This window comes from Spea bombifrons, chromosome 1, assembly GCF_027358695.1.
Source record: "Spea bombifrons isolate aSpeBom1 chromosome 1, aSpeBom1.2.pri, whole genome shotgun sequence".
NCBI classification, from domain to species: Eukaryota; Metazoa; Chordata; class Amphibia; order Anura; family Pelobatidae; genus Spea; species Spea bombifrons.
In genome coordinates, this window is record NC_071087.1 from 87,444,749 (window position 1) to 87,573,497 (window position 128,749).

General features: G+C 36.2%; 1 protein-coding gene across 1 annotated transcript; it reads right to left on the minus strand.

The window, feature by feature from the left end:
• Positions 1-14,783: 14,783 nt before the first annotated feature.
• Positions 14,784-104,892, minus strand: PAX5 (paired box 5). Its single transcript, XM_053470064.1, has 11 exons — positions 104,808-104,892; positions 92,721-92,886; positions 85,449-85,646; positions 83,434-83,498; positions 81,491-81,619; positions 64,561-64,736; positions 54,131-54,241; positions 48,124-48,253; positions 32,613-32,714; positions 20,009-20,095; positions 14,784-15,502 (listed from the first exon to the last, which is right to left on the minus strand). Exons 1-11 carry the CDS (start codon positions 104,890-104,892, stop codon positions 15,429-15,431), a joined length of 1,323 nt encoding a protein of 440 aa, XP_053326039.1. The 3' UTR covers positions 14,784-15,428.
• Positions 104,893-128,749: the final 23,857 nt, after the last annotated feature.

The following is a 128,749-nucleotide window of genomic DNA, read 5'->3' on the forward strand; positions in this document are numbered from 1 at the left end:
GTGTATACTGTAATATTCAAGTGGTAATATTAATTTTAATCAAGACAGTCAGTCTATATATAACTGTATTATAATTCATATATATATATATATATATATATATATATATATATATATATATATATATACCGTATTGGCTCGAATATAGGCCGCACTTTTTTCCCCCATTTTAAGTCTTTAAAGTGGGGGTGCGGCCTATATTTGGGGTCTAGTGCCCGACGCCCGGGACATGCAGTCCCGGGCGCCGGGCAGGGGACCTGTATCCTACTCTCGGATGTGCTCAGACAGCCTCCCCTGCCAGCACTTCCCACGGTGGGGGGGTGCCGGTACAGGAGATTGTCCAAGCACATCGCGCAGACGTTCAGCGGCAATGAGCGTGAACGACCTCCGCTGCCGGCACGTCTGCTCGATGTGCTTTAACAATCTCCCTTGCCGGGAATTCCCACGGGGGAGTCCCAGCAAGGGAGATTTTTAAAGCACATCTTGCAGATGTGCCGGCAGCGGAGGCTGTTTCTGCTCGCATCGCCGCTGCCGGTGAACGTCTGCGTGAACAATCTTCCTTGCCGTTACTTCCCACGGCGGAAGTGCCGGCACCGGAAGTTGAAGTGTTATGTGTAGATGTCCCCCGCTGGCCCCGCAAGAACCCGTGGAGTCTGCACCGGTAAGTCTGCTGTGGGGGGGGACATCTTAGGAACAGAGTGGCAGCATATCTCGGGGGGGGGATAGAGTGGCAGCATATCTCGGGGGGTACATCTTCGGGACAGAGTGGCAGTATATCTCGTGGGGGCAGAAACCTTTTTCATTAAAAAAGCACCTAACTTTTAGGGTGCGGCCTATATGCGGGTGCAGCCTATATCCGAGCCAATATGGTATATATATATATATATACTGGGTTTACTACCGTGCCTGGCTGAGGAAACTAGGTGAGATATATATCCCATCCACCACTTTCCCATACACTTTACCACAATATATATATATACATATAGTAGAGGTTGTAGTCGTATTAGTCCAGTGGTGTCAATATCAAATAACAGATTAAATAAGTATCTTGCCATAATACCTTTTTTTTGGACTAACAGAATTTTGGAATGACAAGCTTTCGGGACAGCACTAAAGAAAGAAAAAACCATGAACAGGCATTTGTAAGGCTTGGCATTTGTTAAGTTTTATTGGCTTTCTCCTTTGGTTGAGTATGTGCTGGACAGGAATGGATACTGAACATAAAGTGTTATATCTACTAAAGGGGTCTTAGTTGCTTTATTACACATTGGACAGAATGTTGGCATCTACTGCTTGAAACTTTGAATGATATGTATTGAAAGGAAAACTGTCATGAAAATAATAAAAACATAATAATATTAGAATAAAAACAAAGGATCTCCCCCTTCTGTTATGTTAGAGACAATATGACCTCCTTGGTCACATCATTTACTTTACCATGGGACACTCCGACCCAATCCAAGTTGCCCTGAACACTTTAAGAATCATTTGGCCCATGCGCATGATGTCATGTTTACTTGCAACGAAACTTGGGAGGAGGCCAGTGGGGCATACAAGATGTATTTTCAAGTAAGACAAAACAAACTGATTATCATTTATTAAACCTTGACAATTGCAAAAATATGTCTTAATTCCTTCAGTAATTAACTAAACGTGCCAGGGTTTAGTTGTTGAATTATTATGTTCTGTATGGCTCTTACACACACACACACACACATATATATATATATATATTACATATACATATTGTGATCCTGCACCCACACAGGGTACCAAACAGCACGGTCCTCTAGGGTATTAACGCCACATCTCAATTAGGTAATCACCCACGATTTATTTGTAGTCCACGTATGAAGATATTTACAGGATTACATAGAACACAAATTCTCTACAAACAAAAGCCTAGCTCGTCTGAGCGCTTACTAACATATAACTTCCCTCACTACACAGGGTCTAAAACTAAACAAAACGTAATCCCACCAACCTTTTTGATGGTCTCTCTTGTGCAAAGCAAGCCCTGCTGCTTCCAAACAAACTCTCTCTCCTCTGTCCAACAGGTCAGGTTATATTGCAGCCAGTGCAGCTAATTACCTGCAGCTGACCAGTGCATTGGAGTCAGCTTAAACTCCTGGCCTGGATCCTGGGTCAGTCCAGGTGCATGTAAACTGCGGGGCGGAGCACCAGCCTGCCCTATATGTCATAGAAAACCCTGCAAAATCGAGGGGGAATGAATACCCCTTCCACAACAACACCCCGCACCTTGTTACATATCCTCCCCCCCAGCTCAGACCCATCGGGGCGAGCGGCCTTAGACCACAAACAGTGAACTCGGGAGAGGCCATCCACATTACCCTGGGCAGTACCAGCCCTGTGAACCATAGTAAACTGGAATGGCTGGAGACTAAGGAACCACCTGGTAACCCTGGCATTCTTTTCCTTGTTCTGCCTCATCCAGGTTAAAGGTGCATGGTCAGTAATCAGTGTAAACCGTCGACCCAACAGATAATACCTCAAGGACTCTAGTGCCCACTTAACAGCCAGGCATTCTTTCTCAACCACTGAGTACCTCTGTTCATGAGGATTTAACTTCCGACTTAGATACATGACTGGATGTTCCTCTCCATCATGTGCTTGAGAAAGAACCGCGCCCAGGCCAACATCAGACGCATCTGTCTGTACAATGAATTGTTTAGAAAAATCCGGAGCTACCAATACGGGGTCAGAACACAATGCCTCTTTCAAGACCTGAAAGGCATGTTCTGCTTCTGGGGTCCACTTAACCATAACCGGGCCTTTAGCTTTTGTGAGCTCAGTCAACGGGGCAGTAATGGTGGCAAAGTCAGGGATGAACCTGCGATAATAGCCAGTTAAGCCCAAGAATGCCCTTACTTGTTTCTTTGTTACAGGACGTGGCCAATTGGAGATGGCTGCTACCTTGCTCTGTTGTGGTTTAAGGAGCCCCCGCCCTATTGTATAACCCAGATATTTTTTAAAATTTTGATCCCTAACCCTTTTCTTCTCTACCCGGTAAAGCAGGTTATGTTTTACTTTGAAATAAGGAGAACTTAAGTGCTTGTCAGGGTTTACAATGGTATCTTCCATTACTTGCACATTCTCTCTAGCTGCTGTCAGGGTTGTATCCTCCCATTGGGCAGCTCGGAAATTTCCAGGGTGGACTCCCAGATCCTGAAACTCTACTTGTGCTAAGGGGGCCTCATTATGGGGAGGTTCTACATCATTACCCAGGCACACTACTGGTGACTCTTGTTCGTTGCATGGCTCCCAATCAATACTGGAGAAAGGAAAAACATTATCCATTCCTTCTTCCTCAGAGCACGTTACCTGAGGAACTGAGGGTTTTCCTGTTATGTTGCGGAAATGGGGGAAGTCCCTCCCTAATACTACATCGTAGGGCAACAGGGGTACCACCCCTACCTGCCATTTGACCTTTCCTACATCCGTGACAATATCAACCTCTGCCGTGGGGTATGAGTGGGTGTCACCATGTATACATACAATATCAAGAAGCTGCCTGGTATCTACTTTCTCTGGCTGAAGCAGAGCACTTTTTATCAAGGTAACTTCACTCCCAGAATCAATCAATGCTTGTACACTCTTCCCCTCCACCCTCACTGGTCTTAAATGAGTTGCATCAACAGCACTAGTAACCACACACATTTTTGAACAAGTCAACACAGTCTTGTGTAGGGCCCTGGCTCCTACATCACACTGCATGGGCTCTTCACCCTCTGGACAATTACGCGCAAAATGTCCCGGCTCGTGGCATTTGAAGCATCTTATGTGTTCCTCAGTCTGCTCTTGTGGCCGTAATGGGAATTTCGGGTGCCTGTTACCACCATAGTCATATTGTCCCATGCGGGGTACAGGGTTTTGTCCTTTGCTTCCGGTTTTCACGCTTGTCCGGTTGTTAAGGGATCTGGACTTTGGCTGTGGAGAAGTACTACGTAGCTCCTTAACGGTCAAATACCTCTCAACCAGACACATCATCTCCTCTGGATCCTTCGGGTCCCCTTGGCTGACCCATTGTCGCAGTTCTGTAGGCAAGTTCCTGAGAAAGCGATCCATGACCACCATCTCCATTATTTTAGTAGCAGAGGTGATCTCAGGTTTCAGCCATTTCTGAGCAAGCCTCAGCAACTCATACATCTGGGTCCGTGTAGGTTTACCCATGTCATAAGCCCACTTATGAAACCTTTGGGCTCTAAGGGCAGGGGTTATGCCTATACGTGTTAGAATTTCTTTTCTGAGTTGTACATAGTCCTGGGCTTGGTCATCAGGTAAATCTTCATATGCTTTCTGGGGTTCCCCACTTAGACAAGGAGCTAGTAACCCCGCCCACTGGCTTGCTGGCCAGTTTTCTCTGGTAGCAACCCTCTCAAAAGTAGTGAGATAAGCTTCCACATCATCTGCCTCTGACATCTTATGCAGGAAATCAGTTGCTCGAATACGGGGCCCCTTATCCACAGTAGGGCTCCCTGCAGAGGGCGACAGCACTTTCTGCAAAACATTAGCAAGGACAGCTCTGTCCTCATGCTGGGCTTCTCTCAGGTTTTCAACCTGTGCAGTCAGTAAACGATTAGTCTCCTGCTGTACAGCAGTCGCCTGTACCAAAGCCTTCACCAGCTCTTCCATCATAACACCAAGGCAGACGACTAGTATGAAGGTACTGTACTGAGTGGGTGTCCCACGATTCACAAACAATCTTCAATATGCAGACTGGCAGAGACTTTGCATACCCACAGACCTTTTATGTGCTGATGCCCGCATTCTCCACCATATTGTGATCCTGCACCCACACAGGGTACCAAACAGCACGGTCCTCTAGGGTATTAACGCCACATCTCAATTAGGTAATCACCCACGATTTATTTGTAGTCCACGTATGAAGATATTTACAGGATTACATAGAACACAAATTCTCTACAAACAAAAGCCTAGCTCGTCTGAGCGCTTACTAACATATAACTTCCCTCACTACACAGGGTCTAAAACTAAACAAAACGTAATCCCACCAACCTTTTTGATGGTCTCTCTTGTGCAAAGCAAGCCCTGCTGCTTCCAAACAAACTCTCTCTCCTCTGTCCAACAGGTCAGGTTATATTGCAGCCAGTGCAGCTAATTACCTGCAGCTGACCAGTGCATTGGAGTCAGCTTAAACTCCTGGCCTGGATCCTGGGTCAGTCCAGGTGCATGTAAACTGCGGGGCGGAGCACCAGCCTGCCCTATATGTCATAGAAAACCCTGCAAAATCGAGGGGGAATGTATACCCCTTCCACAACAACACCCCGCACCTTGTTACAATATATATAATATGTTAGTTTTTCACACACAGTGCTAATACTTTCTCCACATATATAAATAAACAGAAAACTGGGTGTACTATGCACAAAAGACTAGCCTGAGATTAGATATCAATATTCAAACAATGTCATAGTTCCTTTCACCTCTGATCAAAATTCAAGAGCTTGCATGACTTAATCCTTCAAGCAAGGATACTAAATGTATTTAGCTTAACACCTTTTAAAGTCATCTAATCAAATGGATTCTTTTAGTCAATGAAGTGAGAATAGCAATCCCCAAAGAGCTAAAACATTCCATGACCTCCGAGTTTATTAATTCTTGCTACTAGCAATTGCACATCGCATAATTTAAAATTAATCTGGTAGGAAATGTTTCAGATTCGTCGTGTTCTCCATTGGTTGCTGCCTCTGTGATATTATCATGAAAATAATTTTGTTATATGTTTTGAGGAGAAGTCTTTATTGTGTTTTACAATGTTTTTGAGAAACAAGAAGTACAATAAATACTGAAATTAAACTTGTATTACAATTCAAACCCTAGGGTTTTGAGCGACCTAGGACTGCGGATCAAGCCTTGCAAACTGACCTTGTATCATGAAAAAAAATCACAAGGGAATGAAAAGAGGTCTGTGCTGGAACATACCTTTACACATAGGGTGAAGGATGGTAAAGATAAGCAGTGGCATACGACATTACAGCCCTTTCCTGCGGGCAACTAATAGTGATTATCTAGTCCAGGAACCAGCGGATTGGCAGAAAATAGGCGTTCGCGGTAGCAAATTTGCACCAGTTGAGCTAATGTCCAACTCACATCGTTTCTATTGAGAACTCTTATTAGCGCTCTTAGAAGTTGACTCACATTACACTGGACTGCAAAAAGAAGTAAGCTGCTGCTTTTTCTAAGCTTTTTCCAAGCTTGTTCCATCTTCTAAATTTCATCTGGCATAAATTAATTCAACTTTAATTAAATTTAGGAAGAAATAAAATTTCAATTAAAACAGTAACCAGCCGCATACTAAACTATACGTAGTTAAAAGAGATGTAACTGGTTTCCCCAACTGAGCAGGCACACAGTCTTCCATAGGATGGAATAAAAAGCACTGCACACCTTTAAGGTAAAGTACTTTCTCAGATGAATGACGTGACATGGAAGGGGTGGCTAGTGACACTTCCGACACTCAGGCCTAGGGGGAGCGTCAAAGATATATATGCCACTATTTGATAATACGACAAAAGCACTTAAACTACAACCTGTAATTACAAGACAGCAAGAAAGGTTACATCTAGACACTACAGCCACAGGCGCCATGTACGAGCAACTGTTCATTTGGTGGAAGGGAGAGGCAACATTCTTGACTTTTATGTGGTGCCTTGCTACACTTTAGTGGGGTCATGTGAGCTTGTACATGAAGCCAGAGAGGTGTTTAGTTGTCAGAAGTAATATTCATCCTATTTACGCACCTCAGTACGCTTCTTTTACTGTACCCCCTGGATGCAGTGTTCTTGCCACATCCACCTTGATACTCCCCTGAGAGAAAGTCATATACACTACCATGTGCAGAGGATTGTATGATATAATGCAGCAAATGAAAAGTTAGAGAAAACCAAAATCACTCTGGGGACAAAGATTATTTAAATACTGTTTGCATCTAAAACATGAGAAAAACTGTGATTTTGGCAAGTATGTGAAGTAAAATGCTCTTTTATGGAAAGTATAATTGAAAAAGGCATTTGGGGAATTCTTGCTACAAGATATTTTATGGCATAAAGAGGGAAAAGATATTCCCCCTCTTCTAGCTTTACTGTAACACCTCAATCTGTCTCCAAACCACCACTTTGAGGCTCCTTGCAACATAGAAAAGGTATTCGACCTCATTTGGACTACTTTGCTAGATCTGCATCGTGTATACATACTAAATATGTTTTTTGGTAATTTGTTTCGTTTTGCTGTTGTTTACCTTTTCTTGCCTCTTGATCCCACCTCTTTCTATCCTCCCACAGCCATAACGTATTTATACGTTAAAATTGCTTGTCCTCTTATTCATCTTGCTGTCACACTATATGACTGAAAGTATGTGGATATTCTTCAGAATTATTCTGACGTGTAGGTGTTTCAAGTTACCACACCTGTTAGCAATGGGTGTATACAATCAAATAAGGTTGAATATATAGTTCATCTTGTTGAAAATGTTATGCTGGTTTTTTTACAGGAAATCTTTTTTGGAATATATGTTTTCTAAGATGTTATATTAAATTAAATCAGATTGGTTACTTTTTCCAAATCATACATTTCATAGTTCTATTTCCAACATAACAGACTTGTTTGCTACAAACAGGGTAAAATCCCATGAGATGGATGAAAGCAAAGCAGAAAGCTCCAAATTCACTCTCTCAACCTCTCTGAATATGTCCCTTCCTCCTCTGCCGGCCACTTCTGCTTCTGTGTCTCATATCTTCTCGTTCTTCTTTCTTCTGTAGACGAAGAAAGAAGAGAGAAAAGAGAACAAGAAGATGCAGAACAAGAAGATGCGAGACACAGAAGCGGAGCAGCGAAATAGAGAAAATAGGGAGACATTCATAAAGCACGAGAGAAAGTGTGAATGGAAACAATAGCGTGAGAGAGTGAGTGTAAATGTGGGCACGGGACAACAGATTTTGTTTCTGAATTTAAAATGCCCCGATTCTAGGCAGGAAATGCAAGTCTGAAAACAAATGAGCCAAAAACAAATTAAAACAATTTCCAAAGCGTTTTTGGCCCATTTGCACGTCTACTACATAAACTCATGTAAATGTGATAATTGGTTAATTTTACCCCTTCAGTACTGAGGGAATTCAGTACCCTAACCTTTTTTTTTTTTTAACCATATATTGGTCTAGTCAAGGTTCCCCTTTTCTGTGATTGATGTACCTACATGGGTGCTTTTTTCAGGGTAGTAAAATCCTAGCCCTGCCCAAGGGGTGGGCCATAGACAACATAAGGTGGAGCATGAGTGGGGATAACATTCCCTGCCCAATCAAATGGGGCATGGCATCATCTGAATGATATGGAACATTGGCACTGCCAATGTTGTTGATCATCACAGTTGATGCTGTAGTAGTACGGTACACAAAAGCTTTTGCCTATTTTATTTATTTTTCCTGCCCTGGCGAACCTTGTGTGAGAATCTAGCACTGCTCCATGGTGATCTCTTGGAGGGGGCTGTGCGCTGTGTTGCAGTTCGTCGATGCAGCTACATCACGTGATATGTAGATACATGCAGCAGCTCCTCTATGATAGTCAGCCAAATCACAAAATGCTGCAAATTAAATTTGCTTGAAATAGATTTATCTCTGTAGCTGTGCAGCATGTCCAGAAACATCTCTGGATAGACAAGTCAATTATTCAAAATTAAAACATTTTTGACCAATGGACAAAACTTAAGTCAGAAAAATTCTGGTGGGGGCAAGTACCCTCTCCCCCTACCCCCAGTGGATGCCCATGTGTACCCACACAAATTAGGCATTCTTTTTTTCAAGACAAGTAGGGCTTTCTTTGGAAACCATGGAATTACACAAAACATAATCATACAAGTGCTAATGCAAAAAAAAAACAAAAAAAACCTATACTAAAACAAATTTTTTGTAATTTCATTAAGAATTTCTTCTACACAGTTAATACCACTGCTGAACAATGACCCAATTTATGGTTGACAACAGCCCCTGATTACAGTAATACCCCACGTACATCTTTTGTTATATAGAGGGCCACAACCATGCCTTACATACCCTTTTTAGTGCATTATTTTTAATACTACTGGCTTAAGGGTTTTTGGCTGTAGCAAAGTTTAAAAAAAAAAAACATTTTACTTGTAGTGCTAAGGCAATAGGATATCAGGGAAACTTTATTAATTTTTTTTAATTATTTTTTAAATATTTTATTATGATTATTTTATGGATGCCAGTGATGTGCAGTATGTACAAGCCATGAAGTTTTACATTATGTATCTAGCTTACTATTTCCTTGTTTCTATAACTATTTCTCCTTGTTTCTGTAATAGTTCCTTGACTAAAAAAAAGTTTAATTTCAAGGATAATATAGACATTTGCTATTAAAAAATGCACACGATTATGAACTTAAAAAATTATTTTTATTTTTTGAGCCAATAAAATTATGGTAAATATTTACAAATAATTATCTCACATAAAGATTACATAAATTCAATTGTTCACAATTAACAGTCACTCCAATGGAAAGACACACAGACATTGATCCTATGCCAATTTTATTGCATGTTTCTTAAACTAATCTAAAAAAAAAAAAATGTTTGCAGTCAACTATTTAACTTAAAATATATGCACACGTTTACAGACGGTAAAAACATGGTTAACAAAAATACTGGCCATCCTAATGTTGAACAAAAACAAGAAAATGGAAAACATCTTTGGCAAATCGGCACTGCAGAAATTACATTCAAATATTACACACAAAAGCAACGCACAGCACTTAGAAATAAAACACAAAGATTTTAGGTCAAATATTTGTTTTCTACAAAAAAAAATTACAAAACATACACACTTTAAGAAGCGTTTTATATTTGTGTAGGGACTAAATAAATCCCAATGTTTAAAGGCATTTTAAAAAATTTCTTACGTCTATATTATATGTAAGCTTGAATAATGCAGCCACCACAAACTTCGGAGGTTACAAAATGTATTTCACCCTGATGATGGAGATCCTTGAAAAAAAAGGAACTCTTGGCGATATTAATGCAGATCATAAAGTTACATAGTTTAAGTATGCACAAGGCCACTAGAATGAAAAGACCAGGCTGCAATAATTGAATTGCCTGGTTGAGCAAACTCATTGATCTGTCAACTAAAGAACGATACATAAGGTTATAGGTATATACACTATAGACCAATGCACATCATAACATATTATTTTCATTATGAAAGTGAAATGCATCGAACCTGCTAAGATTTTCAGTTGTAAGGGAATGGAAATGTAGTATAATTTCTTAAGTTAGATTTCTTGTACTACAAGAGAAGAGACGCTGTGAGGGAACAACTCGAGGACAGCCTTGCGGGACTGCGCGGGAAATCAGGTAAGGAGGCGGGCGTGATTGGCCACAAATGTGGCGGGAGTGGGCGGGATTGGCCACAAATGTGGCGGGAGCGGAACACCCACATTGTGGGAGCGGGATTCAAAACAGCGAGAGCGGGATTCAAAAAGCAGTCCTGCGCAGGGCTCTAGTGTGAAGCATGTCACAGTTGTTCTTTACCAAAGTAATGATAAATGTAGACACATAGAACATTTTAGGCAGTAGAAACCCATTTTTTAAAGAAATACACTTAGTACAGGAAATCTTGATAAAATGAAATTCTGGTTGCCTTTTGGGCTAAGTGTTTATTTTGCTTGTAGAGGTTATCTGCTGCTGGACCAACAATTAAAGGAATTTTGTAAACATCAAACTCAAAGGACCTAAAGAACTATAGCTAAACGTTTTGTGGAAACTTGAACATGCGCCAGATTTATCCAACATGAGAGCATTATCATATCACTTAAAAAGTAAGTTTCCCATAAGTCTTCTTTCTGAATACAGCTAAATTGTATTTTCAACTGCTTTCATATGGTCTATAGGAGTGATTCAGTTCCATATATCAGAAAACTTTCCAATTTTTATAGTACTATTTAGTAGTTGTGTTTTGTTATTATTATTTTTGGAGTAAAATATCTGATTGGTCTGTCAATGCAATAAATGGCTTGAGAATGTAATTGCTTCAGAGTAATTATATATGTATTAATTGGTGTTAACAGTGGTTGAAAAAGCACAGTTTCGAATTGTCTAAATAGCAATCTTGGATTCTGGACTGCGACCGCCAAAGAAAAGCTGCATTGAAATCAATTGAAAACACAACTTAGGTGGATACATTTTAACACATACTTTTCAGACTGTGAAAAACTTTGTGTAGAATGCACAGGACAAACGCACTGTAGAAATCTGAAATAAGCATCCTGCAGAAACTCCTCAGTTACTGGAGTTAGAAAAATACACTTCTGTCTCATTTAACCCTCATCTAATGCCTCTACTGAAGGCATAGCTTATTATGCTTCTTACATATGTTAGCAAGGTAGCATCCAATCACATGTATGCTACTAAAATTACAATGTTCAGATAACCTGCAAGAAGCGTACTGAGGAATGCCCCCTTCTTTTAGTAGAGATAAACGGAGGAGGAGTTAAATGACAATTCTTGTTGTCTAACTGCCACAACTAAAGAATACCTGCATTAATTTGCAGGCAATAAAAAGCAAATGAATCCATGGAAAATGAATCCAATATGCATTTAACATGAAAATAGAGACGGAGTACTAATTTAACACAGGGGTAATTAGACAAAAAGAAAAACATCAGCAAATATAAATATACTTACTGCTATCAGGTATCTGATTGCCTGTAATGAGCTTCTGCTGTAGCAAAAGCCTCTGCTGATATAAATGTTGTTTTTTTTTATCTTATTAGATGCATAGTACTTAATATGTAGAAACAGTGCATACTGGGCTGTGATTATGAGATGAAGGCCAAACATGTATGTGCATTTGTCCAGTTAGTAATCATTTTATTTTTAATTTTTGCACTTGGAGTAGAAAAAATTACTTGGGAGTATAATTTTAGTATTCAATCTTCATTTTTTTGCAAAAGCCTAGTTTTGACAAATTTTTCAATTAAGCCCGTTATTATGAGCGGTATTGTTTCCAGACTGACACTAAATTGTGGGGGGGGGGGTTCCTTGCTTTTCATTCCAACTTTGTAAGCATTTACTTACAAGTTTGAACAGAGTTAAAGAACATAGTGTTTTCCATTGAATAGTATATTTCAAAAGTACAATGAAAACATTACTTCAAAAACAAATTTCCATGAAATTCCTTGAATGGCTTCAATTAGAAGTAAATAAGCATCACAAGACAGAGGGGTTTATTCAATAAGCAATGACCTCAATTTAATGTTAGGTGAAATTTACCATCTTGCCATCTTAGTTGTACATTTTGTAAGAATCAATCAGCAGTTAGCTCACAGGGGTTAACCTTTCATAGACGTGAACTATTAGACCTTGCTTCAACTCACCTCTTACTCAATTAACTCATTAGTGGATGAACCCTTTATTTAAATATAAATAAAACACAATATCGCATAATCCAAGACTGGTGGAATTCTATTTCTCCTTATATTTCCATGGTACAAAAAGATTGCTGTTTACTCATAATGACAATGTGTATTTTGATTTTTAATGTACAATATTTTTATTCACATTGAAATAAATGCATCTCAAACCTGCAGTAGAATATACCAAAAACATGTTTTAGACAGGATATTTCTGAAAAAAAATGAAAAGTTTTACATTGTGTATACATTTGCTTTTAACAGATCCATTAAAATTAAGAAAATGTTCGAAAACCTGACGCTTTTGACAGTGATTGAATAAATATTAAATATTCAGGAATTACTTTGCCAGACAATGCATCCCATTCAGCAAAAGAAAAAAGGCGAATAATAGCAATGAAATTTCAACAGCTGACAACAGAACATAAATACATTTTAAGTGTGCATGATGTCATTGCATATAAAAAAAAACTGAACTACTTGAGAACCACAAACATAAAACGTATATGTTTAGTTTCGAATTTATTAAATATTAACATTATTACAATGTTTAGGCTTAGTTGATGCACAATTCATTTAAATAGAATTAATACATATTAGAGAGTGATAATATGAATGGTTGGATTAAAAGTTTAGATTACTTTTAAATATAGAATGTATTTGTAAACTTTCTTTTGTGTCGGTGCCTCCTAGTTTTGATATCATCATTTCAACAGAAAATTGTGCACATTAATGTTATGGAAAATGTATGGCTCTAAACAGAAGAAAAATCTACTATATATCAATGAGTGTATCATTTTTTCCCAATATATAGTTCATCATTGAATTGCATTAAGTCTTGTTTACCTATTTGTCTTTGCTCATAAAAAAATTATGAAACTTCCACTTTTTACATGAGTAATCGCTAACCTTGCATTGTTCCTGCAAATGTATGTAATTAAGATATATTGTTTGACATTTTTTTTTAAAGAAATTCACAAATTTCATTTAAAAATCCCTTTCAATTTGTTAAAGCGCTAAACATGAAAGGCGTTTTTGTTTTTAATGTGCTTATACTAAGTGACAAAAAATTTCCACCTCCAACACTAATATCTAATTAATAAAACTAATTACACAGAAAAGAAACAGTTAATATGATTAATAAACATTATAGAAAAACAGTGTTTATCTTTTTTTACTCAATTGGTATTTGTTGTTTCCTTCTTTTAACATCTGAGATTCAAATTCAAAGTAGCCATTACATTCTTTTTAAATTGACATGATGACTAATAAGCTATAGATGACAAGGATGTTGTGACCTCTATCATATATGTATGCATCCGATTCATTTTGTTTTTAGATTACTTTAGTGCTTAAATCTAAATTGTGAAAAATCTAAATCATAAAAAGAGATGACAAATTGATTATATATATATATATACCGTATATATATATATATATATATATATATATATATATATATATATATGTTGCCAGTGATGTTATATTTACCATTTTAAATGAAACTGAGATTTATTTGGTTCAAATATCTCATGGGTGTTTTATGGGAAGGAACACCATAAAAATAAATAACCCATTCCAAGCTACATTTTATATATATTTGTAAAAAAAAAATGTAATGAGCTGTGGGATTTGACCTCATTTGTTAGCCAACTAGATGCGTTGTATGGTATTTGTCTCTATTTGAAAATCCATTTATAAAACCAGGCACCATGCACAATGCAAAAAGTGGAAGCATTGCAAAGTAATTTTATAATACACTCTAAATAGAACAAGAATCGCACAATGCACTTATTCTTCAGACATTGTTGAAGCAGAAAATACCCTGACACCTTTATATGATGATATTTTCCATCAGGAAAAAAATGGCTTTCCAAACATTTCAGCTTAAATTGATATTCAGACTAAGAAAGATTTGTTTACTGAATATGTCCACCACTCAAAAGGTACTTTTTAGAGTTTATTACTCTAAATATCAACTTGGACTGTAACTAAATGCATAAAGAAAATGCTACACATTGAAATTATTATTAAATAAATAGGTAAATAAAATCTTTATAATTGATTCATTCAGTTTACATTATTATTATTATTATTTACTGCTGTATTTTGTATGTCTCTTAGGTGTGTTCAACATAAGCTATGCACAATAAAACAATTATATTTTAGAAACTTTTCTTGATAAATTCATGTACCTCTTATACTACAGATCGTGTAGCCCCAGCATCGCTTACTTTAAAACATATGACTTTTTTTTTACAAAATAGATTATTTGCCCCACATACATTTAGATTTGAGCGATGTAGAAAACACATATGGGGTTTCATTGAATGTGTGCTTGGCAGGAATGTGACATTTTTTTAAAAACAAAACAAAACAATATATTAAGTTGTTGCACCATTCACAAAAAAGATTGAATGAATTTCACACACGCTGTGATATCAGCCACAATGTAGCTATCATGGAGGATAACCTGGTTTAATGTTGGTTAAAGCTTACTGGATCCCATGAATCAGTGCAGCATTTATAAAAGATTGTACGTGGTAAGCATTTTCAAATTACAAACTAGTACCATGTTGCTTTTAATGCTGAGCCACAAATAATTTTCACAAAACAGCATGTTATTTAAAGCGAGGCTGTATACGTAGAGTAGACATCTCCCAACCTCAAGGAGATGATGGCCTGTGTAAGAAGCACAATAGAAGCGAGTGCATTGGTTGTCTGCTTGTCCCAGTGTAGCCAAGGTCACATCTCAACATGGCTCTCCTCGGGAATATTGGTGAGAACGCCATTCTAACAACTTCTGAAGTTTACATCCCATTATAGAAAAGATGAAGAAGAAATATTCAGTTTGCTGTCCTACCATATTTTCATTTTTAAAGATCCCAGTAATTGTATTTTGTATGGAACCATTTCCACAATAGATAAATATAGATAAGTGCTTAAGTTCTCACTGCATTCTGTCAGTGGCGGTCGTACGCAGTGGCGGTGGCAGGGGGAGCAGTCCCACGAGCTGCACTATAATAATATGGAGAACCTGAAAAGAAAATACACAGCAAGTAAGCATATATTTAATATTTTTGTTTTTATTCGAGTTAAACATTTCAATACAGTTTATATTTTTTATAGGTACCTGAAGACATATTGTTCTTACTATATCGTGCATAAGCTAAGACTTTCATAATCCACCATAGCATTACCTGTCTTTAACATGAGGGTGGACAGTTGAAGTCACCCTTGGAAGCACTCAAGATGAGGCCATAGTAATGAATTGAACAAATAAAAATAATAATAGCAGGTGACTGGAGCTATAGATGAATTATTTACACTTCAAGATTTGTCTCTTCAATATCATTGATTTCTGTACACCTTTTAGGAAAAAAATATGTTGAGCCATTGTGCTCAGTACATCAAAACTTTGCGTTCCTTCAGTGTGTTCCCCCAACAGTCACATTATTATTAAAATAGTTCTGCAGCTATAACCTTCTCACTTCTCTTGGAAACCAACATACTGTTGTTAAACTCCTTTTAAAAATTCCATTAGACAATTTCATTTGAAAAGTTAAATATTTAGCTAATAACTGTACAGACCATTTGTACTTAACCTTTACATTTCCATTGTGAAATCATGAATATGTTAAGATATGTTAAGGTTAACGTTAAAGTTACACAGTGAAAGGGAAGCTGAACATCATGCAATAATATTTATTAAAATGTGATATAACTTGAAATAATGTCAAATAATTCATACATTTTATGAATTGGTGGGGTTTTGTCATATTTCACGTGATAGAAAAAGGTTTACCTACGCTGACATTATCATGTTTTGTAAAATGTTGAAATACTGTATGTATATAAAGTATATACACCAATTAGACTTGGCTTTGGCCAAGAGGAGGAACTAATTAGATTTCTCCCAAAGGGTACACATAAAACATAACATAAATATGAAGTCTTCCAAGTACCTATATATCAGCCATCCCAACACCATGTTACAATGAATTCCTCAATTTCCGTGGCTTTGTAATGTTCATTTTCTGGTATTTAATATTGATATTGTTACAATTACATTACAACTCTTGATAACATCTACTGTAATATGGGAGGTATGGACAAATCCTGGAGGGATGAGCGTGGGTTAAGAATGAAATACCCATTTCTGCACCTTGCCCATTAGGGTAAGGGCAGGGTTAAAGGCCTCTCCTTTGTAGAAGCATGACTCTCATCACAGGTCTCATTAGCATTGAGCATTACAGATCATGACATCATGATGCTGCTTCTAAATGATTTTCCAACAAGAATGACATTTGTCAGTAACAGTCACTCTCTGCACTGTAGTCCTTTATACCTCTTTAAATATCTGTACAAAAATCTTTGAGGGATACATTTATAAAAACAGCTATTTTGAACTAGCTTCTTTATTTTTGATTCTGTGATTATATGGGCTTTAAATAAATGCATGTGTCTCTGGTTAGGAGTGGCAGTATCAATTTAGGTCTTAAATCCATTTTTAGTACCCTGATATACCTTTTTTCTATGAGCTTTGTAAATTTGGTGGATAGATGTTTTTTTAATAAACCGAAAGGCAGAAACATCATTATTTTTATTCAGCCATTATAGGACCATGACCACATAAAAGTCTGCTGTAGAGATCAATATAACGTTTTTGTGATGTAAAAGAATGTGAGCTTTTATTCTTCATGAACTGGAAGGAATTGAAGAAAGGAATTTTAGGCCAAAAACCAAAGGGTTTTGGAATTGAACAAGAAAATTACTAGGTTGCGTTAAGTGTAAAACTTATCAATAGTACCAAATATTTCTTTAAAATCTGCACATAGATTACAGTGAAACATATGGTATACTTCTCTTATGAACCATATGGGCACTCGGTGGGCATATTCTATAAATGAATGTGATCCTTCTGAGGATGATAGAACTAAGAACACAACATTTCTTAAAGGTCTTTGTCCATGTCTCTAAGATAATCCATCAGCTAGCTAAAATTGTTATTGCGTGTAACTACTGAATAAAGCATATGCTTGTATTTTTTATTCTTAAACATACTGACTCTGATGTATTAGAAAGGAAGATACATAGCGCATGGCTAATTCCTTTAAATTTCTGCCAGTTGTAGATAAACTGCACACACAAATCACAATAAGTACAAAAAAACCCAGGAGCAGTGTATCAAATAAAATCCTTTATGATGAACATCAAGTTGGAAAGTAATGAGGGGGAATGGTAAAGAAGTTATTAGAACAAACCAGCATGAAATTGAATCATTTTTCTTCATTAGCCAACATTTGCCATTATCTAGTTTCAGCATGTGTGTTAAAAATTTCCTGCAGTCCATGTCAATGTTACGGCCCCGAATCACTCCCAATTTACATGGAGGGTACCCGTTTCCTAAAAGAACATCACATTAAATCAAAGCATTTTTACACTTCAGTAATTCAAAGCCTGGTTATATCAGGAGAACTTGAAATATTTCTTCCCGTGTTTTTTTTTTCCCCCTGTAGCCTATTATATACAGTAAGTTTATATAGCATATCTGGACACTGTGTTATACAATTGTGGATTCTTAAAACCAGATTAGACTATTGAAATGGTAATAATAGAAACCAAATCACAATAGAATATATCTCTTAGGTAACATCTAGATAAAATAAATACGTCCCATTGATCCATGACTTGATCTTGTATATGCTCCTTCAATTGCTATGTAATAAAAAACATAGTGTCGGCCAGACCAGGCCAGTGAGAAATGCGTGTTGGCCCATGTGTCAAACACACATTTGCGTATTTATTTATATGATGTGGTCATTTGACAAAGTTTCATTTTGGCTGAAGGTTTCAAGTTTAATAAATTGTGTGAATCCAGTGTAATTCAAAATTGTCAATTTACTTGACATAGTATTGTATTTCTTTATTTAGCTTATTTGGAATATATTATCCATAGTGTGAATTGTTTAGCTATAATATGAAGAAATGTCATAATATAGTTAAATGATCTCAAAAGCTCACAGGCAAAAACAATATATTCAAGTGGTCACAATTAATTGGAAATTCTACTTCTCATTTGTGCAAATTATGCAGAAATTTCCTAATTATTTCATACCAAGCCCAAGAGGACTCCTTTTGACAGGAGTGCTAAAGGTGTTAAGCATAATTCCTGTTGATAAGTGGCGAAGTTAACTTAGCAAAAAAAAAAAAAAAAAGCATCATTGGCAATAAATGTGAAAGAAGTCATAGTGCATTGGAAGAAAACTGAAGTCATCTTTCATTTTATACAAAGTGATATCCTGTACCTATAGCAGATGACAACGTACTATCAATTCCAACAACAAAGCAGGGTCTGTGGTTCAAGCTCCAAATTTTGCAGTGAATGCACAATATCATATTTTTATGTGCAACTAGAACGGTTAATTTCTCCTCTTGTAAGTGTGTATTAAATATATATTTAATATATTCTGTTTAACTTACATGGCAACACAAATATGTATCACACACTGGGCAACTAATGGGCCGTTAAATTCTATTTATTTTTATTTTTCCAATGTGTATGATCTAGAACACTTTTTTTCAAATCCAGCGAAAAAGTATGTTCCCTGACATTTCATTGGCAGTTGGACTGGTAAGCTGTCGATATACCATAGGAAGGTACAGATATTTTTAATGTATAGTTTTACTTTGGGGCACGGTTTGAGATTTTTCTAAGTATATAGAGGTAGATGGATAGATAAATTATCACAACATTTTATCTACTGCTATGTATGGATAATAAACTTTAAAAATGGCTATACAATTTTTTTTTTACGAGAATTTTGTAAAAAAAACAACATTTAATTGAATTGTGATTTTTTTACTGATATTATGATTAATAGTTTACTGAACATATACATTCCCTGGTGTCTGCACAATTAATAGAAAAGACAGATTCAATGATATCTATGACTATAATTTGACATAGTCGATGGATATCTCATGTCTACTTGTGGTTCCATTCATGGGTAAATCTATGCAGATATACTGAAATGTATTTACATTTTCACTTAATGAAAAGATTAACCTCAGGGGGTATATATACATCAGCAGTGTTCCCATGCAGTCCAACTTGGGTTTGCCATCTGTTTGTTTTGGAAGGTATGGGTTATTGTAATTTATTTCCTGAATGGAACATTTACATACTTCATTTCATTTGTAAAATATGTAAATGACAAAGAGTAGACTGTAAAACAGAAAAGAACTACGTATGTGAGAGCGGATGAATAATTAATGTCACCTCATGAGTTAGACATATTTCTTACCTAAAAGAAAAAATGTCGGTGCGCTAAGCTAGTCACAGGCTCAAATAATACAAATGTGTAATACGAGGCCTACCAAACAGGTGTAAGCATGCTGCAAAAAAAGTGTATTGGCTGTACAATGTATACAAAAAACAAAAACTGTCTGCGCTTCTTACCCTAATAAAGTTGGCAACAAATATATAAACATAATATAAATGAGAGGTTTTGGTTATATGAATTGGCCAAATATTTCTTACCTAGTAAACCAGGATTAGGAAATCTCCAGGAATCATTGTATGATGAGTACTGGGGATGACTGTATGGGCTTCCAGAGAAGTCACTTCCTAGACATAACATTGACAAAAGGTAGATAAAAATTAGTGTCAGTAACTTTATTTGACCGTTGTACCATAACACTAAAATATAAAATACACACTAGATGATCCTTTCAAATTGCAACTGCAGAAGCCATGAACTGTATTTTAGTAATGCATATGATTTTATTTTATGTGATACTTATAAGATATTTGTCTTAATGTTATGTGAAACAGTGTGCATAAAACGCAAGGAGAATTTATTTGTTGTAGTGTATTTCATTACTTGGATGTTTTATATATACCGTATTTGCTCGATTATAAGACGACCCCGATTATAAGACGACCCCCCAAAATCAAAATATTAATTTAGGAAAAAAACAAAAAGCCTGAATATAAGACTACCCTATAGGGAAAAAGTTTTACCAGTAAATATTAATTAATGTAAATTATTTTCATGTTTAATAAAAGCTATGATTGAGAAAAATATATTTTTTAAATTTCCTTTTATTTGCCAACCTGCCCCCCCAGTTATGCCACTCTGCCCCCAGAAATGCTTTATACCCCCCTATTTGCCACTCTGCCCCATGATATGCCTTATACCCCTGTATGCCACTCTGGCATATAGGGGGTTAAAAGGCATATCATGGGGCTGAGTGGCATATAGGGGGGTATAAAGCATTTCTGGAGGTATATAGGCATATCATGGGGCTGAGTGGCATATAGGGGGTTAAAATGCATTTCTGGAGGTCCAGAAATGCATTTTAACCCCCTATATGCCACTCAGCCCCATGATATGCCTTTTAACCCAGCATGTACTGGCTGCCTTGGCTTGATAGGAGTGTGATTGCTGTTAGCAGTTTGATATATATATATATATCAAACTGCTAACAGCAATCACACTCCTATCAAGCCAAGGCAGCCAGTACATGCTGGAACCTGGGGATGATAGCAGTGGGATTACAGCCTCCATATGCCATGCTACAACCCCCACCCCCCTTACACATCCATGCTATCACACACACACTCACACTCATTCACAAACATTTAAATACTCATTCATTCCCTTAATCACACACACTTCACACATACTCAAAAACCCTCCCCCACCCCCTCACCTGAACTGCAGATCTCCCACTCGCAGACTTCTGCAGGGGACCGGCTGTAGCAACTTCTCTGGCCCCGCCCTCAGAGGAGGGAGGGGGAGATAGAGCTCTGTGAGGACGCTGCAAGCTTCCTGCCCTGCTTCTAACAGAAGAGACGCTGCTCGCGACCGGTAAGCAGCATGGCGCCAGCATTTTTTTGGGGTCTGATTAGAAGACGACCCCGATTATAAGACGAGGGGTATTTTTCAGAGCATTTGCTCTGGAAAAAACCTCGTCTTATAATCGAGCAAATACGGTATATGTATTTTTCTTTTTTGTTAATAGATATAATAGTTAAGGGCTTCCTTAAGGAAATATTTCACTTAAGTTCTCTCAAATCACAATCTTCAGATTTAGGCAAAGCTCCACACCTACAGTTTGTTGCATAGACTTGGTTATTGTATTTGGTAACACTAGATGAAACATTTTTCAGTTGGGACTATTTACTAAAGGTCAAGTGATTGGCAGTTGAGTTTTTATAGGAAAACTTGAGGAAAATGGTCCAATTCGCAAATTAATCAATCTCAACTTCATTGAGCACATTGAGTTGGCAATTAATTACACCCACACCAAATAAACCACAATAAAAGGAAGGAAAATGCCATTATAGGATAGCAGTGAGGCAACCCTTGGAAAACACTTTTCTGGGGATGTTGCTTCCTATCAGGTTGTCTAGGACCCCTCTTACACTCTCTCTCTCACACGCTCTGTCAACGTCTCCCTAACTTTGCCAGGAGAAGAAGAAGGAGAAGAACAAGAGGCAGAGTAGAACAAGAAGAGGCGCTGCAGAGAAGGAGATAGGGAAGCGGAGACACAGAAGTGGTTGTCGGAGAGGTTAGGGCGACATTTAGAGAAAGTGTGAGAAAGTATGAGCAAAGTGTGAGAGAATGAATGAGAGGGAGTGGCAACATATTTCCTTTGCAAACCAAAAAAAGCCTTCTGAATTTTGTCCAAACCAAAAACGGAATTTTTTTTTTTTTGCACATATCTACATGAAAATATATAGGCAATCACGACTCAACAAATCAGTGTACTAGCCTGGGAACATGTCAAAGACATTAAAAAATCTAACAGTGGCCATGACATGCATACTGTGTAGTTGTGAAAAGGGAAGTCACAGATACCCATACACATACCAACACATATGCATGTACACCCTAGACAAACACAGAAATGTATGCTACAAATCAAAATGTGAATTATATTCATGCACTCGCCAATGCACACTGAAACATTAAGGTGTGTTTTATAATTCTGATGCTAAGTTTGCCATCACCCTCTTTTAAGGTGCCTCCTTACATTTGCCTCTGGCCCCTTGCTGTGCCCGCTACCGAAATACAACTCCTAGAAACGCCAATGGACTATCATTTACTGTTTTAGTACATCATTAAACATTTTTACTATTGATAACCTAACACACATTGAAAAGTCCCACAAAGTTTAGTTGCTTTTTGAATTATTTGATCTTCCCAAAGTGGAGTCTGAGAAGATTACTGAAATGTTGTGCCCTGAGCTTGCTGTGTAACTGCTTAAACAAACATATTATACACGAATACCATACTGCAACGTATAGACCATGCAGTTTAAAACGGAAATAAATTAAATCAAGATTATGAAATGCAAACCCACTGCAGTTCCTTAAAATCAACTCATTATACAACTCTACTAATGTTGAATATACATTTATGTGAAAGGGATTTGAGAGGCGCACTTGTGTTTCATTGTCTGATTGTCTCTTACTTCTACCAAATTTACCCTCTCTGACTGCTACCGCAAACACATATCGCTAGTACTCTCTAGGGACACTCCAATGCCTGACAAGCTGAGGTTTCCAATTCTCTAGTTTTTATGCCTCACTGATCAAACTGTCAGTCTTGTGCAGTGCAAGCAAACCAAAGACTCAACTACATCATTCTACTATTCATTTATCCTTTATGTATCCGTCCCTTACACAGAAAAAAGACCTATAGAAGTCAATGGTTGGCCGTAAAAACACGCTTTGCAATAGCTATCGCTGGTAACCGTAAAACTAACTGAACCTCAGCAGTGTCTCACCACGGTATCTGGGATTCAGTTAATAGCCAGGGCTGGTGCCTGGTCAGTTTTGAAATCTACCCATATATGTGTGCATATCCTTTCTCTTCCAATGCTATCTTCTCGATGGTTATTAAAGAGTATGTTCTTTTTCTATTCAACAGCTAGAAGATAAGACACTCTTTGGTCTTACCATGTGTAGATTTCCCACCTCCCACTGCAGAATAAAGTACCCTTGAATAGTAGCGTACAACTCACACCTAGCAGAAATATGATTTCATTTTTTTTTCCCATTCTAAGAATATGACTAATTTTTATTTTCGAATAATATATACAGTATGTTTATTAGTCTTTACCTTTGAACATGGAAAATGTTCATGGAACAAGGAAAATGGAAAGTTGTTTTTACAATGCGTATATCTTCCTAACTATGTATTTCGACATGCTGTAAATATATATATATAAGCTCAGAGTTCTTGAACTTTGAGAAGTAGAAACTGCAAACACACTACAGAGCATCTGGTATCAAATAATCATACTATACAAAATAAATGTGAGATTAACTCACCAAGGTGCTCATGGGTAAGAATGCGCCATAGGACATGCCATTGAGCAGCTGTCCATCTTCAGTGAGTTCAACTCAAACTTGTTTTGCATTGAATTTTGCCCTTCAGGGAGCTCTTGAGGCCCAACTCAAATAAAAAGTGAGTGGACCTAGTTCTCTTATGCCTAGAGGGTTACCAACTGGACCCCACTGACAAAGCCCATGAAGGCCAAAATGTACATCTGGGGTTGTTGGTTCCCTTGCCTCATAATTTGGTTCTCGACTGCACTTGTGCAAGATCAGACTCATATGTCAAAGGCGATTTTTCTTCTTTAAGGGCACAAGAAAGCTAATACTTGAGACGCTCCCAAGCAGAGGTTCCAGGGATGCAAATAGTTGCCACTTTCTCTGGCCTGTTTGGAATCTATCCTTGAAATGCCTCAGGGCCGATTACCTTCAGTTAAGTGTAACGCAAGATTGCATCTTTCTTAAATTCCCTGCATTACATGACTTTGTGTTTGCTTTCTAACATTTTCCTTTGTAGAAGTAATCATATGGATCATAAATTTCTTCAGCAATTTCCAATAACAATCATAATGCGAGGCGCAAAGCCATGCTTCACAGCATGGAGAATTAGGGTAATATGGCACTTAGCAGGCTAAACTTACAGAAGCAGCTTGCATATTACATTAAAAAGTACATAAAAGAATAGCTATTTAAAGGTACAGAAAAATTGATATTTATAAAATGTGTTATTTGCCATTTTGTAGAGTTATGGTACAATATTGTATGCCAACTGTGCATGTTCACACAGTAAAACAAATGGTACACTAATTTCGCATTGCCTAGGCAACTACAGTGACATTATACAAGAGTAACGCATTTGAAAATGGACTTAATTTCATTCCAAATAGCCAAGACTTATTTATTTTTTCTATTTTATGTTGTAATGTCAACAAAAACCACAATCATTCCTAATTGGTTTATGCAAGTGATTTATGTGGTGAGACTCAGGAATCATCAAGCTACAGTCCACAGGCTGGTTTAAAACGGCAAAGGATGATTTTATAGCAGTCAAACTAATACAATTTCTGGCCGATAAATAATAACTGGTGAAGTGTCTAACCCTCTGGATGCTGGAGGAGAGAGCAACACACTGATGAATGTCGAGGGTTTTACAAGGGTATTACTTTGCACAAATGAACGGACCATACTATTTCTGTAATATCATTTTTGCAGCTTCACAAACATATAATTATAAAACAACGCAATTTGAGAAGTAAACATTACTAATACTAATACTAATACCTAAACAAACCTGAACAGTCCTGCTTTGGGGATCTCCATAAGATCTGGCAGTTCCTCTGTGGACTACAACATTTCCTTATAGCCAACCAGTTGCCAAAGGCCTTCTATTATATATATATATATATATATACTCTGATGTAATAATTCATCAGCTTTTACATACAACTTCCAAGATTGCCACTAACATAATGTAGGAAAGTCCATGGTATTTGATAGAGCCAAGCACTAATCATCATAAACCTAATGTGATATCCCTGGCCTGTATTTTATATAAATACCTCTGTCTTATAAGAATTTTATAGGTATTTATTTCATGCATGGCAAATTAGAGCTCAGCAGATGCTTGTAAATCTGTTGGGAGCGCTTAAATTTGTTGACTTTAATATTTTTAGAACAGTTGTTTATTATGGTGCTTTAAAGGAAAAATAAGGGAAGGATAAGCGTATTAGGACCTTATGACAGGGTCTTCTGTGTACATATGTTGGGCGGTGTTATAAGAGATGAAGAGGTCAGCTGCTAGTTAGCTCCCGAAAAATACCGTATTGGCTCGAATATAGGCCGCACTTTTTCCCCCCACTTTAAGTCTTTAAAGTGGGGGTGCGGCCTATATTCGGGGTCTAGCGCCCGACGCCCGGGACATGCAGTCCCGGGCGCCGGGCAGGCAGCGGGGTTAGGATACAGATCCCCGCAGCGGTGCAGGGGACCTGCATCCTACTCCCCGATACGCTCAGACAGCCTCCCCTGCCAGCACTTCCCACGGGGGGGGTGCCGGCACGGGAGGTTGTCTAAGCGCATCGTGCGGACCATCTGCACGATGCGTTTTACCTCTGCCCACCCCTGACTTACCGGAGCAGACTCCCGGGTGTCTTGCGGGGCCGGCGGGAGACATCTACACGATACGCGTATGCAACTTCCGGTACCGGCACCGGAAGTTGCATACGCGTATTGCGTAGATGTCCCCCGCAAGACACCCGGGAGTCTGCTCCGGTAAGTCAAGGAGGGGGGGGGGCAGAGGAGAACAGTGGTAGCATATCGCGGGGGGGAGGAGGAGGACAGTGGTAGCATATCTCGGGGAGGGAGGACAGTGGCAGCATATCTCGGGGAGGGAGGACAGTGGCAGCATATCTCGGGGAGGGAGGACAGTGGCAGCATATCTCGGGGGGGGGACAGTGGTAGCATATCTCGGTGGGGGGGGGACAGAGTGGCAGCATGTTTTTTTTGGTGCTTTTTTAAAGAAAAAAACTTTTTCTTTAAAAAAGCACCAAACTTTTAGGGTGCGGCCTATATACGGGGGCGGCCTATATCCGAGCCAATACGGTAGTTTTTTCACCTGGTAATATATGATTTTTAAAAACAAATAATAAATGCTACTGCTTTATTACTGAAAGGTGTATAAAGAAAGCCTCTGAGGTTTTTCATACAGTCTTATAGAAAATGTATATTCTCAATTTACATTTGCCAGATTTAGGGTTTCTATTTTGCAAGGCAGGAATGAACTGGTCATCTGGCACTCTGGAAAATGCCCATTGGGCCAGTGGCCAGCAGCACCTCATACTCACCCAATCTGCTCCTGCAGCAGACTCCAGGTGGATATGCATAAAAAGATAATGTGTGGCCAGCCATATCCAACCTCCATTGATGGCCTTAGAGGGTTGCCTCTAGTACGGCCCAGGTGTAAGGCAAACCTTTTTCTCATTTGCACTTATCCGTCAACATTTTAAATGGCCAAAGAGGGGAATTTTTGTTTAAGGCTGTGTGGCTATGAGTAGCTAGGGCTTTACTGTGTTGTATCTGAGTTCCTAGAAAGTATCCAAATACGAACACTTGGGAGAAGGCCAGGAGTGGTCCTCTGCAAACTGGGTGAATCCATGCCACCGTAAACTATGTAAAAGGATAGCATGCAGTCGTGTATATCTAGCAGGTCAGCCACATGTATGTGCTACTGGTTAGTGGCTAGTAAAGCCATGGCTAAGAGGTATGTACCTGCTTGAACTTGCATCCTAATTATAGAGAAATCAGGTCGGGAGATCCTACAAGCTACCTAGATTACCTATGTGATAACACATAGCTGCCAGCTGCAGTGTTGTGGATGATGTTATCACTTGGACATTGGGATGGGCCTTCTCCATCATGCAGTGACAAGAAAAACTCCAATAACATTACAGTTTTATTATGAAAATAAGCACATTTTGGTGCTATTTTCACAATCTTAAGTGGAACAAGCTACTGTTTTGATGTATCATATGAAAATTTCAATAAGCAATAAGGCTCAAATCAAATGATTACTATTAATACTCTCAACACTGTCATGTATCTTTAACACACCAAACATATTCTACTGTATTAACAGTTCTTTCTTTTATTTATTGGTGTGACAAGGGTTTGAAAAGTTGTAATATTATTGCAGAGCAGTTGGTTATACAGTACACAAAACGTCACCAGTGACTGATGAGGAAAAGGTTAAGGTGGATCTACCTTGCTGTGAAGTCTCCGAGCTTTTCTTGACCTGTTCTGCCCTGTATAAAATTTTAATGTTGCTCTGAACATATTTATGAAAACCACACAGGTCTTTACTGGGGAAAAGGAAAGATTTACTATTTACATTTACATATGCAATTACAACTTTATACTTTAAAGTTTTGCGTACAAAGCTTTCTAACTTAGAACAAGAACTACAAAAAAGTACAAAACTCTAAAAAAGGTTTGTTTGTTTTTTACAGAAAATCAGCATTTCACTGTTTAAAAAAACAAATCTCATACGATAAGCACCTGCGGTATATAATTTCATTGAGAAAATCGAAATCATTATTGTGTCAAGGGAGTGTATGTAATCCCCTGATCTCTATGCCGCTGGGCTTTGAATCCTTACCTGAACGCATAAGCAGGGGAGAAGTGTAGGCCCCTGAATTACAGAAGGACCACCAGATTTTAGGAGGTCTACAAATCATCGTGATGCATACGTGTGCCCTTGGAGGCCAGAACTATTCTGCAAATTACTTCTGTAATTATTTATTACCAAGGCATACGGTGTTCTCACATGACTTAGCATTGTTAACAACATAATACACATATAGAAAAAAAAAAGGCCAGATTTGACAGTGTTTCTCAACCATTACCATTTGCCCCCTAACAAGATTCATACACAATGGAGACCCACCATGGTAGAAGAATCAGCATTATAAGTTTAGCCACTGTAAACAATGTGCTAGTGCAGCCTCTAGAGCAGGGGTGGGCAATTAATTTTCCCATGGGGCCACATGAGAAATTGGAATGGTTTTAGAGGGCCAGACCTCTACAAACTACAAACTCCGAAGCCTTGTCCATTTTGTTAACTTATGTGCTGTTTAATAAAGTTATTCAAGCCTACGTCATTGGTAGAGGTGCTTGAATAAGTAAGGCCTGAATAACTATTAGCACAGCACAGAAGTGAACAAAATGAACAAGGCTTCGGAGTGCATACCGTATTTTTCGCTCTATAAGACGCACCTGCTGATAAGACGCACCTAGATTTTAGAGGAGAAAAAAAAGGAAAAAATATTTTGAGCTAAAAAATGGGCTAAAATATTTATTACAATAACTGAATAAGCTATGAACACAGTAAGACACACGCAGTAAGACACACACAGACACAGTAAGACACACACAGACACAGTAAGACACACACAGACACAGTGAGACACACACAGACACAGTAAGACACACACAGACACAGTGAGACACACACAGACACAGTAAGATACACACAGACACAGTGAGACACACACAGACACAGTAAGACACACACAGACACAGTAAGACACACACAGACACAGTGAGACACACACAGACACAGTAAGACACACACAGACACAGTAAGACACACACAGACACAGTGAGACACACACAGACACAGTAAGACACACACAGACACAGTAAGACACACACAGACACAGTGAGACACACACAGACACAGTAAGATACACACACACACAGTAAGACACACACACACAGTAAGACCTCCCTCCCTAACCCCCCTTCTCAGTATCTCCCCTCTAACTCCCTAACCCCCCCTTCTCAGTATCTCCCCTCTAACTCCCTAACCCCCCCTTCTCAGGATCCCCCCCCCCGCCCCGGTCACTTACCTTAAACTCCTGTGTTGGAAGCGTGAGGCGTTTGTCTCGGGTGCCGGCGCTTCACTGCTGATCGCCGGCGTCTGACGTCATATGCCGGCGCCCAGCGTAAAGCGCCGGCACCCGAGACAAACGCTTCCAACACAGGAGTTTAAGGTAAGTGACCGGGGTGGGGGGGGACACCGGACTCATTGGTGAGTCACCAGGACACTCTTTGCGGGCCGGTCCGAGCTATTCAGCGGGCCGGATGTGGCCCGCGGGCCGTGCTTTGCCCAGGTCTGCTCTAGAGTAATAAGTTTGTATTACAAGATATATTTTTCATTTCTGGTACCCTATGTGATAAACATTATGTTTCATATTTTCATCTTCAAGTTCCCAATCTTATACGTGTCTAACATGACAGCCAAGGTGCTGAATTAGAGCCATTTGCAGGCTAATGTTTACAATGGTTAGTTCCCTGCAAGTAGTGTAGGGAAACATCTGCTACCAACACTCCTGATGCTAATTAAACAGTGACGTTCCTAGCAATTGTGTAAGCATGAGGAGACCCCATTCAGTGGTTTCATTCTTTTGCATTCTTTTGTCTCTGGCTCTACCTACCAATATGGTCGCCTTAGTAAACGTATCGCTTCTGCATATGTAATTCAATAAAAATAAGATATAGTTTGCTAAATGATTGATATGTTAATTGATCGAGACAAGCTCATAAATTTGATTTCAGTTCTGCTTTCTGAGTTTGATTTATTCAGGTTGTGAAATCAGCGTGTAGAGCAGAACCCCGTGTAAAAAGAGCATAAAAAATACAAATATGCACCAAAATTTAAAGCAGTTTTGGAAATGACAAACATCCAGAATGTTCATTTTGGCTTACCCAACAATATTAAAGAAAATCAGTTATTTGCTTGAGCTAACAAAAAATGTAGTGTATGGCAGGTTATTAATATTATCAGTACGATGTATAAAACAACATGTACACAAAAGGTAGTATCTGCACCCTGTAACTTTAGTTTAGTGTTTTTTGGCTAAATTTTTTTTCTCATCAAGAATGAATGCCAAAATAGTATCCATAACCTATAAACATCTTCTGAACACTCAACAATTCAATGAAGGTTACAAAACGGTTATATAGCAAACTCTCAATTAGTGAATAAAGGCTTTCCATATGAGAGGTTACAGTGTCATGTAGTCACTAATATATATATAAGAAATATTTAAAAATAACATTTTTTGGATAGTGGATTAATTCTGACATAGGAATCGAATACTTTATACATGTGGTCACAAATTGTGACTTATTTTTACTGGGTCCCTTGGATAGCTGTCGTCATACAAAAGAAATTAATTTGTTCCGGGTCACTGCTTGGTTTTCCATTAAAAACAAATTACCAGTGTTCAAAAAGGACATCTGGGTTTCAAAAGTAGTAATAATGACTTTTCTTTCCGAACCAGTATCTTTTTTTATACACCCGCTAAATCGCCTTACCTGTCACCCTTTGTTCATGCCCCAGAGGATAATGGGAGTGACAGTTTGCTCGGAAAGAAGCGCAAAAAAACAGAGGCAGTGACTCAATCTCGAGGGAGCCAGAAAATAGGGGGTGGACAATTACCCTTGTCAAAGCATCCCATGCAAAAGAACTAAAACACTCAGTTTAATTATAACCACAAAGCTGCATTCTAAAAGACGAACCATTTATATTTATTTCATTGTAGCTATGATATTTAATTGTAGCTATAGCTGACTCAATTAGATTTAATGTATTTCATAGAACAGGAGACATATGTAGCAGAAGAAGCCTTATACCCATCTATAAAAATATTTTCACAACAGATGAAATACACAGTTTTATAGCAAACAGGTATAGACAATAAAAGACAATATGGATGGGATCTGGTGCATTTATGGCATATCTCTATAGATTTTACAAATGTAAAAAAAAATAAAAGACACGAAATAAAAACAGTGAATATTAGGATTAGTCTACAGAATGTTTAAACCACAGTTTATAGGTCAGAAAAGGAGTGATATGCATGGTGTAAGCAAAATGAAATGTTTTAGACCAGGACTTTCCCGTGAAATAGTGAGATGTGCTTTGCATAGTTTTCGTTGGCAGTGATTTAAAATGAGAATTTTAGAAAATGACAGGACAGTCCATTTGGAACTCTCCTGTTTCTCATTCCTTTCCCAATGTCCATCTTTTCTATGAACTCAGAATGTTTGCTGCGTATGTGTGTATCACAGAGTTCTACAGCTATAAAAATGTGACATGATCATCTAAGTTACAATAATGAACAAACACAATCTGTTTTAAAGAATAACACTCAAATTATTGTATTGTTCTTGTCCATATTGAATACAGCATTGAAACATTCACAGTGTAGGTTGGGAAATAGTCTGTGAACCCCTAGGCTAATTACTTCAACAAAATTGGCGTCAGGAGTTAGCAAACCTGGAGCGCAATCATTGAAAGGGGATTGGGTGTTTGTTTTAGAGTTCCTTTGACACAAAATACATTTAAACATTTTGAGTTTGCTTTTCTCAAGAAGCATCTGCTAAACCATGCCTACATACAAAGAAATCTCAAAAGAGTTTACATATTCATCCGTTCACAATTAGACAAATTGTAAATGGAGATGATTTCGTACTGTGGCTACTCTCCCTAGAAGTGGGCTCACAGCCAAGATGACTCCAAGGGCACATCGCAGAATGCTCGATGAGGCTAAATAAGAACCCTAGAGTAACAGCCAAAGATCTGACCGAATAATTGGAACTGGTTAACATCTCTGTTCATGAGTCTACCTAGCAAGACATTAAATGACATGGAGTCCACAGAGAAAGTTGCTGTTCTTCTGATGTTTGCCAAAGAGCATCTTAACGCTCCACAACATTACTGGGAAAATGTTTTGTGGACTGATGAAACTAAGGTTGAATTGTTCAGGATGAACATGCAGTACTATGTACGGCGTAAAAAGAGTACCACATACCCATATGAAAACATCATCTCAATGGTGAAGTATGGCAGAAGGAGCACCATGAGGGGACAATGAATTCCCAAGTTTAGTAAGGTATCATACAGTCTCATTGATTCAGTTTCTTTGTAAGCCCTCTATGTTTATTATTTCAGGTTTTACAGGACAAAACCATATTGTGTGTTGGTGTTTTATTTGATTGGGTAACTGAGCCAAGCCTGGCCCATGGGTTGAAGCTAAATCTTACCTGTGCTACAGTGAGTGTTTTTGATCTTAGGTAATACCCAATTTCAGGACAATACTAGTATATTGTATAGAAAGAAAGATAAACTCCATCGAAAATGAATCTTTACTTAATGATGTCATGTCTTTTGCATTCCTTATTCAGAATTAAACTTTACAATGTTTACTGCATTGAGTATATGTTATATAAAACTCACCAGGCACCATTCCTGTCAACGTCGGAGCAGAGTAGCTGCCCTGTCCGGCAGGGGGGACGTGTGGAGGGTATCCAGGGAGGGTTGTGCTTGTCAAATCACGACCTGGACAATGAAGTACAACAAGTCACATATAAAGATTCACAAATGCCAAGCATGTTTTTACATCTCCCTAAGAGCACACAGTGCTGTCAATGCATTTGTCATCACGGTACAGTGTGAAAATCAAGATATCTAGATATTCTTGGCAGAAGGAGACATTATTTTGAGCAAGTTATGTAATAAGTTAAAAGAAACAGAGTAAGAATAATAATCATACCTGAAAAGGCTATCAAAATGTTATTAAAAAGATAATTCTGTAAATCACTGTTTATTAGATTTATTCTACTGTATGCCTGTGCCTTTCATAAACTCTTTCTTACAAAAAAAAGGTATTTTTTTCTAGAATTGAGTGCGGTTTGTCATGGTGTTAGATCATAATCATGTTCTCTAGTGTTAGTAAGACTAAAAGAGTAAAAGTCCATTCATTTAACAAAGTAAATTGTGGGATTTTGGTTTAAATCTAAAAATACAAACACTGGTATTTCAAAGTGTATACAATGGCTGATTTAGAAGTCTATACGTTTGTAATCAAACAGATTGCTGAGTTAATTACTTCTACCTGTGCGGGAATACACATCATTGCCATAAAGGGCTACCTTTATTATGCATCTCTGGACGGTGTAATGTGAGGTAGTTCTGTTTAGCATATTCTATCATAATAGAAGATTATCACCAACATGTCTACTTCTTTATTATACCTCCCTCTACAGTTTATTGGCAATGCGCTCTGGAGGAAATCTATGCGTAAATGTGTTAACTGGAAGTACACGCATGCAAAATGTAAAAGACACTATCATTCTGTTTATGTGTTTAAAGTTCTGTATAGTAGAAGAAATTTGTTATTGTAGTATGTCAGTATCCTATATTATTCTCTTCTTTCATTTATGGTATGATTTTGCTACCTTTAAGCAATGTATTTCTGAAGACGTGTTGCTAATTGGATGCATGAGGGTTAGGCATAAAAAGTGATTCTGGGGCAAAGTTTGAAAAGTGGCCTTATCACCATAGCAACCAATAGAATCGTCTAATTAGCAAGAATATTAGTTGCTGTGCTGGTAAGACCATAGGGGAACTACAACCATATTTTATTAGTAGTATTGTTTTCTTTTTCAAGCAGTTCTAGTTTTTGCATAATATATAACGTTTTTAGACAACAGAATATTGCTGATTTTTATGTGTTCTACATTTCTTCATCTGAGCGCAATCTACTAGACAAACACCCTGACTCCTTCTCATACTGCCTGAAAATGAAAAGGCTCATTCTTAATTATCCTGCTTTGACACTCTGAATAGTGAGAGTCTATGTAGGAAAGAACAGGGTTCCCATAAAAAAAATCAGCTCAGTGTGGTATTTGACCAGGGACCAAGTCACCCAACATATCACATGACTGAGAACAATGGAAATCTCTAGGTCTGCAGATAAAGGTTTATCGGAAGAAAATTAAATATATGACATCATGTCCTGGCACCTGTGACTTAACATGTAAATGTGTAGATGGGCTAGTTGAGGAGATCAGAGATGTTCCTTGCAACCAACCCATTGAGCAGTGACAGCACACCACCCCTGAGCAGCAATCAGGGGTGGTAATTACCCTAAAGGACAAATTGCCCCCCATTTTGTGCCAATGGGATTGTTGCCCAAGGCCTATTTAGCCTAGGCCAGAATACATAATCGCCTACACTATTGTATAGAGCACTGTATTTTTCTCTATTGGACTTTCCCTTTACAAAATGGAAACATCTGAAGGCATTCCGCATTAAACCCTTACATTTATAGTATGTTATTGTCTCATTTTTGATGTACTTCCCGAATATAAATATTAACTTTTATTAACCTTTTTTTCACAAAATGTAACCTTTTAAGATTTAGCATTCTTTTTGGCTTACTGAGCTGTAGAAAGTCAACGTGAATTTAACCTTTGTTCACATTTATATCCCCTTTACACATCTTATCCTTCCTGCGTCAACCTTTCTGACATGATGATATATATTTATATATATATATATATATATATATATATATATATATATATATATATATGCGTGCTGGTCTTGTTTTACACAACCTTTTCCAATTTTACATTTGTATCTTAAGTCTATAATGAGTTGCCTTAATTGTGAGTTGCCTTAACTGTCCCTACGGCCTTTATTTCGGAGTACAAAGAACAGTAAGTACTTGTATGCTTCCATATCCCAACACTCCATACTGATTGTATTCCAAAGGAAAATATCTTATTTTATGTTATAAACTTCAGCATGTACCTATTCAATACATTTCTATCCCGAATACATTGTCTCCTGGACAGCTCAGATTGAAATACCGTTGTCATTACCCCTTTTCTGCACATCCTCTGCTCCTTTTTTTGGGTTTCTATTCATTGTATGTAAATATATGTTCAAAAACATTGTGCACATTGAGTGGATTGTGCACATTGAGTGTCCACTCTGCCAAATGTGTATTGGACTGCTTTATTGTTGACCACTTGACTGGACATGTAGTTCAGGCACTGCATGGCGTTATATGTGTACCAATACATGCAAATGAGTGAAAGACTAGCTTAGTAAGCAACAGACATCCCTATATAACTTGCTCTTCCTTGCTTCATCTTGCACAGGAGAACCAACAATGTATCAACTTTATTTTTTCCTACAAATTTCATCAACTGGCATTATCACAAATGTTGTATACTTCCATTCTATTTATATAAGTAAAGGGATAAATAGATAGATAGATAGATAGATAGATAGATAGATAGATAGATAGATAGATCTTCCTACCTGTTCAGGGAAGCGTACAACATCCCTTTCCAATACTCCCAACCATCATGATAATCAACAGCTTTAACACATCATCGGAACCAGATCAACTCATCCCCATCCAAGCAGTCCTCTCCTATTGACTCACTTCCCCCTCAACCACCGACTAGATTGTAAGCTCACAAGAGCAGGGCCCTCTTCTCCTTTGCACCAGTTTGTTATTGTATGTGTTATTGTATGTGTTTATAAATTGTTCTAATGACTGTAACAGCGCTGCGGAATCGGCCGGCGCTTTATAAATAAATGTAATAGATAGACAGATAGATATATAGATATATTCTTACGGGGCAAAAATTGTTGTTTTTATTTTTTTTTTTATTCATCTGTATTTAACTCTTAATAAAAAGAGTGTAAATATGCAATTTGTTATAATTATCTGTCGCTACTGCATCATGCTCTCTCGGTCTCAAAATGCAACTAATTATAATTAAAGAGCAAAACTGATTTCATTGTTTTCCTCCTTTCAAACCTAGGTGGTAGCTGAATAGTTCTACAGAGATTTAAATCTTTAGTGTCATTTACCTAAGGCAATCTGACTGTTAATAAAATAACCCCGCAGTGTCTTGCTGGCTATAATTTGCTGGATGTAGGTTGCTTTCTCATCTGAGTCTTATCTTGTCTTAGTGGATGTTGGTTTGTGTTGGCTGTAATTACTGTGCTTGGAACTATAAAATAACATATTTATGATAGCTCCAAGCTCCATGTGAAGCGTAGGCAGTAATGTTTCAAGGTGTATAGAGCACAGACATTTCCCTTACGAAGATCACTCTACCGCTGTTTTTCTAATAATTGGAAAGCATGGCAAAGATGGCACTAGAACCATTTGTAATAATTTCGTTAGTACGATTATATTGCCTGAGTACCTTGAGCACCAGCAGAGACACAGGTAATGCCACAGGTGTTGGCATGAAATTTATAATGAGGCGTAGCACTCACAGAGGGCAAATGGGTCAGACAGAACAGGCCTTCAATTAAACATTGATATGCAGAACACAATTATCCATCACATTTAAGTGGCTGCATGAAATTAGCAACCTAGCAAATGTGGTAAGTTATGGTGGGGGGAGGTTGGTTTGGAGTAAAATATTGTGAAATTCTGTGTCATTCCTAGTGACCATTGCAAAAAAAAAAGAAAAAAAAGTGAAAAGTGCTATAATCTGCTAGACAAACCATAAAATTTAGATTAGAAGAAATGTAGCAAAACTGTTCCCCCTAGGTGTAGCTATCCATGAGTATCTTCTATCAACATAATACAAACACCCAAATGAATCATCTGAAAAATTAATGCATAATGCATAGTTGGCGTATTGCCGTTTTCTCGCCTGCTCAAGTCTAGACTCTGAGCATATTTTTTTTTCAATATGCAGTAAAATAAGCCAAGCACGTCACATAAAACTGAAATGCCCATGTCATTAGACTCCAATCAGTGAGTGTACAGTGAGTAACACCTGCAGTGCGCGCATGAAGATTCAATATCTGCCTCTTTTATGGCAATAAACCTGTAAATAGATCTCAGTCTTCCATTCCCAGACATGAGAAAGAAGAATAGTGAGTTTTATTAAAGCTTTTATAATGGAAAATATATATCTGCAGAAATCCTTGTAGAAAATGACAGTTGTTGGTTTTTTTTGTTTTAACTTATAATAAAGTGTGGGAAAGTTGCATCTTCTTATCAAGAGTAGTGATGAGTAAAGCATGTGAAAACATGGGACCTACTCACAAAAAGAGTATTTGCCACAAACCAATATCCCCCTCTTATGATGCACATATTCATTTCAAATAATTGGCATATCTTCTTAAACCAAAATAATTATATATATATATATATATATATATATATATATATCCTATCAGTACAAAAGAAAGAGTTTTCATAACAGAAAATTAAGCGCTGTAAGTCACTAATACTCAGAAGTGTCTCTCAACTCTTGGAAGCAACAGTATCCAGAGGTGTAAAAGTCAAAGACAAAAGAAGTGGAATTTAAACTTTACAGGGCAACAGCGCCTTGACACATAGAGCTTTGAAGATTTTAGGCTCCATTTACCCCTCAATCTAATTTTGTCCTTCGATGCACATTATGTCTGAAATGAGATCTCATGTGGCTTGATCAGTGGTCTAGCATAGTCATTGCAAATACAGTCACCTCTATTGGTGTTGCTTTTACAAAGCACTGCAATATATATAATAATAAGGAAACAGCAGGCCTTGAATGAAGTCCCCTTGGTAATTATTTGTACGTGAGTGAGTCTAGCTACCAAAAAAAAATAGATTACAATCCCTATACATCGTTGTGCAGACATTTTAAATAATTTTACATAATTTCAAAGTAAATTATATATACTGCATATGGTGCCTAAATTTAAAGATAGGTACATCCAAGCCATAGGTAACGTTGTGACTTGGGCATGTAAATCCCTATTCCCATTCTTCAGACTTTTTCTAAAAGCAAATGTTTATGTGGTATAAATGATGACAAGCTGTTAGTGAACAGTAGTCATGTTGGAAAACGCACACAGGAAACAGGAAGCAACAGTATAAAATCTATACCTTTTCTTAATCTCTTCATCACAGAGGGGTTTACTCCGTCCCACCAAGTGACTAGAACTTTGTTGCCATGTTTAGCATATCTTTGTTAAGCCATAATTCTCCTTTTCCATGTTTGGTGTACACACACAAAATATAAATTGTGTTCCCAAAGCCAGGTAGGGCTTTTTCTATATATAATATTTTGTATAACCTGTCATGTATAAATAATATATAAAAAAAGATTTAAAATATTATTTATGTTTACCTATTTTTATTTTTTTATTTTTTTATTATTATTTTCCATTTTGTTTATTTTTTACCATTTCTTAACTGGAGATACCATTTCTTAACTGGATCTCTCTTGAAACTGGGTGGTAACCCTTATATCATGGTGACATCACTGGAGTCTAGCTTCTAGATCCTGCTGACAGGGGAGACCCCATGCTGTGTAATTAAAAGCACAAAACTTCCCAGAGAGTCTGTCCCGCCTGACCTCTGATGATGCAATAAGTAACACAGCTCTCTTTATTGATCACCCTGTTATCAGCAGCAATAGAAATCATAAATTAAAAGAGATTTATTTTTCAGTTTACAAAAAGATGTTTGCAAAAACCCTAGGACGTACTATTAAGTCCTTTGTCGACTACAGATTGTTTCCAAGGGTGTAATAATATGTACTACGGGTTAGGAAGGGGTTCATAAAGAGTTAAGTATAGTAAACCAGGCGAGATTTTGCATAATAATGAATGCAAATTCATTCTGGTTCAGATCTAACCTAGCATATAATGAAATTACATTGGGGTTTATTGTTCTGTTTCCCATAAGTGCTGACACATCTTTGCTGAAACTAATAACTTAATCTATAGGCAATGAGATGATGTACAATAAAGTGTATCCAAAATGTGCAATCTTAAGAGTTTGCAAAACAAATTTCCTACTAAAGATTGGGGATTTCTCATAATAATGTGAAATCACACAATACACATTTTCCTTCCTTGAGCCACATGGTCAGAGTTACTGTGGGAAAATTGGCATGTCTGTGGTCCAGGTGTATTTTAATTCAACACCAACATCTTGATACATAAAGAGTGAGAAAGCCTATGGACCTAAAATATGTTTAAGATCTCATGCACATGAAGAAATGTATACTCAAAATCTTGAAACAGGAATCTTAAACCTGGACTCTTAAACCTGAGCTCTTTAATCCTGCCTCAAGTCTGGGATTGTTGCTGTTCATTGACATATCTGGGAACTCTCGAGGTTTGACCCAGAGTCTCCGGATAAATCCCTATGTCCCCGGGTCTCCACATCACTTTATTCTTTCTTTGTACAGGGGAGAGGTGTTAGGCCATCAGCACTCCTCACTGACTACTCCTTCCACTCCCCAAGCTGTTTAGATTGTCTGGAAATAGCCCAGCCAAAAAGGGAGAGCACTGTCTAGTCTACACTGGGAAGTTCCTAGGTATGAACATTGAGTATCATTGTCACTTAGCTTTCCTGAAGCTGTGATTAGCACCTTTCTTGGACTGTATGTGTAGCAGACTCGCATCATAATACATAAAGCAAATTGTAAATTTCCTGAAGATTAAGAAAACAATCAAAATAATTGTCATTCCACCACAGATTAACTGGGGATTATGTGAAAAATAATAAATCTGATTGAAAGATTTTATTACTATAGCAACAAATCCTATTAATTGCACCATCAGTTGGTTAATTTGAAGACATTAAATTAGAGAGACAAAAAATATACATGCTCCTAATGTGTCATGGTGTGATGACCTATATCAATGGACACAATTTCCATGAGAACTGTTTTCCACGGATCACAAAATGATTGGTGTATATCACACATTGCGAAATGAAGTGGTCAGCTGTTATACTACAGTGGACATTAACTCATTAAAGACTCTACTTTTTTAACTGGAATCCATCTAAACAAGGAACAACTACATCCAATTCAGTGGCTACTAATTGGGGGAACAGGGGAGAGGCTGTCCCCATTGCTCCGTCCATTTGATGAAGTACTCAAAGAGGCCTGGTTCAGGGAGAAGTGGACGAAGAAAGAAGAACTAGAGGCAAGGGAAGATGCGTGGCTGCAGGAAAGGAGACATTGAAAGAAAAAGCATGACAGTGTGAGTAAGACTGAGTTAGAATGCGGGAGAGCATGAGTGAGAGTGCTGGTGTGGGGGAGTGCCAAATCCCACCCGGGATCCTATACTCTAGCTATACCCCTGATCCAATTTTTTAAATGACTGAAATACGTAATAACATAGGATTTTAGAAGTGACAGATTCAGGTCTTGACTACTTAGACAGCTCCATTGAAATTTTAAAGGCAAATATATTAATCTGTGTGATATAATGAAATCATAAAGTACATAGTTACAGAACCGGTGTACCAAAATTCCCATTATATATTAACTTAGTTGTCGTTTTGTCATTTTGAGACTTTCTAGGATGGACAGAATGATAGGGAGCCTACCAAGTTTGCCATCCATAATATACCTGTAAATTAGCTCTATGAACAGGTGATATTTCTCCAAACAATTCATACAAACAGGGGTTGAAGGGCAAGTGGCCAGCTGAGTTTCTCCACTTCTGACCAACAGTTGGTGACGTCAAGATTTATAACTGTATTAAATTGTGTGACAGTCAGACATGATAAATCAGTTTCCCCTTCTCCTCAAATCACAGACAATAAAAGCTTTAGCAGTGAAAGCCATTCATCATAATAAAGACTTGAGAGTCTCTAGTCATCAATTTCACTCACATGCTTAATACACTGGAGAGAGTGTTAGACTTTTAGCAAAAGGGAAAAAAGGCAACCATGGGGAAAGACTGAACAGGAATAATTACAAAGGTCAAACAAAGAAATCCTTTAGGAAGCAAGTTTTTCTCCTGGTAGGTAAAGGTGCATCAGTCTTGAATGTTATTGTGAAGAATAGTTTCACACCTCTGGTGTCCTTTTGTGTCCCAGGGAATGTATAAGCATTTTAAAAAGCCATACAGCGGCCAGACAGATTTCAGAAGCAAGGGTTTATTTGTAATAATAATGGTAATCCAGTATAGCTATATTGTGTTCCTTGGGAATTTGAAAGTGCATATATATAACAGGCTATATCTTCTTCTAGGACTCCAGGACAAGCCCATTTGTAACTTTGCAACCAAAACTGTGAAATCCACTGTTAGGAGCTCTTTATTTAAGAATGATTGAAAGGGTAGCATTAGCGTGTTAGTCCTAGAGGTTGCAGTAATTTTATGGTAGTATAGATAAAGAGATGCCAGTGATATCATATTATGGTAGTGGAATGTCAAGAGTTCAGGGTCTTCCCTGTTCAGTTCCATTCTTCTGCCTTAACCTCTTCGGTCCCAGGATTTTAGGTACCTCATGCCCCAGAGCTATTTTGCCATTTTTACCATATGTGTGTGTGTTTAATTGAGATTCCCCCTTTTCAGTGTTTGATGTACTCACATAAATTACATATGCTTTTTTCAGAACAAATAGGCAATTCATTTGAAACCATAGAAATATTAAAACATGATAATAATTATGAGTGCATTATGTAAAAAACCTAGAAAAATCCTTACATATGTTTTTATGTTCTAGAGGGGCACTTCCATCCCTTAATCCCTTACATAGTACCCCATAGAGTGGTATTTTAATATGGCTTAATAGGTTTGAGGGTAGTGAACAGGAGCAGGTGGCTATACTTTTTACATGTAGAGCTAGGGCAATAGGATATATGGGATATATGTTATTATTATTATTATTATTATTATTATATTTTTGAACGGTTATCAGGGCAATATGGACAGAGATCCCATTAGGGACCTCTTGAACATGTTATGTAAGCCAGTCACAATGACAGACCATGCAGAGGATATCCTGTCCTCCTGTAACCTTCCGGTTGACTTCATTAGTGACGTCTTCTGGAAGGGAATGCCTGATCGAGTGATTCTATATGTAATGGTTTAGCACCGGCAGCCATTACAAAGGATAGGTCAGCAGAAAGTCAGCGATAATGGCTTCTGACAGAGGGAGTCCAGGCTGTCAAAGGTGCTATTATTGTGAAAAGGAAGCATCTAAGAGTAACAACAGCTCAGCCACGAAGCAGTTGCTGAAGTGCATAGTATATACAAAAATGCCTGTCTTCAGTAGCATCATAGGGAGTTCCATATTCCCTCCAAAAGCAACATCAGCGCAAGTACTGTAAGGAGCTTCCTGAAATTGGTTTCCATTTCCTAGTATCTGCACACAAGCCAAAGCACACTACCACTGGACTATGGAGAAATAAAAACCTGTTTTCTGGAGTTTTGAATTTCCACAAGAATTTGGTGTGTTTCTGTGGGAATGTTTGCTCATTCATCCAGTACAGCATTTGTGAGGTCAGGCACGGATGTCCACCAGTGGCCTAGTCAGAATAACTGACAGAAGCAATATACAACAACAAAAAAGTTAAAAATAACCTATAAATAAGTTCTTATAAAGAGTAATAATTACTTGAAGCAAAGGCAAATAATCTGTTGCACCTCTTAGCCTCTTAGTTATATTATTAGCAGCCATATTACATATGTTTATGTAATTCATAGCAATAATTTCCACGTACTGATAAATTTTACTACAAATATGCTGATGAGTGGAGTCGTGCCAGATCTTCATTTAATTTTTAACCTTAAAACAAAAGAACATTTTCAAAGACAATATTATAAATGAAGTATTTTGACTATTTTGCAAAAACACTTTTACTAAAGAGTGAATGGGGAAAAATTAAAGTCGAAAAAAATCATTTGCAATATGATAAACCGTACACTTCTATTTTGTATGTCCAAATCTCACCATATGTAGCCTATTACAATGTCCTACTTAGCTTAGGTTTAAGCAATTTAATTCCAATTTATATCATTCCAGGAACAAATGAACAACAGGGCAGCAAAAAAACAAATCTCAATTAAATACATTTAAGTTGATGAATGATTAATTTCTCAGACAATAAAAAAACAAATGGGAAGTAGCCAAGGGTAAAAGAGGCAGACAAAAGTAAACAAGAATAATGGCTGTATCAAGCAAGCCAATTTATTTATGGTTTTTTATTTTTATTTACAGAGACATGTAATATTTTTATTTTCTCAATATGTCCATTGTGCCAACTGGCAAGATCATTTTTATAATTTTTATAATTATTGTGTGCATGTGTGCACCCCAGCATTATTTGCAAACTCTAACATAATGCATTGGAAATACTTCAATTACAATGTGCTTAGGCGTTATTGTAAATACCAACTGATCCCGTTTGTGGAAGTACCACAACGTGTAAAAACATACAAATATCTCATAGTTATTTGCCAGTATTTTGTTGTCAGCAGGTGCGTAAAATAGGGAAACACAACCGAAATTGAAGAATTGCCTTTGACTGACTGTCTAGATAGTTACTACTGTTTTGGTTTTTAAGGAAGCTTCATAATAATGAAATACCTGGCACCAGTACTGATGAGTACAGAATTCATATGTCCTAGGGTTCATATACATGTCTACCTACTCTCCTTTTAGCATCGCTTAAGTTATCAACTCTACCAACATACCTAGCGACTCTTACACCCAGCCTGGTTCTACCCACTCCCTACCCTAGGCGCTTCCTGGTTTATGCCAACCCTGCATATGTGGTACCGAGTCCTGCAACCCAAGTCCTTCTCATCCATATGTAGACTTAAATTATTATCTGTTAGGTTACACTTGGGTCCCTGTCTCTGTGACTGGAATGTCACGTTAGAGCTTGATTCCAGCTATTCTTATAAATTACTCTTAACGTTATATCTTTATTATTGTCATTTGGAGCATAAAAAGCAAAAAAAATATATTAGGTTAATTCAATATTGATCAAGCTGACAATTGAAATGAGTTTGCAGCAGCAAAATCGCATGACTTGGACAAAATTACGGTCTCACATATACACTACTGCCAACTTGCATGTACACTTCATCAAATATAAGATAGCATGTCCACCGGACCCCTTATTAAGATGGAAGGGGCTGGCACGTACCCTCCCTTACCCTAACCCATGCAGAAAAACCTCCGTTATCCCATTCTATTAGCAAACTCCTGCAATCACATTACCTTAGTAGAATTTGGGCATCATTTCATTCTAATTACAGGGCTTGGTAACCATCTCTTTGAATTTTTAATCTACAACACAATTATATCCCCTTTACATAAATCTGCTATCATTACACTTCATTTATAGATGTCTGCCATCATAACATTGCACTTATATAGCTCTGCCATCATCATATTCCATTTACAAAAGTCTGCACAATCACATTCCTTTTACAGAACGTGTTGCCCATCGGTGCAATGAATCCCACTGGTATAATTTATATATAACGTCTAAAGGGTTCTATAGCTCTTCAAACAATTCTGTTTAAAAGAGCACGGCTTCAACTTGTTGAATTATAGTTTTCATTTTTCTTAAGCTGAAAAGTATTACCAAATTTGTCTTTCTTACACTATTGTGATGATTAAGTGTGTAATTATCATACAGATGTTTGGACCTTCAATCATAATTGGTAACTCTCCAAATAAACCAACCATGCAGGCAATAATATGGCAAGCGAAGTCTGACTATGGTAAGATTGGGTTTTGGAAGGGGATGGCTGATTATAGCTATGCAGGGTGCTTATGGTAAGGGGAAGGGGGCAGTGGCAAGGGGAACAAATCTTGGAAGTGTATTATCCGCTTAAACCCAGCTTATTTTTTTTTTTGTACAAAAATACAGTGGATAGTATATTTTATCTGCCATTGATATGGCACATTTTCATTCTTTCAGATATTAAGTTTTCTATGTGAGAAAAACATTCTACTGAAAACGTATTTAGTGCCATAACCTCTAACTTAACAGTTGCTGCCCATTTCAAAGATAAATCCTAGTCCCAATTGATGTATCCCAAGGAGAATCTGTAAAAACCATTACTTAGTTTTAGTAGGTATGCTGAACTACAAAACATAGGGTTTGAAGCATCCTAGAGATTTGTGCTTTTGGGGATGTCCATCAGGTTGAAAATGCTGGGAGTTTGTGTCTGTACTAGAGGTTGCCTAGTAGCAACCCTGGGCTCATGGCTAGTCATAATACTAAACATTCAAATAGGCATGTTCTATTTTTTTATATTTCGTAACATCCTTGTCTGCTTACAACATTATACAAGAGCATGGTGTAACATCTGCTGTTCATGATAATTGTATTTGAAGAATTAAGTTTGAAGGCTAACCAGAAATGCCCATTCTCATTTTATTTCCATATAAGATGTGAGGATCTCTCAAGGAATTTCAACAATTACATTATCAGCAATGTCTTTTGCATTACGAGGCTTAAAGGTGCATTTGTTTTAGATCGAGAAAAGAGGACATACTGTCTTATTTGGGTGTAACAGTAACTCAGTGGTATAGCTCATTACTATAATTGTAACGCCATTTGCATAATTATTCCAGCATGCTATGTTCATGAATATAATTAAGGTGAAACTGTCTTAATTAACATATGCATTTATCCACAAGGCTACCACTGTCACAGACTGGCACTAAACTGATGTCAGGTTGTGGTGGAGGTCACTTAATTCAGGCAGAACAACCTCTCTAGAGATAACTACCCCTATGTTGGATACTCCAGTGGGGTTTAGTTTGCGTTCAGTAGTTCTTTTCACCCACATTCATCAAAATAATTATATGAAATAAATACTTAAACTCTCACTTTTGTTGGAGACCCATGCGGGTAATTTGATGACTCTTTAAAAAGCTTATGAAGTAAAGGAAGAATCTTGGTGTGTGAGCTGAAGTCTTGACTGCCCTCTCAAGACTACAATGCTAATGTCCATTGACAACTTGAGCTTTTTGTTGTCTACATGTGTCAGTTTGCTCTTTAAGAGTCCAATGACCGTGTCAAGTGTTTTGCTGCTTTGTCCTCTAAGTGTGATAGGAACCAAGCTGAAGTCAGCAAGCTAAGACCGGTGAAATGCATCTGAACATAATTAATAACAATCAAGGGTTTCGCGAAACTGCTGACGGCAGCTGTAATGAACTAGGCTCAAGTCGTTGCCTTGCAAATAGAGAAAAGGTTTATGAACCGTGGAAGCAAGTAAGATATTTTTTCACGCAACTTAACATTTAATGTCTGCAAAAGTATAAATAACCATCACAAATCACATGTTTTGGTGGTAAGGAATGAAAGATGTACCATTTGGCTATGCCAAACTCATAACCAAATTATCAACTATATGTATTCTTTGGGTAGTTAACATAAGCCTTCTGCTCGTGTTTTGTTCCTAATGTTCCGAACAAAGAAAATAGTATTTCCTGTAATATTTTTTTTACATTTTGAACTAGCAACCAGGTTTCAGCAAAATATCCTGATATTACTTTTAATAATAATATATATATATTTATATAAATATATATATATATATATATATATATATATATATATGGTATAGTAAAGAAGATGTCCTTATTTCCAGATATAGTTCCCAGACAGAGGTTTCTGTTCCCATTACCATTTTGTCCCGGGAAGTGTCCTCTGAATTCCGAGAATTCAAATATACCTTGGAAATAGGCCGGACTTTTTCATTAAAAGCCATAAAATATATGAACCATGGCCAACATCATTATAAAAAATCTTCCCAGATAATTTTATTGAATATCTCCCTAAAATGACAAATAAGTTATATTGAATGTATGTTTAAGCTTAGCTAGCCATCGTTGGGTTAAGTAAAGTAGGCATAGAGTAACTGTAAACTACCCCACATACGCATTCCTTGAGACTGTCAAAAAAAAAAGGGCAGTTATTTAGGATACATAATAGACTAGTTCTAGTACTAGTGGATTCAGATTCATATGTATTTTAATTTTAACTGAATTTGCCAATTTCCAAAAATGTCCAAGGGTCAATAGCAAAACAAACAAAAATGATCCAGAGAGCTCGAAATTTTCTTTTTCAAAACAAATGGACCAAAAAGAAACAAATTAGTCTAAATCATGTTGGTCCATTTGCACAAGTCTAATACATACCTCCCAAGTTACAAGTAAAAACTTACAAGGGGCAGTCCAGCTTTTGGACTCAAATCACCTTTGTCCCTCTTTCCTAATTTATCCATACCCTACATACTACTGAATACAAATTATTTCCAGTCTATGTAAAACGAGACACCTAAAGATGCTTTATAAAAGATGTAAGCCCTTTATTTTTTGTTCTTGCAAATGTTTAACCCATTTTATGCATTCTCTGCCCATTTCCCCCAATGCCCTAAAATAAAACATAAAAAATGCCCTAAGACAAAATATAGTATATGCAATATCCATGGCGATATAGCCTAAGATGAAATAGACTCAAAATTGTTATATGCATTTAATCAACCAATAACATAACATGTAAACCTGAATAACCATATCCAACGTACGCCCTCAGCTTCATACAATGCTTGATACTTAACACCCCTACCCTCTAATTAACTGACCCGATATTTTTTTTTCTTAATTTTTATACTTTATCATTTAACAAAGAAAACAAGTACAAAGAATTACGTAAACATCTTACAAGATATATTGAGGATTATCAAATCAGGAAGACTATTTCAATACAGACACTGGCAAGCAATGGCATAGTTGTAGTTGTCAGAGAGGAGATAGGTCTATCTGTATAAATTACATTTCACAGGGAAGGACTAAAATAACGATTTAAGATTTCATTCTCATGGTGTCGACATCAATCGATATAATGTTAAATCGTCCGAGTTATTATTATTATAAAAAAAACTATTCAGAATCAAATTGTTGATCTATCTGAAATCTTATTTCAAGCCAAGTAGGGGTATCTTGTTTCTTACAGACCAACCTTCAATTAACATGTTTTTTTCCTGTTTCAAATCTCTATCTGTCAGATGCACCAGATTAGAGCCAGATTAGCTTCCAAGTCCCGCTATCTATAGGTGGGCTAGTACCATAATATCCAATATTAAGCAAAAATGAAATCATTTATTACTGTTACAGTCTGTTACAGCAATTTGTATCAACCAAAAAAATTACCTGTCACAATAGGGTATGATTGTGGTCCAGGAACACTTCCTCCTATATCTGCTGAAGATGGACTTGTTAGGCTGGATTTCATTTCATCCATACCACCTGTTAGCGATGCCATGGCGGAGTATTCTGATGTCTAAAAAAAAGTAATTCATAAAACAGTTAAAACAACATGATATTGATATGAATTCTAAAGAGAAGAGACACTCAGATCAACTGCTGAACAGTTTTGTAATTAAGTGCAGCATTAGAAACATTTTCTAGTTTACATTTTCTAACTCCCCCCCCCCCCAAAACCTTAAACCTTGTAAAATGTTGCCTTCTTCATATGTTTTTCTGGGAACATTTGTCGTCTAACACAAACTCGGCTACTGAGAAGCAGATTTTACAACTCCAATAACTCAACAAAGCCCAGGAGTCAATGGACTTCAACACGCATTAAAAACTAAAAATGTAATTTTGGGCACTAGACTGGTTAGACAGTCCTTTAGAAAGAACATCACTAGCGAGTGACTAAGACTGAAGCCCTGAGGGCAGCCTTGAATGGAGACTTTTGGGTATATTGCATGTCTGGCAATGGTTCGTCCCATCCCGAATGATCTAGGGGGGGTTTGCAGAGGTGGTACAAGCTTAAGATGGAAACAATGACATTCTACTATCAAAGGGAGAATTATGTGGAGAAGAGAGTAAGTGCTTTGTGATCTGGGCATCCCTCTGTGAGAATGCAGTGGCTCACAAAATAATTTCACCTTCATTATCAGACTTGACCATGTACAGCATCTGATCTCTGTCACATTCTCATTTTACTAGGATTAACAAAACTGTCTACAAATGAAATAGTTAAAATGTTTACAATGGGCATTAACATACCGTATATCAAAAATTAATAAAACTCGACCACAGATTCCAGTAATATATGTTTTGCCTCTCATAGTCAATGTTATTGTCTGGTTGAAATTCAAGCTATTCATAGAAACAATGCATTAAATAGTGTTATAAATAGTTATTTTATATAATATAAATATGTATGTATGTAATTATATAATATGTTTATATATATGAAACTAGTCAATAATATATACATACTTAGTCTTTGTGAGATTCAGTTTCCATCTGAAGAAAATACCTTTGAGGTCTCAAAACCTTATATAACTTTAATTATTTTTCTATGTTAGCCCAATAACAGGTATCAACTTAAACGAACGACTCTGAGAATCCAAAGCATTGAAGGCAAAAACAAACTGGTGCCTAATGCCAGGATTTTAGAACTGATATGTTTAAGGGTTTAATAAGCAAAAAAAAAAAATTCAATTAACATACTGTAAAGTAGAAACCTGACTTCCCAAAGGGAGAGTATAAAGTGCTGTACAGTTCATCCAGGAAGTCAAATACTGTCTGTCAATCGCAAATTAATTTAAATAATTCAATTACACACTTTTAATATTACAGTATAAAAAATACACAGGAGTCTCTTCTATGCCTCAGGTTCCCCAAGCCAGTTTTCTATTTTACATTAAAGGTACTGTTCCATCTACTCTGCAAGCTGGTTGTAGTCAGTGGCATATTTTAATGGAGTGCTGCCCTATGCCTGGGCCAGGGCATGGCCCCAGCCGCCCCACATTACTTACCTCCTCTATGCAAAGCCCTGGATATGATCACATATCCCAGTGCACTGGATTCTAAGCTAATGCGTTACCAAGTACATTATCTACAGAAGCTGTGCTGGCTAGATAGAGTCCTCCATAGTGTATTTAGGCCAGTCATTTCTGATCTCCCCAACCAGCCCATGGAGTAGTGGCATGCTGGGAGCTGCCTCTCCCTGGGACTGTAGCTTATGCCAGAATACACCACTGTCTATCATGCCTTACAAATTGTCAAAGATATTGCTATTTTCTGGTATATAAATATTACAGAAATAATGCACGGTTATCATATTCTAAATATGGAGCTCATTTCTATCACAGTCAAATGATGCAAAAAAATATTTAGGTCCATATGACAATATGTCTTTAAGAAATGGACATCATTCGATTAGAGGTACATCCTGTCAAGCGTCCTCTTAGTTTAATACAATCCAAGCCCTCTTTCTTTACCAGCCAAAGGTCATACATTGATCCTGAGATGCTAGGCGAGTGTACTGTAACAACTTTTTTTCATTGAGATGCTTCATAGAACAATAGGAAGTGATAAATATGTTTTGATTGGTCACTTCCATGCTTTTTATGGGCATCCCTCACCTGGTCTTCTTAATTTTTACTCTACTTTAGATAAGTCGCAACGAGGGGTTCAGGTTTTGCAAGTTCATTGCAAACAGGTCAACAAATCATATTAGGAACATTGCTAATATACAGTTATTATTGCACTACTTCCAGGCCAATTCAGGTATATAAATACTCTAATTTTGCAATAGATAACAATGACCCTTTGTTTTTGCATGCTTATGCTATATAGAAATACTCTATTAAGCATGCAAATTGGATAGATATATATATATATATGAATATTTAATCTATATGTATAAATTGTAAATATTAAGTTGTGATAATTCACACCGCCTGTTTAATGGTATTTTCAATAAACAACAATTTACAGTAAATTAACAACATGCTCTTCACTTGAGAATTTTTACAGAAATAAAAGCTGTAAAAATCTTTAAAAACAAAATGTAATAAAACGTCTTTCTATTTCATTTATTTCCTATGATTGGTACTGTTAGATGGATTATGGTCAGTTTAATAGTTATATTCTAGCAATTTGGGGAGACAGATAGCGTATCAAATAATGATAACATAGGAACAGCCTTCTCTAGACTCCAGTCTATAGAGGGCTATACTGTGACCTTAACACTAAGGAAGGTCTACGCAGATATGTCCTGAAAACATACTTTATAAATAAGGTAAGATATATTTTTATAACAGTGTGTCCCATTCAGGGCATAAAAAAATTGAGAGAATTCAAAGAAGCGAGGATGTTACATGGTACTTGTTAACAAAAATATAACATATAACCAGGAGAGACTTAGAAAGCTTAATATATGTAACCTACAAGAGGAGGATCAGAACCTGATGGCGTAAAGTTCAAGATCGGAAGACTGATGTGAGAAAACTCTACTTACAGAAAAGGTAGTGGATAAAAGGAACAAACTTCCAGCAGAAATAGAACAAGCAAAAGGATAATGGGCGGCCCCAAAACCCATTGAAAACAATGCATTTTGTCATTAAGGGGTTAAAAAGGTTGGGATGTGCATATGGTTAGTTATTTATTCTATCTTAAAGAACGCATAAATAAATGTTAATAGAAAAGGGGCAGACTGGATGGACCAATTTGTTATTTTCTACTGTCATTATTATATATCAACGCAGCAGATACAGAAATATATTACCTAAATACTTTTGCAAATGACAACACCGTTTTAGTTATAATACCAATGCAGGTACGTATGCCATAGGCATAGTCACACAGCGGTTTCTGGGATTTGTGTAAACCAAAGTCTACGCACTACATACATGTAACATCCTTGTTATATCTTTCACGCTTCCTTTCGCTACCCATTAGACCTCTAACCAGCTAGATTTTCCATTCACTCTTTTGTTTCTCGTTTTCATTTGTGCGTAATATCTGCATGTAAATGTCTGAAAATAGCATCCGTAATTGGGGATTATGAAGTATAGCCAGCTCCTGACAGGCTGCTAAGGAAGATGGATTATCCTCATTTTTCTGTAAATTTTGTCAATTTTGGAATTCATAAGCTATCAACACTGATCAAAATGTGACTGCACAGCTGTGTCAAAAAAAGAGAGCGTGAGAGAGATGGGGAGAGAGGGGGATTGGTGACGTGAGGTCCCTTGTTCATGTTGAATATTGGTTCTTGTTTTTTTTCTTTTCACCAAACCACTTCTTCCCCTCCTTCTCCCTCACTTGTCCAATGTATTATGCCCTGTATGGGAATCCTTCCCGGCTACTTGTAATTTACCGAAAAATAAATAATATATATAAATAAATTGAATAGAACGCAAATGCTCTACTCTGCCTATTGAAATCACAAAGTGTAATTTATTGCATTTTCGCCTCTCTTTATTTATCCCTAAGTAGTAAACACAATTTCTGTTCCGAAGGTTTATTCTGTTCTACTCCTACTAGACAATCACAGCACACTTGAGGCAATTGTGTAGGCTCTTCCTCTCAATTTTCCCATTACTGGGAGTAAGTACTGTTGGGACTCTTTAATAGCCCAACTGCAGCCCATATCAATAACAGATGAGGTTTAATCGTCCAACACAAAAATTATTTAGGCTCCGAAAGGACATTCAATGTCATTTGCATAATGGCATTGCAATCTTGCGCACCTAACCCGTCGTGCATAAACAAGGCCCTGGGACCATAAATAATAATAAATCATGACGTCCAAGCGTCTCCGGCTGTAATAGGAGCCACTCTTCGTTGAAATTATTTCGGTAGAAAATGGACACTGTAATTTTTAAGACATGTGGCATACCAGGAGGCAGTAAATCTCTCGCAAACACACACATATACAATAAAGTGACTGCCCCGTGAGCACAAAGCCGTGTGAATGAGAGATGGAAAATATTTGCATTTGCTGTTTAAATTGGCTCCCGTAATGCTGGGAAATGAAATACAAAATCTGAAAGGGGAAAAAAAATAAATAAAAATTGAACTGGTGTATCCACGTTTGATCAGGTTAGGAAGCAGCAGTTGTATATTTAAGATATTTCGGGTTCCTTCTACAATGTTAAGTCTCATTTAAAAAAAAGTTAGGAAATTAGCAGACGACCGATCTCATGTCCTGATTTTATTTCAGTTTTACCTCAAACAAAGCTGTCAATCAGACATAAAACTTAATATTGTCATGCCAGTTTGGGGTATGCCTATTCAGAGGACGATGAGCAGTGCTACTTTACTGCATTAAACCACACACACATTATATATATATATATATATATATATATATATATATACACATATACCATATATATATATATATATATATACATACATCTATATACTGTATATACATATATATATACATATACTGTATATATATACACATCTATATACTGTATATACATATATATATACATATACTGTATATATGTATATATATATATACACACATCTATATACTGTATATTCTAGATTTTATTTCAAAATAGATTGAACTGTTCTCATAATGAATAATTATGGCACAAAGCACCAAATGTGGAACAGTCCCTTGAAAACTTGTGTAATAGCTACAGAATTGCACATTGACGCAGGGTTACTCTTAGCAGATATGGTTCATATATTGTATAATCCCACTCTTAAGATTATGGATGTACACATAAAACTGCAAAGGCCATTAACTTCTACTTGAAACTTAAATGTACTTCATCAACAACAATTTGCAGCCATGGATAAATCTGGCTAGCATTCTCTGATGGTCCGTGGAGTTCCACATAGACTCTTGACATTTACACATTACACACTAAAAGACACATCCTATGGCATGCACGTGCCCAAAAATCTAGGCCTATATAATGTGTTGAAAAATGATGTGGCAGTATAGAGTCAATTCTTAATCCATATGACAATATAGCATTATTAACTAGTTTTTTTAAAGGAAAATATTATTTAAATAAGCATATTTATACTTAAATAATAACAGTCTTGTATAATTTCACCTCATACTTCACCTCATACTTTTTGATAATGGTCTACGTATAATGTTATATTTATCATCAGTGGTTTTGGAGGATGTAACTACTAAGAAGAAGCTATAGTCAATTTAGAATTTTAAGTAATTACGTCTTGATAATTAAAATATAAACTTTAATTTTGAGAAGATGCCAAAAAAAATGTTTTTTAATTCTACAAAAATCATAAAAATACAGCTGTAGAAAAAAAAAAAAGAAAAAAAAGCCAGTGAAAGGCAGCGGGAAATCCTCCTTTGAAGGATTACCTGGAAAGGCAAGAGCTCTCCAAGTTTCTTAAAAAAAAAAAAAACAAGTGGACTTACCGAGGTTCGGCTGTGGGGCTCATGATGAAGAGCAAGTCGAAAATCGCGCCACTGTGCTGCTGAGCCACTCGAAAACTCAACCTGTTCCAAACGTGGAAGCCAACGAACCTGCTGAAACCATAAGGCAATGTTCAGAACCAGATCACCCCCACTGTGATCGTGTTCTGATTCAGTTTTCTGCATGGAAAATAACAAACCCTACACTAGTTGTGTAATCATGAGGTTCCTAGAAAATCTCACTAACCCTCTTGTGAAAAACATTGTCATACTTACTTTTTTTTGCCCAGACCTTAACATATTTAATAGGGTATCTTTTTCACTGACTTAGTTTTAATATGCTGCTGTTACAAACACAATGCATGACACAATAAAGTGGTAAGCGATACGGAGGAGATTTTTCAGTGAAGATTGTGAGATTCCAAAACTTGTATATCATAACTGTTCTACTGGTTGCCTTATGTCATCAACATAAGTGTCTTAACATGGTCATGTCCGGTCTATTGGTCCGGTTCTAAATGGTATGGAGTTTCTGAAATTCTGAAGTTGGACAGCATTTTTCATGATAAAATGGAATTTCTTTAGTGTAATAAGGACGTTATCGCTCCAATAAAGAATTAATGACTCCAAGTTCGATAAATCTCCCGATGAACTAAGTTCATGTAGTAGCACTATTCATCTATTTGTTTTAGTATTCGGCAAAGGCTCTCAATAGATACATTATAACAGCAGCATTAAGCCCAATTGAAAGAATTCATATTGGAAATGTCTTTCTATTTTGCAGAATACAAAAGTGATGTAGTACTTAGGAAACATTTTAATGATAATTGTCATTTTAAAGCCTCTTCTAGAGTGGGTCATCTTTGAGTATAAAAGCTGAATGGGACATACAACTTTTAAAATCAAATTAACATACGTGTTTTCTTTATGTATGTAGAGGGCTGTCCATAGGGTGGTGCTCTGCATTGCTTAAATGCGTCACTGAATAAATACAATGCAACAGTGCTTGTATTGAACAGGATTCCCTTCCTGCTGTCAGCACTGACACCAAAGGAGGGATCCCTAAATTCCTTTATGCATGCATAGAAGATTACAGTGAGAACAGAAGAAGAAGAAGAATATATAATATAACAGAAGATCTAGGGATTTCTAAAGAAATAAAAATAAAAACTATAAATGCAAATTCCATGTGGGTGCTGATGCTCCTTGTAGGTATGTCCTTGTATGTAAACATAGAACTTGATGGCAGATAAGAACCATTCGCCCCATCTAGTTTGCCCATTTTTTCTGATGTAAAGGCTCAACCCCTAATCAGTCCTTGGCTACATCTTACAATTAAACAAAAAAGATCCCATAACCTGCTAAATGTGAAAGGCACACATTTTTCACCTATTCATATTCTAAATAGCCAGCATAATAACTGCTTGGCTGGCATTGTGGTATATAGAATATTGTCTTGTTCCGTTTAAGTCCAAGTCTGGAAGGATTATTGTCTTCAAGGACAAATCTAACTTGGGGATAATTACCTTCTATCACACATACCACTGCCCGATGTAATTCCAAAAGGTATCTCCAAAATTATTCTCAGAGTGGCTGTACTTAATTAAAAAAGGAAAGAGCAGTATAACATGTAATCTAGCATCTAAAGGAGACATTAATGACCTCTGATTTTGGACAGGGTGCAGTCAGGTGTAGACCGCTAAATCAAATTGGACTACAAGTCCCATAGATACCTCCATCAACACGCAAGAGCTGGAAGACATTTAGGGGAGTTGTAGTTTAATAACAAGAATGTGATTTCCTCCAAGTTGTGGTCTATGAACTATTTTAGGATTTTTCAGAGTAAGATGCAGCACATACCCTACATATTGGTGTGTTTTAAAAAATCTGCAATCTACCAACAATGCCAGAAAACAACAATTCCTGCAAACTGTAATTCTAGTAAAAAGTGGCAAAATTAAAGCAACTAGCAGAAAACATTCCATTGGTTGCTATAGTAATTACTTTACACCAGACCTCGGACCTCCAATGGACACGGAAAGTTCCCAGGACATAGTCCACCTGGAAAGCTGGAGACCTTGTACTGATCTTATTTATGGTGATGTATCATATAAATATATATATATATATATATATATTTATATTTTCTCTCCTCTTTTAAAAAATAAAAATAGTTCAGGGCTCTAATCCAGTTGATGTAAAACCCTGGCATTATATCTAGTTATCTGCAATCAAAGTTCAATTCATTAAGCACGTCAGCCAGCCTGTTTACTCTTCGCATAGATTTATTTATCTATTTGTCTCTTTACAGTTAAAAAGCTGCAGGAGGCAAGTCAATATTGCTATTGAAGCTCTTTCAATGTTCCCGTCCGTGTATTTTCTGATCTAAGGTATCTAATTGCTCATTATTTTTCTCCATTTATTAATTTTACGTGAAATGCAGAACACAAATGAAAAACCTTCACTACACACCATTAATATTTAATTTACAACCTTTATTAGAACTGTATGCAGTTCTAAATAGAGCTTAACAAATCAAATTCCTTTCATAGAAAAACAACAATATGGATACATACATTATTATGGTATATTTCTGATTTGGAGCATCTTACATTAGAAGTATATCAGCTTTTAGCTATTTATTAGTGTGTTTATTCTTGTATTTAATAGTACAGTGTGTAACTCTTTGAATACTAGAGGGATGCTCAATGTGAACATTCTAAATCAATCCTTCGCTCACTTTGCGGTTGCCGAAACAGTGAATAAGGCCATAGAGTGGTGCTTAATAGGGGGATCACGGTGAAGGTCTGAAACTCATTGCAGGTCAAATTCAGCACAGATTCATTTGACCTACTGTCAATAATATTTGAAAGCCATTAGATGGGCTATAACACATTAGCTGGTCAAACAGTCCATCTTATGACATAAACAGAGATCCATGATTACAAATGAGGTCTTAAGGCAAAAGACTTTTGTTCCAGAGCAGTTTGAGCAGTGACTGGATACCAAAAATAGTGCCCTATCTTTCTATTTTTATTTCAGTTAAGTGCTAAGTAAGAATCCGCTACTGCAAACCAATAAATAATTAGATGACTTTCTAAACATTTTTTTCAGGATACAGTAGGTAAAGACCTAATGTAATGCAAACTGTCATTATATTATGTAAAGAAACAAATGCAATAATAAAAGAAAAACTATAAAACATTTTCCCCGGTATATTCCCGTTTAAGCAAAGCATTGTGGTTTACAGCTCTGCTCTGCCCTTCTTCACAAAAAAACACAGTATGCAAAACAAATTGCGACATAATAACAGGAACGTTGGAGGGCGCTACGAAGGTGACCAAATCAATCATCTCTGAACAGCCGTCTATGAATTCTACATGCTGTAGCCCGTTCTTTAACAGAAGTTACTTGATTTAATTCTGTCAGTGCATGTCTTTTAGATAATGCCAAGTTGCAATACACATCCCTAAGCCTTCGCCACTGGAGCTAACAGTCTATAGCAAGCACTTGAAGGGATATTGCTGTGATACAGAGAACATCAGCTGTTAAAAACTAGTGTGATCAATCAGGTATGTCAATAGGCATGAGGTCAAGGGTAAACGTCCATGATAAATGAACAGAGCTAGTCTATGTTAAGACCAAAATTCTAAATCCCCATAGGCAAACCACTTAGACACGTGCATAATGAACAACTGACAATACATCTGAAGACCATGCCGTAATCATTGAAAATAACACTTTGCTACAGAAATCCAGCATCTTAATGTGGACATGTTCCTTTAAGAAAATAAATTGTGCTGTTTAACCCCTGTTGACCTTTGAACTTAGTAGAAGGTCACATTGATGACACAATTTTCCCCAACTGTCTTGTTTCTTTGTCTATCTGGTGAAAGACCTAGAGCCCTTTCTATTTTGTAGTAGTATTGATCTGTTGGCAGCAAAGGCCTGGATAATTAGCCAGGAATTAGGGTTTCTATTACAGCCAGGAGGCTGCCCCAGCTGATTTATCACAAGAATAATTTACTGTGATTGAAAGGAAATTAAAATGAACTCCATTTGACAACTGCGCGCTTTTATGGGCTTTAGTGAAAACTCAAAAGCCAAATTAATAGCCAGTGTTTCTTAATAGTCTGCCGAGAGTAAATCGGGAAGGATTCTCTTGTTTTCTATTGCAAGGGGAAAAGTGGCGGGTTGTAGTTACAGAAATCAGGTTGTCAAGAACTGCTACAAGAGCTAGCTTCCAAAACCAGTGTATGTATGTAATAGGTGAGATGATGATTTATATAGGTATGTTGAATGGCTTTTAATTAAGTAATGGATAGGACTGCCACCTTAGACGTAAAATATAAACGGAGTCTAGCACCGAAAATCATCAGTTCTGTTACTGTTTTTTTTTATAGTAAAATGTTATGTTTTTAAGTTATTCAGAAGTATATTTTTGAACACTAACATCTCACATTTTTTCCCCTTACTTTCTCGCAATGATTTCTGAACACATGATGTGGCACAAGATAGCAGCCACAAAAACCTATATAAAGCCACATAAAGCATTAATACTCACATGGAAAAAAATAGGATAAACATATTTGGACCATGGGGTAATGAATGAAATCGTGCATGCCCTCATCTAAAACTTGCAAAATTAGGCACATATCAAAGGACATTTATATAAACAATAGCAATTAAAAAAATGGGGTGAGGCACTGGATGCGCTCTGTGCGTCTCTTTCATTTCTATCTCGGAAGCAAGCTACATTGTTTTTAACTCGTATCAACTTGTCTCTCCTTCAGTTGAGTATATGCAAATTGATAATGATTGTTATCACTTGCAGGTTTGCTGCTGCACTTTTTGCCAACTTGCATGCACTCACAGTGAACAAATTTCATTATCGAGTAGTTGAATCGATTTTATTATTAGGGTTTTTTCCGAGCAAATGCTTTGAAAAATACTCCTCGTTTTATCAAATACAGGTTGGATAATAACACTAACATCCAGATCCCCAGCAGCGCTGCAGGGGACCCGGATCCTCCTCTCTGACATCCGGGGGTGGTGGTGGGGTGTCTGCGATGCGCACAGACAAACTCCACTACTGTCCTCCACTTCCGCTAGAGCTTCTATGATGGAGCACCAGCGTGACGTGACCTTCCGGTGCTCCACCATAGAAGCCCCAGCGGAAGTATCGGCCAGCACAGTGGAGGTGGTCTGCGCGCGTTGCGCAACGTTCGCTGGCTGGAGCCCGCGGGGGGGGGCATATCAAGTCTGGGGGGGGCATATCAAGGTCACAGTGGTATATAGGGGGTATAAGGCATATCAGGGGGTCAGAGTGGCATATTTGGATGTCAATGTTTTTTTATTCTGCTGTTTGTCTTTAACATCCTGTTTGTTTATTAAATTATTTTAAATAAATTAAACATTTACATTTATTTTTTAAATCCATTAATCAAAAAAATCGGCCAAATAATCGATTATGAAAATAATCGTTTGTTGCAGCCCTAAAAAACACATTCTGTTTTCTACTCTTGGGTAGATTTCATAAAGACCTCTTTACCTACTGAATAAGTTTGTCTTAGTTTGTCAGTTCTAGTTTTGTCATTTCCCTTGAATATATGCATTATAAGAAGGGTTGCATACATTGTTGGTGTTATGTAAATAATAATAATAATAATATAGGACAAAGAGCTATTCTATTCAGCCCCTTTCTCACTACTCTCCAAGTTTTCATAACTTTGATCAGCGGTCTTTGACCTAACACTTTTTTTAAGAGTGGTGTGCTATGAAAATGTATTGAAACAATAATAATTAGGGTGTTTAAAGACATATTTTGAATGTTTTTTTTAGTTACTGTATTATGCCTTGGTTGATTTTTAACTGTATTGCTTTCTAAGTTAGTTGTGCTAGAATAGATACATCCACTACCCCCTCCTGTTGACATGGAGTGTGGCAGTGAATCAAGAGCTACTCAGAAGCAGCAAGAGAGCTGACCTGTTAGAAACCCCTGGCTTAGAATGTTTTATACTTTATGTCTGACATACAAGAATCAATACACCATCAATAGGACATATATTGAATAGGTTGTCAGCTAAAATTGTTTGATAAATGTAAGCAGCTTGATAAAGTCTTACGGTCAATGTTAAATTCTTGGAATAGAATGTTCAGGACCTGAGGTTTTGAGCTTGGGTCATATATCGAACAACATAAATTCTAGTCAATGCCACACAGACATTGCTTGGACTTCCATTTGGATATAGCGAGTATTATTACTCTTTAGAACCAATTTTCAAAATGTTCATATGGCTATGGCAGGTTTGCTTAAATTCCATATATATATATATATATATATATAAGCAAATTCTATTGTAGGTGTGCTTCTCAAGTTTGGATTTTAAAAAAAAACCTATGAAATTGATATTCCTAATTTACATTTAGCAGGTTGATGTTCATACCCTTGTATCTTAGTCACTTTGTTAAAGGTACACATCAATTCTCACAGGCACTTTAATGCATATGATGTCTGAGTGTTACCTTATAATTCATGTGTTTTTGCATCAAAATGCATAAAGGGGTTCACAAAAATTCTTGCTAATCATTTGGTATGTTTCCATGCCACCTGCTTCTTTGCCTTGATGAAGATGTGTTTCATGGCTCAGCAGTATGCAGGTGAGAGCTACTCACCTCCAGCTGGCGACCCCACCGCACATAAAGCTGAATGTCTCTTTAATTGTCCCATCAGTCCAACAGCAGTTACAAAAGTTCATAGGTGTAGCCTGTTGTTGTACTATGGAGCAGGGAGATGCTAAGGGAAGAGAGCTTAGTAAGTCATCACCTTATGCTCTACAAGTGTAGCTAGCCCCTGCCCATTGTATTGTGGCCCTCCCACCTTTATTTTCTAAAGTGCATTCAAAGGCCCACAAATCCCTTACTCCAGCACTACGAAGGCATAAACATTTATAAAGAAAGGACTGAGATGGCAGAAGGCCCTTTATGTAAAAATATTTTAAAGGTTAACCTTAAACACAGTAATAAGAAGAACCTAGAAAGGGTTTGGGTAACCTCAACACGCAGAGGGGCTCAGCCACCTGCTACTTCAAATGACTAAGATGTCAATGAAAGGTTGAGGTTATCGATATGGGGGACTTTAACCTCCCTTATTGGAAAAAAACAAACAGCAGGGTCAGCCAGGACCATAGACATCCTAAATTCATTACAGGGACTGTGTCTAAAGCATTTGGTAGAGGAGCCAACATGAGGCCAAAAGAGGCTGTGCTGGAATTAGTCAAGAGACTTAATTTCAAATGTCACTGTAGGAGAGGCTTCAGTGATATTCAATCAGTGTGGTTTAATATGAGGAGAGAGGTTGCATTGAACCACATTAGGAAGGTGGATTTTTTCTAAAATAGTGAGACTGGTAGGTGACGTCTTTGATGGTCTGTATATCTTTACATGGGGTCCAGGAGAGATGGACCTATTTAAGAGATGCTCTGCTAAAGGCAGCAGAACACTGCAACTTGTTAGTAAGACTAAAAGAAAAAGAGAACAACTTTGGTACTCCGCAGATGTGGCAAGTATACTGAAGGAGAAGAAGCAAGTTTTTGGGAACTATAAACATACTCAAAATTAGGGAAATGGGAACAAATCTAAAGATAAGCATAAGGATACAAAGCACATTATTAGATGCGCCAAAACACACACAGAGGAGAAAATGACCAGGTTAACAAAAACCTTTTTTAGATATATAAGTGAGATAAGAAAACATAAAGCAGACATAACTAAACTAAAGACAAATGTGGGGAATTATATCAATGACGATAAAGATCTGGCCAACTGCCTAAATAAAGAAATACATTCAGAGAAAGAGGAAGCTGAGGAACTCCAGTTACCAAAGAGAAATAGGGTGACATATAAAATTCTGCTTGAGCTCTCCAAGCTAAAATAGATAAATCCATGAGATACACCTAAAGTTATCAAAAGACCTTTGAAGTGTCACTTACACTTACTCAACCAGTCACTATTTGCAGGAGTAATTCTGAAGGTTGGCAACTGTAGTACCACCTCATAAAAAAAAGTAGAATGGAAGACTCAGCCGACCACAGACCAGTAAGTCTTGCGCCAGATGTTGGCAAATTATTGGATACCATACTAAAATATAGGATTGTTCAATATCTGAAATTAAATGGTTTACATGATCAGAAACTAGAAGGAGATCCTGCTAAATGTATTATTTTTTTGAATGGGTAACTAAGATAATTATAAAAAAAATATATTAATGAAAACTAAGATAATAGACCAGGTAGGAGCTGTTCATATAAGGTATCTAGATTTCAGTAACGTATTTGACACTGTCTCCCACATAAATCCTATAAGTAAATAAGGCTTTTTTCATACTTGGATGTCAAAATAGTTGAATGGAATAGGCAATGGTTGAGTGACAGTAGGCAGAAGGTTGTAGTTAATGGTGTATATTCAGAGGAAGGACTTGGTACTAGTGGGGTACCCCAGACATTAGTATTGGGACCTGACTTAATATTTTTATTAGTGATATTACAGAAGGTCTTTGTTTTCCCTTTTTATTCCAGATCTGATGGTACAAATTACACAGATGGAACAATGGCTTAGTGGAAGGTCTTCATTTTAAGGCATGTCTTTGTTTTCTAGATGATACAAAGGTCTGCAACAGGGTAGACCTGCCGAGTCTTTACTTAAGTAAATTAGAAGAATGGTCGCAAAGTTTGGCAGCTGTCTAAGCAGTATAATCTTGATAAATGTAAATGAATGCATTTAGGATTTAATAATCCCAAAGCAGAATATAGCATTGGGGACACTGTTCTGTCGGTGACAACAGAAGGGAGGGATTTAGGAGTAATTATTTTTGATGACTTAATGCAGACAATAAAGAATGCAGGGTGCTGGGTTGTATAGTGAGAGGCATTAGTAGTAGGAAGAGGAAGGTGGACCATATCTCTGGTGACCAAGATACCTAGGGAAGCGGGGTTAAACTCGGACAGTTCTCAGGTATTCATAACAGACATGCTTTTGTTGTCCCTGAATATTTCTTCTTCATAAATATAAAATATTTTGCTTCTAACTGAATCCACATTGTTTTTTTTCTGTTTTTTTATACACCTACACTATGAAGGATATTAAAGAGATTAAGTTCAGACAAAACTGTAGAAATAGAAATAATTGCTTCATTAACAAGATATGTGATTAACAGAGAGGAAGAAAAAATTCCTGAAATCGTACAGTCATCGTGACAAGAGCAGTTTAGAAATTGAACCTGACCTGCTAGCTATTCCCACCTCACGCATGTACAGATTCAGACAGAGGTGAACAAGGGCAGCCTCATGCAGTCTGATAACTAAGCAAAGCAGCCAGCTGACAGCAGCATGATTTCGCCAGAAAGAAGAGAACGGGATATAACCTGCAGTGGGAAGAGTACCAGATGACTAATATGCCCACGACATCCAAATATATATATATATATAGTCATAGTAAGCTGGTGTGAATAGAACCAATGCTCTGTGAGCTATTCATGAGCTGATCATCTTTGCATGTTTATAACTAGTTCAGAAAAGTGGGAATTGGAAAAGGTCCTGATTGATGCCCAATGTGTCCAGAGTGGTTGCTTATGAAAAGGTTGAGCTCTTATAACCCGATGGCAGTGTGGACATGTCCACCAGCAGCTAAATTGTGAGAAACACCACCAGTGATTCAACAAAACAAAAAAGCATATGCAGATGAGCAAAAAATGTTTTGTGTAATACGGAAAAAATACCCTGGTCAAAAAAATCTACAGACATTAAAAAATGTCATCTTATAAATATAACATCAACATGCCTATATGTCCTAATGACATATTATTTAGCTATCTAAACACAAGGCATGACTAGCAACGTACACCCCATCAAACAAGTCCAGTCACGTGAGCCAGCCAAACCCAAAACTCATTTGGGAGACAGTACAGTCCGTTTGCACTATCCACTCATGTATAATACAGATTTACATAGAAATCCCATTAAAAAAGACACATAAATGATCCAGCCATCATGGACATGCTGCATTAAATCCAGGAGGTACTTGCCCCACTGCTTCCCTCTTTTCATGGCCCTTTTCTGATTAAAACACATGATACTAATCCAAAAACACAAATGTCACACAGTGAACGACACCTTTCTGATTCTGGTGATAAAGAATATTTTGTATTTGCCAATTTCATTTGGAATTATTTAGTCCTCAGTAGTTTAGTCTGTTTTACACTTGTTGACTATTCCATTTCTACAGCTACTTCAGACTCTCGTATTGGAAAATAGCTAACCACTTCCATGGCATGGCCCATGACAGGGTGAAGAATTCAGTAAGACACGACAATTTATAGAACATATATAGAACATATGCTAAGCTACACGTAATCCAAAATAAAACTGGTGTGATACCTGTTCAGGTTTGATAGGTTCAGTCGTTGTAAAGATGTCTGTGTAATGCTGCCTCTCAAATACTCGATCCAACACTTCCAGTTGTTGTTGCGTAAAGAGGTCTCCACGCATCTGTTTCCTCAAGAAGTCCCGTCCTGGAAGCGAGTGGCCATTTGGTATAGGGGACTCTTGAATACCTTTTTAAATCAAAAAGACATACAAAAATTACCAGATGTAAAGTGACATTGTTCATCCTAACGGCTGGGAATATGCACGAGTCTGTGAAAAGAAACCAAATCCGATATACATGTAAGTCATTTTGATTTACTTCAATACATAGAACATTAAGCTCGTTTGAGCAGGGCCCTCCTCACCTGTGGTTTTATAGGTCTAATTGTTATGTTATATACTACTTGTTATGTGCTATGTGTTATGTGCAGTGCTATGGAATATGATGGTGTAATATAAAACAATAAATAATAATAATTAGCACCTACTAAAATTATTTACAGCATCTGGATTGTTTATTTCTCTTGGCTCCTAAAATGTCACAATTGCCAAGTATAAGCAGCACATGCAGCTGTAAAGGTAAATGAGCGGCATGTTTAGGTTATCACATCATGCATTCGCCTGTTTAGTCAGATGGCAAGTCTGGGCCTACAGGTGAGATGTCACTTCCTCAAAAGACTCCAGATTACATTAGTGGACTCCAACAGGGAGAAAAGTGTAGAACCTCGTCTATATGTGAGCATTGTTTAACACAAATCATGTAAGATTTTATCTAACTGTTCACAGTGATAACAATGGGACATCCTGGAGAGGACAGGTAGAATAAGCTAGTCACTGGGACTGATTACTCTCCATTTCCAACTTTATGCAAGTCTAGAAAGCTGATGATCCATGTATTGTTCAGCCCATCATCATCTGATTTCAGGGGTTGGAAATAATTGGACACAACCCTACTGCCATTATCATGTGGTACATATTTGTGGGGTGCTGTGCCAACATTTTATTACATTAAATCCTAATCCTAAATGCTCTATGACCAATCACGTTATGCCCCCAGCACCGTCATCATACCCCACAACCCCTTAGCACTTACTCATGCTGACTAAATTAAGTTACTTACTGGCCCAACTCTGATCTATGGTTTGTGCTTCCTATGTAAATACATGTTAAATGGAGGCGGTGAGTACCCTTGTACCACCTCCCAAGTGGTACAATGCCCAAGTAATCTGAGCCAGTTAATTCTAAAATGTGTTAGGCGGTCACAGGTAATAGTCTGATTTTACCACATGTTAATTTGATTTTTACACAGTTTGAGGATTATCATGCTTATGTATTTGGTGTAACAAATTTCAACAATGTTAAAAGCCAATCAAAACGAAATGACAGTTAAAAAAGAAAGAAAATGGTTCTGGTGCCTTCTCAATCTCTAAATATTCAGGACACGCAGATCTCACATTGCATATGGTTAAAATAATTAGTGTTCAAATGGGAATTATCCATAGTTTCGTAACATTCCAGTTGTTGAGCCAAGAGAACTAAAAAACAGGACTGTCTAAAGTGCCACAGATAATTTGCAATTAGTGGAATTAATCTTGTAATTAGTACTTTCCTCTGTGTATTCTGCTTTGTGTGCTTGGTTTTCTAGCCGTGGATTTACACACATATGGAGAAAGATATTACTACACCAAATGAGCATCTGTTTCAGTAAGGCATTCCTAAACTGTACCTAGATTTCCTAAATCCGATGTATGAATCTGAACATTTTCTGCATATTTTCAATAGAGTCTAATGTTTACAGAATATAATTACAGATGAGAAAACAGCGCTGCGGAATATGAGAGCGCTGTATAAAACAATAAATAATAAGAATAAAATTTGGCGTATGAGACGCATTTAAAGAGATCATCATTTTTTCCATATTTGTTTATCAATTGCCTATGGAAATCATACCATTATGGACATGTGGCTGCATAGCAGGCTAGTCATGTGGCATACAAATCAAAAGTCTGATATGTACAAATTTGTACAACTTTATTTGAAAACCATAGAAACATGCAAAAATAACAAAAATAATCATTGTGAGTTCTAGTATGTAAGAAACCTACATTTTGTTGTGATATTGCTTAGAATTTCTTTTACACATCAGGTGCCACTGATAAACAATGACCCAGTCTATGTTCGGCAACTGATTACAAACATATCCCACATACATATTTTTTTAAGTTTTAGAGGGCCACATTCTTCCCTTAGATAGTACCCTACAGGGTAGTAGTTTTAATATTTCTGGCTTAAGGGGTTGGGAATGTTAGTGAATGGTGAGGGGGTTATAATTTTTACATGTAGTACAAGGGCAATTGGATGTAAGGGTGTTTTTATATATGTTTATTGTTTTTTTGGCACACTTAGTGCAAGACAGATACATGTTATGTATGCCAGTGATGTAAAAATGACATCACTGAGCTCACTGTATTGTTTATTTTCAGTTTATTTAGATTTCAGTAGAAAAAAAAATAAATGTATTTTCTTTTTTAATTTTTTTTCATTTGTGGGAGGAGGGAGAAACATTTCTCACTCTCTTCTCTCCAATCTCCCCTACACTGATCACACTGTGATCAGCTAGCAGGGCTCCATAGACTTGCATTGCTGATTGTTATATGTGTGATCAGACAGCAGGGAGAGCATCTGTCTCATCTTTTACAATAAGTTAAATCATATAAATCATATTAAAACTCTATAGCTTGTGTTTTTTCTTTATTAGCAAATTCAGTTGTTTTGGAGATACTTAGTTTGAAAGGTCAACTCATGGATCTTTAGGTCTGTGTCCAGCATTATCTAATGAAGTATCCTGAATTTCTCACCCACCCTTAAAAAGGCTGCATGAGCCAATCAACATCAATCAGGAACTTAACATTGGGGAGAGAGTGAAATTAATGAAGAGGGATGACCATGCAGATCCTGAAAATGGGAAATTAAGATGGCTGGTCCCATGATATACACATTAGAAAGGGTTTCTAATAAATACATTATTGCTTATATTAATGCGCAATCATCATTTAGAATATAGAATTAAACATATGGTTCATTGTAATTCACAAACACTATTTAGCACATAGAAATGTAAAATGCGGGATCTGGGAAACACAGCAGATCTACTTTTAAAACTTGCCTGAATGGATTTAAATATGATTTACATCAGGAGTAGAAGCGAGGCAAGGACAGAAAAGAAAGGCAAGATGGACTAAGGAAGAAAACAGGTAGGTTATGCTTGAGAGAAACATAGAAATATTGAATTTGATGGTAGATACTGATAGCAACCATTCAGCTCATCTAGCCTGTCCGATTCTTCTAGCTTTAAAGGCTCAAGCCCTAACCAGGCCTTGGTCTTGAGACATATACCTATCGTATGCATGTTTAAATTCCATTATTGTGTTAACATCTATCATTTATACTGAGTACTGGGTGGCTGTTTCACTTATCTACCACCTTGTCAATAAAGTAAAGGCATAAAGAAATAGCAGATTGTCCAGGATTAACCGAATTATAGAGAAGAGCAAAACAGTGGTCCGAGGGATACAGAGAAGGACTTAACAGAGTAGAGTAAAACTGGATGGTGGGATTCATAGAAGGAAAGAATTACTTTCAGGTGAAAAATACAACATTTTACAAGGAATATGTATATAGCTGTATTAGCCCAAGAGAAAAAGGAGTGTTAAGTTGAAGTTGATACTTTTTCATGGACCAACATAGCAAAATATGTAAAGTTGAAAATGTGCTTTCAGGAAATGAGTTCTCTTCTTTTCCATCTTGTTCTTCTCTGCTTCCATCTGAAGAAGAGACATTTGATGTCCAGAAAGCGTTTATAACTTTATCTATTTTTCTACATAGGTTCAATAAAAGGGAACTAAAGACTTCACATGGAAGAATACATAGAAAACGAGAGACCAGGACAGACAACTAGGTATATAAGAAAAGGTTAATGTTTGACACTTAAATGAAAGTTAAAATCTTGTTCTTGTAGCAGAGCTCAGGGTCAACAAGTTAAAATCAATTTTTATAATACTGACAGACAATAACATTGTCTAATTATGTATGATTAGGTTTTTGGTGACTCTCGCAGACACTGACTTCTTAGGCCGCAATCTAGACAGAGGCCTAAATTGGTATTTAGCACGCTGTTAACTCACTGCAACATACATATAAACGTTAAATCATCCTAGGGACACATCACATGTTGAGAGAATCTAATACCAATAGTGTCCAATCATATTACTCTGAGCCCTGGGTAATTGCTTTACTTCTCAGGAATGTACCAGCTAATTAAGATGGATGCCACCTATGTCGTTTGAAACCTTATAAAAGAAATGAATTATTGCTAAGAGCAAAAAGGGTATTTAGGAACGAGGTCCTATTTAATAGGAGTAATTTGCTTTAACCACATCCGTGTCCTATTGTAAAATGAGTCTTTCATCATGATGATAATTGCAGCTTGGTTTATGTGTATATTTTAGTTGTTCCACCATGAGATAAAATACAATTTAAACTTTGCTCACTATAAGGCTTTCATAGATGGAGAGAAAGGCAGATAGATAGATACATAGATAGATAGATACATAGATAGATAGATAGATAGATAGATAGATAGATAGATAGATAGATAGATAGATAGATAGATAGATGTTATATTTTATATATTATTATTGGAATATAAAGCCCTTACAACATTTCATACTGGATAAAACTCAAAGTTGCTGAGGGCACCAAGTTAGGAACTTGGATTTTTTAATGTTGTATTATAGATATGGTGAAGAATGCTGTGGATTCTGCATACCTGTAACATCCATGACCAAAAAGTCATTGCACCATGGCTATTAATCACTATGGTTGCACCTCCTGTTCAAAGGGCTTTTCAGATGTCAGTATGATGTTAACTGTTAGGATGGCTCCTTTTCTTAATAAGTGTGCTGAAGCCAGATGTGACCTCTCACTAATATTTATGGGTTTAGTCCATAAAACCTGGATTTTATGATTTGTTAGTGTGCTAAAATATGGGTAAAGCACGGCCCTCTATCCCTACTTGGGTAAAATAATTCAGTGAATCCACATTGACTTGTCTCAGGATCTTTGTACTAACTAAACTCAATGGAACGAAGTTTCACTTTAGTCTATACAGCTGTTAGGGCTTTGTGCTGAAATAACCCAATGGTGTTTTATTTGAGTGAATATCCGAGGCCACAGCTTTGTTTTTGTGTTTTCCTCCAGTTTTATGGTATTTGTTCCAGAGGTTGATGGTAGCTTGCTTAAGTAGTACATATTCTTAAATAGTACACATGACTAGTATTTTAGGCAATAGAAGAGTTCTCAGTCTAGAATGTGGTTGCGTATCAAGTTTCAAGATACCTAACAGCCACCACGGATTTAGCCACGTGATTAAGATTTCTTGCTATTTCCATAAAGGATGCTTTTATCTTTCTCATCAATGTCTGAAAACTTGGCTAGTATTTTATTTTATAGAAAAAACTACTGGAGTAATATTTGAATGTACTTTTCTATTACAAAAAAGAAGATTCTATGATTTTTTGTTACTGCTTAAATTGTAATATAAAAATAGCCAGTTTTCCAATAAAGTATTGAAACAGTTAAGCCATCAAACATCACAGTGTCAGAAATATTTTCAAAATAAATTACTTTCTTTCTCTGAGATAAGTAAGATTTTGTAGCAGATCAAAGAGAGAAGAAACAGAGAGGGAAAAAAAAGATACATCATCAAAGATCCAAAAATATGTTTCATTTTGAGGCCATAACACAGCATTTCAAAGGAGCTGATAGAGTCTCAGTCTTTTCTCCATTATCCTTCGAAAGCAGCCAAAGCCAGAAGTAGAATGCACTAGATTATATTCCCCGTAAGATGGTCAACGATATATATGATCTTCAACCTCTATTGATTGACCAATTTCACAAGCAAAGACTGGTGAAATGAAGCTGAAATGAAAATCATGCTTTAACTCATTGAACCTATCAGGCCTGAGTTAATCTCACTGCCCAGTGTCTCTGATAGAATTCAATTGATCAATCATGTTTTGGTGATAGTACCATTTCACTAGTTTATTGCTTCTTCATTTTGAGGCTTAACCTGTTAGATATACTCAGACCGGCTGGCTTCTTCTGAGAAGCACACAGATCACTATCTTTGTGCTATAATGCCTTGTCTGTCCGTGGATTGCTTAGCATTCTTTCAATAGGCAAATTAAAAACAAAATCATTGAAATAAAATGTCCTGTTGGTATTGTTGAACAAATGAGTGTTTGTGTTATTATATTTCTAGAATTTTATGCCATTTATTAGAAGGTAAATACTGTAGATCGATAGATAGATAGATAGATAGATAGATAGATAGATAGATAGATAGATAGATAGATAGATAGTTGGACAGATAGATAGATAGATCATTCTATAGAATTTATCAGGTTGATATGTTAGAGAAATAAGTAAGAATAAATACTTTACTAGGTTCAATTTACACTGTTCTGTGTGGTATCCAAATATTTATGTATGTGCATGTAGGCAGTGGTGTATTTAGGCTTGGGCCTGTTACTTAATTATGTGGCCTCCATCCTTTCTGCTGAGCAACCAGAATATATGGAGTCCATGCCAATCAGTCAATTGAGCCCCAGCAGAGGGACAGCTGCACTCTGACCAACATAGGCCTTGGTCAGGCAGAATGCACCACTGCTGATAATGTCTGCTATATGTGGTTTTGTATTAAAAGTAGTGGTGTATTACTGAATGCCAGGTACGTTCATTAAGGTAAGTCGGTAAGTTTACAATACATAAAGTAACTATATACAGGCTGAGAAGCAGAGAATTGCTGCAAACATTCATGCTGTTTAAGGGAAAGATTGGAATTAATGTCACGGAGATAAAACAGTAACCGGATTGTTCTTTTTAAATACAGATTTTTTTTTTTCCTCCGTTAAAAATGTGTATATTTAAACACATGTAAATACGAGTGACTCGCTTACATCACTGGCAGTGAAAGAGTCACGTACCAATTATCTGCGGCACTTCCCCCTGACTCCCTCTCTCTACACTTGGATCATCTGGTCCAGTGCCCAGTTTCTGGCTGCTGGACTCCGCGCTCTTACACCTCCCCGGAGTTTCTGAGAAAGCTGGCATCCGTTGTAACCATAACAAACTCGATTGTTCTCAGCAGTGCTCCAACAAATAGAGTCATTAATTACGCGCTCTCTCTCGGCCGCCGTTGGCTGGAATGGCAATCAATGTGAAACCGCTCATTGCCTTCTCTCAGGGAGCGGAGACACATGCCATAAAAACAAAGTACAGCACGAGAAGATCCCCACCACTGAGGCAGCAGCATGCCGTACACAGTAACAGCCATCATGCTGCTCCTGTGTGCCGGGCTACATTTATTTGGGCTGTATCAGCCATGGGGGAAGGTATCCCATTAAGCGATTATTTTTATCTTATAACGTCAATTTACTCATACTGATTGGCTTCCTGCAGCCAAATATCAATTAAATTGCAAATGCCTGCAGAAGCTTATTTTGCCTGCCTCTTCCATTTCCACAATCTTTTTTTTTTTTTTTTTCTTTTTCTTTTCGTTTGTGTTCTAATAATTCCATTCATATCCCTTTTCTCTATCTCAAAAACAAAATCCACTCTGGGAATATCGTTTGCCCTGTACTATGGGCAGCGTAAAGTGCCTGGCTTACTCTATGATGACAGTCAGGCATCCCTACTGCTCATTTAGTAGAAATTATATATATATATCGCTGAAATGGTAGTCTTTGGGTAGCATATCTTAAACACAGAACATATTGTCGTACATTCATCTTTAATTATTTTGTTCGTCAATGCACTATTGACTTAATGCTGGCATTTTATATTTTCTCAAGATTAGTTTATTAAAGAATATATGCTTCTTACGTCCCTAGAGAATCAGCTCTAGTTTTAGTTATTTATGTTAAATTTGTGCGTCTAAGCGGATCCTCAGCATGAGCCATAATGCGTTCTAAATGATGGAAGTATTTCTAGAGGGTGTGGAGATGCTTCATTCCTCTGTATGGGTTTTTGAAGCAGATGCATTTAATGTAGTATTAATTACCATTTGCATATTAATCGTGGAAACCGTATCTGGATGAGCCAACCAAAGCCTAAAGGAGAACCTATATCTTATATGAGTAAAAGCGTTTAAGGATTAAGAGCGTGTGGATTGAACGGTGTTGTTTTCCAAGATATTTCAAGGATGCTACACAAAAAGTGCCAGGTTAAATTACAGATAGTATGGGGACATGGGAAAAAGTACAAATGGCTTATGTCACACAAGCTGCTGTAGATTTAGGTTGGTAAGACCGCGGATCCCGGGAGTTACAGGCTTCAATAGATAAAGTGACTTGAGGTTGGACTTTTAAGACTTCTGTGTTACCCCTTCAACTTATAATAAGGGAAGGTCCCATCATCTCCTTAGAAGCATTTTGTTCCATTGTTTGGAATGTTGCATCATTTTGTGATTATCCATACAAAGCACATACCCAGTACCTCTAGGCCCTTGCAGGAAAATAGGGTTTTTGCATATAAAATATTATTTATTGATTTATATAGAGCGGTAATATTTAGCTGCGCTGTACAATGGGTAAACAGGACATAGCAAATTACGTAACAATTTTGCCTTTTAGAAAGAAAAGGAAAGGAAGACCCCGCTAAAATTGGCAAATTTCTAACACTCTAAAATATGACAGAACAGTCTTGACAACTGTGTCTGTGGTATGTACAGAAAGGACGTTGTTCTGCCTGTCTATTGTATCTGGAGGAATAACATAAATATTGAATAGTAGGTCTTTGCAATTGTGATTACTGTGTTTTAAGATTATCGTTGTATATTATTTATCAGATTTACAATTTTCAAGGCTAAAAAACACAAACCTCAAAAAGGGCATGTTTAGATAGGATAGAAAAGGATTCTATCCTTTCACACTGAGAAAAGAGTCCAACAATGTATTTTATTGTCTACCACTTCTTTACCCTCACATAGATTATGGAAGACAGTCCATCTCACTTACGGGTGGTGTTATAGGAAAAGAAGATTTAGTATAATTTGGAATATAAAGATCTTTAGTCCAGTAATGTTTTTCCTGTTTCTCAATACAGCATGATTAGCTTATATAAAAAGTTAGACATCGCCTCTCATCTTTCTCAACTGATCCCACGCATCAAAACATCAGCGGAACCATAGATGGGAAAGCAACGACCAGCAATCCCACCACAGGACTTAATTATTTTTTTAACACCAACATCAAGCAAACAAGCCTGGTCCATCCGTCCATGCCATGAGGGAGCCTAGGGTCCAAGGAATATTGGAGACAGCCGTGAACATGACATTAAATGACATTTCTATATTATTTATATGTAATGTAAGCTCCATCCACATAGATATAGAATGATATCTTAGCAGGCAGTCTGAACCATTTGAATATTAACAGTAAGGTGCAAGAAACACAATTTGTGTACCTCCCAATAAATACATAGATCAACAGAAGAATTAAATTTTAATCAGTCCACCTGCTGATCTTGATTTCTCAATACATATTGGACTCACGGGGGATTAAAAAGAAATGCATCGTTTAGGCCAAGATAGGACCAACAAAGTATAGAGAAATGGACAAGACGGGGCATTTTCCACAAATCCGCTATTGACAAACTTCATTCTTTCACAGCTGATCCCTTTCATGATCAGTTTATCATTTAATGGCAGTTTTCTTGCCAATTCCACGGAAAGCTGTTTCGCGCTTGTGCGCATTAGCACTCTTATAGAGACAAGATAAGAGCAAATGGCATGGATGGAGCGAGACTGGGAATCATATGGGAAGATCTGGAGCACATTGTTTGTTTTCTATTTTACCCTTACCACTTATAATTGATATGTCACTGCTTGCTATCCTGTTTTTATTTCAATAGCACATGTTTGCTTTTCAAAGAATGGACATTATATGTCCCATCATATACAGTCAGTTATTAAACTATTTTTAACTCTCACTACATATTTTCCAGAATAATTTGTTATGTTATTCTATAGTAAAAGTTGGCAGTGTCAAATACTAGTTTCAGATATATAGTCCTACTCTATATGGACAAAAGTATTGGGACACCTGACCAGTATACCAACATGGACTTTTATGATATCGCATTCTAAATACATAGATATTAATATGTATTTGGGCCCCCATTTTGCAGCTTCAGGGGAAGGCTTTCCATAAGATTTTGGAATGTTTCTGTAAGGAAAGGCACTTATGTGGGACAAGAATGCCTGGCTCGCAATCTCCATTCCAGTTCATCCCAAAGATATTTGATGGGGTTGAGGTTAGGGCTTTGTGTGGGCCAGTCAAGTTCTTCCACACCAAACTCATCCAACCACAAAATCTTATGGGAAGCCTTCCCAGAAGAGTGTAAGCATTTATAGCTGCAAAGGACCGCACCTGCATATAAATGTCTATGTAAATAGAGTGTGATGTCATAAAAGTCCCTGTTGGTGTAATGGTCAGGTATGTCAATACTTTTATCCATATAGTGTACATATGTACTGCATGATATGCATAATTCGTATTGATAACACTGGAGTTCTTCTGGGCAGGATTGGGCTATGTATAGAGGCAAATAATACAGACAGCTACCAAAATAAATAGCAATAATTACAAATGATAATAATAAAGTATCACCGTTACATTTTGTTTCTTGGCAAGAGTTTATAACCAGATACTTTTTAAAACTTCAACACAATTGACTTGAAAGCTTAATATTATTAAATATAACCATGCCTGGGAACTTCTCTGGGTTGACTACCAAACCAAATACTGCTTTCCTAAGAAAAATTAAGGACTTTAACCAGGAGACTCTGGGTCTAAGTTTTTTGAATATGATTATATTTCTGTTGATCCTAATATAGACCCCCTTATCCTTTATGTGTTGCATTTTATTCCTATACTTTGACAACTAACAAAAACAAATACAAGTTGATTACGTTTTATATTATTTGTCCAACTCTGTACTTCCTATAATTTAGTACTGATCCTCGGTAGATGCTTGGAGTCGAAATGAATATTAACTGAGCTTTTTATATATAAATTCTAATTTATAATGATGTGTGCCTACTTAAGCCTCCCTTAGAGGGAGGATTGCCGTTGCTTATAAATAGCATTTATTTGAATCTAATTGTTATGGTGGAATTATTCACATCTTGGTGAAAATGTCCTGCTTTATAGTTTAAATAGGCAGATTTTAATGTAACTGGAAATTCTATTGTAAAATACAAAGCCAAGGTCATTACATGATAATCCAGGGATTCCAGGACAAAAAGTATGCTGTAAGTATTTTCCTTAAAGCAAAAAAAATGCTTTCCTTCCAAGAAAATATTTTATTCTAACAAAATAACATTCATAGTTTTCTTTGTATTTCTGATTGAAAACTGAGACCGGATTGTAATAAAGTATCTTTATAATATTTCGAGAATTTGTGAATATAGGCAATCAAAAATTTTCTTTAATGTTTCACATTTTATGTTTTCTTCAAGGAATTATTTTCTTATCTGAAAGAGCTAATAAAAGTATAATTATTTACTATATTATTGCTTGCAAATTGCTGCATTCCTTAACCCAATTATTTAAAAGATTATTTTTGAATTCTTGTAAGTGTTAAAAAGTTTATTCCGTGTCTCGAAAGAATTGATAAACAATGAACAGGATTCCCGTGTCAATCATTTTTCTAACACTTAGCATTAATAACTCCTACCCTAGGAGTATTTCTAAATACGACTTGGACCAGTGATTTTGTTATCCTGGTTAAATAATCAGCTTAAACCGTGCCAGGAAACATTTCAAGTGTGAGCGATATCATTTTGTTACCGATATGAGGTCCTCTATAAAATAAAATAAATGAAAAAGTAGATAGGCATTGTAAGTTAATGCACAAATCGTAATATCAGCTGGGAAATTAATACATTCAGTGGAATTGATCTCCATTTGTTAATACGTTAAGGATCTTTTTGTTTCAGATCTTCAAATCTCATAAAACTCTCATAAAAGAAATATAAATACACTAGCATAAATACCCATCATTAAAATGACATACCAAAAAAAAGCTAATTTTAGAAAACTTAAATAATTTGTTTTAAAAAAAAAGTAAAGTGATGGAGTGCATGACCAATATTAACCAACAGGGGCCAGCAATTGCCCTGTTTCCCTACCCTGTACACTGAGGGACAGGATAATAAAATAAGCTTTACTGGGAATGTAAGTTGCAAATAGGGAGCATATTGCGATATGGTTCTTGTGCCTGCTCAGTAGAACTTTCATTCTAGTCAATGGGCGTTGTGGTAGCCAATCACGTATTTGCTATGTGAACAATGTTTAGTTAGCATATATGTGATTGGCTGCTGCTTAAGTGACTTCAGCATTTAAGAAGGTTGCCTACCAACGCACTCTTTCACTCAGCCAGTGGTAGACTTGAATGAGAAGTCTCATTTTCTAACACCAATTACTAAACAACGCATGCGCCAAAATCCATGCAGTAAAGTGCATTGGAATACATGCAAAATAGATTAAAAATAAAGTTGAAAATAAAAATACAGTTTTGGGGACTAGACTATAACTTTAACCTCTGCGTCCTATTGCCTTGAACACTATATTATATTATTGGCCTAGTAGTTTCTTAATAAGATACACATAACAAAGATTTTTCTGGCAACATCCAATAGATTCTATTTGTGCTGGGTTTTTTGTGTAATAAGTAACAATGATGTTTGTAATAAGATATAATGTGAGTAAAGAAGAAAAAAAAATGTCAGTTATTCACACAAGCTAGTGTGTTTATTCTGTAACTACAGATCAGCAATCATCTGCTGCCTCATCTTTCCATCAGTTGTCCTCTTACGAAAAAGTCTGAAAGCAACTGATCCCCCACTGCTCCACATCTGCTCCATGTCCATATTACTGTAGAAGATGAAAAAATGACACCGTGAACTCTGTAAACCAATAACAATTGTCTGATTTGGTTTGCCCCTGTTGTGACCAGGCAGGCAGCCCACTGGGTTAAGGGCTGGTGACATCTGTTTACAAAATGTCAGAAATGAAGTGAGCAATAAGACAATAAATCAGCTCTATACAAGTTACTCTGCAGGGCAGAGATAAAGCCCTCCATGCCTGCTTTGAATGTGGAGTCATCAACACACCCTGCTTGATCACTGATCTGTTTTCTGCTGTTGGCTATATGAGGACTTACAAATACATACAAAGTGGCAATGCTACATCAATATATTAATTACACCGTAACAATCAATTCCAGCTTAGTTTCAGCTACCTTCCAAACAGAAATTAAATGGATCTAAATCCTGTATGTTCCAACAGTAGAATACATAAATCATTCACTGTAATATGAGTTCAACTACAGCAGCACATTAGGCAACATACGGCGACTAGAGACTAAATGTTAAAGGTGAAGTCATGGCAGCATCTTTTTGGAAAGATTAGGTCTCTTGTTATTGAATGTGGCCAGTTAGCAGCATTCAATCTGCGCATGTGCGCAAGTATTGGAAAACATACATACTAGTGAAGTCCCCCTGGTGGTTGTGTTCAGATCTGCGCCACATTAATGCCATCAGAAAGGTATTGCTTTGGCATTGGCAATGGAAGCAAGGAAACAAGATGTAGAAAACATATGGAAAATATAGGGGCCGTTATAAAAATACTGACATGATCTTTAATAGTATGCGCATGGATTATATTATCGCAATGTGGCTTTACATCTGCCACCATTTAAGTGGACCAAAAATGCCTCTTGGCCACATAATATAAACTTAAAAGGGCAGGGCCCTCTGTACCATCTGCTTGCGCTTTCTTTATATAATATAATAACAATATCTTTAGTTAGTGATGTTTGTATGTGTAAAAAAAAAACACACAATATGATAGAAGGTTAAATTCATTAGTTCTACACATTCCCGGCCACTCACTAGCACTTTATAGCCACAAGGACTGGGAAGTTCCCAGATATGCTAGGCCTTCTAGGCATCCTGCATGAAGTACTATCATGTTCGTGTCAATGTAAACAGGACTTACTAACTACCCAACAATCATTCTGTGGCCTAAATAAACAGACAGTAAACTACTGTACAGCAATGTGACTGAAGTCGGTGCTTCAGAAATGAATAATTATTATACATAATAGCATTGTAAGAAAATGTATTCTTAACAGAATACGGAGGAAGTACGGTAACATGCATTGGTCAAATAAAAGATGTTAATTCTGATGTGGAATTGTGGAAGATTAATAGACAGGTCTAAAAATAATGTGTATAGTTGCAGTAGATTTTCTTACTTGGTGTTGGGAAGAGTAACGCTTAAAGTGATATTTAATGAGGAAAACTCATTCACAGTCATTATCGCTACCAAACAACCTGGACGATTAAACTTTACTACCCTCTAAGGTCATTAACTGACCAACAGTCCTTATCTTACTAATAATGAGATGTAAGGGTAATGGACTAAAACTTTTTGGGCCTTTTTGGATCATAAAAATGCAATCCCACTATGCAACATACATTAGGACTGCAATGAACTGAAAGTATTAGGTAATATCCTTTTGCACGGCCATTAACGCTGATTTAATTATTTTACACATGTGTTAGAGCTTTAGGATTTGGGACTGTATTTATTAATTGTCTTTCTTGTAAATGGATATTAAGGTACTCAGAATCTCTTGCTAGCATTGCCTGCTTAACAACGTGCCTGTCTGTCTACTACGAAGCCTATTACTCCTGCTGATCAGGCCAAGTAAAAAAAACACAGGAAAGGAATTTAAACAAACTTGGAAAAGGCATAACGCTCTACTCAACATAACAAAAGGTAGAAAAATGGACATACTGTGTTATAACTCAAATGGTTCATATCTGATGGGAAATTATGGGGGTGAATTCATGGAACCTATGCTAAATGTTCACTAGGCATTGAAGCACAACTCATGGAAAATGATATGGAGCTGGAATTGTTACGCTGAGCAACTTACAAAAATGCCCCTATGAGTTGCCCCTACAAGCATTTTAACCACCATAAAACTTTGAATTCCCTCCTTGGCTCTATGTTTCTCCTTATTATGATTGTACCTTTTGGCAGATACAGTAACATTATTATTTTTGATGCCTAATCTGCTAACTGAAATGGATCCTTAAACTACATAAAACTACAGGGAACTGATATATAAGTGTGTGAGCATAAAAAATTGTATTAGAGAATGCACCTATTGATACATTTAATAACATTTATGTTTATTCCAATAATTTGGTATTAATCCTGTGCAAAATGTCCCCAAATTCTAAATCCAGAAAAAGCAATTTGTGTTATACTTACCTGGCTCTAATTCCAGGCTGTGTCTCATAAGGGACTGCAAAATGGTATTCTTGATAGTAAGATCAATAAGAATGTGAAATTATCTTCCTAAGGATATTGTATTATCTAACTCTGTGGATATTTCTAAGAAAGGTCTGAATGCTTTTCTGGTTAAGCATAACATGAAGGGCTACAACTGTTAAAAGGACAGTCGTATTAGCAAATTGATCCAGGGAGTAATCTGATTGCCACTATGGAATCAAGAAGGAATTACCCCAAGTAGGGTTTTTTTGCCTTCTTTTGGATCAACTTTAGAACTAGGTATGTGTAAAAGGTTGAACTTGATGGACTAAAGTCTTTTCTCAACCTACTATACTATACTAAGTACAGTCTGGCATACAGGTACACAGAGCCGGCCTTAGGTGTTCTGGCGCCCTGTGCGGACTACTCCTCTGGCGCCCCCCCATCCCTAAAAAAGAAAGGAATAAAAACTTGTAACAAAACTCCCCTTTCTCACTATCTATCCCCCTGTATCACTATCTACCACCTCTGCCCCTTCTCACTGAACCCCCCCGCCCCTTCCCCTTACTTACCTTGTTGAGTCCAGCAGTGGGAGCGGGAGGCGTCCGTTTTCCCGTGGTGTGCGCTTCACAGCTGAGCGCCGGAATATTCTGGCGCTCAGCATAAAACGCGGCACCGCGATGGAGTCACGGAGAGTGAGGGGCGCCGAGCGGTTGCTGAAAACTTCACAAGCGACCGCCCGGCGCCCCTGCCCGGGACATAAATGAAAACATTGGGGTTTTTTTTGTTTGTTTTAACTTTATTTAACATCTCCAATGTTAAATAAAGTTAAAAAAACTTTATTTAACATGGAGGATGTTAAATAAAGTTAAAAAAAAAAACAAAACAAAAAAACCCCGATGTTTTAATTTAGGTGCAGATTGGGTGGCAGCGGACCCAGCGGCGGCGGCTTCGGACCCCGCGGCGGCGCCGGCAGTGGCGGACCCTGCAGCGGATCGCGGCGGCGCCCCCTGGAGTGTGGCGCCCTGTGCGGTCGCACAAGTCGCACACCCCAAAGGCCGGCCCTGCATGTACAGCACAGACTTCAATTCAATGTTAGCATATTTTATCCAGATGTACCCATTTGTCAGGTATCTGCCTAGTCCAAGGTATTGATTTAATACTGTTTTAGGCTTTATCAGGGTTTGTGAGACAATTTATTTTGTACTCTAACCGTAACTAAAATATTGTATTAAAAGGAATTAGAGCATTTGTTTTTGTCAACCAGTGTAATTGTTGAGCTCCTGCTTAAACTCAAATATTCGGTTAAGGGAGCAAAAAGTAAAAAAAACAAAACAAAACCATACCTAAAAGTGTCCGACTAAAGGTCCATGTGCTTATTGTACAGTTCATACAATAAATGAAATGTAATAACGAGACATTTTGGTATTGAATGTTAATTAAAGGTTTACTTAATTAAGTAAAGATAAAAAATAATAGAGGACTTTGGTCACCCACACAATGGTTGATAAAACAAGAGGCAACCTAATTACCTTCATCTCTTTTTCGCTTGTTGTTCTCGGCATTTGAAGACGTAATTCCCAGAATTCCACTGATAGAGTAAGAGGATCCTGCTGAATCTGTACTTACTGAAGACACCTGAGTAACTGATCCTGTTGAAACTGCAAAATTATAAAAAAAAAGCTATATTTAAGGACAATATTTGGAGCAAGTCATTTGAAGCATATTAAGATCAACACAGAAAACATATATTTTGTAAAAATAAGATGAACATGTTCAATAATATGAGATTATTAAGAGTGGGCCATTGTGCATCACCATGGCCCTGAATGTGGTGGAATCCAAAGTAGTGTTTAAGGTCCCATTAGGGTTTGCTTATGGACCTGCTGTGTCTTTAGTTGAAGCTGATATGCTTTATTACGTCAACAAAAAGAGACGTAAAGGTATATAAACCTTCCAGACCTCAAACGGTTTCTTCTTTCTATCACTTTTTCTTAAGGAACTATCCATCTATATTATATTGGCACATCTGATTCATCGTTAACATTCTTCAAGACTATTTATTCAGATAACGAAAGGCTTTCACCTTGTAGGACTTGTCGCCTTTGCGCAAGGAAATGTATTTATATTCATGTATAAAAGTATATATTCCATATCTGCCAGGTTAATACAGAGCATTGACCATATCCGAACACAAACCAATACAGTCCAAGTTTTAATGAGTAGAAAAGCTCTTCCATCAGTAAACCCATGGAGGACTCGCAGCTGGAATTTAGCAACTTGAAACAAATGTTTCTTTCTCTTCACAGAGATCCTTTGGAAGTTTGGAAAGATAACTAACTAAAGGTATTGCTTCAGTGAGCGCTTTATATCAAACTCCTTAAAGCTGACCCCAGTAAGGCTCCAAAGGGAGGAACAAATAAGTCCTTGGCACTACACAGAATGTTAAATAGGATGAACGTATAAATCCTCCGTCCTTTTGGGGAAACCCTTTTAAGAAGGATTACTGAGACAAGACTGTATTTTGCTGATGTGTGATCATCAATTTGCATCTATAAAGAAGCGTAAAGTTTAAAGAATATCCGGGGTTAAGCCGGCCTTTTACCGCAGTAAACCCCAGCTTTATTAACCATTTACATGCTGGAACGTTACAATGGAAGCGTAAATTAATGATAACTGTGCAACGCACACACACACAACGCAATAATAAAACTAAAAAAAAAAAAGATTTATTATTACAAGCTATATCTTCATTCCTAAATTTCATTTTTCGGAGCGATAGAGAGAATTTTCCGGAGCGATAGAGAGCATTCTTTAAAAGCAAGAATCCACCAACCAGCTTCTGTCCTAGGTCAGTAAATAAGGATTCATAAAATCAAAATATTTTTCAAAAATTTTAAATTAATGGAACTTTTATTTTTTTGATTTTATATGAAATTATCACAAAATCTTCAAGTTCATTTCCATGAAACGGATTTGTGGGTATTTTTAATTCATGAATGAATTATCTCACCTACAACCATTTTTGAAAGATCAACCAGGAAGCTTTTTTGACAAATTAAGCTTAAAAATTGTACATAAAACTTTCTCTATCTCTCCATTCAAGTCTTCCAGTGCAACAAAAAAAAAAAAAGAATATATGATAGAGAAGAGAAAGAATGCGTTTAAACTACTTACTAGCTAATGATGCATAAAATACTATGAATAAGTATCTATTTTTTGATTTATTACTTTAATTATCCAGCATACCATAGTCCCCCGTTAGCATTTTTGGTGTAGATTTCAATTTTCTGTCTCAGGGCAAAATCTATTTATCATAATAATCAGCAAGATACAAAACCTTTTAACAGTATTTATAAAATTAATTTACCAAGTTCTGCCCCTGGAGAATGACAAAGGAGTTGTATTAATATGTGCACGCTGAAGTGTTTTATGCAAAATATATCTATCCATACAAATATTTTTTTCTACTCACCTATACTGTGATTGGAGGGTGGAACTTGTTGGTTTGTTGGCTGCTGAACTTTTGTTCGGATAATCCTAGATTAAGAGAAAAGATTGTTTAGAGAAATAAAAACAGAAAATGGATTTCAATTAGAGTTTTACAAAAAAAAATTATTTTCCCTCAAATGCCAGCAGGCCAGAAATTCCTTTATTTTTTCAGATTAACCACAATTTTTGTGACGGTATACCGCTCACCGCTCATATGCATAATCCAGGGGTAATGCTGCCATTCAATCTGCATAAGCGGCTGCTTAGAGCCCCACATGGTGAAAGGGGGCCCTATATGGATGATGGGGATAGACCTATACAATTGTGACACATATTTCTCATAGTTACATCAATGGACTATATTAAACATAAATACAGCAAATGATCATGAAAGATAATGGGTTCCTTTATACGGAGTTATAAGAGCTTCATTTACCAGATATCCAAAAGATAAAGTTAACTTAAAAATATTTACAGACATCTGAAAAACAATTAGAGGACTGGAAGTTGAGTGTTTGGAGCTATACCTCCTGGTGGCCATAAGAAGTCTTTATATATAGCATTTATATTCAATAATCTATATTTTACTGTGCATATAGTCTTAAATATAGAATATTTGAAATTATATTATTGCACTCAAAGCCCATTGGAAATAATATTTGGATGGAATAAAAAAAAAAAGGTGTGATTATAATAGATCTATTTTCAGATGCACAAAGGAGAATAGGTGAAATAATGCATCCTGTTCTCCGCAGCACAAGAGAAGATTAAGCTTTCAGTATATCAACAGCGCGCAGATTAGTTCCACCTAGGACTTATTATGCTGATCTCAAATCTTCTACGATATTGCAAAAGAACAGTATAGTGAATGGTGAACAGTTATTAGACGCCGTTATGGGAAAAAGCCGCCTCCTAATGAGGAGGAAAGGTTAGTAATTTCACACATCAAATAGAATTTTCGCAATTCTGTATTATCCACAATACCACTGTCAATTTGCAGGTCTAAAATTACAGTTTAACATAATGCCAATATACCGTAATAGCCAAGATCCATAAAGACATTTGTGAGTTTAGTATATAGCACATTGAAACGTTTCCCAAAATACCACAGTTTAAAATTAGGGGAATTTGGGGGTTCCCCTCCCCCCAAACATCCTCCTTTTGAAAAACATAGGGAACTGGAGGTACAAATTAGTATGTGTCTGTTTCCCATGTGGATGTGAAAACAATGATCACAGCTACATGTACTTAATGAAAGATCTAGGGATCTACTAAAATAATCCAATAAAGTGCATTTTATGAATTACATTACTTTTTAATTGGTATTATAATAGAATAACTCAAATATTTTTTATTGGTAATATTATTGAATAATTAAAATTACACATTATTATCGTTTTATTTTTTAAATGTATTCATTTATTTAAGAAAAGAGGATGTTTTAAACGCAACATTTACCTGGCCTTGTACTTAGCAGGATAAGATAAAGTCAAAACGCCAGCTTCCACTTGCATTTACAATCCTCCACCCAACTCAAGGGTTAATGAATCCTTTGGTCGCTGTTGTCTTTCAACTTGCAGCAACTCTCAGCCGAGTTAAGAGCTGAGTATAGTTTCAGTTGAGTACGATTGTGGGTTTGCAGTTGTGAATATGCAAGCTGGGAATGTATTACTGCAAACTCACCTCACATGCCAACTCACCTTTAGTGTATATTCCCAAATACCTAGCTGTGTCTATGTGACATGGATGTGTGTATATAGATTCTGTTTCCTCCTGGTCAGTAATAATGAGCAATAGTCCCACCTTTTCCCACTGTTTAGGAGGGGTAGTTATTTTTTTGGACCCGAATCCCTCTGTCCTACTTTTGCCATTTGCTGACAGGTATGCCGTACATAATATAGATATGATATCCAATTCTTCTCGTCATTAGGTCATGAAACAATATTGTGTCATACATGTTAGCACAGGGTTTTTTCAAGCTAGAGATATCATGGTTACCTGTTAATGGAGCTGACACTGGGCACAGTATCATTGTCACACACACGTTCGGCCAACAACCTGTCCCTGATCTCCCAAGCAAACATAGTGGGGTTTTGACGCTTGTACTCTGCGATTTTCTCTACCACTTTGGGTGTTGCAACCTTTGGTTTTGATCCCCCAATTACTCCAGGCTTGATACTTCCAGTTTCATAGTACCTAAAAAAATAAATAAGCAGAACCAACTTAAATGTATCAATGGAAACCTAACGAGAAACGGTGTACAATAGTTTGACATCTGGCTACAACAGGTAGATGTAACTCTACAAAGTCTTAGTAACAAAGGTCTACCATGAAACAGTATTACCAAATAATATGTGAGATAATGCTTAATTTTCTTTAGTAAATGCCTGTTAACTTTGGAATACTTCTCTGAAAATGAATGGATCTGGAATAAATGTGTCCTGAAGAGAAAAAAAACATGCTTTCGCTAAAGGACTCTAGAAATGTGGGTGTCGCATGCATTTACAGCCAAATAACAATATAAACAATAGGAAATATAACGTCTCTTAACAAGAAAACAGAAACCCAGAACAAAAGACATGTTATAAAACAATGCAAAAAAATGAAATATATGACATGTTTTTGTTATTAACCCCTTAATGACAAAGCCCGTACATGTACGGGCTCAAAATGCATTGTTTTTAATGGGTTTAGGGAACGCCCATTGTCCTTAAGGGGTTAAAAGATTGTGAAATGTGTGCTCAATAGCATTCATGTAGATTTACTGCTACAATGTGAGAATGTACTTCGGTATTCCTGTGAGTAAATGCAATATATGATTAAAGCATAAGCTTGGGTCTAATATCAACTGAAATAGATGGGATTAATCAAGTTGGGGAAAATAAATACAAATCGCACTAAGTACCGTTTTACACCGAGCTTCTCAACAGTAAATTGTGGTTTCTTGTGAAATGTACCTGTTTAAAAATATCTTATTGATGGAGTGGCTTGGACAACGTAGTCCGGCTTGGATTGCTAAAGTATTTCATTGTATTCTACATAATATAATCAACGGCCAATCTTTTATTTTTTTGGCTACTTTAATTTAGAAGGAAAAGCAAAACATAATATAATCACTGCTCAAAATAAAATGGTGTTTCAAATATATGCTAGAATTCACTGATTCTGTTTTCTACCGATATTGTTTGCATATTGGTAGAATGATAATTCATTTTAAAATAACTCACAGAGATAATTGTACACTGTAAAGGTTAGTGCTAATTATTTGTTTACACGCTTCTTTAAAAATACCAATATAATTTGTATTATCATTTTTTTTTTTGCATTCATACTTTTATCTTAAAACTGTTTAAGTTTTATTTTGAGAGTATATGATTACGTGTTTTTATGGTTGTTGTTTATGTGTTTTTTAAATGTTTTATTTATATATTAATATTAATTTAATATTGTATTAATTTATATATATAATATATACACATATTATAATATATACACACATACTGTATATGTATATGATTTGCATCCCATATACACTTCTTATACATGGCATTTCCCACAGGCGCTATTAACTCGTCACTATTCAAATAACTATTAGTCTTAGTCCCCCATACTGATCCAGGTTTAATGATGATCCAATAAGTAGACTGCTACGTAATGATGATACACTAAAGCCCCAATGGTTACGAGTTTTCAATAATGTAAAGTATAAGTATTGCTTATTATTCATAACTTAACGCACCAGTGTTATTGTTAATGAATATAAGAGTTAAGGAATTAGATTGAGAAACTAAGAAAGTATCTATATCTGTGGAAACTCATGAAATAGTCTGTACTGTGTTAAAGAAAGGACCTCCAGGCTCAAACGTTAAACTGTATGAAGGTGGCTAATATTTAGGTGGTAATCACTTTGTCTGTTGATTAATTAGTATATCTCTACAATCTAACAGGGAATCGATTACTCAGAATAGTTGATTATACAATAATTTAACATGTAAACCCAAACACATAAGGGGTTTAACAAAGAATATTTCAAGAGAGGAGAAATGCTACACAATAAGAAGAATTGGTAATAATAATAAAAATAATATATAATAATATAGGCAATAGTAAAATAGCATAGTATTAAACCTAAACTTTTTGAAAGTGTTTAATATTTACTCTGTTTATTTGTAATATCCTGTTACTTGCCCACAGTTTCAAATTTCCATTGCAAATGCAAATAGTCGGTGTAAATGGTCTGACATGTTTAGATAAATGAGAGACTGGAACTAAATGTTAGTGTCATCAGTTAAAAATGAATAAATGAAATGTTCAAATTTTGGTTTTTCTTTAAAAAAAAAAAATAGTTTCCCACCTTTGCAATATAAATCCTTTATCATTTGGGTCTACTTACTAAACAGTGAGTTCATGTGAGTGTGCTAAGTAAAAAGTTGCAAACTTACTGAAGCCAATGTCTGGGATCCTGAGGACCCTTGTTTCATTTTATTTAGAAATGTATTAAATCATCATTTTATTTTCACAATTTTGGGTCATTGTTATAGCAACACTAATTGCCAGGCGTCTAAAAAAAATCCAAACTGTTTTGTGAGAGTAAAGTAACTATCAGCATAAGTAATTTTTTTTACAGCTACACACGAGTGGAATCTCCCATGTTGTCAGATCTAGACTACTTCTCTTTTCAGGCCCACTTGGGACAACAAAACCAGATATGATTCATCTATGACGTGCACAGTAGGCACAACAATGCAAATAGTTTACATGGACTACAATATGCACAAAAACAAACATATATTTAGTAAACATTGTGATTAAAAGTTTATTGAAAATTCTTACAAGATGATCATATGTTTGTCTAATAAAATCTTTATTTGATTCCTTACACATGCACTTATATAGAATAACTCCATACTTAAGCGAAAGTGGATTACTTTTATGCAATGTAAGCTTAGGAGACATAGCATTGGTTTATAGGGTTAGATAAAACCCATATCAAGCACTGAAATAAAAATATTAATGTCATTATTATTATTTTTACATTTTACAGGGGTGAGCCTAGGGTTAGTGGCACATGGGTGCAGTGTTTCTTTGGCACCCCCGTAAGTAAAACACACGCACATACTAACAAGCAAACTTGCTCACTCTAATACCATAAACATACAAATACATACACACCATCTCCCTTGCACCATTAACCCTAAGATCAACTTGACATTGTAACACCCTACAGTAAAACACAGGTGTTATGTATTGGGGTACTATGTAGTCTGTTTTGCCAGTAGATGGCAGCATAATGGAAATGTGCACTTGTTCTGTTGTGTTAGGTCTCTTGTGTATATATCTTAATGTGTTGCATGTGGTTACTTAAGTAAAGAAAAAAAGTTATGTTCCACTGCTTGTCTGTGTTTGTGAGCAACATCTACATAACATTCAAATACACAAAAACAGGCTCCAACAGCATATGCTGATACACACCCATGCTAACACCATACGCGCGCACATGCTAACACCATACACAAACACCGATATTCTACTGCCATACCAATACTTACATATCCCAAACATCCGCATTCCCTCTCCCATCATCAGTGCAGCTTTTCAGCTCTACCTCTTGTCTCGTGCAGTTCGTGCTCTCTGTGCGAGCTTCCACACTACTGCCGCCCTACTATGGCAGGGTCATGTAACATCCATGCCTGGTTGCCATGCACCTGCCTTATCATGCCCCTGACATTTAATTTATAGGGCACCAGCAGATTATATGGCTCTATTACAATGAATTAATATGTGGAATTAACAGTAAAACGAGCAAACATAAGACATACTATGTTTAAAGAGAGAGGATTAATGTGAGTGTGTAAGGAGTAGTCATGTAGAGAGTGAAAACCATGAGGCTGTGAGTCAAACCATAAATGTTCTCAGGTTGTTTAAACAAATGTAAGTCTCATGCCACTCTCAGCAAGTGTTGCAGCTCTATGTAGATTATATTTAGCAATTAACTGATATTTTTTTACATTTTAACATTTTGGGATGACGTATACATACACAGACAAAAATAATTGGTGCTTTGAAAAAAAAATATGTATTAACATTATGATAACTGAATAATATATATTTATATATTAGCATCCGTGATAATAATAATAGTGATCAGGCGCTAAATATTTGTATAATTAAATAACTATATATAAAAAGAAATATTTTTAAAATATAAAAAAAATATAGAAAATTATACAGATATATATATATATATAAGTGAATATAAATAATGCTGCAGGCACTAATAGGATAACCCCAAAATACCTATAGTAATAAACAAAATATAATATATAATATTGCGCAACACTTTATTATATTTTATATATTAGCATCAGAATACATGTATTGTGTTGTTTCTTGCTGACATGTTAATGGCTGATACGGTACTGGAGTTCAGTCTTTCTGAACGGCCACACGGCCCATGGTTGGATTAATTAGTGATTAGCACATGACCCAACAACAAAAATATAATCAAAAGTGACACAAAAATTATATATAAAGTATTGTGAATAAGTCACAATATAACAACCTCCTGTGTCAATACATAAATAAGATGAAATGAAAATTATGTATATATGGTATCTTAATAGGATAAATATAATAAAAAAACACACCAAAAGTTATCAACACAAGTTTTTTCACACAACCTCAAACGAAAAATATATTCATTGTGCTGATCTTGGGGATCCCTGGTGATCCAGAGACTCCGGTCTCAAACCTGGAAGTTCAAGTCACACGCATGAACAATGGGTTGTCCAATCCTAGTTTATGCATTGAAACTAGAGATCATTTGTGTAAATATACAAGAAGCATTTGCAAGGGTCAAGCGTAAAGTTGGTGCAGACTCCAAAGCACATACGCATATAATACAGCATGTTGATTAAAAAATAAATTCATTTCATAATTGCATTCATTCTTTTACTGACATCTCTGATTACAGAGCCTTTTTATTTGGTAAACTAAGACAGGGTTCAACCGTAATTAATATTTATACAAATAATGAGCTATGAAATTCCAATTTATTGTTGACAGCTTAAATGAAACAAATCAACATGCTGAACTTCAAAATGCCAACATATATAAATTCATTCATTGCTCCATGATGTTTCCGTTATGCTGAGCTTGTTCACTAAAGAAGACTAGGATAAGATTCACTAAGTGGTGTTAAACTAGTCAAATTGCTAGTACAAAGGCAGTCCATCTTTGGGACCCAAAACACAATAGGTCTTTCTCCTGCCCACTGTTGTCGGTTTCTAGAACCACATAATTACTGGAGATAATCAGGATTTCACAGTGCTTTACAGTAGTAAAACACACAAAAAGTGTATTTAAACGCAGATAATGTGTTCTTAAAGTTTCAAGTATAAATAAAATATTTTATTCTAAATTACCTATGCAATTCCAAAAGTATAGTGATGTCGCCTCTTTGCCCATTGCTTTATAGAAAATGCAGAACCAATAAAGTACAGCATGAGAGTACAGCATAGTAATACATGAACAACACCTGTAGATATGGCCAACTGTATGAACTGATATTGCCTTTGGAGAAAAAAGAATTTTAAAAATCTTTAAAAAGGTGGATATTTGGCCGAGAAATGATATCAAGATTAGTTATAAATGAACGGATGGTATTTCTGTGCATAGTTGTACCCAGACCCAACTGGCCATCTGGCACAGTTGATAGATGGCCGACAGCCTCACGCTACGTTAGCATGAAAACAAAAAGTGCCAGGGCCGCCCTGTCATAGTCAGTCCAGCCCTGGTTGTACTCTATGAAATACGTACTGTTTGATTAAGTTTCTTGCAGGTAGTGATAAATGTATACAAGGTGATTCCGGTACAAAAGAAAAAAAGGCCTTAATATCGTAGCAACCACTTTTCAAACTTTACACCAGAATCACTTTTTTTCCATACATAACCAACATTGTATTCTAATCCACAACAATGATAGGGAGCCATGTGACTTTTGCAAATCCACTATTAAAATAAATAAAATATTCTAAACTGTACTCTAGCGTCTTGCTGGTGCTGCGGGCGGGAGCGGGCGTCAGGCACTGTACCTGCGGGTCCCGGTAATGCCGCGCAGTCCCGCAAGGCTGCCTTCTCGCTGCTCCCTTACAGTGTCTCCTCTCTTGCTCCGCCCAGGAACAAGGCGGAGTCACGTGATGTGACATCACTTCCCGTGACTCTGCCTTGTTCCTGGGCGGAGCAAGAGAATAGACACTGTGAGGGAGCAGGGGAAGGCAGCCTTGCAGGACTGCGCGGGAACTCTGCAGTTCAGGTAAGGAGGTGGGTGTAATTGGCCACAAATGGGGCAGGAGCGGGCGGGATTGGCCACAAATGTGGCGGGAGCGGGTGGGAGTGAAACACCCACATTGCGGGAGCGGGCGGGGAAAAAATCAGCGAGAGTGGGCGGGGGCGGGATTAAAAAAGCAGTCCCGCGCAGGGCTTTACTCTAGCGATCTGAATATCTTTAGATAATGTTAATTTGAGTGATAAAACAAAAAAAAAATTGTATTACAGAAAACTAAATTTGCCGTTTTAAATGGTCAAATACTTTTATGAAGGAAAGTAATTTTGCCTATCACACAATTATGAAGAATCTTTCATCATTTTTACCAACACAATTGCTCAGTGAACATGTAACATATTTGGAAAAATGTGATCACTGCAGCCGGTAAAAAGAAAATAAAAGCATCTGTAGATATTTGCATATTTTCCACAAGAGTGCACTTGAAGTAAAATATAAATATTTACCAGATTTTTCATGAAGATTATATGGTATAAAATATTAAAAATTATTAAAGATGCATTTTGGGTAAAAAAAAAAAAAAAAAACCTAACAATAATATTTAACTTTACAAGCCCCATTATTGTTAGAATATATTCAAAGGTTTAAAATGAATGTATTTTCATATCGTATCTATGGTATGTTACGGAAATGAAAGTGAAACAACTGAATGTTCTTAAATGAAAAGGTTATATGAAAGATTTACAATACAAACACATGTACTCTTTATGACATGGAAAACAGGCTTATTTTGTAACTAAAGTCCATATTGATACATTTTGAATGTATTATCCAGTAAATATACCTTTAATTTTTAAAATACACCTGTCTTTTCAAAATCTCAATAATGGAGGAATTGAATTCTAATGTTTAAAATATGCATGTAAAAATATATATATATATACGTATATCGTTATTTTTAGAAGGGATCTTATGCACAGGATTACCTGCCGAGAATCTTGCTGACACATCCATGGCTAACCCGTAGCTGCCGAGAGATGTCACACGGCCTTACTCCTTGATGGGCAAGTTCCACAATTCTTTGCCGTACTACATCAGGAAGGGGCCTACCATTCACAAACACTCCCCCTAGTTGATTTACGCCGCCGTGTCCTGCAATACAAAAAAATGATACAGGGGCATCAAGAAATTGTGAATGACTGTACATCACAAGAAATTTCTCAGTGTTGACCAGAGTTTGCAAACCAAATCCAGCGGCATTGTTCGTGTAGTTATATAAGTAACCGTAGGATGGAATGTGAATATGTGGTTGTGGCATACAGTAGTTTTCTGTCACGTTCTACAGCATTAGGTCAGAATAAGTAAGTAGTAAGTATACTACTCAAGTCTGCACGTCATTGATCTACCCAACAGGCCCACTAAGAGCTGAGGAGCACTATGGAGGCCAAATGTGCAATAGGAGGATTGGCCCCTTGGCCTGCCACCCTAGGGCCAATCCTGTGCCACTGACTACATCCCTCATAATGGTTTTAACATGTATCGTATGTCCTCTCTAATGCTATAATTGTCTTTATGTGATTGTATTTTATACTGATGGTAAAGGGCTGCATTATAATTACAGTGTGGAACAGTCAAGCTATTCTGTCATATGTTAGAAATAAATGAAATAAAGATGTTAAAATTATAATAGAGAATATCCTACAGCCTTTCAGCTATAGAGATGGAAGAAAATTATATTAAAACGGCGTTAAAGAAAAAAATGTAATATAGATATGTTCGTGAAGACAAGCAGTAGAAAATGACAGCATAAGGTTGTAAGAAGCTTCCTATCTAGAGGTGTAATGGGAAGCAGCCACAGTAGAAATTCAGCTGCATCAATTATAAAGTGCAAGGCACGGAGGTCAAACCCAATCTGAAGCCAGTTGTATAAGCATGAGTAATTACACGAGACGCCGATTTGATGAGCTACTGGGTAGCAGAGTACAGGAGAAGTAGCATGGCCATAAAGCAGGACATGGAAAATATGTTAGCTTCTGATATTCTGGAGAAAGACAAGAGACCAACAGATTGTATTGTGTCACACACTCCTTACAATGACTTAAATGATTACAATTCACAATGTGTGCAATGTATACATAGGCATTTGTTTTTACAACTAAAATGGTTGAAATTGTTGTTATTTCAGGCCAACACACAACTCTAAACATGGGTAATGATGAAGGAATATCTATAAAGTGAATGAATGAATGACATGATATGTTCTGGAGCTGGGTGCATTAGGTTTACCCCATTTTAAAGGACTTTTAAAGAAGGAAATCCTAAGGAAATTAATGAAGTTGTCATGAGAGCATCTATAAGGTCTGTTTTTTTATGCTATTCAAATGCCCTTCTGCCTTACTTTATGAATATTGTATGCAATCTGGAATTTCCTATGCCAGCTTTATGGGGTATTTTTTATACTTTTTATAGGCTATACAGATGACCCCAGAAATCAGCAGAAACAATGCCATTTTAACCTATTTGTATCCTATGGACTATCGCTATGTGTTTGTTCAAGGATGAATCCTCTCTTTTTTGATAGTTGAAAGCTGATAGTATTGGGCCAGCACAGAAAAAGTTTAGAGGGCTTGTCTTTTCCACATTCATTTCTGCTTCCTTCACAAAAAGAGAGCTTTAAGATCCCAAAAGCTGATGTGATTTTACATATTTCATTATGTTATCCCAATAAAAGTTATCTACTTAAATAAAGATACAATTTATCAACTAAAAACTGAATTTTCTCTTGGGCTAATACGGCTGTATACATTTTATGGCATGCTATGTGTTCGATTGCGTGTATGACATGTTTGAGCGCCAGAATGGTAAGAAACAGCCAACAATGATGATACCAGAAAAAAAGTTATAGCTCAAGTGCATTTTTCTGTGCCTGTTATATGACTTTATGGTTTACTTTTGGCTAAAATGCTTATTGTTTAGAATGGAATTTACTCTGTAAAAAATGCCTCAAAATATGCAGTTTGCCTATGGATGTTGGTTCCGAGATAGTTGTGTCAAGCCTTTAATCTTGTTAGCTGGGCATAGACACAGAGAATGTGATGACAGATAAGAGCCTTTCGGACCATCAAATCTGCTCATATTTTTTTATTGCTATAAGAAACTCAAAACTTATTCGGTCCTTGGCCTTGTTTTATATTCAGGATTGACTTATGCCTATCCCATGCATATTTAAATTCCCTCATTGTATTAACTCCTAATACTACCTGCTATAGAAATCAATGTTTTTGTCATTTTCAGTAGTTTATCGAGCCTTACATAGTCTTTTTGTAACACATAATGTCGAACATTTCTTTTAACACTATCCTAACCAAACAGTAGCTAAAAATGTGCTAAGGAGTTTCCGAAGTATATTGTATGGCCAGTCGTCAAGATGAGTCTCCCTTGAAGGAACACTTAGAGCAGAAACATCTATTTACTCTTGAGTGGCCTGACCTTGTACTCAGTATCTTCAAGTTTGTGTATTACAGAGAAATTCTCTGATTGTTATATATCTAAAGCTTCCCGGCTGTTCCCCCTGGAGAAATCCATTTCATGCTGTTAGTTGATGTATTCTACTTTACGCTACAATATACCGCACAGAGGGGATTTGGGAAACAAATGAGCAGATAAACATTAAACGATTGGAAAATTCAGGCAAAATACCACTTTTATGGGCCAACGTTAACCGGGCAAAAACTTAAATATGATTCTCATTTTCTGGTGGCCTCTTTTAGGAAGCTGTAATCATTGACTATGAGAGATTACATTGTGGAGGAGTGATTTCAATTCTCTCCAATTGTGCAACAAATGCATTAGGCAAAAAGATAATATAAGCAATAGCTATACCAATTATTAGACACAGTAAGAACATGTTAGTATCGCTAATCTGACATTGGGTGGTCTGTCCCATCAAGTTTACAGTCTAACTTTTATTAACCGTTGAGGTATAAAGGATGTCCTTCTTTGCACACAGATCAATATGTCTAATTTACAGTAGCCGTCATAATTTCACCTGTTTTTAGATAATGTTAAATATCTAGCAATAATTAATATTTGCCCTCAGATGGCATTTGACATATAAGGTGCATCGCAAATAAAATGTATTATAAAAAGTTAACTACATACAACAACAAAAAAAACTTCTTAAAAAAGTACATATATTGTATACCACAAATAATGTTAAATATGTTACATCATATAAGTGTTGTATACAAAAATACAAATGCTCTTTAGGGTGCTCTTTAGGGTACCAATATATCTTAAGAACACTGTGCCGACTCCATACGACACCCAGTGAAAACACGCTTGCAGCAGCATTAAACAGGTTAAACATTTGCCCCAGGTCAAGTCTCTAAAGAAGGTCTAGGAACTTGTCCCCCGTCACATGTTTAACCTATTGGTTGGGAAATTAAATGGGAAAAATCGGGAAAATATGGAGCGCAAAAAAGTTTTTTTTATGGTGAAATAAAGTCATACTAATTAAGTAGTAAAAGAAAAAAATGACCATGGACTTGATTCTTTTATTGTTTCTACAAACTGTTTTTTATTACATTAAACAGATCCATTCAACCAATTTGATCAAAAATTCCCATGTCTGGCAGGCAATGTATGGAAGATTATCGCATAAACAAAGTATAACACCTGTAGTTGTAATTATTAGTTTGATTCCAGCCAATCACAGCACATTAATGGTATAAATCTAAATTAAATTCATGTATATACGACCCAATTAAATGGTTATACCTTGCCTGTGTATGGCACAGACATCAGAAAGAGAGCGCAAGAGAGGGTTACTATTGAGAGAGGTGTTAGAAATTACGTTGGACCCACATATACATATATTGCACATTTCTACATTTTGGGGGGTTCGGCACACATGACACATTTTCCTTTTATTTTTTAATAAAATAATTTAAAAAAAAAAACATTTTTGTTTTTATATGTGTGAGAACATTGTGGTGGCCTGAAAATGATGTGGTGTGTTTTATTTGGAAATTCAAGTGTCATTTTTCCTGTGCTGACATTTGTGTAGTGTTTGGCTTCTTTGGCTTTCATTTTAATCATTGTACATATTTGTGTGAAGACAAAGGATGCCCCTCCATGCTAACATTGTATGTATCATCTTGCTACAGGCTCAGACAGGATGAAGCGTGCAAATTAATACAAAATTGACTAATTAACATAGCTTTTAAGCTTTTATCACTGTGAAATGTGTAGGTGTCTATGGCCCTAAAAATCTGGCCACTGAGGGACCAATAGGATACTACATATGTGCCGCGATCAGCCTCCAGAACAACAGGATTATTGGGTTAATATCTCACAAATTCTATCAATCAATACAAGACACCGGATTCCCAACACTACCGTTGCTTTTAATCCGGAGTGTATTGGTTAATCTAAGTGGGCCTGCATTTCTGAATTGCGTTGGTTTCTCCAACAGTTATATAGCCACATGTAAGAAACAAGGGCTAACCCCAAATGTGCTGACCTGATGCTATAAAGTTTTCTATTTTATCATTTTATAATTTATGTTATGCAAATAATGTGTTTTATACTCAGTTTCTAGATGTGTTTTGTTTATATATATATATATATATATATATATATTTGTGTGTATAGGCCTTCTAGGAATGGTGGTTTAACTGCAATTGCTCCTATCTTTACATCACTGTCAACTACATTACATGTTATTTACAGAACACCAGCAGAATCTGTAGTGCCATTACAATGGCCATTAACAAGCCGTCCTGCTGCTTAAATATAGACAATTTTTAGAGAAAGAAGTCGCATTTTTATGTGATCCAACATCGATACTAGCATAAAAAAATATAAAATAATGAACGTAAATAATACACGCAAATAATATCACACATATAAAATTAAATGTATGAGTCCCTCTTTATTTTTTTATATTACATTTTTTGCCCTGTTGGCAAGCACGAATTTGTTTTAGCCTTTCTATGTGTAAAAATAAATACTTTTAACGCTCTCTTCTCCTCCTGTACCAGTATATGTTAACTTGTGTTATCTCATTTTAAATTGGTGTTTATTTTCACTATATCCTATTGTAACAGTGTTAAATCTGCTGGCGCTATATACATATATGTGATATATTACAGTTCATATTACACAAAATATTTCATAATGAACAAAGATAGGCGTAATTATGTATAAATATCTGTTCCGTGATTGTCACAGTTGTCACACCTTGCATCATTGGTTTAAAAAAATGATATCCACTTATTGCAGAAATAGTATTGCTAGTAATTTTAAGGTACTGCATTCTGTTTAATGTGACTATTAAAGTATTAAAAACAACTTTTTCAAGTATTACAGTCATATAAAATGCATACAATAACCACATGGATTTATGAGCAAAATTTCCCCAGTGAGGAAAACATTATGTGGATTAATTAAAAAAAAAAAAAGAAAGAAAAGACTTTAAATAATCCACCTACCTAATTAATCCACCCCATAAAATAGGATTTTAGGTAGATTTTTCTCACTGCTTGATTAATCTAAGACTATGGCTACGGTAAAAATTGTTTTAAAAACAATTGAAGGTTTATTTAAATCAGCCGCTGTATTCCGAGACAATGGCAGCCTTGGAACCGTCAACCTAATTCATCCAACTAATTGTTGGGAATAATACAATACACAAGATAGAAGTTTCATTTTGATTAGATGAATGCTTGGATGCTGGGAGATGGAGAGTGCATTTTATAATATACACAGTGTGAAAATGTTATGTCTTTTAAGTTTTATAATTAATATGAAGTCACTTTTGCCACCTAGTTTCTTAAAAGCGATGGGAATTGCAAATACCAGTCAATGGATCCTCTTGATACATGGCCTTTATTATCATGTTTTAATTAAAGTGCATATCAACTGCTGTAGCAAGCACGGGTATTTCATTACTATTTCTCAGATGGAAAGCTGAAATAATGTGTGTTTTTTAGTATTAGAACGATACAATTTGCAACGGCAACTAGAAGATTCAAAACAAACCCTCATGTAATCTTTGACTTCACATAAAGGACATAGTCCATCTACTTAACTTGAGAGCAAGAATATGCAAAGTGTCCCATGTCCATAGCAAGGTCCATGGACCACTGAAGATTTTTTAAATCCTTGTATTTCACAGCCAGAGTATTTTTTTTCAAAACTAAATGTACCAAGTCATCAAATGTTTGACCAGCATTAAGAATTGCTAAGGCGTAGAATCCCTGCCTGATAACGGATGTATGTTTCAAGGTTTCATAAACGTTGGGGAGTGCATCTGAGAGAAGAAACTAAAAGGCAACTGGGTTTTAAACCTGACATGACCTTGTAGAAACTTAGCATCCACCCTTAGAACCTGTGAGAGAAACTGATTAGTATACACAGCATAACAAGAGAAAAAAAAACAGAAGAGCAGAGGCAACGATCCAAGGGATTCAACCAAACCAACCTTTCTTTTATGAGTGCCTCATACACTCCTCTGTTTTTGGTTGCTTAAGGAGGTACGGGTCTACCATGCAAATTGGACCATTGCGCAACTGCTGAATGCATGGAATGAAATGTACCATCTAAGAGTAACACGTGGAGCCCATTATCAAGTAATATCAATGGAACCAAACTTTTGTTTGCTAAACACAATGAATGAGAAATATCTGCCTTTTATCCATAAACCATTTTTATTAGGAAACTGGATTAGGAAACATCTAGCAGGTATGATTGATTTGTGTAAAAGAAATAAATAATACAAATAACGTAATACATGTTCTAATAAAATATATCCTTTTTTACATCTTATTCCTGTTCTTTGGTGGGGGTTTTTTTTCTTATTTATGCTATTTAGTTCTAGTGTGCCTTAGATGAACAAAAGCAAAAATGTAAAGGTATTAAAAAAAACTGATCTCGTGCACAATTCTTAGAAGTCTAAATATCGTTTTCTGTAAAGGAAAAGATTGGGGTTCTTGTTAAGCTATACATAGTAGTGCCTCCAGGGGGCAGTACAGCAAAAAAAAAAAAAACGCTCTCTACTAAGAAAGTCAATAGCATAGTTCAATGATCGCCACAATTATAGTTTAACGAACTACGCCACTGCAAAATCTTTACAAATGACCAATTAAGCAGTAAAATGTCACTTTGGCTACCAAGTTGCACAAGCCACATTTAGAAAGTCAATAATAATAGGTTGTAAGTCTTTATTCAAATTGTTTTTAATCTTCTTACACCATTAATTACGTGATCATTCCAGCTATCCTTTTACTCTCTGATGTCAGATGAATAAGTGGAAAACATGTTATAGCCATCATATAACCCCGTCATTGCTGGGGGTGTTTGCGGCACTTGTCCTGCAATGGAAAGCAGGCCTATCGAGGAGCAAAGCATTTAGAGAGCCATTTACGCGTATGGAGGTTTATGCTCTTTAAACTCATACGGTTGATCTGTTTAGTAAATCAAGAGCAGTCTTTTTGTGTCTATTTGCCTTGATTGTGCATTCTGGAGACCTTGATAATTAGGCCCCCAAGGCTATTAGTTAATTTGTCAAAGTCTCTGAGTATATAAATTTAGCAACAGGCCACAGATCAGCTGGGATCTTCCTAGGCCTCTGATGAATACAATTAACATGCATGCATGTATATATATATATATATATATATATATATATATATATTTCTCCTTTTTTTAATTAATTAGGAATGCTCTGGGTCATCACTATCCTGTGTATTTCAAGTGGACCTTCAGATGTACTCTGCCCGTCTGCCTCGGAGTTACATAGTCTTTTAATATAATCATTGTTTTAAGGTTGGCATGTAGATACATCTGTACTTCTTAATTATATCTCTGTCTGCTTCTAACCCCCTGCCTTCTTCCTCTCTGTTATGTCCTTTATATGCATTTAGCCAAAAACACTGTGTTTCCTCTCACTGCATTGCCCATAGGTCTTGGTAGGCCATTTATGATCTAGAGCCCAATGATCCTTTAAAGAAATTTTGATAATTATTAAATAATAACAAATTAGTACAAACTGTATACAAGCCTTATACAAACACTATATACACAACCTATGCATATAATAAACACCCTATTGAACATATTGTTAATACGACCACCTCTAACTCATCTGTTTATTAAACTGAGCATGTGGTACCCTTTTAGCATTGATCTATAATTGATCGGGACGTTCTTATTACATTTGGGGTATCAGCTCAGCTGATCAGTGACTCTGCCTTCATCTTGCTCAGTCTGCCACCTATCTTTTTCTAACCTAATTGCCACCCTTCTTTTCACATTTAAATGTCTGCAACAGAATAGTTTTTTAGAACTATGGCTTTAACTTGCTATCCCCATTTATTCTGCCTCTGACCCTTTCCTCCTGCCCTTTTCTTTTCTCCTTTGCAGTCTTTATATTCGATCTCCTCCGCTTCATACCCACAAAATAACTCTGTCTCTCTGTCTCAGTCACTGGCTAGTGAGGACATGCCATGTCGGAACCAAAACCGAGCATTCCTACTCTACATTTATTATAACATTATATTTTATAATGAATAAAAAGAGACATGTGTCCATACATACATACATACACAACTGATGCCCTATCAAATAGTATTCCTTAGAATAAAAAATATTTAGGCTGTCTGCAAATGTTTGCACAATGCCGATATTCAGGGTGAATTTAAACCAATGGATACAATTACCCGCAGGCCATAGACTTCTTGGATATACAGCTACCAGACTATTGAGTGAGCACTTTGCCCATAACAGTACAGAGACAGTAAACTCCACAGCACCTTGGGCAGAAGACTCCAGTGACCCAGCTGGGGAAATATATTATCTCTAGTTGTTAATCAGGCAAGGTTCACTCATGTTCCACAGTGAATCACATTAAAACAAACTCATCAAGTGTGATTAATAGCTTTTAGAGCAAATTCAATATTGGAGATTATTTTATGTGAAGCTAATGTGAGTCTGCCTAAGAGAAAAAAAAAACCTCCAATGAAATAAATATGTTATAAAAATGTGTTTCATTGTAAATAAAATTAATTGCTTAAAAGTGAATAGAAATATTTTGTGTGTGTGATATTTTAGTTTTTTAAATATAGAAATATAGAAATATTTAAATATAGAAATATAGAAATATATAATGTACATAAAATACATATTTATAGTGTACAGCAGTTGGAAAGCATATTTTAATTTAAATAACAAATGTGTAAAATATAATTTTGGGTAGTCATTTTAGAAGCAGCTGAGAGTCTAAAAACTTGAGCCTTTACTGTTAAAGCACTCCAAGTGAATGTATTCTCTTACTCCCATCATCCCTTGGGTTGATGGTATACAGTCAAACTTCAAATTATAGGCAAGGTAACAATAAATGTTGGTTTCCGCATTTGCGGCCGGGCCTACACCAGCTAGCCGCACAGACGTGCGGACAGTCATACTGACTCATCTCAAAACATCAAAGCCCAACTAAGCAAACTCCCCACACATTTCCGTATGGAGTCAATACACATAGCACAGTTAGTATTCTACAATGCATTAGCTATTTCAACAAAATAAAGGAAAATGAACGCACAAGAATAATTACAAGCATGTTTTTCAAGGTCTCTGTGTGAATTAAAGATATGCATACTAAATATTGTATGATATAAAAACAGTCCTGGTGATCTATGAGGGAGCTGCAAAAAATATATAGACAATACAGAGAAGATATATATATATATATATATATATATATATATACACACACTCAATTAATATTTTGGTCCTTTTGTACTGTTTTGTTTATCCCTATGTAAACAATGACCTCTTATGAGTAGGGGCTTCATCTCCTTTTGTTCTAGTGTAACTACTATTGTTACCATCTCTTTGAATATGAACTCACTGGGGGTGGAGGGGGGGTATGTATAAACACTGTTGGATATATGTATTAGAGATACTAGGTAGGATTTAGTGACAAGAGATAATACTGTTGATTGCAGTGGAGAGAAAAAAAAAGATGAAAACATGGATGTAGTGGACCTGATTCAATAACTGAGATAAAGTATATCACTATTTTCTTTTTTCCCCTTCATAGCAATTTATGGGAGAATGGATATTCATTTGCTTAGGACAGATGTATCTCCAGCCTTGAATCCAGCCCATTATGCGCAAGGTAAAAGGAAGTCAAGTTATTAAGTTCTGATAGCACTATTAACATTGACAAATCATAAAGATGCACTGGGTTATGTGATCAAGTGATCAAGTTAAAATCAATATTTTGTGAAAGGGCCCTTCAGTGTGGCAATCGCTCAGTTGGATACAGCAGATAGATTTTGATTAATATACTGGAAGTGGATTCTGAAACCAATGCATAAACAACCGTGACAGCAGCTTGGATGTGCCTGGCTGTTTGTGAGACCTGCATCCAGTAAGAGACCCTGCCTGCCAATGGGTGGCCCCATCAGCATTGAGGTTGGCAGTTTATTTGGAAGTTGGGGGGGTGTTAAGGGTTACTACAGTGCCTTAGCAAAAACTATGAATGATCAATAAACATCACATTTCCTTAAGATGGAGATACTTAAAAAATACACATGGATAGCTCTGTGTGTAAATTCAACTCTATAGTAGGTCCCCAAAGGTGTTATTAATACTTAATGACTATGACTTAAATAAACATTCTCAATGTAAATGTATTTATCTTATTCCCAGACACAGCCTTATAGGTGGTGGTAGGGCTGTCATATTTACACTTTGAATCCTAACAGGTACCCTGCAGCACTCAGTGAGTTAAATATTGGTAGGCCAGTTGATGGTTCCTCTGTGCCCTGCACCTGCTGATATTTGTTTTTTTTTAAAAGCCGCTGCTTGTGTTTTCTTGCCCTGCAAGTGTTAATACTGAGAGTACAAAGTGGATAATAGTTGACATCATATGTTAATTTAAAGGGCAGTTTGAGTGGACATCTGTCCCATGGCATCAAACAGCATCTAGTAATTGAATTACTGCACCGTGCAGTGTACAGCAGGCTCTGAGCATCTCTAACCAGGGGACCAGCAGCCAGGTGTCACAGCTCCAATTCTACTTCACATCTTGCTGATGGTTGTGCTTTCCGTTTTGTTGGGTATTTAAGTGATAACTTAAAAGTCCCGAGAATTTCAAAAGCCATTTCTGTGTAAGCAGAAAGGTTCTCTCATCTACAAACTTGCATTTCAGGGAAGTAACCAGAGCTGGTAACAGTACCCTGAGAAAATGAGCTTTTAACATAAAATAGATACAATAAACAATGAAATCATCATTCTGTTCAAAAATAAAGATAGAAATATTGCTAGATTTTTATTTTATCTACAAACTATATTTAACACACACACACATATATATATATATATATATATATATATATATATATATATATATATATATATATATATATATATATATATATAACAAGCATGTGCTATAATGTAAATATATATATTACAAGCATGCATCTCTAATGTAAATATGTCTAAAATTGCTTATATTAATGTAAAGTGCACATCACACCGTTGGAACTCTGCCCTGATGACACACTACATACATGTTAGCTGTGTGTGAAAGAGAGACAGGGCATGAATAACTTTAAATGCTTAGAGCTGTATTTTAATACAGCTGCACTAAAGACATGTATGATCAAACACTTTATTATTTACACATCGGTAAACAAAACGTACACATGTTGTACAAATATTTCAGATAACAAGTGTTTTTTCCTAAAGTTACAATTTATTAATTTAAGGGACATTCTATTAATTATCTTGTACAAAGAGTTGTATTATTTTCTATTTAGTTATTATTGTTATATTTTTTGCTTCATGGTAATTTAGTGCTCAAGTGGTTAAAATAAAGGTTTACAAAAAAAACATTGTAATTAAAAGCATAATTTTTAGACAGAAAGAAAGAAATATGGATTCCCATGATGTGAATTAGAACTTTTAGGAATCCAGAGAAAATCAGTTGTATTACTTTAAGTGCTGAACCTGATCTCAGCACTAAGCCTTTGTGTTGAGGGTGCAGATGAAAGACAACTTGCCCATGTAAATAAAAGGCACATCAGTTGGTCGTGCTGCTTGAATGGCTTTCTGGTATGGTATTCTGACCACGGAATCTGAATACATCTTTTGCACTTGCTTCCTGTGGATACACATGCACAGGATGCCTACAGATAAGGGGCTGGATATGTACACTTTACTGAGAGTGTGGTAGATGAGTGGAACAACTTCCCAGCAGAAGTGGTAGATGGGCAATTTAAACACGCGTGTGATAGACACACGGCTCCTGAATCTAAAACAAAACCAAGGACTGATTAAGGTCTGAGTTTTTATCAGGAAAGGCAAGCAGAATGGGTCTGATCTCCCTGCAAATTCAATGTTTCTCCATAAACACAATGTATAGAGACATAAGAAAAGTGCAGCTATCATACACCTATACGTTAAAGCAAACTGGAACTCTATCAGCAAACCACATTTTGAAGCATACGGATTTTAAATTATTCGCTTTTATTATTATTACTAAATGCACTATCCTCATGATCTCTCTAATTTTATGTGAAATGCCATAATTTCACATAAAGATATTAGAAATATTATAAAGAGAGTGAGAACTTTTCTGTTAGGGTATCAACAGATATTATACAGACAGATATCATTTTAAATATGTGTTATATATATATATATATATATTTATATATATATATATATATATATAAAATACACATACTATCGGTGATATAAAATATATATTTAATATCTAAACTGCTTATAAATAACCAATAGTATACAGTTTACCTTGGAAATATTCATCAGTGTTTTTATTTTCTGACAAGGAAAAGAAGGACAGATTTTGTTCTTTAGAGTAAAAAAAAGCTAAAATTTGCAATTTGTATTTTTCATTTCCGAAGAGAGGTTTGGCGTTTTCCCTTCTAAGCAACAGTAACGGATGAATGTCAAAAATCTTTAATTACAGCAAATGAGTGTTAAAAACAATTAGTTTTGCTCATTTCCGGGAAATCAGCATTATTCCCAAAACGATATACGTACTATAAATAATTATATAGTATAGATTTTGTATATATATATATATATATATATATATATATATATACACACATACACACCAGGATGTTTTTATGGTTTATGTTATGCTTTTTCTTTAGGATAAGTATATTTGAAAACAAACCCACACAAACAAGAAAAAAAAACACCATCGAAAAGCCGCTTTTGGAGGCAATTAGATCAGGGAACGGTATAAGTAGGAATAAATCAAACTTTACGTTATATATATACCGTTTGCATGTTCCTATTGATATGTCCATTACAACAAAAATATTGAAATATTTGCGTGCTTATAATCCTTAGGGAAAAAAATAGGTACGAGTAAACACGTGTATGTAATATAAAAAAATAATATAAATGTATAGATCTAAAATATATAAAAATCTAATATATGTATATACATCATTTTACATATATATATTATATATAATATGTATAATATATAAAATTATTATATAATATATGATAAATAAAAACTAAAAAAATATGTATAATTATGTTACATCAGTTACATATGTTTTAAAAAAAAATGTATTTTTTTAAGAATGATTAGGCTTTTACTTAAAAGGGGAAGGATACCCAGCTCATTGCCTGATCAATGAGAGGTGTATTAGGATCAGATTAATTTAACACGGATGTAAGGGTGAGTGAGCAGCGTGTCGGGGAAGTGAAGGAGCAGCCTACTTACTATGCATTGCTGCAAACGGGTCGTGCTTACAGTGTATTTCCATCGAAGCGATCCACGGGTGAAAGCTAACGCCTTGTTTAACGCCACAACCTGCGGTAATATCCTCAGTGTTAATAATAATATTAGATTTGATCCAGGACGCGATCGACCCACTATCCAAAAAAATCAGATCCCAAAACGAAGCTTGTGACAATGCCTTGGGTTTGTACAAGACGAATCGCTCTTCTGGGAGGTTCTGATTCGGAAGTACAGGATCCGAATTAGAAAGCGTAAATGATGTGTGCAGAATGGGTTTCAGGAACCGTGCTAGGACTTCAGGAGCAGTCAAGTGAGCAATCAAGTGCCTGGAGAGATCTGGAACTTAAAACAGTCACTGAAGGATTTGCTTAGTGAAATAAGTAGAGATGCGACAGGCATAGATATGGAGTTAAAAAATACTGATTTAGGACAACAGTCCTCACACAACTGCCAGCTCTGCAAGGGGTTAATGGTAGCTCCAACCATCAAGACACATGGCTGTAATTTTTTTCTCTCTCTCACTACAAAGAATCACTTTGGATGGTTGATCGAGATCGTGTTGCCCCAGTCTTGGAGAGAAAGAGAGAGAGAATACAAAAAATATTTTTTTGGGGGGGGGGATAAAAAAAGAAAAAAATCCAGATATTTTGTCTGCACTCTCCAAAAAAATGTAGATATGTGATATAAAGATGAAATAAATGTAGGTTGTTAGATGAAAGGAATCAGTGTAGTTAGGGTAGGTTCTTCCAGCTTGGACACCCTCCAAAATCAACAAGGGGGTTTCTTGGATTCCGGAAGATAGAGGAAAGAGAGAGTGGGTAACAGGAGGGTAAACTGGAGAAAAGAGCCCCCTTCCGGCGTTTCTAGATCAGCAGAAAGTTTTCTTCGGGGCAGATGCGCTGTGGGTAGTCCGGGAGCTGGGGTTCCTGTGAGATGGGAGCAGACGCCGATGTTATGTCCTTGAGCCTCGGGGTGAGAAGGTATGCAAGAGGCGATCTGCAGTAGAAGAAAGGAGAGATCGGGTTGCTTGAAGGCGAAGTGCTCGGAGTGTTTCTCTGGTCACTTTGCCATAGCTCTAGTGATCTCAACTGCAGAAGTGATGGTGCGCTTCACAGCAGTGGGGAGCAGTGATGGCTTCTTACCCTGCTGCTGCTGCTGCCAGCGCCGTGTGTTACCCTGCGGCTATAGCTGGTCCTCCAGCTCAGCAGTGCCGTGTCTGCGGCCGCTTTCAGTACCCGTTTCATGTGGACAGCGCTCGGGGCTAAGCCTCTGCCGGCTGGGGCGGGGACTGCGCGATTGCGCCACGTCAATCACGCGAACACTGTCATTCACTAAAGAGGGCTAGTGGCGGGGAGGGCGTGCTTCTTCGTGATTGGATGGAACGAGAAGGAGTAGGCCGAGGCTGAGCGCGGGTTGGGCGACCGTTTGCCAATAGGAGACAGCCAAGGGCCCACTTTGTGATGTCACGTTCATTGACAAACGCTTGGAAGTCAGGAGAAGTTGAGTGGAACAGAGCAGAATCCTAAACTGTATCCAGTGGGGGAATAATGAGGGGACGTGCGGGGAATGGCTTCACCAGAGGGGGTTTATGCTTCAGATATACTGTTGCACGTATACTGCCAAGCACACACTCAGCCTACCACTTTATCGCATGTGCAATATTCTAGCCATCCAGGTACAGTCTTAATCCTGTCACTACCGAGCACACTGACATCACGATTAAAATTCAACACACTGTTTGGAGAAAGGATTAAACTGCATTTCTTTTCTTCTTTTCGCGTGATTTTCCCATCTATCTGTCTCCTTTCGCCTGATGTCTAATTTGATTGATCTCTGTACTCCTTTTAGCCAACAAGTCAACTCTGTGAGAGTGCCCAATTGAATATATGTTCACCTCTTCGTGGCTATAATATATATATATATCTATATATATATATATATAGATATAGATATCTATATATAGACATATATATATAGATGTCTATATCTATATATATATATATTAGTATACACGCACAAGAATGCCAGTATTAAAATAGATGGATCATTTGTTCTGCTTAAGAATTTGAAGACCATCACATCTCACAAGAAAATCTCTATATTTGCTCCAAAACTGCATAATCTCGAATGTGGTTTTACTGCCATGGTGAATTACAAATAAATGCTTCTCAAAGTAGCATCAATCTAAAATCCAAACCAAGCGTGGAGAAATTCAATACATTGTATCCTTTTTTAAAAAACTCTACCATACAATAAATCCCCACGATACCAAGTACTAGTGGGGAAAAATTACACAGCGAAGAAATTTTTAGTGAATAAAATAACAAATGGAACTAGCAGTAACTAATAGTTTGCCATGATTTAAAGAGTCACCGGGAATCAGTGGAACAAAATAAAATCATATCAGAAATAAATAATATACTAAAATAAATCAACACCAAAATGATTGTAAAGTAATATAATAAAATATAAATTCGCTATTTCACACACAGGGACTTCTTAATACGAGCGATAAATCTAAATCGGATACTTTTTATATCAGATTGTTTAATTATTAGATGCTGGTAGAAGGACTTATATATATATATATATATATATATATATATATATATATTAGGGATTACAGAACACAAAATCGTTTTATTAATTTAACGGATGCTGCAGGGGTTAATTTTTTAAAAATATTACATGACCGTATATTATACATGTAAATTCGCTACTCTTCTAATAGTTGACTGAATCTATAAATGCATATTTTAATATATGTATAACAAGCATTTCACAGTCTAAAACAGTATTCAAATGTAATGCTAAAAACGATTGTGGATTCCTCTGTCTGACATTCAGCTCACTTAGTTCTGTTGGTTGTCATCATAAAAATATTTTCAGTCTAAATATTATTCTAAATAATATTCTAAATATGAATTCATTTTTAGAATAATCCCTAGATTTTTAACTAAATACTTTGTAATCACGGGAAATGATAGAAACATTTATTTCTTATGGTTAAAGTGCTTAGTTAAAAATAGAGGGATTTTTTCTAAAATTTAAGTACTGTTCAGAAACAGGACAAGTAACGAATATTCGTGTTTTACTTTACCGATACATTTTCTATTTATTTAATACACATATAAAAATACAAACTTCCGAATATGTATTACACACACGCACAAACATATATATATATATATATATACACATATATATAATATGTTTTTAAATATATATATATATATATATAAAATAAATGCTAAATACGTTCCATATAATTTGCAATATAAACAAAACGAACTGCAAATAAAATTATATTTTTATTTTCGTTTTGCTTAACTAAGATTACAAATATTTGTTTCATTCAGAGGAGACAGGCAGGAGTGTAGTCAGTTTTGTTTACTAAAATGATACTTTTTAAGCACTTTTTTTAACGTCAGTAGAACAAATGAATAATGCTAATTCTCTCCTCACCTTATGCGTTTTAATAATATACTATATAATAATATGCGTTTTAAAATAAGTATTATCCAAATCAGATGAATAATCAATATTATCAAAGCAGTCTTGGCAAAAGCCCTGTTCATACAATGACTGTCAGTTATATATATTGTTTATTGTTATGTTTAATACGACGAAGTATCAAATATATATAACATGTATATGTATATGTATATATATATATATATATATATATATATATATATATATATATATATATATATATATATATGTGTGTGTGTGTGTGTGTATATATATATATATATATATATATATATATATTTATTTTTTTCCTTTAATCGCCTACAAATGTAAGATAACTGTGTGCTGGAAATGCCTTTGAAGTAATTACGTTATCATGATTTACAAGAAACAGATATTATATTTTGTGACTCATACAGTAAGATGGGAGTGCTCACACTTCCTCTTTGGGAACCATAAATATTGCCATGTGGTTAGTGTGAGTGAGAGCACTTCCCTCTGCACAGCCTTATTGCCTGATAATGAACTGGGGCAGAGTATATAAACAGTATAAAGTCACAAAGAAAGCTTAAATTTAACGTGGATTAATTAATCTTATCTCTTATATGTATAATGATGTGTTTGTATTGTATTTTCTGTTAGTTAGCATTTATGGCATCTAAAGCAATATTCAAGTCCTGGAACTAAGCTACTCCTGGAACACAAATCTCAGCCACCTCTAGTACCAGAGCACTCTATATGTTTAGGAATTGTGATACAGTTCATATACATGGTTTTTAACAGTTCACAAAACCTAGATTGTACATACAGGCTGCATTAATTTGCACTGAAAAAAGCTTATATTATATATATAAATAAGCCAGCACTGCTACACTGAATATATACACTTTCTGCCAATCTTACTTGTTAAATACAAACATGTCTCAAAATTAGCTGATCTCCAATGTTATTATGTATACAGCATACATTATATATATATATATGGTCTGAACTAGCCTTTAGAGAGAAAATTCAAATTGATTTGACGTTTAAATGCATGGCATAATGCATAAAATTTGTACTTCGACACATTTGATATATTACAAATATCACTTATGTTTGGATTTTTAATGAAAATAAATGTTTCTTTTTTAAAATAAATTCGGTTTCTGCCTAAATAAAACAAAATGTGAAAAAGCTGCCTGAATTCCATTGGCTTCTGTGTCTTATTTTTTGGAAGTACTATATACACACCCCTTGCAGTCACCTGCAATTCTCATGAACTGACGTTAGGGGGAGTGCATACCAAACTGTTATTTTAAGGTCAAGGTAAAGGTTAACTTCAGTAGACAAACCCTATCCCACTCGTCTTTGATTAATGGGTAAGTGTTTTGTTATCTTGGAAGAGATTACATAGAAATTTAGAACTACATGTCAAATTTCTAGAAACACATGCATATAAAACCTACTAAATACATTTGTTCCCATCTGCTTCAAGTTGTATAACATATATCATATGAGATTATATACTAACATATTAAACAATTGATGCAAACAACATACTAAACTTCTGTCTCATAAACGTGTTATAACACTCCATCCTATCTTTTAAGGTGATATTCTTAGTTCTTTCTATGTTCTCTTAGGTACATATTTTTTAAAATTATACAAGATTATTACTATTGTTTTAATTGGTCATATTAGTGCTATTTTATAATGTGCAAATTATATATAGAAATCACAGTTTGTGTGTCCATATTTTTTACACAGTGGATAAGTTAAGTAGCTTCTAATCTTCTATTCTGTTGGCAGCTTATTACTTTTTGGAAGATTTTATGGTTTAATGGGATTTGGGATTTGGCTCGGTATTTGTACAAGTCTTTTGGGGATCAGCCAGTATTTGTTAGAAGCCAGAGAGGGGGGGGGGGAGCAGACAGACAGACAGCAGATAAAGAGATACAGACAAATGTTAGATACACAGATCAAAAGTAAAAGGCATACTCTCTACACATAAGTACACATGTGTGTGCTTGCTCAGGCACACATATTACTCACCTTCATTAAAGAGGTTCGTTTTAAGGATCACTTTCAGTTCTGATGCTTGATTATATCCTGGGAACAAGGGGAGGCTGGGATTCAATCACTTAAACTAAAGGTACATACAATGACAGAACTTAAATATTGCAATATGCGTGTCCTCAACTAAATGCATCCACCATAAAAATTCACTTGTTCATGTCAACAGAGAGTTCTCTGATAATCCTAATATTGTTCAGAGATGTTTAGGTCAATATGACCTAAACATACTTGGATGGATGATATCTCCGTGTTAACACATTGTTCTAGATCTATTACTCAGAAACAAGGAGCCCCTCTTATGAAGGAAGGTCTGTAAACTAGGTCCTAGTATGATCATTTTATCCTGCTTATTTCATATGCATAATATCTCCACCTCTTATTTCTCTTTTTCTTTATTCTCCATTGCCCTCACACACAAAGCTGTTCAGCTGACCCTCTTTTTTCCGCACACATGATCCAACAGCAACTTTTCCCCCCAAACAGAGCATGACTGCACACAACATCACCTGGCAGCCCCTCTTTTCCACCAAACGTAATATGACTTGGCATGTGATCCCTGCACATCACATTATCCAGCAGCGCCTACCCTTCATGCACGCAACTCAGTCCAGCAGCCTTTATCTCCCCCTACACATAGTATAATCTGTCTGAACTTTCTTGCTGCACACAACATGATTCAGCAGCCCCCACTGCTATACACAACACTGTCTGGCATTATATGATTTAGTGAAAATGTGTCACTATATAACCATCAACTGCATACAGAGACAATAAAAAATGAGTGGTGAAAACACTGTAAGATTGGATACACATAGCTAAATATATAAAATACATGCACAGGAATAATTTGTAGAGCATTAGATATTTATAGGAACCCAAAATATCTGAAACATTTCACGTTTGATATGAAGATCTGCATCTTCAAAGTCATCTATAAAACTATAATAGTGTAAGTCCATCCTTTACTAAAACCCAAATTTGTTATGCCAAATTAAAAATATATTTAGCAATGTCTATAACACCTTGCACGGACATTTAATGTTTGGTGCTTTAGGAATCATGTTGTTTTGAATGGCTTTCCAAATACAAAAATAATTAAATTCTTTAGAGTTTACAATGGTTTTATTGCAGAGAGACCTATAATGAATTGATTCGAAAATAACAAATTATTACTAAGTTGACAAATAATATAAAAAATCTGACAATATGATTATTTTTTTGGGGGGGAGGCTTTACATTGGTGGGGGACTTGTGCCTGCTGATCTAACCATAGTAGTTACTGTTAGCAGATCCAGTGAGCTAGCTTTAATTTAACTTTTTTAAATGACTGATTGGCATTGTTGCAGCTCACCCCCCCCCCCCGAGGAAGCCTCACATTTAACAATAAACACAAAGCTTTCTGTTTTAGCAGAAGTCTTGCAGGTAAAATGAAATGCTTGAGACCTCCACTGGACGCAGGTAAGATAGCTGACCTACAGAAGAAATTATCATCACAGTGCCTGACCCTTACAGTATGACATATGGGGTTAACACTAAAGAGTTAAAATGTGCACATGCTTAGGTTATCATTATTTGATAAATGCATGGATCTAGCCATAAATTGCAGAAGGTGTTTTCCAGATTTAGGGTGATGATGATGGGGACATCTACTGTTGCTCTGTATAATAGGGCAACCAAAGTTAATCACTAAGCATAATACCAGTAACTTCCAATTAAGCAAAAAACATTTGAAGCAATACTGAAAGCAGCTTTCACAGTCAAAGCCACCTACCTTGCAAAGTTATCTATGCAAATAATGGCAATGGGCACTTGTCCAGTTGTATGTGAAATAAATATACCATGTGAAATAAATATACCATGATATACCACCAAGGTCCATATGTATATCTATCTGCACACTAAAAGTCTATCTACCCTCAGAGTAAGTTTTATTCTCACTTCTCCTGAGTTGTCTGTATGCATGCTTGGATTTCCCATAAATCCCGTTCAATGGGCAGATTGGATAGACGAATGGTTCTTATTCTTGTTAACTTTTTTATTTCTATGTTTGTTTCAGGATGACATCTCTGTTCTTTTTAGCGACAGACTGGCAAGGGCATCTGCGTCTTTCTCCTTGCGCCCTAACTGGAAATCCATGTGTTTTTCATGCATTCAGGCATTAGAACTAAAAATTAAACATTTTGTTTTAGAAATGCACTCTTATTTAGTATTTATTTATATTTTGGCATCTAACAAAAAAAAAAAAGCCAAGGCTATAGGTCAACCACTTGCATTACACTAATAAGGATTTATGACTATAAATTAATGATATAAGGTCTAATGGATTGTAAATTCACATCTACAGAATCTGCTGGTACTCCCCATATCTGTAATATTAGTTAAGATGGTATATGTTGCTATGATTGCCAACCTTTCCTGACTCTCCAAAAGATATGGGCAAGCTATCATTCATTGAGGTAAACATGGCTTCAGCTCCATAGTATCTCCACAACATCTCCATAACAGTTACACCACGGTAGATGTGGTGCACATCCAAGCATCAAACACATACTGTTAGAAACTGCTGTGAAGCAAAACTATATTTGTCTGGCACAAAGTCCTGATTCACGCTCCCTTGCAGGTGATAACCCTGGAGTTTTCAAGTTTAATGATCTGTAGAAAACATATGTCAGACACTACCACTCTGAGGTTACTTTTTAAAGTTAAATCACAAGCCTGAAGAGTGTGGAAAATCTATTGTAGGAGTTTGTTTGTTCATATAGAATTATGATTAAATGGTCTACCTTTCATCCTCCACTGCTTGAAAGGAAATCATAATCTTATTAAAGAATGTGTTAAAAATACCTTTCATGCAGTGTTGGCAATGGTAGAGCAGGGCTTGTTTCTGCATCAACCTTGAGGTGGTACCATACAACTTTCTTATTCTGCCATCATTTTTCCACATGATGCAACATCAGAGAAGCATTTCTCAACACTTGTCTGAGCAGAATATGCTATGATTTTCTTGTAGCTGTGATGAGAAGTTGTGCCCATAGTCTTTGAAGGTCATGTGGAAAAAAGTGATTCTGTTCCAAAGTTTGAAATCATCAGCCTTATCATTATAACAGTCAACTAGATTGTTCCACTCAACACAACCCTTCCAAAGATTATTAAAGTGAGAGGATCACTTTTTAAGCTTTGTGCCAGAATCACTTTTTATTTTGTGTATTCATATTTTTCATATTTTCTCCATGCTATATAAGACTAGACCAGGGTTAGCAAACATCTAGCTGTCATTATGGAATTGCAGCTCTTGAGATGTTCAGCTAACATCCCAAAAAATCTTATCTGCCCCTGGCCAGTTAAACATTGTGGGATTTATAATTCCATAGTTATAAAGTTACCTTGGCTCTAGCTAGTAGACATGCAACCCAATAATATTGAAAGACCTACTTGTCAAAGCAGCAGAAAAGTCTTCTTGTATGTATCCATTATCTGTGTTTTAAATGAACAAAAAAATACAAATCACATATCCACATACCTGTTTTTGCTTCCTGGTCTACAGAATGCAGTTTTTAATTGTTAGGACTGCACATGGAACAACTTTTTGATCTTAAAACCTGCTGGTTGTGTCCCTTACCAAGAATAAAGCTTGAGTGCCAGTGCTTGAGTTCAGCACTAGTGTCATGTAAGCCAGAGCTGGGATTTATGGAGTTAGTAGGGTTACCTACAACACACCCTTTCAATTTATTTTACTTATAGAGACAAGCCCCCAAAATGTCTAGTACCTTTTTGTCATTTTCTTGCTCTCCCAATTCAGAATTGTTTCATAATTAGATTGTTGCTGTCCATTTAATTACTGATACACTCACACAAGCATCTGAAACACAATTACTATGATGCCTATGAGGAATAGGAGCAAAGTCCTACAAGAATTATTGAAGTTGTAGTTCAGTAGTAGCTGGAAAAAATGGGTTGTATCTCCACCTGTAATAGGGACTTTACACAAGATGATGGGGGGGAAGTCTTTTATAGTATATTTGCACAGCCTTCTGTAATAAATAGATTATATTTTTTTACTTGTGATAAATTAATCTACAAATCAGTGTATGAGTTATTCATCCTGGACCTCTCCCCATTTATATATTGATAGGTTACATGTGTGGGGCATGTTCAGGTCTGCTCCAAATGTTCCCATTGGACTCAATACCAGATTTTATTACCCATGAAATTGTAAAGTTCTCCCATACAGTGTTTTAGGATGTTGTTTTATAGAATTATATGCAACACAATAGAGTCCAAGGAGTCAGACCAAGGACTGAATACATGAAAAAACCCATGTGTAATTATTATGCTAAAAAGGTGGCTTGATCCCTGAACCTACTTCAGTAGATATCTAAATATTGATTAAAGAAGTACATTAATTGTGTCTCCAGAAATCAGTCTTTTATAAGTCAAGGCACTGAAAAGTAAACTGTCAGGCTCCAGATCGTGGCTCTTAACTGTTTTCTAAAATATGTGTTATCATCTTATGTGACAAATTCTCAGTTATTCTATATGATCATCACATTTGCATAAGTGGCCAGGTTTTTGTGATGTTATGTGAACAATACTTACTTTGATGAGGCAGCTCAATTCAAAGGCAAACTGTATTGTTTAATGGCACAAAACCATGTACTATGTGGTTTGTATATAATTCTATTTATTAACTCTTTACCCCCTGCATAAGCCAGATATCTTACACAGTATATCTTGCCTTGTGTCTACCTTATACTGTATCATCATAAATCGGAGACATTGAATATCCCAGGTATAAAGATATGTCTTTGCCTCTCAATATTCTCACTTTTGCTAGATTGGCTGTCATTAGTAATACAAACTGAGCTTTTGAAAAAAAATGATTGGTTCCACGTTAAAATGTAACTCTTATTCATGACATATGTAACATTAGAAATATATTAACTCCTGGCTTTCCAGTTGTGGATAAATACAGAGCCTGATGAGAGTTTAATGTGAAGGGCAGAAGAGTTGAGAGGTTTTAGTGCAGGGATGCATATCACCACTATTGGGGGGCGCCTAAGACCCCCTTCTGTAGCAGACATGGCTGTCATAGTAATGGGGACTATTATTTCTCACATTAACGGCCAGTAGATGCGCTCACTAGGTGTGCTATAGATCCTGATCTAGCTCTGATCACATTGGCACAATAATCTCTACATTGCAGAGGTTGGCTTCATGGACTAACAGGAGAGCATTGACCCTTGATTTTACGGCAACATGAGTGGCACTCTCCCCTGACAAGGAAATACTAGTCCACGGCGGAGATTATAAGTGTGGATCCCACGTGTGTTGTACAATGGAGTGTTTGACAGTGTGATCACGAGTGAGAGGAAACAATTCTATAGATTATTTCACGGGTCACGGAGAGGTAAAGCCTCTTCCAACAGGCTCTCTAATACCCTGTGCCTTGTCAGGGATCTTGAGACCATATTGTCACCATATTCCAGGGCAGAATAAAACAGGGAGAGGTCACCTCTTAATCTATATACCTATACCATATAATACTATATATATACATATATATATATATACATATATATATATATACATATATATATATATATGTATATATATATATATACATACATAGATATATATATGTATATATATATATATATATATATATATATATACATCAGAGCCAATCACCAAGTTACACCAAAGGACATCTCTTGGAAATGTGTTGAACATAAAATGGATTTTATATATTTTTAAAAATCTACTATTGATCAATTATGTAGTTTTAAACACAGAACCATGGGCATGATTCAGTATAGATTTATCGCATTTTTCCGTATTTAATCCTCTGTTGTGTTATAGGGGTCTTCATACTATTTCTTTTTTTTAAATATATAATTCATCCGTTTTGTTACATTTTAAAAACCTTTGATTAGGTTATTTTTTATTTTTAGTTTACTGTATATTCACAAAAACGTACAGGTCCCGTTTAATTTGTAAAAAAAAGAACTCTAAAAAAACAAATAAATACAAACAATTTGTATTGTTTTTATTTTGATAATCTGAAGACGTTCAATCATATTTTTTTTATCTCAATGTGGTTTCCTTTAATATTGCATACAATGGATTGGATTTAAATCGTCTATGTGTTTTTTTCGATCGCTGAGACTTGGTAAAAGAGGCACATTATAAAAAGCAGATAAACTTTGTAATAATTGAAAAAATGTTTAATCGACAAATACATTTAAAAATTATTGATGTAAGGTATTTAATATAGGTAGTCATGTGACCGTTTAAATATGTGAGGGCAATTATCACTTGCCTTGCAACATGAGTGCTGCTTGTCTTACCATCATTAAGTCATTAGCCACTTTATAAAAGATTAGCAACTTGTCATTCCTATACTTACAAGTAATAGTTGATCATTGGAGTTTTTTTTAGAAAAAAAATGTCAACGTTTTCTTACAATCTTTTCTATTGTTAGTTGATATGGAACCATCACTTACTACTACAATGACCTCATTTTTTAATGGGATCCATACAGATTGTGAGACTGGTACTGAGAGATACACAAATGCAGTAAAAGGATAGTGCAATGATTAAACATACACTCCCATACTAGTCTCAAGGGTTAAATCTCACTTTCGTATTATTCAATGATTTAAATGAAAAAATGCATGCCCCACTTATCTGTTACTGAAATGGTTAAATTGGACTGGGAGTAGTAAATATATTGGAGGTCTAGGTTCCTTTAATCCACTTTACATATTGTTTAAAGGAGTGACTCGTAATTTCTCATTTTAGTGGTTCTCAGATTGGGGATGGAGAGATAAAAACAGAAAGAAGGAAGATACATGAGAGGAAAACAGGTCTAATGAGGAATATTGGCATTGGCAAAGAGAGGCAGAGAAATGGATGTGTGTCTATTCAATCACACTTTAACAATTAAGCCTTTACCAAATAAAATGGTAATAAAAACACTTGCTTTGCTTTTGGACACCTCTAAACCCACCATTATCATTAGGCACGCTAGGGGCTATATTTACTAAGTACAACTATGATGACCAAATATATAAATAATGTGGGTAAATCTAGATTGTAAACTTGTGAGCAGGGCCCCATCTACCTAATGTATCGTTTTTTTGGTCTGACAATTTCAGTGTTGTCATACCCCTTAACCATATGCATTGTAAATCGTTGGCGCTATATAATATTAATAATAATAATAGAGTTTAAAAATTAATTTCGTTTAGCGATATGGATAAATCATAAAGCCACAACATATCTAGGATTAACCTTAAAAGTCATCCGTCCATATGTGTTAACATATTACTGTGAGATTAAGGATTCCATGTCTTTACAGTACATTTTACTGGAACACACTAACTCATCCTTATCAAGTCTAAAATATACTGTCATACATGCATCAAATTCCCACAATAATACAGTTCATATGATGCATTATATAAATGGAAAGATGATTTACTAATCAGTATATTGACATGGGGAAATACTGATAGCTAGGTTGTCTTTACTGTGAGAAATATTGCTCAAGCCTTTGGTATGTCTAAATATATATACTGTACATGTGATCTTAAATGGTAAAAATAATATTGGATAAAGAAGTCTGCTTTCTCAGGGGTACTTTTTTAGCAGCCACATACCAACATATCCAACACCTCTGTATAAAGAGTAAACAGCACATACCTGTACTACATCATATACAAATTTGGACTAACAGAAACAAGGTGGGCCCTGCTCAAACAAGCTTACAATCTAGTATGTATTCTTGATGCAGTTTAAATTCAAGAGGAGGGATTTTGACAGACAAAAGGAGCAATATGCAAAAATACCTGCCCCCAATGTGCTATTTCTAGGTCATGCTGGCAAATAAACCATTCATTGGAAAGTATAACTGCATTCGGGTGGAGTGGTCCTGCTATGGTAGGTGTGTACACAGCAAGCATTGTGTACCCTAGGTTTTTATATATCCAACTTTTTTGGAAAAACAGCTCACTTCTGAGTATTTTTTGGTTTGGCCGCTAAATATGTTGCATTTTTATTAAAAGCCACAGAAAAGGAGAGCACAGAATAATTACGTCTGATTCAAATTCAAATGGGTGAATTTTCACATCATCACCATATGTTATATATATATATAATAATATGATAATAATAATATGTATATGTGTATATATATATATATATATATTTATATATATATACATATTATTACTATATAGCGTCACACATGTTTGGGCTTTGGACATGAAACATTTTTATTCAGATATTCAGGCATTAGTCATATTTCCTTAGGCCCATAATTCGTTCTATTTTGGCTGTTTGGAGCGATGATTCATATCTGGTAGTGTTGTATGTCTAAAATCAATGATATACCCCTGTTTAAATTGTCTCAGACTTCGAGTAATCAATAGGAAGCAAGTGAGGAAAGATCAGATCTCATTTTGTTAATCGAGTAGGGCCACTTTCACGTTTCTTCCATTTAAGCCTTCATCATGAAGCATGCATGAAATTGTTTATCGATTAAACGATTGTTCACGCGATTAAACTAATAAAGAGATCCATCGATCAGCCCAGAGAGACAGTAAGTAATAGGGGCATACAGGGAGAGGACACATCACAATTAAGTACACGATAAATCACACACAGCACCGTAAGCCCTCTCCCATTACAGACCAGGCCACGAGAGGGTTAAAAAAACAGCAGCACACAGGGTCCACCTACCAATTGCCATATGGACCCTATCATACACATTTAGCACCCGATTGTATGCATTTGAAAAGTGCAACATTTTGCTACAGTATATCACTAACCACTTGTAAATACAGGCACAAAGAGATAAATATGTGGATAGAGAATAGAAAGATATCCCTTCCATTATATGTTTATATATATATATATATATATATATATATATATATATATATATATTTAATTTCTAGGTATATTTTTTATGATCTCCGTTTAGTATTTTACTTAACTGTACAATTACTATATAAATATTAATTATGAAGGTTTATTTCCTAACTAGGAAATGAAAAGGTGGATATCACCCTCCAAAGACACACATATTGCCCCATTTTAAACTTATTTTTATAAATCAGTAGCAGGCACGTGTTGTCCATAAGGTACCTCCTATAGGTGCTCACTACACCACCTTAACTACCCAGGTATTAACAACTCAATCGTAGGGCATGTGTAAAATGTGGAACGTAATAATCACGAAATACAGTATTTATAACATTTCCATCACACCCAACCATAGCAACAATGCATTATAAGCCGAAACCGGGTACTAGATAGATAGATAGATAGATAGATAGATAGATAGATAGATAGATAGATAGATAGATAGATAGATAGATAGATATGCATGTGCACATGCATGTATATTCTGTATTATAATATATAATAATATGGGTTATAATTAACCAATGTGTCATATGCTTTTATGATATTATAAAATCTCATAAATCCACAGACATACATATCTGACATTCTATAATCATGTATTCAAACATTGCTAATATATATATATATTCCAATACAGATACATTAGATAGATACATTAGATAGATACATTAGATAGATAGATAGATAGATAGATAGATAGATAGATAGATAGATAGATAGATAGATAGATAGATAGATATACATTTCCAGCTCATCAGATTGTATCCAAACTGGACCCACCTGCTCTACTAGTCCTGGGAGTCGTGTAGTTTTTGTCTGGTTCCATTCCGATTTTCACTACTTGTTGATATGGAGAGACTGAAAAAAAAAGTTTCTAGATGTTTTTTTTTTTATTATTGTAGTTTTTCTCCCCCTCTTTACTCTTGGCTGCCCGGAATAATTCAAGCCTTCCGCTCCCTGTCGTGCTTTTTGCTGCTGATCATTGAGCTGAAACTAAATGCTTTAGGAGAAAGAGAGGGGGAGAAAAAAAAAAACACATCGAAGGAACCGTGAAATGATTAAGAAACTAAAGGGCTCTTCTCGCCATGTGAGATCATGTCCTGTTCTATAAAACATCACAAGATGTCCCTAGATACAGCCCAAAACCACCAAGACACAGACATCTGCACCAGGAGCCACTGAATCTAACTTTCAGACATTCATTTAAACACTTACATGATCCCCATTGATTATTTTTCATTATTACTATCTTTTGCATAGATATATATGAATGTTTACATAATGAATTTTACAGAGCATTTGGACCTGACTGTTACAAGATCGCAGCAATCAGCGAAGTATGTGAACAATAAATGTTTCTTCTGCATTTGTGTCTAATTTCCTTAGAACTGATCACATATTAATGTATTGCATCTAGAATTCAGTGGGTCATTAATGATCTATAATACAGAAGAAGGTTGTTCTACTGTGTCCAAGCACAAGCATGTTTTTGGTTTCAGATTTAATGAGTTAAATTTTACAAGAAGTCCATATCCCAGTGAATGCCTTTTTCACAGCCAACAGCTAAAAACAGAAATGAGAATCAATGTGAAAATGTGTTTCTAATTTACTTAACATTTTTTAATAGAAAAGGCAATGTGTGGCTAATATATATATATATATATATATATATACAATTTACATTTTTTATACATCTTAAAGGGTTAAAAGACATTTGGCATCTCTTTTATCACTCAATTAAGTTATATACCTATATAGGTTACAAGGTGTGCATAACATCAGAAAGACTCAGATTAGGGTATGATCTATTGCAACAGCTGCACAAGAATATAAAGTAGCTTTTTCGTCCAGAAAGAAGCTAGCATATTCAAAAATAGTAAAATAGATTTTTTTTTGCAATATAATTGTACACCATTTCAGTAAATATTATCTATTTTACAGTATAAAAAATTCAGTAGATTGTTTTTCATTCAGATGGATAATAAATATTGTAAACTCTTTATATCAACATAGAGGCAGAATATAGACTTGTTTTAGCCACTCATGGTTCATTCCACCATGATAGAGTTGATGAGGACCTTAGTTGGCTAAGCATTATTGAAACCATACAGTATAGGTTCACCTAGTGCAGCAGGCTTTTTGTCAAATCAGTTCTACTTGAGTTTTAACCACAAATATCCCTAGCATGAGCATTAGATAATTTATATGTGTGAGCCTTTATTTGTGGGTCAGGTGTAAATGACTTGGAGAATTGTACATTTAGCTATAGAAAAGCTCACATGTATTTAATATGTAGAACTGATAGACAGACATAAATATATGCAGACACACATGCATATATATTCTGTAATATATATGTGTTATTATATTATAACGTGTCATATGCTCTTCTTATATTCTATAATCTCATACATATAATACAGAATACATAGAGAATTTTGCAGTGCTGGTAAAGTCATTTTCCTAGTTTCTTCTATGAAATGTACTTCTCAAAGCTGCAAAATGTGTATTAACCCTGTATATAAAATGCTGTGAAGTGATCTGAGAGATTCAGTATTAGTTGTAGATGTCAAACACGGTCCAATGGAACACCAATCATAAGACAGATTTAATAGAAAGCAATAGGTTATTAATAGTAATAAATAGCTTTTTTATACAGTGTGTCACTTGTAAAAGAAGTGAAAATAGCATATTATACTTACCATGGTAACATATATATCGATATCAAAATCTGTAAATTGTTCAGTTAAGTCAAAAGCTGCCCTGTCCACTATTATGTTATTATGTGGTCACCTAGAGGAATCAGGATAGTGAGAAGCTGGATAACCAAGATAACATTTGGAATGGCTTCCATATTTGATTCAAGCTATGTTAAGTCAGGAGTAATACACTGTACACAGGATTGGATTGTTAATGCATTTGTTTCTACCAAAAAAAAACAAGACAAAACTATAGAAGGGACTACAAACAGTTTCTCTTTTGGACATAAATCCATCTGGCCCTCTTTGGGTTGGATTATGAAGATCTGCAGATGGTGGGTTCAATAAACTTGGAGACTCCTAGAGCACATCTATTAAGTAATCAGAAACTACCATCAATCGGGATTCCTCTTGAGTTGATGTTCTGTACAACAGCACATGTTTTATTTCTACCTTGGTGTCAACACAATAGTGGTTCCACATCCACTCATGCTTTGTAGATTACAACTAACTGGTGCCACACATATGTGTTAAAAATAGGGCACGACTGGATAGGCCTAGATGGACCGTGTAATAGGAAAAAAACATACTACTGGTTGGCTACTTTGTCTCCACAATATTCCTGAAGCAGTTATATTAACTCCTAATGATTAACTCTGTTGAAAGATGATAATCAGGACCAAACTTCCAAATATATGGCTAATAGATTATTAACACGCAACCATCAAGGCCCTCTTCTCTGTCTGTGCCATACTGTACTAACATGCTCGTTATCGACGATCTATTATATTTAGATTTTTAATGTTATTGTTAGTTTTGACTTCATTACAGGATCTGCGGAATCTATGTAATGATATAAATATGATGTAGTGTTATGTACATTAGCCAGTCACCCAGGGCACCAGGCTGTTTTGCATGAACAAAGCCAACAGATGTGACTGAAGCCTACCGCCAGTCTATAACATCGACGCTCCGGAGGCTGTCCCAAAGGTAGAAGGCTGAAAATTGACTAGCTGTTTAAAGCCATCATTCGGATCTGGCCTTTCTAGTAGTAATCTCGAATGCAAATATACTGGGAATTGTTGATACTGTACAAAAGAAAAGCACACGCTAGAGGTAGTTTTAATAAATTAATTTAGGTATGCTAAAAGCTATGACAGCAACACCTTTTTTCTTCTGTATGTTGCATATAAAACCGGTCATATTATAAAAATTATTATATGTTTTTCTTCTATATGTTGCATATAAAACCGGTCATATTATAAAAAAGATTTGTTTTCCTCTGTAGCAGAAACTTTGCTTTCTGTTTTGTAGGCATCATACATATGCTCTGCATAGAACCTTTGCCTTTCCGATCCAAGCAGATTAAATACGCAATCACCTTGGTATAGAGAGAAAGAGTGTGTTGTTTGGCTTTGTGAAGCTCTGTAATTAAGTATTTTTCCTTCCACTAAGGCAAATATTGAAAATATGTCTCAAAGGATTTTCTTATAAAGGCCCATTAAGCTCATCAGTAATATACATAAACTTGTATTTACACAAATGAATTCACAAAACATACTATGCTCACTTTATTACTACAGTTTATTAAGGTCTGGACACAAAATGTAGCTTTTGTTACCCCCCTTATTCTTTTTGACGAATCAAAAAATATTTATATTGCATATGATCCATGTAGTAATTCATCCATAGCTGATTTTTTAAATCCCTAAGTAAATCACCTTATACCATGTTTTACTCTAATGACCTGTGAGTGAAGGCATGTCCTACATGTGGAGCACAACTAGCCCAGTGGCAGCAGTTCCCTTTGCTGTAAAACCAAAGGGCAGATTGCAGTTACAGATCTCTGATCTCCCCAACTAGCCCATTTACACTATGAGGGCAACGCCAAGAGACACAACCACTATAGAATGCATTAGACACGGAGCACTGGGATAGAAGATGTCCCCATCGCGAAGGGCTGGGCAGTGCTTGCATGATGCATAGTTCAATGTGTGAGGATACTTTGAAGGAACCTCACTGATATACGTATACTTTAAAAGGGGCTGGCAAAGTTCTTTCTACAACACAAGAGTTTTTTCAGATTTATTTAGAATAATTTCACTGGATGTAAGCATCTCTCATTTGTTTGAGGAAAAACAATATGCCACTTATTTATTTACTTGCTTAACTGGATATTATATATATATATATATAAGGATGAATATATACATACACAGGGGCGTAACTAGAAACCACGGTGCCACCTTTGCCCCAAGCAGCTTATCAGTGCCACTCTAGCCCCCAAACAGACATGTCTATGTCATATTTGCCCCAGCTTGTCAGTGTCCCCAAACTGCTTATGTATGCAATATTTGCCCCAAACAGCTGATCTGTACCATATTTGCCCTCAAATAGCTTGTCTGTGCCATAATTGCCGTCAGTTTGTCTATGCCATCATTGTCTGTGCCTTCTTTGCCCCTTGCCCCCCTTCCAACATACACTCTGGCACACTTACACAAACACACTTACACACTCATACTCACTAACACAAAAACACACATTCCTTATCACCCCACTTACACATCCATGTTCACACCACTTACACATCCATGCTCACACACACTTACAAATCCACGTTCACGCACACACTTACACATACATGCTCACAAATACGCATTCCCGCTTTCACAGTTATACATAGACATCCATTCTCACATACACTTATGCATGCACATTAATGCTCACATACATACATAGATACACAGATACATATACACATACAAAGAAACATGCATACATACATGCTGCTTCCTGCCTGCCCTGCTTACCTCTAACCTCTCAGCACGTCAGCAGTTTTCTCCTTGGCTGCTCTCACACTGTATAAGCAGCCTTGGTTTCACCACAGGGTCACGTCATATAACCTTTCTAAGCTATTTTGAATCGGTACAAGGAGACAGAGACAAGTGGTTGCAGGGGTCGCCCCGGGCCCCCTAGAGGCACGGACGCTGTGACCCTTGTTAAGCCACTGTATATATTTATATATATCTTATATACATTTACACTTGATGGATTCATTACAAAACTGTCTTGATATGCCCATCATCGCTGACTACTAACTGGGAAACAGATCAAAAGACCTGAATTATCTTTAGAGCCTTTCCTTGCTGCTGGGCACATGGGCCATTCAAAATTCCGATCAGATTTTAACTTCTCCAAAACCTTGGGGTTTATTCACTAGAGAGTTGTCAGGAAAGCTTGCAGGAGACTTGTGGTTTAAAGTTCGCCACAACTGTATTCATTGTGAAGGACACACACAGGCAATTTCTCCAGAGAGAGATTAGCTAAGCTGGCCCTGTATATTGACCAATTCAACGTGTAAGGAGGAATTGAAGAACTCTCTCTGATTTAACTATACATTTTACAGAACCAGCAAAGATGATCCTGCATCAAAGGCTCACTGGGGTTATACCTTCATGATGTAAAATAAATGCAACAAGGTGAGACAGAACTCTCCTGCATATTCATAACTATATATACTGTATATATATGCACACACACACACAACACACTTAAACACAGCATAACTACTATAATTATATACTCTGACAGACACTGATGGTGGTATATAGTGATAGGAGTTATGCTGTACCACTGTCAACTAGATTGTAAGCTTGCAAGAACAGGGCCCTCTTCTCCTTATGTGTTGGTGTATGTGATTTTTCATTTTATTGACTGAATGTACTACTACTGAGCCAGGCACTGATGGTGTACAGCATAACTCCCACCACTATACACTGAACAAGACATTGACAATAGTGCAGTATAACTCCCATCATGCTCACACAGTTACTAATGCTCTCTCTCTCCCTTTTTAGCTCCCTCTCTCACTCTCCTTCTCTCGCCTCTATGAATTAATATGAGAAAAATATATCTGAAGTATATTCCCATTGATATGTTAGATTATAAACTAGAAATGTTATGAATCAACCTGGAAGAGGACGTGTGTCTATATTGTCTCAACGCACTGTGAAGAGAATGGTTCGTTTGGCCGATAAATTTCCAAGGATCACAGCTGGAGAATTGTATAAGTTAGTTGTGTCTTGGCATCAAAAAGTCTCCAAAACTACAACCTGACGTCACCTACATCATTAGAAGTTGTTTGGAAGGTTTTCAAGAAAAAAGCCTCTACTCTTATCCAAAAACAAACTCAACCTTCCTCAGTTTGCCAGACACTACTGAAACTTCAAAAAGGATGGGGTTCCATTAGTCACATGAATCCAAAATAGAGCTTTTTGGCAATAAACACCAGAGGTGGGTAAGTCATGCACACAGTTAAATATGGTGGTGGCCCTTTAATATTTGAGGGCTGGACATTTTGTTAGAATACATGGCATCATGAACACAAAAATGGTTTACTGAGCATAAAATCAAGGTCCTACCATGGCCATCCCAGACCTTAACCCAATAGAAATTCTGTGGGGTGCACTGAAGAGGAGAGTCCACCAGCGTCGAGCACCAAATTTGAAGGATCTGGAAAGATTCTGTATGGAGGAATCTCTTGCCATATATTCCCAAACCACTTTAGAGATTATAAGAGAAGACTCAGACCTGTTACCCTGGCAAAGAGAGGTAGCACAAAGTATTGACTAAAAGGGTGCCGGTAATCGTGCCACACATATATCTCACATTGATAAACCCTTGGTTGCAATTGTTTGATATCCATGAGAGCAGAGTATTTTTGTGTATTGTTTGAAGAAAAGATTAAAAGGTCTAACAACAAAAATCATGTGCACTTTTTTTTGGATTACTACATAACTGGTAGTAGAAGCACATGGGCCGTTTATTTGTATTATTCAATTATTGTATTATTTGTATTGAGTACAGAGTATTGATAAATAGATAAAGGTATATAGATATACATTGGGTAGTTAAATTAAAATGTATGAATTTATTTTTTATGTTTTAACATGCTCATTATTTATTTTATTTATACATAATTATAAATAATTATAAACAGATAATGTATTCTTCAGAATGAGAGTGGCTTTCTTTACATCTGACAGATTCACTT

Bases quoted from the DNA above. Each gene is read 5' to 3' on its own strand.
- PAX5 (XM_053470064.1), bottom strand. From the start codon at position 104,892: ATGTATTCAGATTCCGTGGTCAGAATACCATACCAGAAAGCCATTCAA. The intron at 64,737-81,490 runs GTAATTAGGTTG...TGATTTAAAAAG, and splicing joins CAAGCGAAAAAGAGATGAAG to GTATTCAAGAGTCCCCTATA. The intron at 15,503-20,008 runs GTAAGAAATATT...TTTTCTTTTCAG, and splicing joins TCCTAATCCTGGTTTACTAG to GTTCTCCATATTATTATAGT.